The sequence below is a fragment of the Corvus cornix genome, chromosome 6 (genome assembly GCF_000738735.6).
Source record: "Corvus cornix cornix isolate S_Up_H32 chromosome 6, ASM73873v5, whole genome shotgun sequence".
Classification (NCBI taxonomy): domain Eukaryota; kingdom Metazoa; phylum Chordata; class Aves; order Passeriformes; family Corvidae; genus Corvus; species Corvus cornix.
Window position 1 is genome coordinate 33410375 of NC_046336.1, and position 144179 is coordinate 33554553.

Here is a 144179-nt window from a genome sequence, read left to right on the forward strand (position 1 = left end):
TTCACCAACCCTTTTATCTCCAGCTGTACAAAGAACTTCTCCTTTGCTTTGTGGGTAATTATTTCAACCCCCATGTACTTAGGTTCCTTGTCTTGGCCAGTCGATTGCTGGTCCTTATTATAGTGAACAGTAATCTTGGCTTGTTGCAAGAAAGTTTAGGCACAGGACAACCCAGAGTTTTAAAATGAACCTGTAAGATTTCTGCAGCTGGTTGATAAGAAGCTTGACAGGGAACCTTTCTGAGGTTCATAAAAATGAAACACTGGAGAATGACAAACTCTTCAGTCTACCAATACACAACTTCATCTGTGAGCGAAGGCAGCACTGTACTTGGAAGATTAAAAAAAGCTGTAGGCACCACTTATATCCCAAGAAGAAGTTTGCTGCTGACCAACTATAAGATTTTTTAATCACTTTGTTTACACTGAGTATCTGTGGCCATGGTTGCATATTTTATATACAAACAATAATCCATTCTTCAGCTCTCCTGGTGGATCATCAAGTCACTGCTGAGTGTTCAAGAGTGGAGGTGTGGGACTTGCAAAATCACTGATGTGTGACAATTTTATAGAAGCAGCCCATTACTTTGAGCAAATGACCACTTTTGATCTGTCTGGTGATTGAGCTGGTGCTTTTTCAGGACAGGAATGTCTCTCTTTTTCAAGTGCAGCATGTTTTTCATGTATAATAACAGCATTTCTCTAGCCTTTAAAAGTTTTGGTTTCAGAAAGGCCTTTTTTTTGCTTTTCTGGTCATAGAACTCAGATGGTTAAACAACTTTGTGCTACATAGGAGCTGGGATTTTATTCCAGCATGAAGAACTAATTTAATAGAGTAGTTCTGAGTCACTTGCTCCCAGCACTGTTTTACTGAAAATAACAGGTTTTACAGAAACCTAAGGAAGCCTGGGATCCCAGAGACACTCAAGGAGTCACAGTTATTCAGAAGATGTTTTTTCTTTTGTCAACTGGACACATATAAAAAAGAATTGTATGATTTATCAGCTCTCAATTGCTGTTTTTTCATCTGTGGTAGAATAGCCAGCAGAAGGGACTGTTTATGGCCTGATCAGTACAATCTCAAGAGAAATTAAAGAATTTTTTTTGTCAGGAGTGTCAGAGTAGATGATTACTGTTGCAATGTCTGTCTCATTGCATGATAAACTGAAGCTCCTATTACAGTAGACTACATCTGCTTAATTGTCTATTGATAATGAAGGATGCAGCCATGCATACTTATCAAATACTATGAGAAAACAGAATACCAGCTGAAACTTTGACTAAGCGTGTCTCCAAGGGCTCTTGGCCCTGAACTGTTTCAGTGTTCTGGGAGGCAGTAGATGATGTTTGTCAGAGTGCCTGTCCCACCTCTCCTGGGACTGAAGGGAGGCATTAGTGACAGCTTTCTCAACTGTTCTCTCTGTGCCAGCTAGCTGGGCAAGTCACAGCAGAATGAGCAGTCTGGGCAGCAGTGGGATGTTTCATGCCACAATTCTTTCAGAAACACAACCTCATCATTAGTTAGTTTTTCTTCCCTACTTAAATTATAGAAAAAGCAGCAGCACTGGTTTGATAAAATTTCCTTCCTTCTTCTTCCACTATCCCCTTTTGTCAAATGATGCCTCTATATGAATAAAACTTTACTAGTGTAATGAATTTTTAACAAGGATTAATGATATATGTACATTATTAACCTGTTGCATTGAGCATTTGCTTGGTAACATGGAGCATTTATCCTGTGCACCATGACCAAGGAGTTCCCAACCACTGCTGTAAATTACCGTGGCCTGTAGGAGTGTGGACATCTCCTACAGGCATCCTGCTTGTGCCTTACAAGGGCATTCCAACAGTATTAGTTGGGAGTCACAAACTGTGACAGAGCAGATTCTGCACACAGTTTTTCGCTGAGATTTGTACTGTTGTGACTCAAGCCATCTGTCTGGTGAACAGCAGCAATTTCAGCAGTTTTATATAAATAACACCTGAGTCAGTTTTGCAAGCGTGTGGTAGTTGAGTGCATCCTAGGGATTAGCAGCTTGATCATCAAAGTGATAAATTTACGAGTTTTTTCTAAAACATACTTATTGATATAAAATAGTCCAGTTGTTTTGAGTAATTAAATAAATTTGGTTTTATGTCCCTAATGCACACAGAAAAATAAAACATAAAATTTATGTTTTGCTGTGAGCATATCTGAGTCAGTCTTTTTAGATATTTCATGATATAAAAGAGAAGTCAGACTTCATTAATTGGATTCCATCTGTAGCTTTTTAGTAGTGAATATTTTTACCTTTGTGGCTTACTGGAACAAAAGATGTTCTCTTGCTCTGGTATCCTTGCCCAAGTGATATGGTGTCCCAGTCTGTAGGGAATAATGCAGATGGAGGAAGGAAGCATGAGACTGTTCAAAGTCACAACAACTTGAACCACCACTTGCACATTACAAATTACTTCTCTGTTAATGTGAACTCAATCTGAACTCCTCCTTCTCCCTGAAGTGTTTTCAGTCTCTATTTCTGGAATGTGTTAGATTAGTGAAGGCCTTGTTATGAAAATTGTTGGTTATTGCGGGCGTTCCACCTACTGAGTTGGCACATCCCAGAGGTCTTCCCCAGCTGTTGCTGGACACCAAAAGACACCATCTCCTCTGAGGCCTACTGTCTCTGTGCCTGGGAAATGGCCTGATCCATAGTGCTGGGACCATGTGCCTCACATTTGCCATTCCCAATGCTTTGGCAAACATCAGGGATCTGAAAAACCACCTGTATTCAAACCCAGTTATGGTAAAAAGAAGTAAAGTTGATATACAAAATGCAGAACATACACATGTTTATGAAGACAAAGATAAGAGTGTGAAAGGAAAAATAGATATAAATAGCTAGAGATCTGCTGAGATGAACCACGCTTCTCATAGAGATGTGATGGAACTCCATTTATTCTATTGTCAGACCCATAGTTACACTCTAATTCCTCAAGCACGCATAGGCAAGCTCCATACTGTTGGATTACAGCTACTGTTCACGCAGCCTTTAATAGCAAGCAATTGGTTACAGATTAATATGCACGTGCCTAACTAACATAAGTCTTTCTCTTTCTATGGTCAGCATCCCCCTCCGCAACATCCTGTTGGCTTGCCACATCAGCATTGCTCCTCTCTTTTTTCCCTAGTCAAGGACAGTTCACTAATATAGCTTGTATTGCGCACGTATACATGTCCCTGTTCACTCACCCATTTCTCTACAGATATGCAAAATGAGTTACATTGGAAAAGACAGAAATGTCCAGCTAATTGCTTGCTAGATTCTTAGCTAATGCTTTTGCACCCGGCCTTTGTTCCCTGTGCAGGACAGGTGTATTCAGGACACTTCCCAGGAAGGGCTCTCCTCAGTTTCAGTGTGTTGTTCCCCTTCAGGTTCATATCTTCGTGCTCCTCAATCTCGACAGCACTGGCCCTTGGTGTGTTCAGGTGGTAATTTTGATGTTTGCTCCAGCACTGCTCTCATGTATCTAGTAATGCCCATATTTAAAGGCAGAGCAGGTGCCAGTCTCCTGTGCTCAGTTGGGGTTATGCATATTTAACTTTTTCTTTCAGCAGCCAGTGCTGTTTTATAGGACTATGAGAATGAAAAGAAGCATTGGATTTCTCAAATCCAATGTAAGCTGAGGTAACTTTTCCTAGGCATCCCTGTCATGGTTTCATTGGCATTACGCCTGTCTGTCATTCCAATTTACATCTGCCTCTGAGAGGCCCTGTGTCTTCCTGGATAAACTACACATCTACCTGATCACAACTGTTCATGTATGTAGTGGTGATACATTGTTTTGCTATTTCCTACAGGAAAGTATAGGAAATTAATTTCAAATGTCAAGTTTCTGTAGAGTAAGCAAGGATTTGGTTATGGGACTGCCCATATGGATGCTGTGGTGATTCATAGAGGGAAACATGGAATCACAGACACTGCTCCTTTGGGCATTGGTGAACAGAGGTTATGGTTTACATGCGTGGAGTTTTATTGGGTTTTGTGTTTACTCAGGAGAAAGCTGACAATGAAGTTTGGTGTTGGTACTTTGGTGAGTCAAACTTTTCTGATGATGCTGTTGAAGGGAAAGGAAGTAGAATGTAAAATTCCCTTTCAGGCCTTTTTGATCTCCCTTCTGCTTTAAACTCAGGTTGTGTAAAGGAAGAGAACAAACTGTCCAAAATGATTTCCACATGATAGGTGGTAGGATCCCAGCAATACTCCCAATGATGTCATCCCAAAGAATTCTCAGTGGAAGCTGGACAAAGACTTGAGCAAATTCAGTGCAGTTCTTTAGCCTAAGGGAGTGACAGGTATTTCTCTGGATGTTCATTTTTCTGTATAATAGAAAACTGATTTTTCCTTCTGACATTGCTGGAATGCTGAGTGTGTTAGACTGAGCACAGACAGCATCAATGAGATGTGGTGGGCTTGGGTCTGCAACCTCTCAGGTCTGGGGCATGAACAGCAGTTGCTCATAATTGTATGCAGAAGTGTGTTGGCTTTTATACCCTGTGTGTATGGATTTCTGGCTGGCTGTGGCTTGCCTCGTCAGCTGCGCGGGGTCACCACTGCCCTCCTCAGCTGGCTGTGCTCTAAAGGTGATAATCCTGTTGCATAGGTGTTAGTCCTCTAAACAAGGAGGAGAAAGGCTTGCTGGGGTGCAGCCTGGGAGGCTGGAAAAGAAGGGTTTCCTGTTGCTGGAGAAGGGTTGGTTTAAACTCTTTAGCTTGTGTTGACATCAGCAGTGATGCTCAGAATAAGAGCATATAAATGGAATTTATCTATTTCTGATATAGGTGATACCACCTTTCTATAGTTTTTGCTTCATAACTGTAAGCAAATTTTGTTGCTTCTGCAGAGGATGAAGTTGTGTTCTTGGTTTTATTTCATTCTTCAGTGTAAAGAAGTTTAAAATAGATACTGGTTCTTGGAATCATTTTACTTACTTATTTTGAAACAGAGGCTGGAGTCATCATTTGTGAATCATCATTCTTGTCAGTGAAGTTTTGCCAGCATTTGAAGAGAAAGATCAGTGGATCACAAGTTATTATGAACTCTTTTCTTAAATTTATTAGTCGTCACTCTTGCAAATGGTCCTGCTAAAATAATTTTCAGTATTGATGGGAACAGCTCCATGTCAGGTAGTTTGAAATATGACTTTGAAAGAGCTCCATGGTTTTGGTGAGTGGATCATATCCACAACATAGCTGAGGAACGTACAAACTGTTGTTTTATCAGATGAGAGAATACAGACATATTAGAAGTCACTAGAGATTAGCCCTTTTTTTTTTGTCTAAGATTTTATTTTTTATGAGAGAGCTGAGTTTAGTTAAGCAAGGACTTAGGAGTAGGTTGTAATTCAAGGCACCTTACTTAGTTCAGTTTCTTTCATAAAAGGCATAAAACTCAATTAAAGTTGATGATTGAGGAAGGAAATTAGGTGAACTGGGAGCTCTAAACAGATCTACAAAAGCACTTGGAAAATTAAGCACAGATTATTCTGTTCATGTACAAAGTAATTTAGATGGTGAATGGAAACCATATACTGTGAAAACCAGCAAATATTCCATGTTCGTAAATAATTGAAACTCCTCAGGGTAAAATGTTCAGTTACAGTAGACATCTAATAAAACCAGCAGAAATAAAAAGGACATAAGTCCACTGAAGAATATCCAATACATGATAAAGGACTCCATTGCACCTGCATCAAATGCCCCAGGTTAACAAATGGTGTCAAAGTGAAACTGATGATCAGACAAAGAGAAGTAATAGAGCAGGCTGATTATCTACTGATAGTATCTAGTAGAAGAGCCTTTTGCCAACCAATGTGCATATCCATAAAGAACAGCAGGTTTAAAACTTAGTTCGGGCTTAAACACCAAGAATTAGGGACATGGCAGTTGGGGTTAAAATATTTTTTCTGGAGACTGATGTTTTAAAAAGTATCTTTTAAGTATATTAAAATATATGAAGAAGAAAAAATTACCCAGAAATATTTTGCTACTGTTCTGTGACATGTCTATCTATAAAGTGACTATTTGTAATTCCAAAGCTGCTTGTAATTATTACCAGTGCTTGTTCAAATAGTGAGACAAAGCCTACTATCTGAGGAGGATGCAAACACAGGAAAAAATCCCTTTAATCTGTTATCAAAAACTACATACACCAACATTGGAGGCATAGGCTTTTTAAAAGAGGTCTGACCTCAGATATGTTGCTGCTGGTGTTGTTAGAAAATGGTTAATAATGGGACTTTAATTTTTTCCATTGCAGATTCCTGGATTATTGCCACTATAAAACACAGCAGTGACTGTGCCATCCCCTCAGGCAGAGGGGACAAACAGACTGAGGGACAAGAGCAGGGATAGAGCTGCAGAAACCAGCCCCAGAGGCTCCTGCAGTCGCCCAGCCAGAGCACACAGGCTGCTGACAATGGGAGTGACTGAACTCAGATCTGTGCTTTGCGTCTTTACTAAATATTGGTATTTGCACAAAGGGGTGAAAATAACTGTAATGAAGGTAAAGATTAAACTGATGCAATGAAGATATCTTGGTGCTGTCCTTTGTGTAGCTCTAAGCAATGACTTGCAGTCCCACTGAACTGGCTTTAACTGTGTTATTGCCTAGGTTACCAGATTTCTGTTCTTTCCTTAAACAACCTTACCCAAACAAATACCACCTAAGCTTGAAAGCTTTTCTTTTACAAAAGAACTTTAAAGCTCTCTTAGGTAGTTTCGTGGCACGTTTCTTCACAAAATGTGGTGCTTCATAATCACACAAAACCATTTGATACGAACTCACAACCAAACTATATCAGACATTGTTCATATGCTTTGACTTCTTTTGCTTTTTTTGATCCTGTGTCTTAGCTGCTGAATTGTTTTATGGTTTTCAGCTTTTCTGAGTATTTCAGAACTGCAGCAAAGTTTTGCAAAAGCCAACTGTAGTACCATTAAGTTTATTTCATAAAAAGTTTTTTGTTGCTTTGTACTCATATTCATCGAACTGGCCTCTAAACCAGTCTGAGATCTTTATGAGCTTTAAAGGTCTGGTATGACTCACAGAGCCTGGTCTGACGGTCTGATATTCCAGTCTTTATGCAGCTTCTAAAAATACAGAGGCCAGAGCCACAGTAAGTCCCGTGTCATCAGCAGCTGCATGAGATTATCCTGCTGTGGATCAGGCAGCAGTGCAGGACATGCATCCCTACTCCTCAGCAGTTTCCACTCAGACAAGGCACAAACATGATTCCACGGAGAGCTAAGCAGCACTGCAGCTGAGATCCCAGGAGAAGGGATTGCAGCCTCACTAGAACAGGGGACAAAACCAGCTGTGTTGCATGAGGACAGTGTGTGAAATGCTGTGTCAAAGCCCTGGCAAGGGGAAGGAGAGCTGAAGTTGGAAGCTCACTGCAGCAACACTGAACACACAGCAATGCTGGGCTGAGGAGGGGAGAAGAAAAGGCAGCCGTGCTGGGATGGCTGAGGAGAGGGCTGGGGTTTGTTCACTGCAGCTGGAAGTGTCTGGGCCTGATCCCAGCACCTCTTACAGTTCTCACTTTCAGGACTGTTGTAGGCAAAAGTGGCAGCAGTAATGGGAATGTCTTGCTATTTCAAGAAGACTCTCCACCCAGGCAAGTACTTCACTTGTCTTGAGCCAGACTTGCCTTCGCTTCCACCATGGTAGAAAGAGAACTGAGAGAAATGATATCTTCCAGAAAATTGCAAGGAGGAGTTACAGCCCATTTTTGTTTGCTGCAGCAATAAGCATATCTCCTTTATTTGCCCTGAACGCAACACAAGCCAGGGTTCTTTTCCCCCACTATTCTTCTTGTGTTTAGTATCACCTGTCTGCAAACAGGAGAGAATATGGACAGTTTGAATTGTCCCTCGCCTATATTGTTCTGGGTTTTGTGTCCTATTGTGCAAAAAGTCTGGTCTCAGTTAATCCATATTCTGGGAGACTACATATGGCTGGGACAGTCTGACTTTCTGTCCTGGGCATCCTCTTGTGGTCAGCATCAGAGCAGGGTGCTGAGGCAGGCGAGCTTTTGCTTTGCCTCACTGATTTCGGATTTCCAGTTGAAGACAGTGATTCTGAGTGTCGCTCCTTTATGGCTTGAGCATATTGTAACTGCAAATGAGAGGGGATGGAGATTCATGCTCAATAATTGTCTTCATCTGAGGAGTAGAAAGCCTGAAGCATACTATTATTTGGAAGTCTTAGTTAAGACTTGATTAGAAATAAGCTAAATATGTGCAAAACTGCATCTTGCAAACTAGACTGCAGTTTTTTACATGTTTAATAGTCTCTTGGGAAAGATTTTACACACACTTTTTATCATACAGTGCTGATGTTTGTTTGCTCTGGAGGCAGATTTCTTATGTTGCATCTCTCTGGTGAATCTTTACTCTTGTGTCAATCAATTGTTCACTACTTATTTATTGACATAATTCTTTCCCTTGCTAGTTTTCCCTTACCCAGTTTTTCTTGCTGCTTTCTTTCATAACGCAGTTCCTCAGCTCCCAAGTGAAAGTACATGTTTTCTAGTTCAAGGGGATTTTTTGGGTTTGATGTTTGTTTTCCTTTTTCCCCTCTCCTACATCTGCTTATCATTTTTTCTTAATTAGAAAATGAATGTGATCAAGAGGTCCTTACTTTGCCGGCTCTGACAGTCTGAAATGCAAACTACAGCTGCAGTTAAGTGTTGATAGCTCCCAGGAGAATTCAGATTACCATGGTGATGTTTGATAACTGTGAGGAAACAATGACCAAAAGCTTCTGAAAACATTACTCTTTTAAAAATAATTATTTTGTTATTACACCAGTGTGTTACTATAGACATATTGGTTAGGTGGTTTTGTGGGGAAAGAAAGGCACGTACACAAATATAACTGTATTTTTATTTTGGTATTTTTTTGCAAACTAGGTGATATGGAATTGTGTCTCTGCAACCTTCTCTGCTCTTTTTTTTTCTGAATTTTACAGGACTTAACCTATTTACAAGATGTCTTTGCAAATGAAGTGTGTGTATGACTCCAAAATCAAAATGCAGTCTGCAGAGCATTGAAAGCCAGTCTAGTCTTTTTCTTGAGGCCACACATTTAATGACACCGGACCTGAGTTTCTGTTTGTGGTGCTGCCTCCTTATTTCTGCTTCTGTTCCACCTTCTTTGCAGCTGCATCACACAATCCTTTTCTATTTTGACAATTAATAAAGTGTGGGTGAGAATTACTGTTCTATAAATGAAATGACGATGCTGCTGCTGGGACAAATGGCAATTATATTGCTGTTTAGGGGGGAAGATTGGTGAGGATTGTGAAATATGTGGAGGTCATGGGTTAGCAAGCATAGTCTCGGAAGTGATGTTCTTGCAAAGGGGTGCTTACAGCTTCCTCTGTGACCTAACAGAACCTATCAGCTGGCCAGTTTAATATGAACAATTCTTTAAGCCACTTAAAGTTGTGACCACTTCTGTGATCCACACTTAAGAATAGAAAACCACGAGACAGAGTCTCTCTCTTGTTTCTGGTGCTGGGACAGGTGGGTGCGGGCCCCCTGTGGGGGCCAGCGGGCCTGGCCCAGGCCCTGCTCAGACCAGGCCGGGCCAGGCCACAGCCATCCTGGAGCAGATGGACCCTGTTCCACCCACAGAAACCCCCCCACAGCCCTGCTGTGGGCAGCCAGAGCGGCCCGGCTCCCCCTCTCCAGTGCGGCCAAGATTCAGCTGAAGCTGCCCCACTGTCCAGCAAAGATCATGTGACCAACGGCGGTAAGTGACATTCCAGCTGCAAGGCCTAGGTGAGATTAACCCTTTTATTGCTGTGAAGAGCTGGAAACCTGAGGGAAGAGAAAGAGGAGATGCTTAGAGCTGAAATTCTGTTGTAAAGCTATGATGCATCAGAAAACCCGTTGTAATTTCATGAAGGCATGGGGGGTGGAGTGTTCAACTTGTACTTGTGAGCAAAAGCACCTGCGCTGAGATAGGCAGATGCTGAAGCAGCTGTAATTTAATGAGAAATTTGAGCAGGGAGAGATGGAAGCGATGAGGACTTTTGCTCCAAATGGAAAAGGAGAAGACCTCAGTTCCTAGAGATGCTCCCAGAGATGGTCCTAGAGATGAAGATGAGGAGGACCCTTTGCTCCCAGGGAAGGAAAAGGGCCTCTGTTCTTAGAGACAAAATGCTCCCAGAGATGGGTGAAGAGAACTTTTGTTTCTGAACAGCTCAACCTTAAATTTATACCCCAGTAATTCAAGAGTGGACCCTTGAAAGCAGTTGTGGGAAAAGCTGCAAGTCATGGGAAGAGACTCACATGAGAGCAGAGAACCAATCCGGGCGGCTGTCTCGTTGTGATAATGTTTTCATAGCATGGGCAAGAGAGACTCCTCTTCCTAAATGGACTGAACAAGGTTGTTATGGAAGTGGTAAACAGACTGAACATCTCAAGGGTTGTCTTTTTACATTGTCAATGGGAGAAGGGAGGAAGGTGGGGGGAGGAGAAGTGTTCTGAAGGTGTGGTATGATTTTTTTTTTCTTCTTTTAGGTCTGTTAATAAACTTCTTTATAGTCTTTCAAGTTTGGTGCCTGTTTTGCATTTCTCCTAATTCTTATCTCACAGAAGGTAAACAGTAATGAGTATTTTAGACCAAACCACTACAATTCCCTGCACTGTGCTCTGTTCAGAAGTGCATTCTGTTCAAGGATATATGAGCTACCTACAAAATCTTGTGAGAGCATCAGCTCATTGGGGGTGGGATGGCTTCAGGATGGTGGCAGTGTCCTCACTGATGGTACTTAAAAAGTCGTCAGAAAATAAGGACTTGTTTGTTAACAAAAAGAAATGTTAATGAGAAAATTCCCACTGCTAGGCACACATTAGTCTTGGCAATTAATTTTTTGGGTTTTCTTCTGTGAAGCAGAGGTGCTGTAATGTGAAAATGAGAAATCATTCAGAGCATTGAGGGAGCTGTGGTGGGGTAACCCTGGCTGAATGCCAGGTGCCCACCAAAGCCACTCTCAGCTGCTCTTCTCAGCTGGGCAGGGGAGAGAAAATACAGCAAAAAGTTTGTGGGTTGGAATAAAGCAGGGAGAGGTCCCTCACCAGTTACTGTCAGGACAAAATGAGCTTCATTTGGGGAAATCAGTTTATTACCAATCAAATCAGAGTAGGATAATGAGAAGTAAAAACTTAAATCCTAAGACACCTTTCCTCCTACTCCCCCCTCTTCCCAGGCTCAACATCACTCCTGATTTCTCTTCCTTCTCACCTCAGTGGTGCAGGGGGACAGGGAATGGGGGCTGAGGTCAGTCCATCATGTGTTGTCTCTGCCACCTCTTCTTCCTTGGTCGCAGAACTCCTCCCATTCTGCCCCTGCTCCAGCATAGGGTCCCTCCCACGGGAGCCAGTTCTCCATGAATTTCTCCAACATGAGTCCTTCCCATGGGCTGCGGTGAACTGCTTCAGTGTAGATCACTCCCTTGGGATGTAGTCCTTCAGGAAAAGGCTTCCCACGTGGTCACAGCCCCCTTTGAGCATCCCCCTGCTCCAGTGTAGTCTCCTCCATGGGCTGCAGGGTCACAGCTGCCTAACCATGTGCTACATCCCAGGCTGCAGGGGAACCTCCACTCTGGTGCCTGGAGCATCTCCTGCCTCTCCTTTGCCCAGCCTGGGGTGTCTGTGGAGCTGTTCTCTCACATATCCTCACTCGTCTCTTCACTGACTGCTATTGCTCCTGTACAGTAACTTTTCCCTTCTTAATTCTGTTATCCCAGAGGTGGCACTGCCATCTCTGCTGGGCTCAGCCTTGGCCAGCGGCAGATCCATCCTGGAGCCAGCTGGTGTTGGCTTCATCAGGCACTGGTGTGGCTTCTGCAGCTTCTCACAGAAGCTGCCCCTGTAGCCCCAAAATCTGGCCATGCAATCCCAATACAGAGGTCCGCAGCAACATTTTGTTCCTGATCTCTTTATTTGTTTTCTTCTTACTCCGTTGCTGTGTTACTCAGCAGCTGAGAAATGATGCAGCATGTTAAAGTACCATTCTCATTGCTTCAGCTGAACTCACCATCGAGCAGAGCTGTGCTGTAGATTTTGAGATATGCTTTCTTTGGGATTTGGTACTTTTTTTCCACTTTGTGATTTTCTTGTTGCTTTGTTTGTGTTTAACATTGCTGCAGATGGGAACATAGACCTGCAGGGAGAGCAAGTATCCTTTCAGACAGAATTCTTGGCTGGCAGACCCCTGTGACTACTGGCTGCATCATTTCTCTCCAGGTATTGGATACCTCTCCAGTCATCAGGACTGGGATGTTTCCCACCTTCTCCCCTCTGCTAGGGCAAGGGTGTTCATCAAGACAGCCTGGAAAAAAGGAAAATACCCCTAACTGTATGCCTAGGAATGCAGCTTACCTCTGGACATAGGCACTCACAAAAATTGTATATGGCAACTAGCAGGAGCACAGTTGCAGGAAGGCTGTGGTGAACTGTGGGTTGCTGGTGCTGACAGGCTGATGAAAACAAGGGAACTGTAATTCAGCTGATCCATGCAGTAAGCCATGGACATTTTGTTTCTTTTGTCCCTTGTAAACTGGAACAACTCTAATCATTGTATTGAGCCTAACAGAGGAAAAAATCTGTTTTAGAGTGGAGTTATGGTTTGTGGCCATTATAGCATGAGTTCTGCAGAGTAATTTAGGAGTAGGTAATGAGGTAGAATTTTGGATCCTTGCAGTTACAGGGGTAGACATCACTCTTGGGGGATTTTTGTGCAGCAGTGTTAACACTGTCCCTGGCTCGTTTCCATGAGCTCTGAAATGTCCTCAGTCAGAGGAGATGCAGCATTATTTCTGTGACGTCTTTCTGGACCAGCTTAGCAGAAAAGTGCTGGCTGGGTGCGCATGCTGGTTCCTCCAAGGAGGAGGCACTTCCAGGGACCTGATGGTCTGGGCTTGCATTACTCCGGAGGCAAAAGAAAAGAGAGGGGCTTCTGGTCTGGCTGCCAACAGGTTTATTGCCAGAAGTTTAGCAACCAGAACATGGCAATAATCATAATGGCGCCGGGAGGCTTTTGCCCTCAGTTTTATAGAGAGTTTGAAAACCGCAGGGAAAGGGGAAAACAACCAAAGAGTTACGAGCCAGGGGGAGGATACAATTCAACAAGAACCAATGGAGGAAAACTGGCAGGCGGGAGATGCAACAAAGAACCCATGAACAACCGAGTAAGAGAGAATTTTCCTGAACAGGGGGAGGCTAATTGGACCCAGGCGCAACTCAGGGGGATGTGGCTTAGGTCTCTGTGCCGCCCATCGACCCTCCCTCATTGTCACTGTCCTGGGTGGGGAATTCTACCCACGGGAGAGGCCTGAATTGACTGACATTCCCCTGCCCCAGCCCAGCAGTGGGCTGGGTCACCCCAACACAGTGTGTCATACACAGAGCTGTAGTATTTGGCTGCTTGATGTTTTCCTTGTAAAATGTAAATTTTTATCTAAGTTTTGGAGAGGCTTCCCAGCTGAAGAGAAGAGCAGAAACTGGGTAAGTCCTCTATGCTCAGAGAAGGTTCTGCCTCTTTTGAGCTGGTGTTGCCCCCTGGTGAAATCCTGGAAGGTAGCTGGACTCAGAAGGATGTAGAAGTAATTTGATTTTTTGACAGACATCCTGTATAGAGCTCTACATGAAGTCCAAAATAGGCTTTACCTTTGGCATTGTACAATAAGAACTGCAAAACCTCTGACTGGACAAGAGTTTGTTGCATAAAGTGAATGTATAGTTGTCATAAATTGACTGTCCTCCATAAGAACAGGCTTAACTCTGAACCTGTAGTACAATATGCAAATTCTGTACCACTTAGCAAAACAAGATATCAAGATACTGAATGATTCACTGCTACCCAAATCCATCCTGTTTTCTGTCTTGCCTGTCCTACACAATACACCTTGGTGGAGGAGGGGACTGAGTCCATGTGCTGTGCATGGGCATTGCTGGATAGAAACACAATGCGAGCATCCCCTGCCCTCTGCTGCTCTCTCAGCACACATAGGTTTGGCTCCTGTTGCTCACTCCCAGGGGTGTATTTGATCCCTTGGTCAAACTGAGAAATTCCCTTGGCAGTTCCCTCTGCTTCCTTGTTCTGTGCCATCAAGTCCTTCCTTTGCAGGAGTCTGAAGGGAGACATGCAGGCTGGTTCGGTTCAGTGCTCCTGCTTAGCTCTGCAGTCCCTCTTAGGTGAAGTCATTTTGTTGCCATCCAACTTCACAACATATGCAGGGGCTGTTGGGCACAGACTGGGTATGCCATTAGGGCAGTGCCCAGGATTCTTCCCAAGAACAGCACTTCACCCTCTGCCCATCAGGTATCTGCATTTTAGTGACCAAAATGTGGGTTTGGTGGGCCTCTGCTGATCTGCATTGATTACCTCATCTCAGGACCATTTTTTGGCTTGATGGTTTGCAGGGGAAAAGAGGAAGGAAATTCATATAACCAGCTCAGATTTTGGCCTCCATGTCATCTGCAGATAGTCTGGATGGGTAGCAGAGGTAGTATTACTGTTATTTTCTTTGGTGCATGAATTTCTGTGATTCAAGGTCTCTTGTTTGGTATTAAAGAAACTCTGGGAACTTTAGTCCTACTGTTGTGCCAGAATGATTTTATAAAAGTTTTACAAAGGTAAATAATGCCAGTGTGATAATTATTTTATGATGATGAGTGAGAAAATTTAGCTTTTTATCTTTTAAAATTCAATCTAAAAGCTGTATTTAATTCTGTTTTTATCCAGTAAAATAACTGAAAATGGTTTTTGTTGGAACACAGATAAGGAAACACTAGTGATTAAAGATAATATTGTGGAATGTCTTGCAGGGTTCAGCGCATCAATAACCCTGACACGTAATTAAAGTAATTGAAAATGCCCTGTGTGTGTTCTCTGATAGAAGGCAATAAAAAGAACACTGAGGTACAAAAGCTCTTGCACAATACCAGATATATTTTAAAATCAATCTCTTTTATTTTTAATCTTTTATCTGAGTCCTTTAAATATCCACAAAGCCAAAACCTGAGCCTGCATCAGTGCCGTTAGCTTTCCTGTTGAGAGAAAGCGGCTCATATTTCATTTGGCTCATTGCTCAGGTCAGCAGAAAGGACTGGATTTCAGCTGAGAAAGAGGGCCAAGGGGCTCCTCAAGGATGCTGACACCTGACAGAGCTGGGCTGAGTCTCTCTCCTTTTCCCTAACAGTTCTCTTCTTCACAGTCCAGTCTTGAACCCCCATCTCCCTTCGTTCTTTCCTTTTCTTTTTTTAACTACATATGCTTCTACTTTTCTTTCCTTTCTGTACTCATGCCACAGCTGTCTGAAATTACCCTAGGATAATAGGAAAACTTGTTATTTAGATATTTTGTAGAAGGAGGACATCATCCTGATGTAGGCTACTTATTTCCAGATGTGTCCTGGACTTCATTAACCCAGAACTCTACATTGGTAAGAATTGGGAATCTTTTGGGACCACTCTAATTTTAACAGAAGGGCCAAAACTGTATGAGACTCTGTAAATGACTTCAGGGAATACACAAGGAAAGTATTTTCCATGAAAAAGCAGCTACAAATCTGGGTTTGTTTTGCCCCAAGTTCAGACTCAGCTGAGGGTTAAAGTTCTTTCTGGATTTTCTTAATCAGAAAGTGGTGAGGGCATCTGGCCTTTAAAGAAGCTTGAAATAAAATGTCACCTTTCCAGGTGAAATGTTGTCTGAAGTTCCTCACTGTGGTTTGAGTGCCAGAGCTAGAACAAGAATAGAACAGGCTGTGGCAGTTGGAAGGGGCCCACAGTGAGCCTCTAGTGCAACTGCGTGGGAGAAGGCAAGAAATCAGAGGTTTCCTTCTTCTGTCCCTCCAAACTTCACAAGGCTTTTCCTCTAATACTTGACGGAATCCCAGTTTTTCTGCTAAGGACACGTTGGAATTATAGGCTTTGGAATCAGGAGTTCAAAGTAATTATACATATGTCCATACTGAACCATGATTTTATGCATGTAGTAAGCTCCAAATTTTTTTCAAATTGGAAATGCAACTTTGACAATGAGATGCTGAGATAAAAATGCAGGTAGCCAGGCTGATTTATCTCCCTGTGTCCCAGATGGACAGTGCTGCATAATCAAAATATTCTGACTGTGGTTTTCTTTCATGGTAAAATGAATGCTCTTGTAAAAATAACTTCTCAAAATTAAGAAATGTATAATGAAAGGCGTATGTTGCTGTCATGTTTTTCTGAAGGAAGATGGATGTTGCTAATAGCTTTTGTTGTATTTTATTAAAAAGTCCTTACATCGTAAGTGCTAAATTGTTCTTAGTTCTTGCACTAACAAACGATGTCCTGATGGTGACATGCTCCATCTGTACAAGTCCTTGCAAGTCAGAGAGCCTTTGGAGCAGTCCTGGGGCTCTAGAAATGCTGGGTGCGAGTGCTCGGCACATGGGGCCGTTTGGAACTGGCTCTTGGGAGAAGTTCTTGCTGGCAGCATCACTAAGTCCTGGCTCATAGGGCACAGATTTGGGATGTTCCAGTACCCATCATACTTTCATGTAACTGAGCAAGAGCAATCAGTGTTTTATTCTTGTCTCAGGAGGAAGTAATTGAGATTAGCATGACTGGCAGTTAAATGTAGGGATGAGGAAAGTGTGCTCTAGACATAGAATCCAGTGTGTTTTCCCTTAATCACTGATGAAGGCAAGCACAGGGAATAATCCATGTTTCAGTTAGTTTGGAATTGCATTTGTGAAAGTCACTTGAGTTAATTTAACACACAGTCAGCGCTGAAATACATTACTGCAACCCTTGTGGTCTGAGGGTGATTGTATTCCAAGGTGCTACCCTGGAATGATCACCAGAAGATACTAGTCCTGAGCTTCATTAAATCCTCACTGCAGAGGTCAGGGAAACATAAGTCAATGGAATTAAAGCATAAAATAGGCTTAAATAGAGATACTTGGGTAGGATTAAAATTTAACATGTAGGATAAAATTTCAAAAAGGTATTTAAGCTTCAAAGATTCAGAGAAGGATGGGATTTGGATATGTAGTCTGCTCTGTAGCTAGTGGACAACAACAGTTGTTTGCATTTGTAAACATGTAGATACCTCAGGAAAGTATCTAGTGCTTTCAGTAGGGAGCTTGTGAGCAACCTGCTTTTCTGGCCATCTTGTTTTATCTTTACAGTGAGCCTGCTATGAACTCCTCTGCTCACAAGTGAACAGTAAGCACCGAACAAAGCAGAGCCTTGTCTGAGTAAAGTGTACCAGGGGGCAGAATACCAACTGTCAAGCAGACTGAGGGATGAGATAATGAAAAGAGTGAGTTAGACAATACAATTGTGTTTGTATCTGGATTTTTCTTTTATTGGAAGTTTCATTTTTCAGTTACCAACATTAACTCCCTACACAGCTTAACCAGAAGGCAAAGATAACACAGCTGATAACGTGCTCCCAGAGGAGGCATAGAGGAACTGTACTCATGCATGCAATACCAAGCTGTTATTTCCAGCCAAATTTCAGTACGGAAAAATTAAGAGTTACAACATTTCTGAGCATGTTTGCATCAGTACAGTAAACCCCCCATAGTTTTGGTGTCAGATTGCATTGTATGTGCTCTGATGATCTTTTTATTTGCCTCCTCTCATCTGTCTCTCCTTTCATAAGAGAAGTGTGGATACCATAAAATCTGGGCTGGCCAGGCAGACAGGCAGCTTCCCCTACCCACAGCTGGTGCTTCTCTTGGCTGCTCTGTCTCCACTAACTAGTCTTTGCCAGTGTTTCGCTACCCATCTTGTTAGTTTGTTTTATTTTCGTAACACCTGACTAAAATTTCCCTTGTCCCACTTCAAAACTATTCCTTCTTGTCCTACCTACACTAAAGTTTATTCTTTTCTGTTCACCAGCTGCGTGTTCTGTAAGATCTTGCCTCGGTGTTCTTTAGTCTAGGCAACCCTAGTTCCTTCAGCATCTATTTTCAGATCATGATTTTCCAGATCTCAGATTTTGCTGTTCTCAATATCTCTCCTTAATTTAAAAACATGGACATTGTAGCCTGCTTAGAACAACACAAAGCATCTAGAGCCTTAAGAAAAAAGTACGGTTATCAAAATGCCTCTCAGTGGGCACATGACTCACTTCACATGCACAGTATGGATCATAATCCTTGGTAGATACAGGGGCTGCACGGACATCATGTGGATGCCCTGTTGGAGCAGCATTGTGGGATAACTCTTAATGCACAGCTGGAACTAGGGAAGAGATTGCCTTCCTTTGTGTTACTTCTCTGTAGCATGGGAGTGCTACTGGAATTTACACAGTTTATGGCCATTGTAAACCAACACAGAAAAATACACAGTTTGGACCTGGAGAGCCAAAGCTTCTTTGCCAGGAGATAAAGTGATTCAGATGCAAAAAGCTCTTGCTTTTGTTTGTATGTGCTCTGATTGCTAAATGAGTGGGGAAGGGGAGATGCTACACTGCTTAAAGCTTAATTTAAAACCCAATGAAAGAAGCCAACCCCCCTAATTTAATCTCATGTAGGAAAGGATCATTTTCTTTCAGAGAACAAGTCCAGGTGGCAGCTTGGACAGGTCAAGTCCAGGATATCAGCACTAAGCTTTGCAGTGTAGGAGCTCCGCCAGGGACATTCATAACAATGGACAGTGTGTTGGTATATAGATGTATGTCTGAGGGAAATCTTAGGCATTGGCCTGACATTGTCAGACATACTGGAACAGAGTTGGAGCAACAGGAGTTATAGCTTTGCCTGGTTTAAAAAGCCAGGGCATTCTTTCGATGCACCCAGATAATCATCTGGGTCATCAGTGCTGTAATTGCATCTGGAATGTGTCAGAAAACCCAGCTGGAAGGATGAAGCCCTGTCCCTGATGGTGGCTCTATCAGAGTGCTACAAAATCTGCTTCTCACCCTACAGAAAATGTGGATGCAATGAGAATAATAGTAGCAGGCACTGTTTGGTTTTATAGAAGTTCGCTGTTGTCTGATTCCTATGAAATCTTTATTTCACGTTGGAATAGGTTCCAAGGACAGGTTGGCTCTGGCTCAGCACTGCAGAGCTCTGGTGCTGCACTGTGATCAGCAGGTGATGCTGGCTCTGATTGGGGTGCTTTTGCTCATTTTCAGTGTTCAAGATGAAGGTGTTAAGCCATGCTGGCACCGGGAAGGTAGGATCAGCTTGACTTTGAGAACATCTGGCGGCACGTCAGTGGAACACGAAGTTCTCCTACATGAGGTCTCTTTAACAGTTGAGAACAGGACGCTTCTGAGATGCCTGTGGCCTCAAGGGCTGCACATTTCTTTAGTGACGTCCCCCTGCCCAAACAAGCACTTGGGAACCCCATCCATATGTGTGATCTGGTGCAGACCCATAAACATCAGTGGCTCCTGAGCAATTGTTTCCTGGCAGCTCTAGTGAACATCAAAATAAACCTTTGTGGACTGTTACACAGGAAAGGTAATTGGATATTTTGGAAAACTATAAAGACCTCTGAGATAATTGTATGTCATTTGGTTCTGGTGTCAGTCCTTCCCTTGTGAATTTGATTTGAAAACTGTCAGCCTAAGGTGAAATGCTGGTAAATGGGGTTATAAGGGTAGAGAATTTCTCTGATTCCATGAAAGAAAATGGGGGAAAAGATGGAAATTCCTGCATGGTGAAATGTTTGAAAGAATTGCATACCAAGAGGCTAATCAGATATAATTTTTTATCCCCTGAAAGTGTCATGGTGGATGCCAGAGAAAGCTGTAAGAAATCTGTTGTCCAGATGCATTTGTTTCCTATGGCTAAATGTAAAACTACGATTGACAGCCGGTGCCTGCAAATGAGCCTGCAAATGTAGAAACCCATACAATTATCACAGAGACAGAAGTCTCCTACACACACCCTGAGAAGCCTTCTACCCACACGCCCCGGAAGTGTGTGAGACTTCTTCCCAGAGCCTGGATGCAGATTCCACGGTTACTTTCCTGGGAATTGAGGGAAAGGATTTCGATGTGTCCTCCATCAGGAACTGGATGGTAAGAAACATTGGATCCTAAGTTATAGTCTTTCTTAGCTAGCTGTAAAATTAATAGGTACCTTTAACCCTACGTGTATAATACTAGTATTCCCTTTTGTCTTATTCCTGTGTAGCAATAGTCTGTTATAAGTCTTATGTCTGTTAGTTTTGTCTCTATTAAATAAATAATTCATTCTATAATAGACTGAATCAGCCATTATTAAAGAACTTACAAATGAGAGTGGGTCTTGGGGTGCTGGCCACCTCAATAACGTGACTGCCTGCTGCCAGAGACCTGGGCAAAAAGCAGGGGTTTATTTAAACCCACATCATCCATTCATACCACCACAGCTTCCAGACTTGCTGTCACAGCACGGAGCAGTGAGTTCCAATAACATGATTGCTTCCCTGAATTAACAATAAGCACTTGGACAAAGAGCTGGCTTCATTTGGGAAAATCCCTGTTGGCTTCAAAAGCTGGGAGTGTGGCTGAATTAGGAACTGTGGGATTGAGCAAGTTGCTCCGTATGGGTTTGGACTGTGGATTTATAGTTCATCTGCAGAACAGAGACTGAACATTTTTATTGCAGACCAACCTGTCTGTGTCTGTATGTGTGGGTGTGAGAGAAAGAAAAGGCAAGCTTCAAGGAAAGAAAATACCATTTTCTCAACAAGATGTAAAAGGGAATTAGCCACACTCTACCATCTAGCTGCTCCATTATCATGAGTCAGTGATAATAATAAGTTGCACAGGGAAAATTAGACCATGGAGAGACTAATAAGGAATAAAAAAGCATGACTGGAAAATTAGACTGGGACCCCATGATCAGTCCACTGGATAAAATGTCATGTGCCTAAATGAAAGCATGTTTTCTATACTATATTTCTATCTTATGGGGTAGAAATGAAAAATCTCAAAGTTGTGATAAGGCAAGAAAAGGTAAGTATGAATCAGCCAAATCAGGCCAGTGTGCTCTCTCTTGGTATATTGCAAAAATAATGAAAGAAATGCAGAGTATTTGGGACCTTCAAATTTCTATTTTAGAATTTTCGAAACAATGTTGACCTTTCTGGACCACGTTCTTTTCCCTCCTCTTTTTCTATACTTTTTTCCTTCCCCATGTCGTCTTCTCTGCAGTCCTCTCTTTGCTCCTTCAGCAAGCTCTGAAGACTCCTTCAGTCACAGCCCTCAACCAGCTCATGTTGGGCTCCATCCTCTGCAAGGCACGGAAGAGGATTTCTCCTGGGACAAGCAGGCAGCCAGCTCCATGACTGGGTGCTACCTTTTCTCCTTGCCTTCTCCAGACTCAGCTGGCAGAACTATAGACTCCCAGTGCCACAGAGCTGCTTCTGCTTCAGGATCAGCAGGAGGCTGAGGCTGTCACCAGCCCGCCTTGTGTCTATCCTTTTGATTACTCCAGCAGGACACATGCAGCCCTACTTCCAAAAGCTACGCTAATGATCCTTTTGGATCTTGAGAACTGCATTTTGCCCCTTTGATCTTTCATCCCAAACCTCTCAAGTTCTACTGCCTCCTTTGTGCATGCACTGGCAGCGTGGCTGGTAAATGGCTCTGGGATAAGTCCGTCCTGCTGTCCTTGGGATTCCTCTGTGGCAGGAAGGTTTCCTCCAGATGGGTGTTCTCCCAGAACTGATCTCCACTTTTTCAGAGTTATACTTGCTGCTCACTTCCATTCCTCAGTGCCTCAATCTTGCATATATACTAATATCTTCTGTAATTGAAGAATTCATGGCTTTACCTGTGATGTGAGGAAGTCCAGTAGAGCTGCCATCTGTGCCTGCTGTCAGCTGGTTCCGCTGTTTTCTCCCTTCCTTTTCCCATTCTTCATCATATGCCCCCAAGGCAGATTGTTTATAAATCAGATCCTTAAGGCTTGTATTTTGGGAGCTGAAAGAAGGTCCCTGTAACCCCTAAGTACTTTTCCACTTTTTTTTTCCATGCAGCTGACACTACTTACTGCTATTAGCTGATCTTAAACAGACAGTGAGATCCAATTGGTTGCTCCAATAGTTCTGTTTTCTTCAAAGACTTTGTTCTTCTCCAAGACCAGCATTTACAATTCCCATCTATGTAGATCAAGAGATGTGTTTTATCTAGAAGAATGTTCTTCCTAGGCCTCTGGACTCTGAGGGTAGTCTGCACTGAAGGCAGGCAGGAAGATGAGGAAAGAGTAGCAACCATAGCTGGTGTTACATGAATATACCTGCTTTCAGAGTAAACTAGAACTGCAACAACTTAAGGTAAAGGCAGGTCATAGTGATTCCTTGGCAACAAGGCAAAATTCCAAAATACTGCTTCCGAGTGAGATTTTTGTGAAATTAATTTCCAATTTCTGCAGTGATTGGATTTCAGTTCACAGCATTTTTTGATCTGCAGGCTGCTGAGTAACTTTGCATATATCACATTTTACTGTACCTTACAAATGGTACCCTTTGACATAAATTATTTGAATAGTGGTTAATTCCACTTGAAAGCAATGGGGATTTCACTGTTATCTTTCACATGTGGCAATAAGGTTCTGTAAAGCACTTTTTTCACTCAATTACTTGAGCTAAATGTCCAATAAATAATGCAGACTTCCAGGCTAAGCATGAGCTAGAGATGGAGTTTTCAGTTAACAGAACAACTTTCCTGCTTTTCTCAAGAAGAAACAGCAATGGGAAAGTTGTTTGATATATGATGGTGGAAAACACAGAATGCATTGTTATTAATAATACCTCTAGCAACTTTTACCGGATCTGTGGTACTTTTGCTTATAATAAAATAGACCAATCAATACCTTGAAGTTCAGTACTGTGAGAGAACTGATTGAGCTTGATTCATGTGTAATCAACTAAGACAAAATTGATGTACTTGGATCTGTACAAGCTATTTATAACTCAGGGTGAACAAGGAATAGCTTGACCATAGTGCTAGAGTTTGGAACTGTATGCTTTCCCTTCTTCATATGGAGAAAGAGACAGCAAAATTGAGGAAGCCTGTAGAATCTGGTTGTAGGAAACAGGATAGAGGAGATGCCATTGATGGGAAGCCTTGGAAGCACACTAAAGGAGATGGGAAGACTCAGGGACTGTATGTCATGACCAAGGGTTACTTTTGACGTTTTTTAATTGCTGATGTGTAGCCATTGTCTATTGATGTAGCAGTTTATAGGGAAGTGAAGGGTAAAAACAGGGTTGGTCTTCTACCGAGTGAGTGTGTGGAGTCCCTCTGGAAGCATGAGTAGCAGAGCAAACATCAAATTAAGTCTCATGAAGGTTTCCTAAAGGTGCAAAAGTCCTGCCTCTGCAGCCCTGTGTTCGCAAGGCTGCTGTATAATCTCTCTGTGTATGTCTATGATGAGTGTGTGTTTTCCTTATATATATATAAAAGGAGAGAATGTACTCTTTGGGAGTAAAAATGTTTCAGGTGTTGGCATTTCTTTGAAAAGGAAATCAGTAACCTAGTCCTGTATATATTTGATGCAGTGGAATGCTCTCTGAGCAGAACAGCCACAATAATTTAGAAATTGGCTGATTTATTCAGAATTTTCAGCCTCTTTGCACCAACAGTGAGTTTTCTATCTTCCCGTTCTTAGCTTTTACTCTGTATTTTTTAGTGTTTTCTCCATGCTTCTGCTTATTATTATGTATAAGCCCCAGCGAAAGTTCATCAAACAAAATCCAAGGGACTTAACTCTTTTACCCTTATTGCTTGTGCAGTCAGGGAGGTTTTATATTGATCCAGCTGCCTCCACTTTCTCATTCTGCATATACTGAATGGAGAACACCTGTTCCCTTCTTCCCCCCCAACCCTTCCATGAGGAAAAAGGGCAGGAAACAGGGGTTACATGAGAATGGAGAAGCTGCCCAATCTGCTGGGTGAGGCAGGAGAAAAATCTCCACCAAAGACTCTCTGCAGTAGTACTGAGCCTGGGATGAGATGGAAACACGTTAAGTTCTCATTTGCAGCCTGTGGAGGTCTTTTCACCAGTTTGGGGGTTCGAGGGTGCTACTCTGGACCTGCTGCTGCAGAATGGAATTGACTGTGGTTCCTTTCCTGGAATGAATTCCTCAGGCTGTTCAGTTACTCAAGCACAGTGTGGCTGTTTGCCCCGAGGCACCTCACCTGTGTCCTGTTTGCAGCAAGCATTCCTTTCCCCTTCGGAGGATCAGAGATATTTGGCTGCCAGGATCGTCATACAGGGAAGGGTGTTTTCATCCTACAATGTAACTAGTAAACCAAGTTTGAAAAAGCAATAATCTCATTATTAATAAACTAATAGATTTACATCTTGGTGCAAAATGTAGTCTTCATTGTGTAAGGACTAAAAAAATGTTTAAATTTTTCTGGAAGAGAGAAGGTGGGAATGTGGTGGTAAAACAGCTTAGTCAGAAGATGGATGAGGTGACAGTAGCTTGATATTGATCTCTGTCCTTGAATTAGATAGGCACTGGCAGATAAAACATCCCTATTTTTCTAGGTGTCATCACATATTTCCAAAATATTCTACTTACCTGCTGGCTGCTCAGCCTTGGGAGCAAGGCCTGTTCTGCCACTCAATGAGGCCTCTTTATTGGGCAGTAGAATGGAGATGTTAAACGAACAAATGCAGCAGTGTGAGGCTACAGCCAACTAAAAGGCTCTGTTTGACTTATCAAGTATGAGTTTCCATTTCAGGGAAAATGTGCTTTTTCAGATGACACTGTCTCAGCATTAAATACCACAGGTACCAATGATGCAGAAACCACACACATTTGTGGCAATCTGATACATCTATTCTGAGAAAATTTGCACAAAACGTGAATGTAAGTGCAGCTCCTGGGCCAAAAGAGGGAAGGAGGAGGAAGACGCCCAATCTCACTGGCATTTCTCATACAACTCTTTGCCAGAACTTGGCCCCTTGGGTGCCAGCTATGCCTGCCAAAGGTGTCCCTAAGCTCTGGCCTCCCAGCCCTGGAGCAGGGTGAGAGGCTGCAGAGCCTCTGTACCAAATTCAGTACCCCAACTCTCAGGGTGAAGGAAAATTCAAAAAACCCTGTCCAGGAAAAAAATGATGCCTCCATGTAATGTGTTTGAAAGATCTTCAGTGACACTGTTACCTAGGTAGTACAGCAAGTAAATTAGCAACATTGCTGTAAGACAACCTGATAAATGAGACCCTACTTACAATTCTAATGGTTGTAAATATGAATGCAAAGGAAATTAATTCTTTAGGATGTCTCTCTCTATTTCCTAGAAATCAATAATACATGGCCTGTCATGGAAAGCATTTATCTGTGTTTGATCTTGCCTCCCCTCAAAAATGGTTCTGCATCTGCAGACAGGAATTTAAGTGTGAACAAGAGTTTGCACACATGGGTCACTGTTCAGCAGATCCTTTATCTTACTGTTCTATCACTAAAGTAAAGTTGCCTTAATTTACAGATAGCATTTTGAAGTGCTAACTTGTTGGTCACAGCAAGAGAAAGTCTGAATCTTCTGTAATTTCTCATCTTTTTTGCCTTTTAAGAAATGCTGTTTCCGATTAGCATGATTTATGTCAATGAAGTTAGTGATTAGATTAACTTGGGTGGTTGGAAGGCTCTTAAAAGTACAGGACCTTCATGAATTCTAATCATTGTCTACACTCAGAATATCCTTTATATTCAATAGCACACTTGATAGGTAGTTTGTTTTCTGTATCAGCATGGAAAGACTGCATGCCTTCATTCCCTGTGGTATATACAATCTCCCCTTTAATGTACCCTTGTCCACTGGAAACAACAGGGTGCTATTCAGTGCTGGGGCATTGGTTCCTCAGCAATGTCTTGTAAGGAGCTTCAATGGGATCTCAGTGGATGGTACCTCATCACTAGTGACAGAAAATCACTGCCAGAAGGTTGCCAGGTATTTTGCTAAAAAAACCCCCACCTTCCTTTGATTCCTTAATGTGTCTTGATACCAAAAGACCTCATAAAATGACTAAGTTTATATTTAAGTGTTGTTACATTTTTCATTTGTTGGTAGGCACAGAGGGTAAAACGTATCAAATTTGGCAATCTTATTTTAATGTTTTTTCTTCAGTTGTTTTAAATGCTAACTCTTGACTAAGGAAAGAGCAGTTCCTTACAAGTCTAGGCAGAATGGAGGTGTAGCAGTAACTTAGTATTTTCTTTCAATTTTTGTGCAAACCTTTAAATGGGTTTTCACTGCTCCCTGTGTGAATGCTCCCGAAAGTTTATTCCCAGTAGCATTGACACCGTTATTACCTTTCATTATTTATGGGGAGATAGTTATTGCTTTTCCAGTTACGAAATGAAGGTGAGTTCAAAGCACAACAGTTTGGTTTCTTCTGTTTCAAAGACATTCTCAGGTAACTTTTTAAATGCAAATTGCACAGTCTGTGCAGATATAAAACTTGGCAGTGATGTTCTGCAGCAGTAGTGAACAGAAACTTCCTTTCCTTGGAAGCTTGTGATAAAAACTCCCCAGAAAACAGATCGATATCTACATTCCCGGCTTTCTCTTGTATTGCTAGATGTTGTGTTAAGAGTGAAAATTACTTGAGAAACTGAACATTTCAAAATGTGCAACCTAGCATTTTATACCTGGAAATCCATTTTTAGACAATTATATTAATAAATGACCCCTTACTTTTGCCTTTACTGCTCTTTTTTCTAATTATGCTGCACATGGAAGTTTGGTCTTCTTTACTTCTCGGATTGCCACAGGTGACACGTTACAAAGATGAATATTCTCTCCAAGGGAAATCCTTTAGTTTAGTTTCCTCTGCAAACCTATATGTCAACAAACTGTCTGGGAAATCCACTGTGCTTTCCTTTCCAGTTTGCTAATTGTTTGCATGACCAAATTCCTTTTTCTGGGCAAGAACTTTCGCAGTGGGAGTCTACTCTCCTACCTCCTGCCAGGTAGAAGTGATATATTTTTATTCTTCTATAATTATTTACACTAGCACATGCATTGCAGTTTGCTGGAAATCTCTCTGGTAGGGCCATGGCTTTGCCCCACCTCAGAGGCATTCCAGCTGGTGTTCCTTAAATGGCTCTTCTTCAAATTCCAGAGGTTTTTTGTGGTTTTGACATATATTCTTTCTTAATTTTTCTTTGAAAGACCAAGACATTCACTTGCATTGTTTGCAGAATACCACTTACAGTGGACATTGGACTTTTCCTACCACTTGCATCATAATTAAATACTAGGAATTTATGAAGGATGACATTTTTATTCAGTGAAATTATTCGAACTGTTGATGGTGATTATTTATGAAACCACCTGAGAATTAATCTGACTTTATCAGCATCAAAAATTATTTTGGTAATAAAAAATATTAACTCCTGCCCATATAAATTAATAATAATAATAAAAAAATGCACTAATTTGGAAATCTGTGATGTAGGAGAAAATGTTCTTACATGAAACTGATGAGATTGACAGCCGGACTGACAGTCTCACAGAGTCAGACGTGAAACCAGTCAGAATTTACCCGTGAGAATATTACAGTGAAATTCTGCAGCTTCAGTGAAACCCACAGAGAAGGCAAAGAAGATAATCAATGAGGGAAGATGTTCCTGGACACAAGGAGAGGATGTTCTTGTTACTGGACGTTAAGAGTGTACAAGGAAGAACTTGTGGATAATATGTAACAACTATACCTTTGCTTGTATAGCTGATTGTTTTACTGCCTGAATGGTCATTGTTTGTTAGACAGCCTTGTCATTTTTTGCTAAGCAGCCAATCTTAATAGGGCACAGCAATTGTGAAGAGGTATAAGAATAGCAGTAGAGAAAATAAAAAAATCTTTCTACCTCTCTCGACTATGGATTACGACTACTGTGTGCTGTTATGTCTGCCTTGACAACAGCCACATGAAACATTTGCTGATAAGTAGCTGTGTACTGCCTCTGTACTGATAACAGTTGCCCTCAAATGCTGATTCAGGTTTGCAAAGTCTTGATGCAGCACTGCAGGCTATGAAATTACTTTGTCTTACAACAAATTATTCAGAAACTTTGTATTAGATGGAAGACAGCCAAGTCTACTCTGGGCTGCAAATAATCCAGACAGGAACAGTATTCCCGTGAGCCTCTTATATATTAGAGCTGCCAGGAAATAAACCCCTTTCCTTGGCATTAGCTTCTGCCTGCACTGAACTTCCCAGTGTGACACCACGGGTGCTTTTTGGCAGGGGGAATGCACCTATGTGGGACAGGAGAGCATCTTAAGGTGTTGTCTCTTCTCCTCCTCTTCCTCCTCCTGGCCAGGATGCAGGAAGTGGCACAGCACAGGCAACAGTCCCTCATGTCTCCTGTGCTGGACTGCTGCAGTATTCCCATGCTCTAGTTCCTTCAACTAAATCAACCTTTCAAACATATGCTTCTTACAGTGGTAGTAGCTAATCTCTGGACTGCTGCTCCCAGGGCTTCCATTACTGTGGAGAGGACCATGCCCACCAGTGATGTTGTGTTTTCCAGTGATTGATGCCTTTGTGCTGCAGGTTGCTGGAAGGTGTGGTGGAGCCTGTGCAGTCTGTGCAGACAGAGCCTTCTGCACTGGAGATTGCTCTAGTCCGGCCCATGGCACAAGCCAAAGCTGACCTCGCAGATCCCAGCCAGCTCCTCACTGGTTTGGAAACTGCTGGACCAGCCAACTGGCTGGTGTAGTCAAGAATTTTTTGTTAGGTTGCCCTCCACACCTTTTCTATCCTTAGACTGTGAAGCCAAGTACAAAACTACTCAGATTAGTTCATTTGCAGCAGGATCTTGTTCCCTGACTGGGGTTTACTCCTGCAGAAGCTTCCTCAGTTTTGATCCAGTTAGCTAAACTCAAGGCAAGATATTTAGGACATTTCTGAGGGTTTTATGGTGTTTCGTCCTGGATTTATGGAGACTGCACTAATGCATTTAATGGCTTAGGGTAAGAGTGCCACCATCCTGTCCCAGCAGTCGAGTGTGGAAATGAGTCTGGTTCCTGTCTCCCAATCGGCGTGACACTGTTACAGTTACACTGGGATCACAGTGGTCGAGATTTTCTCTGTTTCAGTGTAACTGGTTACCTTATGAATTCAGAGTAAGTCCACTCGGCTCGTGAGCTGAAAGACACCTGGGTACTTCCTCTGCAGAGACCTGTCCCTGTTTCCTTACTGTGACTGCCCCAGGATAGCATCTGCTTCCCTGGCAGCCTCAAATATTTGACACCATCTGCCTTTGATCTAGACGTTGTGATGAGCATCTTTACCTGATCCCCGTTCAGTCTGTTCTTTTCCTTGGGAGGAGAGAGGGGATCAGAAAGTCTTCTGCAACCCTAGAGAGGTAAGCAGGTCTGCCAGTTCAGTGAAGCTCAAATGGGCATGGCCAGGATCCATGCTGTGCAACTGTCACTGTCATTCTGGGTGGCCTCACACTCCATGGCTATGACATTTGGAGCTGGCTCAATGCTGTTTCTAGGCCAGTGTTACACCCCTACTCATCAGATCACCACTCCACACTCCACGCTGTAATCCCTGCAACCTTCTGTCTTCAGCTGGGCACTTATTGCTGAGCAGTGACATCATGAGATTTGTGAACATGTGAGTGACCCTTTTTGGTTTGGGTCTGTCCAGTTCCCTCATCTAGAGACAAGCAAGGCCTGTGACAAAATACGGGAGCAGACCCAGAAAGGTGATTGAGGTCGTTGACAACTGAGACCAACCCACAAGGGGTTTTGCACCAACCCAAAACTTTGTAGAGCACTTAAAGTTTCAGATCCACAGCGAGGCACTAAAATATGTGAACAGATTTTTTTTTTCAAATGGTGACAATATTTCTTAGTCCTTGCATGAGGAACAGCTGCACAACTTCTGAAAACTCAGGTCAGCTCTTTAGGTTTTGGAATACTAATGGGAACAATAACAGAGCTACAGGCTGGGGACAGAGTGGCTGGACAGTGGCCAGGCAGAAAGGGATCTGGGAGTGCTGGTTGACAGCCGACTGAACATGAGCCAGCAGTGTGCCCAGGTGGCCCAGAAGGCCAATGGCACCTGGCCTGTATCAGGAACAGCGTGGCCAGCAGGACCAGGGAAGTCACTCTTCCCCTGTACTCAGCACTGGTGAGGCCACACCTCGAGTGCTGTGTCCATTTCTGGGCCCCTCAGCTCAGGAAGGACGTGGAGACACCTGAATGCGTCCAGAGGAGGGCAAGAGGGCTGGTGAAGGGCCTGGAACACAAGCCCTGTGAGGAACAACTGAGGGAGAAGGGGTTGTTTAGCCTGGAAAAAAGGAGGCTCAGGGGAGACCTTGTCACTCTCTACAACTGCCTGAAAGGAGGTTGTAGCCAGGTGGGGATTGGGCTCTTCTCCCAGGTAACGACTGACAGAATGAGAAGACACAGCCTTAAGCTGTGCCAGGGGAAGTTTAGGTTGGACATCAGGAAAAATTCTTCACTGAAAGAGTGATTGGGCACTGGAATCTGCCCAGGGAGGTGGTGGAGTGTGTTTAAAAAAAGACTGGACATGGCACTCAGTGCCATGGTTTAATTGATGAGGAGGTGTTAGGTCACAGGTTGGACTTGATGATCTCAAAGGTCTTTTCCAGCCGAGTTTATTCTCTGATTCTGTGATTTTGACTTTTAAAATTGTTTTAATCTTCACTTATGTTTTTTAAATTTTATTTTACCATAACTGGTGGGATTTGAATAGCATGTTCTCTAGCCTCCTTGATGTCCTTTAGTATTGCAATTCAGCCAAACAAAGGACTCATTCAAATAGGAGGGAAGTGGGAATGGTTTTACTGTTTCATTAACTGATTGCTGTTACAGGAAACTGGAAAATGAGAATGAGTACCTGCAATGCAGTGAGGAAGTCAAAATACTAACAGAAACAACCAGCTATTATTACATTAAGTAATTGTCATTCAATCCAGCACTTGCACAGTGAATGCAAAGTAAATTAATCTTTGACATCTCATCAATATTGATGCATAGAAAATTTGTCAGATTATTAAAAATACTGCTGCCTGCAAGCTGGCATTGGGGTATCCCCAGAGAGGGTTAATGCTTAATCAAATGGTGTGACATTAGAGAAGGTCTCTATTATTCAGTAATGAAATGGTTTATAAACTTGATTAGTTGTTTTTAACCCAGTAAATTTTTTATTTTATGGCAATATTAGTGTATTCTTACACTGATTTATTGCAGTTCTGCCATGGTGCAGTAAAACTGAACAGGATTAGCAATGCCATGTTGGGGATTAATTAATCCATTATCGTAACTGGTTTCCATTGCTTCAGAAGGCAAGACGTGTCCACATTGCTAGTTCCAATAATTTCTAAAGTAATACAAGGAGTGGAATCCAAAGGAATCTCCCTGTGTAGATGCTTTGAGTTGCATTTCCTATCCCAGAAAGCTCTAAGAATTCACAGATTATGAGACAGTTCCATACAAAACCAACCTCCAACCCTCAAATCCTCCAGTGTTCCTTAACAGCAGACTAGGAAGCCCTTCAATCTTTCATCTCAGTTTAAGGCCAAATGAAAATCTCTCAAAATTTCAAACTTCTTCTGTATCTACCTCCCTGATCTGTGCACACCCAGTTGTTTCTGGAAGACAGCAAGAAAGGAAGGTTTGGCACATTATGGAGAGAGTTGTGCTTTCTGGGTCTGGGACAGGGGTTTGGAGCTTTTCTGCAGACCCATGCTAGCAACTGGTGTGGGAACCCCAAAGAGGGGCCATCTGCTTTGTGCCTGGGAGGTGCTTGTGGTTCACCAGCTCCTCTTGTGATACAAGAATTGAGCATGGTATTTTGTTTGAGACTGGCAAGCACAGCTGGGATTCAGCAATCCTGAAGTATTCTACGAAACAAATACCTTTGTGCACATGGTGGTTGGCTTTGTTCTGCTCTCACAAATGAACCTGAGGGATTTCTGTAATATCAAGAAGTGTAAGTGGAAACAGAATTAAATTATAACTGCATAGATTATGTTCAGGTCCCAGTGGGAATTACACTGAGAGTTGAGCAGAGTTAATGAAGAAAGATGAGCTATTATGGGACCCCTGGGGCAGGAGGGAGCTATAGTCCATCAGAAAGTTGCAGGAACTGGCAGGATGGGAGCTGGAAAAGATAACAACGAAGCAAGGACTGATGGACAGAAAAAGCTAATCTTGAAAGGTTGTTTGGGAAAGCACAAAGCTCTGCAGAATCTGTTGCTGTCTCTCATATTGGGGACATACCAACAGTTGAATGTCTCTGTGGTTTTGTGTTTGCAAACTTGGGTGTTGCAGTTCAGAACTTGCAAAAAATTAAGGCTTCAGTCTCACATGAAAGTGTCGTTATTTCAGGGCTTCATTCTCATAGCCAGGGAACAAACTCCTGATGCATCATTTTGGCTAGATGTCACAATGAAAGGCAAGATCTACACTATGACCTAACGCCGTCCCTGGCGCTCTAGCATGAGCTCTGGCATGCCCTCAGTCAGAGGGGATGCAGCGTTATTTCTGCGATGTCCTTCAGGACCGACTTTGGAAGCAGGAAAGGTGCTGGCTGGGTGCGCGTGCTAGCTCCTTCACAGAGGAGGCACGTCAGGGGCCGATAGTCTGGGCTCATGTTACTCCAGAAGCAAAGGAAAAGAGAGGGGCCTCTGGTCTGGGTTCCAACAGGTTTATTGTCAGAGGTTCCAGCGACCAGAAAAAGGCGCCGAGGGGTTTTTGCTTTCAGTTTTATAGGGGGTTTGAAAATGGCAGGGAAAGGGAAGGCAACCAATGAGATACAAGCCGGGGGAAGGATACAATTCAACAACAACCAATGGGAGAAACTGGGAGGTGGGAGATACAACTGGGAGCTAATGAACAACCGAATAACAGAGAACTCTCTCGAACAGGGGGAGGCGGTTTGAAGCCGGGTGCCACCCAGGGGGATGCGGCTTAGGCTTCTGTGCCGCCCATTGACCCTCCCTCTGAATCACTGTCCTGGGTGGGGAAATCCACCCAAGGGAGAGCCCTGAATTGATTGGCATTCAACTGCCCCAGCCCAGCAGTGGGCTGGGTCACTGCAACACTATGAGAAATCCAAGAAAAGTTAATCTGCAGAATGAAGCGTGTGTTCTCAAAGAGAGATGTGTGTCTAAGCAGGGCTACATGTATATAAAATATCATCTCTGTGTCTGTTCAAATCTGATTTCACCATTTTCTACCAATTTTATCTAAATTGCAATTTGATTTTATTTTGCTTTGCCTTAAAGATCCAAGCTGGTTTTTGTTTGGCCATACAGATCCTTCAGCACGCTGGCTGGCAATACACCCGTGTGCTTCACAGAAATGTCTTTTGCTTCTCTACATGATGCAGATTGTCAAGTTGGTAAAGTTTCTTGGGAATCATTGAGCTTAGTTGTGCCTTGCAACCATCTTTTGACGTTTGGTGTTTCCTGACTACTTCTCTGCAATAAAACACCCTGGTTTGTGCACTTTGCCAGCACATGGCTCCCTTCCCTCTCTTGTCTTTATCAGAGAAAAATACAGTTGGTTTTTTTTTCTGGATATAGGGTGATCCTTGCATCTTCACTGTTTGAGCAGAAATGTGCTTTTCACTAAAATCTAGCTGTTCTTTATAAAAATAAGTGTTCCTTCTTTAGATGCCCAGTGAATAGTAAATCTTTAGTCAGCTACAAACAAAAGTGTTGAGGTGAGCACTGCCTGGGAGTGCATGGGAAGCGTGGCACTGAACATGTGCAGGAGTCCAAGTACGCTCAATTTAAAATTCCTCATTGGTGCTTCTTAGGAAAACTGAAGAAAAGTAGAAAAAAGCTTTCTTGAGATATATTTCCTAGCTAGCTTTATTGCTATTTCTGTACTTCCACAAGTAGTTGGGATTTGGCTCAGCAGTGGGAATAAGTCTGGCATGAGCTCAGTTGGTCAGAGCATGGTGCTGATAACAACAAGGCCATGGGTTTGATCACTGTACAAGCCATTAATTTAAGAGTTGGACTCGATGATCCATGTGGGGCCCTTCCAAGTCAGAAGATCCTGTGACTCTGTGACTGGATACAATAGCTTCCTTTAATGTTCTGCATCTTCTAGGACTGATGGGGAGGTTGCTGCAGTGTATTCTCAATACAGTGCTGGAAAGGGTTTTTAACTATTTCTTTTTTCCTTGCACCTTTTCTGGTGAGATGGCTGCTTAGAAGTGGCAGGATGGAATTTCAGAGGCATTGTGAAAGCATATGTAGGTGGTAGTCCAGGATGCCAAGGGAACTGGAGCTGTGATTGTTGCTGAGTGAAGAGCTCTGACGAGCCAGGATTTTTGGTTCTTGTTTTACAGGTTTCTTTAATACAGAGATGGCCTGCCTTGTTCCAAGGAACATGAGGTGCAGATGTGTATACACTGCTCAGTTTCCTTCCATGACTTACAAAGTCAGCATGTTCTTAGCTGTATGGTGGCACTGGATAATAAGATTCTTCTTTTCTGTGTGACATATTCCAGGACGTGAGCTTTCCCACAACTGTCATAGCATAAAACCACCTGAGTAAAGAAAAGACAATAATTAAAAATAACAGGAGAAGCAAAATCATTACTGCAAATGATCCAGGAAACCCAAGTTGTAAGAAAGTCTAGATTGAACTTCACCATCAGGCTCCTTGGAAAGAGTTATTAGCAGAATCTGTCTGATGCTGAGTGAGCCACATGGAATTTCTTGTAAGACAAAGATTTCAGCACATAATCAGAATTTCAGCATGGACAAAACTTTTATAAGCATGTATTTTTAGCAGATCTGGTCCTTGTGTGAAAGCATGTAGATTAAATGATAGTTTTAATGTAATTTGGAATGAGATTGTTTTGGAGCAAGCAAGCCCTTACAAGGGCTTCCATAAATCTTTCAAAAAAGTAAGAATCCAAAACCAACATAATGCTAGTCTGAGGTTTCTTCATTTTGAGAAATGCCTCTCAGAAGGTTGCCAGACATGTATATTGTTGCCAGGCCACTCAAAGCCCACTTATACTTCAGAAGTCCTGTTCCATGTCTCCTCTACTTCTGTTGGTTTTTCCTGCTGTTGAACAAAGTGATGGCAGACATTCAGAGAGACAAAATTAAGGAAGCACAGACAAAACTCCCATTTGATATGTTGAACGTAGTGTGAAATAAACTCTCCTGTCTTTGCTGGCAACTCAGTGATTCAGAAGAAATGTAGTTTTGGGCTTCAGTGTAGGTAACATACATGTTATGGTTATCAGCCCATGGGGTTGTTGTGTGTTTTGGTAACAACTGCTGTCCAATCAAGTGAACAAATAAACCATTTCCTTTCCTAGTGTTGAAAGTACTGCAATAAGTTTAATAAAGGCTCCAGTACTGTACTGATTGCATTGTATCTGGTTGAGCACTAAACAGGCTCCAAACCTGCCAGAGCTCCAGAAGCATTTGGGCAACAATCTCAGGCACAGGGTGGGATTATTGGGGTGTCTTTGAAGGGCCAGGAGCTGGACGCAAGGATGGGTCCCTTCCAGCTAAGGATATTCTGGTATTCTATGATTCTTTTTCCAGCTTGCACTGTCAAGTAAGTAAAAGAACTTACTGCTCCTGAGTTAAACCAGGAGGTGATTGTGAAATATGGAAATACCTCCAAGACAGCCAGCTCTTTCTCCACATTACAGCCTTTTCTGGATGACTATCCCAAGCTGCTCTTGGGGTGAGTGAAGGGATGTTGTATCTACATCTATGTATGACAGGGATGTCACATCAGTCTTCCCTAGAGGTAACCTAGAGGTGCCAGGGAACACACAGAGGGAGACTAGGAAGAGAATTGCAGGGTCCAGGGGTGGCCGTGTGCTCTACTGTGTGTGAGAGCTGATGTAGCTGTCACTACAGCACCCATCAGCCAGGTGTTACGTCTGGCAGGTCACATTGCAGTGCTTGCCTTGTCAAAGCCAATACTGTTTGGGCAGAAGCATGGGAGCTTCAGCTTCCCTGTGGGAAAAGGTAAAGGGCTGAAGAGTAAGTCTCTGGGCAGCTTCAGTGCCCCAGCACTGCAAAAGCCCAACTCTGAAAGTAGTCACTTTTCAGAATCTTGCTAAACATTTTATAAGATTCAGAACATAGCCAGAACCCTGGATAAGTGTCAGAGGTTTCAGGCTCACTCTCTCCTTTAGTGCTTACTGAAAGGCTCTGTGCCATGGGAGCAGAACTCCAGCTGCTGCTCTTCCCACAGGAGCAGGGGCTGTGATGGCCAGGTGGAATGGGAATGCAAGCTGAGGTGGGCTGGAGCTGGCTCTGGTGCTGCCAGTGTGCTCATGGAATGAAAATAATGAGAAAAACCCACAAAAGAGTGGGGAGCAATGGTAAAGTAAGCAATGGAGCAGCTTCTGTTTCCAGCTGTTCTTGCAGTTATGCTCTCAGAGGGTCAGGCATGGCAGGTGAGCTGCTGGTGACACCTAGTACTGCTGCCAGTATGGAACCTTGGGGCATTGCTTCTGCCCACCTGGCTGGTCACAGCTGTGCTGCAGTCAGACTTGTCCAGCTGGGCCAGGCCCTGGTGCCAGCTGTCCCACTCCCTCCCACAGGAGATGTGTTTGCATGTGGAATGTCAGCACAGCATGGTGCTGGCTTGAAAGGTGGATAGCATGGACTTGGAGGAACCTGAAATGCAAGAAACTGCACCATGAGAAAGGCTGAAACAGGACAAAAAGATTTGGGAATACCATCTCTCTGTGCCAGTTCCCCTCTCTCTGATTTTCTGCTTTACCACTTGGCTCCCAGACTTGCATGTCCACCCCTAAGAGAAGTGTCCTTCTTCCTCGCACTTCATGACTTACATTCCTCATCTCCATCAGGAGACAGGAGAGCAGAGCATGTGCCTGCCCTCCTGCAGGAGGGAAGGTTGGTAGCACTTGTATTCTGATTCTGGTTGCAGACACAAAATTCCCGCCTGAAATGAGTGTACCATAAAAAGACCTATGGGACAATATAATTGACTGTGTTAAAAGTGTCATAACTTTTGGGCTAAGAGTATATCTGCACCCCCAAAATACAAGCCTTTTACCCTCATTCATGCTCGGGAAGGGAAGCTGTGGACTACATCTTGCAAGAGACCCCCTCTTTTTTTTTCCCAGATGGCCTTGCACAGCCTTATCATAGAATCCCAGACTTGTTCAGGTCGGAAGGGATCTTAAAGCCCATCCAGTGCCACCCCCTGCCATGGGCAGGGACACCTCCCACTGTCCCAGGCTGCTCCAAGCCCCAATATCCAGCCTGGCCTTGGACACTGCCAGGGATCCAGGGGCAGCCACAGCTTCTCTGGGCACCCTGTGCCAGGGCCTGCCCACCCTCCCAGGGCACAATTCCTTCCTGATATCCCATCCATCCCTGCCCTCTGGCAGTGGAAAGCCATTCCCTGTGTCCTGTCCTTCCATCCCTTGTCCCCAGTCCCTCTCCAGCTCTCCTGGAGCCTGTTTAGGCCCTGCAAGGTCTCTGAGCTCTCCCTGGAGGCTTCTCTTCTCCAGGTGAACACCCCCAGCTCTCCCAGCCTGGCTCCAGAGCAGAGGGACTCCAGCCCTGGGATCAGCTCCATGGCTTCATCTGGACTCACTCCCACAACTCCATGTCCTTCCACTGCTGAGGACCCTGGACCTGGGTGCTGTATGCGCTCCCAAAATTCATCTCATGTTTTGGTTCAGAAATTCTTTAAAACAAAAGAATGGCTTTAAAACTATTCAAAAGTTGTTCTCATTAATGGAAAGGGGGGACTTGTAGGCAAAACCCCACCAAGAATCCTTTTGTCTGCAATTTTCTTACTTCTTTCTTAATCCAAGTGTGAGTAAGTTATGTTATTGAACAAGAGTGTTACCTTCAATATCATTTTCATAGAAACCCTTAATTGTTCTAGGACGTAAACTGGGCTTCAACATTTTATCAGCATTTAATGAAAAAATAGTTGTAGGTTTTTGTGATGTGAGGAATAAGCTGATCAAAAATGTCCCTTCAGTCCAAAATTGCAATTCATTTGAACTAAAACATTGCACAGAAACACTTCTCACACTGATGTTTTTTGTGGTCTGTTATTAGGGCATTTTCAGATGGAAAGAATTGATTTTGCCTTCTTCTTTAGCTGTGATGATTGTCAAAATACTTACCTACAAATTATTTTACTATTTAATGTAATGAAAATGAGAGTTGTTCTTTTTACCAAGATGTACTAGTTTAAAACAAACTAGTGGGAGACACCAAGTCAGAATAACAATTTAATAGGGAAATAAAGAGGGGGAAAAAAAATAAAGGCAGATAACACTGGGTTAAATTGACAGTCAGGATACAACCTGACACCCTGTTAATCAGGGTGGTGGTATCAGTCCAATAGAATGGTGGCTGCAGTCTTCCTGAAGCGGTGATCCTGTAGAAAGAGGGTCTGCTCTTCCTCAGAAGGTCCAGTGGTGGCTATGTAGCTCCTGTCCTCTGGAAATACTCTCAGGGGTCCCATGTCTCCACAGGACTTGCTTTTACAGGCCTAAGATGGTGTTCCAGGCTGTAGCATGAGGTACAGGGTAGGTCTCCAGCCATCCAGTGGTTGCTTCAACCATGGTCAACACGTAGCGCTTGCCTTGGCGGGTTTGGGAAAGGGTGATGTAGTCAACTTGCCAGGCTTCCCCATACCTGTACTTTGACCATCGTCCACCGTACCACAGAGGCTTCACCCGCTTGGCCTGTTTGATTGCAGCACAGGTCTCACAACTGTGGATGACCTGTGAGGTGCTGTCCATAGTAAGGTCCACCCCTCGGTCACGGGCCCATCAGTATGTTGCATCTCTCCCCTGATGACCAGAGGCATCATGGGCCCAATGAGCTAGGAATAATTCTCCCTTGTGCTGCCAGTCCACATCCACCTGCGATACTTTTACCTTGGCAGCTCGGTCCACCTGCTCGTTGTTGCAATGTTCTTCATTAGCCCGACTCTTGGGTACATGCACATCCATGTGTCGAACCTTCACGGTCAGCGTCTCTACTCGGGCAGCGATGTCCTGCCAAATCTCAGCGGCCCAGATGGGTTTCCCTCTGCACTGCCAGTTGGCTTTTCTCCAGCGATCCAGCCATCCCCACAGAGCATTAGCTACCATCCACGAGTCGGTGTAGAGATAGAGCCTCGGCCACTTCTCTCGTTCAGCAATATCCAAAGCCAGCTGGACAGCTTTAAGCTCTGCAACCTAACTTGATCCACCTTGTCCCTCGGTAGCTTGTGCAACTTGTCGTGTGGGGCTCCATACTGCAGCTTTCCACTTCTGGTTACAGCCTACAATTCAGCAGGAACCATCAGTGAAGAGGGCATAATGTCTTTCAGTCTCCGGTAGCTCATTATATGGTGGGGCTTCCTCGGCACGAGTCACTTGCTCTTCCTCTTCTTCAGAAGATAATCCAAAAGTCTGAGCTTCGGGCCAGTTTGTGTGAATTTCCAGAATCCCAGGGCGATTCGGGTTTCCAATACGGGCATGCTGTGTGATGAGAGCAATCCATTTGCTCCATGTGGTGTCGGTGGCTTGATGTGTGGAAGGAACCTTTCCCTTTAAACATCCACCCCAGCACCAGTAGTCGGGGTGCCAGAAGCAACTGTGCTTCAGTGCCGATTACCTCTGAGGCAGCTTGAGCTCCTTCATAGGCTATTGTGGTGGTCAGCAGCTGACCTGAAGGCCTCACAATAATAATTAATCCCATTTTATAACTCCCTCTTTTATAACTGAAATAATTAAGATATAATTGAAATCACATAAGTACCCTGACCGGTAGGTTATGTAATCCAACCAGTGTGGACTGTTGGAGAGCAGGCCCAGGCCGTTGGGGACGCAAGCAGCTATTGGCTGGTTGGCCGGGTGGCAACTGCTTCAGCCAATAGGGATCGACCACACAGACCTTCAGATATACATAAGGGGAAGAAGACTCAATAAAAGTTGGCTGTTGTGCATGAACTCAGTGAGTCTTGTCACTTGTCTGTCTCCGAAACTGTGACAATTGGTGACCCCGACGTGATACAACAGCTGCTGCAGGTACAGCGGGGAGACAGACGGGGCAGTGGGGAGAGCTGCCCGCAGCCTTCGAGCTGCAAAGAGTGGCGGGATAGCCACGGGGCAGTGGGGAGAGCTGCCCGCAGCCTTCGAGCTGTGAAGAGCGGCGCAATAGCCGTGCTTGGTCCGGACCTTCTATTTTTTTTCCTTTTTCCTTTTTTGTAACTGGGAGACATCGCCAGCATGGGTGCATGGGTTTCAGCACCAGAAGACCCCATACTACAGGAGTGGACTTCTGTTTTAACAAAAAAAGGGATAAAATACGACAAACAGGCTTTAACAGCCTTAATCACATGGTGTAAGAGCCACAGACTAGACATCTCCGAGGGGACTTGGAAAAGTGGAAGCGGGCTGGCAAAACTATAATCGAAGCAGCCTCCATAGGAAATGAGACAGCCATTAATGTGATAAAGCCTTGGAGGCTTATAGTGGACTTGCTAAAACAATTAAAAACTGAGAATAATGCAAGGACGATGCTGGGAACACTGTGGGTGCTGCCCACTGAGGCTGGCAGTGAGGAGAGGGCACCAGGAGAGGCAGTGGGAAGCATGGACGCTGCAGGTGCACAGGAGAGCACCTCGGCCGAGCAGGGCTGCGCCGCTGGCTTGTGCCAGGACGTTGCCTCCGGGGAGCGTTCCGCAACCAAGCAGGGCTGCACCGCCGGCCCGTGCCGGGGCGTCTCCCCCATGCAGCGCCATGCAGCCTCGTGGAGCCACAGCACCTGCCCATGCTGGGATGTACAGTTGACAAAAAGCGCTGTCACCAAACCAAATGGTGGAGGTGCCCTGCGTGGCCGTGCTACGTTAAACAAGTGTCCTCCAGCTCCTCCGTGCCCTGCCTCTAACAGCTGCAGAGCAGCGCTTAACGCTGGCCACTGCAGGACCATGTCCAGCTGCTGCCAAGTCTCTGGCCACTGCCAAGCCGCTACTAGCAGGCATTCTGTGACCATGCCTGGCAGTGCTGGCTGCGAAGTTTCTGTGGAAACCGAGCGTCCTGCAGCTACATTGAACAGGCCTGCACACCCATCACAAAAATGCTTGCCCAAGACAGACATGCTATCAGAAGTGCCCAATCCCTGCTTAAGCATCATGCCTGGAAATAGCAGTGGACCAGGAAGTCCTAATGTTGCTGCTGCCACAGCCGCAGACACCGCTATTACTGGAGCTGGAGCTGTCCCCAGGATGTATACCAACAAAGGACGCGAGAGAGACCAGGAGAGAGACCCATAGTCATCGTCCCCCTTTGGAACACCACAATATCATCACCGTTGCTACACTGCTGATAGCCCTGCCTGGACAGCACCACAACCACACACTCTTACAGGCAAAAGCTTCACACGCCTTCTTCCATCAAGGTGTTCGACCTCTAAGTTTCCCATGGTTCTAAAGTTTCCTGTTCATAGAGTTAAGTTGTTAAGTTGTAACTTCTAAGGTAATAAGCCTGCTGCATGCCACTTTGAGAGTTTGTATCACTGGTAATCCCATTTGACAGCTTTTGCATATGATTGGTACATCACCAACGGTACAACAGGATACATCTCTGGCTGAAAGGGCCTAGGCCTGTTGAGCCGTGTTTGTCACCCTGTCTCCAACAGCCCTGGAGACAGGATGACAGATGCTGCTTTTATATTTAAAAACAAAAAGGGGGAATTATTGTGGTGGTCAGCAGCTGACCTGAAGGCCTCACAATAATAATTAATCCCATTTTATAACTCCCTCTTTTATAACTGAAATAATTAAGATATAACTGAAATTATATAAGTACCCTGACCGGTAGGTTATGCAATCTGACCAGTGTGGACTGTTGGAGAGCAGGCCCAGGCCGTTGGGGACGCAAGCAGCTATTGGCTGGTTGGCCGGGTGGCAACTGCTTCAGCCAATAGGGATCGACCACACAGACCTTCAGATCTATATAAGGGAGGAAGACTCAATAAAAGTTGGCTGTTGTGCATGAACTCAGTGAGTCTTGTCACTTGTCTGTCTCTGAAACTGTGACAATAGGCTGCCAAGATTTCCTTCTCTGTTGGAGTGTAGTTGGCTTCAGACCCTCTGTAGCTTTGGCTCCAGAATCCCAGTGGTCGGCCACGAGTCTCACCAGGCACCTTCTGACAGAGGCTCCAGGACAGACCATTGTTCCCGGCTGCAGAGTAGAGCACGTTCTTCACCGCTGATCCTGTCCTGGGCCAAAGGCTACCGCATGAGCGATTTCCTGCTTGATCTGGGCGAAGGCTTGCTGCTGTTCTGGGCCCCAGTGGAAATTGTTCTTCTTGAGGGTAACCAGGCAGAGAGGGCTCATGATCTGGCTGTACTCGGGAATGTGCATTCTCCAGAAACCTATGGCACCTAGGAAAGCTTGTGTTTCCCTCTTGCTGGTCGGTGGAGATGTCGCAGTGATCTTATTGATGACCTCGGTGGGAATCTAACGTCGTCCATCTTGCCATTTTACTCCCAGGAACTGGATCTCTTGGGCAGGTCCCTTGACTTTGCTCCTTTTGATGGCAAAGCCGGCTTCCAGGAGAATCTGGATGATTTTCTCTCCTTTCTCAAATACTTCCTTTGTTGTGTTTCCCCACACAATGATATCGTCAATGTATTGCAGATGTTCTGGAGCCTCACCCTTTTCCAGTGCAGCCTGGATCAGTCCATGGCAAATGGTGGGACTGTGCTTCCACCCCTGGGGCAGTCGGTTCCAGGTGTACTGCCCACCCTTCCAGGTGAAAGCAAACTGGGGCCTGCATTCTGCTGCCAAAGGAATGGAGAAGAAGGCATTGGCAATGTCAATAGTGGCATACCACTTCGCTGCTTTGGACTCCAGCTCGTACTGAAGTTCCAACATGTCTGGCACAGCAGCGCTCAGTGGTGGTGTGACCTCATTCAGGCCACGGTAATCCACCATCAGCCTCCATTCTCCACTGGACTTACGCACTGGCCATATAGGGCTGTTGAAAGGTGAATGGGCCTTGCTGACCACCCCTTGGCTCTCCAGTTTACGAATCATCTCATGGATGGGAACCACAGAGTCTCTGTCGGTGCGGTATTGCCGACGGTGCACTGCTGCTGTGGCGATTGGCACCTGTTGTTCTGCAACTCTTAGCAGTCCCACAGCAGAGGGGTCATCTAAGAGGCCAGGCAATGTACTCAGTTGTCTGATATCTTCTGTCTCCACAGCAGCTATCCCAAAAGCCCAACAATGTCCTTTTGGGTCCTTGAAATATCCATTTCTGAGATAGTCTATGCCAAGAATGCATGGTGCCTCCGGGCCAGTCCCGATGGGGTGTTTCTGCCACTCGTTCCCAGTTAAACTCACTTCAGCTTCCAGTACAGTCAGCTGCTGGGATCCTCCTGTCACCCCAGAAATAGAAATTGGTTCTGCTCCCACATACCTTGATGGCATCAGAGTACATTGAGCACCAGTGTCAACCAAGCCGTGTATCTTTGTGGGTCAGATGTGCCAGGCCATCAGACCCACACAGTCCAAAAGACCTGATTATCCCTTTCCTCTACCTGGCTAGAGGCAGGGTGGAGATTCCTGGTCATGGTATATGTTGCTTCCCTCCAGTGAATATGTTCCTGAGATCCCTTCAAGAGGATCGGTCATATTATCATTCCTATACCATCTGGAATTCTGTGCGCAAGAGACTGGAGCAGCGTTGACTCTAGATGAGCTTCTTGTGGTAGTTGTCCCTCTTTTTAGTTCACGTACCTGGGCTGCTAAGGAGGAGGTGGGTTTTCCATGCCACTTACTCATGTCTTCTCCATGTACCTGAAGGAAAAACCAGAGATTACCTCGTGGGGTGTATCCTCTCTCCCTGGTTGGGGGTCGCCGGCTCCTAATGGCAGAGACTGTTGTTGGTTCTGGTGAGATCTGGTAAATCTCTTCCTTAAGTTCCTTTTTCAGTTTCTGATGGCCTTCTTCAATCAAGCTCCGGACTTGCTCAGCCAGCCTTGTTTCTACATGGTGCGAAACGGGGCTGTGACGGTGTCCTCGTATATCCTCAGTTTGTTCACCAAGACGCCCACCCTGTCCTCGCCTTCCCTCCATTGCAGCGTTGCCAGGTAACGGGAGTATATCTCTGGTCCAAGGCGTGCAAACCTCAACCACATCTGTGACGTGCACTGGACACCATCTGGGCTCTTAGGAAATCTCTGTCTTCTGAGAAAATGATCTCCAGCACAGCCAATTCCCTCAGGCACCGGATACCTTGTTCCATTGTGCTCCATTTTCCTTGGTGCACCTGGAGGTCTTCTTTACAAAGGTACCTGTCCCTTACACTTGTAAGCAGTCGCCGCCAGAGGCTGAGTTTCTTGGGTTCTCCCGATCCCCTGGTCAATGACCACATCCCGGGACAGAGATCCCAGTTGCCTGGCCTCACTTCCGTCCAGAATGGTGTCATTGGCTGCAGCGTCCCAGATGCGGAGCAGCCAGGTCAGGATAGACTTGTTCGTCTGGCGGGTGAATTCCCTCCGCAGGTCACGCAGCTCACCCAGGGATAGTGACCGAGTGATGATCTCTGGCTCTGCTGGGTGCGAAGGTCCTGCTGCATCCTCGTCAGTCACTATGAGGACTGATTTGCTTTTTGATTTCTTCTTCTGCACGGGGGAAAGTGCAATCAGTTTAGGCTGTTCTGGTTCAGCGACAGTTTGTGTGGAGATGCTGACGGTGCTTTTGGTTTCTTTCTCCTCTGTGTCAGTCTGCGTAGGCATGGACGCTGTTGTCTTGCATCTGGTTTCTTTCTCCTCTGTGTCAGTCTGCGTAGGCATGGACACTGTTGTCTTGCATCTGGTTTCTTTCTCCTCTGTGTCAGTCTGTGTAGACATGGTGCTTGTTGCTCTGCTCTTCTTTTCCCTTTCATCCTGAGGATGCTGTGCCATAGCTCTGATCCTAAGCATGATGTACACAGTGCAGGTCATAGAGAAAAAAGAAAAAAGAACTGACAAGATTATGCCATCCTTAACATCCACAGGGAACTCAATATTTTCAAAAACTGCTGTGCCTGGCCTGAAAGGCTGGAAAAAACCATTCTTTAATCCTCCCCCCATGGGCTGGCTATGATTGTTGAGGCCCCAGATGTAGCAGCCTAGAGTAGGACAAGCAGACAAAGTTGAGTATATATTCCGAATTATGTTCATTGTCTCAGAGGTTATCATGCAGTAGGCATAATAGACTAATAAAGCACATTTTATACCATATCCTGGTCTACACAGGAGCATTACAATTGGCAGATAGTTCCCTATGTGCGGAAAAATATAGAGAGCTAGGTAAAAGACCCATGTAAGCATGTTGAACATTGTAGTGAGTAGGTGGCTTCTACAATACAAAATTGTAACTGTCTTTTCTCGGCAGCCTGCCCCACCTTGGGTGCCAAAATATGTACTAGCTTGAAAACAAACTAGTGGGAGACACCAAGTCAGAATAACAATTTAATAAGGAAATAAAAAGAGGAAAAAAAAAAAGGCAGATAACACTGGGTTAAACTGACAGTCAGGATACAACCTGACATCCTGTTAATCAGGGTGGTGGTAGCAGTCCGATAGAATGGTGGCTACAGTCCTCCTGAAGCAGTGATCCTGTAGAAAGAGGGTCTGCTCTTCCTCAGAAGGTCCAGTGGTGGCTATGTAGCTCCTGTCCTCTGGAAATCCAGTAGAAAGGTTGTCTCTGGTGTCCAGAATCTCAGATTATATCCAGGACGGAATGCTTGGTTCCTCCCTCTGGGTGGAGCATCTCACAATGGGATAATGAGTCATGAGGCCAGGTGTTGATTAGGCTCATTAACAGAAGATAGTCATCTCTGAGTCATGCGGCATGGCATTGATGGGCCATTAACAGAAAGATAGTCTGGGGGGAGGAGGCAAGGAAACACTGCCCCACCTGATTTCAACAGCTCATGAGGATGGTAGTAGAATACACTGCATCCCAGGACACAAGACAAAACAAACTTTCATCATTTAATTTCCTGCAGTACACAATTTTTGTTTTTCTCTGCTCATTAGGCTTTAAATATAAGAACTTTTCAAGTTAGAGAACTTGGTATTTATCCTTCCCAAAGTCTGGATCCAAAGCAAGGTGCCAGCTCCTGATTCATGGTTAGAGACTGACTTTCATGGGAATTTGATTAGTCTGTGTGTGAAACCCACTTTTCCCAGCTGTGAATCTGGTTGAGCTAAAGCAAGTCGTGAGCCACCTGTTGCTGGCTTTGGGGCCTGAGATAATTGTTCTGATATTTCTGAATAAAAGGGCATGAATACATTTCCTTGGCAAACTCCTGAGAGACGGGGACTGTTCCTTTTTATTCTCATAGAGTATGGGAATGTCTCATTTTTGAGTGGGGCTTGTGCCACTATAAGAAACTGTATCAAGATTCGTGGTGGCCAAGGTGGAAATGAACTGAAATTACTATTTAAGAAAGCAAAGCAAAAATCCTACATTTGAAAAGAATTTATAATCCTCCCACAGCTGAATTTTAAGAGAAATGAAATACAGTTTTGTTTGAGCCAGCAAAGCAAAGCAACCTGACAGCACGTTTCAACATCTATTTTCTACATTGATCTAAGTGAAAACTGCTGATTGCCATGTTTGTTCCAAGCAGGGACGTGCCACAGTTGCCTTAAATTTTCTTGCAAACAATGAATCGGCTGGTACTTCTACAGCTATTAGCATATATTTAGACAAGCTCATTATCAGCATTATGGATGTTAACACTCCATAAGAGCTATCAGCCTACCCAGGGAACAAAGGGAAATAGGCAAGCGCACAGAAGTTATTTTTATGGAGAGTAGTTTTAAAAAGCGTTCATGCATATTGCACTGTTTGCATGCAGATCCTGAGCCAGTGGGATGGAGCCACATCTGAAGAGTGTACATGCCTATGTGGAATAATTGCAGATAAGAAAAATTAACCTATGAAAGGAAATGGTTCATTTCAGTGTCTTATCTCTGATCAGTTCTTGCTACTGGATTCTATCCATATTTTCAAATGTCCTTAAGTTCATCACATATGGTACAACTTACGTCTTAAAAAAGTTCTTAGCTGTCACTGAGAAGTGGGTGAGAAGTGAAGGGAAGGTTTTGCTGCTTGGCAGCTGCAGAACTACACCTGCTGTAAGGCTGCCACAGAGCTCATGTGTGTGTAGAACTGCAGATGAAGACCAGATGGGAAAGGCTTGAAGTCAGGGATTTCTACCTTTGTTGGGGAACATCTCTGTGGGCATCAAGATGCAGTCACCCAGCCTGATCTACAAAAATCATGGCTAGTTTTGTGGTCAAACACTCATCCAGGGAATGGGAAGGAGGGATCTATCCCTATGAGAAACTTTGGGTGTTTGGGGATGCATTTACATAAATATGCCCTGGTTTGAACCTCTCTCTCTGTGTGAATGTGCCCCTTTTTCCTTTGGGGCGCACCTGAGCCATTGGGCTGTACATTGGGCATCTCTCTGGGTTCTTCAGCAGTTTTTGAGTTTAGTAAAAGACATTCTTAGGAGACAACCAGCCCCAAATATCTGAAGGTAGGGGACTGATAACATTTTTTTCAGGTACCTGCCTCAGTTTGGAGAGAAAATAAATTTAAATTGATTCCTCCTTCTGCTTTTGTAGCACCTTTCTTGCTCCCTGTCTCCTTTGCTATTACTGCATAAACCAGATATTGTAGCATGAGCAGCCAGCATGGCTGAGGCATTCAGCCTGTGGAGGGGTCTGGCAGCAGGTGGGAATGCCTGTGGGATGGAGTAACTTCCTTGTTCAGCCACTGCCTAGAGCTGAGTATGGAGCCCTCCACATCCCCTGGCCTTTCCCAGGCAGCACTCGTGGGAGCTCCTTGCTCTGAGGGATTATGAGACCATCCTGCCAAGGGCCTGGTGCTGCCTGGCACAAACCCAGCTCTGTCTGTGTCACCTCTGTGCCAGCCCATGTCTTTGTGCTAAAGGGGACTGAGCCAGCTTCCTCTCTGTTTTGGGTAACTTGGCTCCTGTCCCAGCCCTGCCTGGCTGTGGAGTTAATGAGGGGTTGTGGCAGAGGCGCCGGCTCAAACCCCAGCTTGTGGTAAGTACAGCAGAGGTATCGATTACAGCCATGTAGAAAGAGCCCTGCTGCTGGCACCCTGAGCACTGCTGGGGGAGCTGAACTGCCTCTTCAGGGGCCTCCCAATGCTGCACTGGGCTCTTGGCAGTGCTGAGCAACCCAGCCCCTCTGGGTCTCTCTTACACAGCTCACACACATTTGGAAGTGACACAAGGTTGCAAAGAGCCGTAACTCCAGCTTGACACTAAATGGAAAAGCTTAACTTTAAAAGGAGTTTTCCAAACCCTACAGAGACTGTAGAGCTCTTTGTTCACTTGTTCACATCTGCTTTGGCCTCCTTGCTTTATTTAATTTAGGGGTAACTGCAGAATTCAATTAAGCAAGACACCATTATGGGAATTCATTCATCGCTGCCTCTTGATTTTCAGAACTCCCGGTAGGCAAGTGAGGCTTCCAGACTGGTGAAATTTGCAGTGAACATTCTGAAAATATCATATGACAGGGAACAAGTGTGAATTTCAGGAAATAAAATAGTCAGAATAAATATGCAGCTGTATAAATGTTTCTTTGATGGCAATTTCATAGTGCTGTAATTTCAGTTTTGCCTGGAATTTTTCTGGAATGGTTTTCAACATCAAAAGCGTAGGGAAACACATGGTTATCTCTTTCAATGGGAAGCCTCCACCCTTCAAAAGGAGGCTGAGCCTTCAGTGATTTGATTCTAAATAAGCATGTAATTATAGATTTCAATATTAAACTCTTTCATAGAAGCTCTCCTTTCCCTGCGAAGGCTGCAGATCTGGGCCTTTACATCTGTGGCTCAGTGACTGCAGGACAACCAGCATTTTCAATTAACCCAAGAGCTTTCAGCAGAACTGGCTTCTTAAATTATTCCTGTCACAGCTAGGACAAGTTTTTCTGAAAAACTTGAGTGGTATCTCAAGTACTGCAGAAAGGGTTTGCTTGCCTTAATGCAGACCTTTGAAAACAGTAACAAAATCTTCATTGAAGAGATTTGTTTCCTCTCTGAGTCAGAAGCAGGAGCAGGTTCATCTGAGAAATATAAGAGGTACCTGTGTAAAAGGAGGCAGTCAGTGCCATGTCATCAGGCTGCAGCTTTCAGTTATATACCCTACCAGAAATGTGGACAAAATGTTGCCTTTTTTGCCCCTTATCCTCCACCTGATGCCATGACAGTGTCACAGCCATCTTCTGGGGGGGGCCCTCACTGGCAGGGCCCAGGAGGCTCTGCTGAGCAGGGATTTATTGCAGTGTGCTCAAGTTTTAATTGTCCTGTACTGCACCTGGTTTCTGGTTACCTGCATCTCAGGGGTACCCAAAAATAGCAGGCTGTTTGAAAAGCACAAGCTATGCCCCTCAGGATAAATTGCTTTTAAATTTGGGTGTATTCAATTGTATGTCAAGTGTTTCATAACAAAATACTGCATTTTTGCAGCGCAGGAAAAACTCTAGGGAAAATCCTTAAACTTCCTAAGTTGTTACATTTTGATGGAGTCATGCAGAGTTTAGTATCTTGAGCAGATTTGCTTTTTGCTGTATGCTGTATTTCTATTTTAATTATCCTAATGAAAGCTCTGCATACTTTTATTTTGGTTTTAGCCTTTAAAAAGACAGGCTAGATATTCAGCTGGTATAAAGTGGTGCATGGTGCTTTACACCACTGGAACACTTTGCCCATGGTGTTCTGATGTAGGTAGTTACTATTCTGAATTTGAACACTGTTTTTGAAAAAAAGCTTGGTAAAAATGACAAAACAAGGCTGAAAGGAGTTAAGGATCACCAAGACCCAATTAAAGAGAAACTGGAGGGAGAGGCAAGACAACCCCAGAAAGATGACCACTGTGACAAGCTCTCCATCCATCTGTACTGGCTTTTCCTCTGAGCACATCCCAGCAGAAGCTCCCCATAACTTCCTCTTACGCCTGCAGTCCGTGGTGCTGGTCAGGGCTTGAAGCAAGAGCAGGGATTCATTGCTCATTGCTGGGGAGCAGCAGCAGTGTAAGATTTCTTCACGGAGTTGCACTCAGAAGTGTCCCTGGGTTTGACTGCGGGCTCACATTATAGCTCCTGCTCAGTCTGCAGTGGGGGATCCCAGGCAGCAGGGTGGGGAACCTGAAAATTCTGCCAAGGATGTGTGGCAATCTCGGCCAGGCTGCTCCCTGCTCCACTTGTCACGGATCTCACCCCAGTCACTGTGTCTGGCTGCAGCCACCAGGGCTGCTCTGGGCTCCAGGGGGGAATGGGCTCCGGAAGGGAACAGGGATACAGCCTACAGTAGTGTCATGTGGCACTGCCTGGTCTTGGAAGTGGGTTGAAGGGAATAAAATGGTGGAAATTTATCCCAGCATCCTCTGTCCCAAGTAGATTCCTCTGTCCTGAGCTCCTCTGCCACACCTCTGATTTTGTGCTCCTCATTCCAGGGGGTTGCTGTCAGGGTCAGGCACTTGGAAGGATGCTCAGGTTGGCCAAGGTACAGGATAGGTGTGTGAGAGTTGTCATTTCATTTCTCACAAACCCTACAGCTTGCAGAAAACCCACAGGTGTCCTGCAGGGAGGTTTGGGGAGTGCCTGGAATGGAGGCAGGGCCCTCACAACAAGGGGCACTGGGAGGGGCAGTGGGGACTGGCCTTTACACAAGGTGTAAGGTGTTCTCCTGAGAGACACGTCAGAGAGCAATCCTTTTAGCCTCCTGGACCTGACATTTCATTAAACATTCCAGGTACTGCCCATGTCCTCTCTGAGCCAACAATGCCTGTTTGGATAAGATGGAGTTGGGCCAGGCTGTGTTAACTCTTACTGTGCACAGAATGGCTGCTGCATTTGCCTGCCCAGTTTGATGGTGAAGAAAAGGCTTGTCTGTTGACTGTGATTGCCCTGAAAGAAACTACAGAAAATAAATTCCAAATGCATTCTGTTCACAAAAAACCCTAACCAAGCTAGAGGGAAGTAAGTAACCATACATTTGCTTCATAGGCACCAAAACAGCCCCCCTGAAACCTGTTTTTTCCTCCCTCACTCTCACCCTTGCCCAGGAAATCTCTCAATAACATACAACATGGTTTCAGTGTTGTACTGTAAGCAACAGTTTTTCCCCAGAAATTATGGGTGTAAATCAACTAAAGGTAGGATTAAGACCACTTGGCAATTCTGCTAATGTTTATGTATTATCTTGAGTTAGTCTGAACCTTGATTAATTTTACAACACTAATAAAAAAATCTAAGTACAGTAAATTGACTGACTGATTTCATTTGGAGATGTGAAGGGATTGAAAAGAATCAATGGATAGAATATATGCTAAGGTCAAAAAAAGCCATTTTACTCTTATTATGGGCTTTCTCTCAAAGCTTGTGCTGCATCATCTGTGTTTAGATGAGGAGATGATGGTGCTCCTTTCTCCTCTGCTTGGCAGCTGAAATCAGTGTGCCTTTGTGAGCACTGTGGTGGAGGGAGCTGCACGTATTGCAGCCTGGCTCCATATGGACAAAGCATGGGAACAGGTAGTATATTTAATATGTGAAAGACAGACCAGCAATCTAGGACTTGGAGTTGTTGCAGGAGACAGCTGGGGCTTCTTTTCTGTCCCTTCCCTCTATATGTGAAAAAAAAAAAAAATCCAATGTTTTCCTCTTTTGAACATGGAAATTGTCATTGGCTATTGTAGTGGTTTAGTCTAAAATACTCATTACTTACTTACTTATTTACCTTCTGTGAGATAAGAATTAGGAGAAAGCAAAGCAGGCACAAAACTTAAAAGAATATAAAGAAGTTTATTAACAGACCTTAAAGAAAGAAAAAAAAATCAGACCAAACCTTCAGAACACACTGACTGAAAATCTCAAGGGTTGTCTTTTTACATTGTCAGTGGGAGAAGGGAGAAAGGTGGGAGGAGAAGTGTTGTGAAGGTTTGGTCTGATTTTTTTTTCTTTCTTTAAGGTCTGTTAATAAACTTCTTTATATTCTTTTAAGTTTTGTGCCTGCTTTTCTTTCTTCTAATTCTTATCTCACAGAAGGTAAATAAGTAAGTAATGAGTATTTTAGACTAAACCACTACACTCTAATTGGTGTTTCTGCCTGGTTTACGAACTGAACCCGCTACAGCTATATAAATTCAAAGGGAATTACTCTACTGACTGAAGTGTTTACAGCCTAATTGCTGGAAGAATTTGAAGGAACAGCTCAGCTGTGTTTGGGGCAGGGGACTTTGGTGGAAGTGGGATTAAGGTATTTTTACTAGATGGAGCCAGCAGCCCCCAGCAGTTCAGTGAGCAGGGAAGGGCAGTTTCAGCACTGAAGCACACTGAAGGCTGGCTGCTCTGTATAGGTACTGAGAAATTAAGAGTGCAGAAACCAGAGAATTTTCATTGTTTTCATCTTTTGCTTTCACTGAGGGACATTCACAATATTTAATGTCTTTCTAGGAGATCTTCTATTGAAGTTCATGTCTTTACGCTTCTTGTTATTGTTGATAGACCTTGTTGTGTTTTGATGCTGGCTGAGTGCCAGGCACCCACAAAAAAACCATCTACTTGTTTTCCTCTCCTATAGCTGAGCAGAGGAGGGGGAATTGAAAACTTCGTTGAGATAAGGATTACTGAAAAAGAACCAAAAACACTTTAAGGCAAAACAGGTTCAAAACCTAAACAGTATAAAGAAGATTTATTATTAACAGAATCAAAAGTAAAAAGGGTCATGAGAACCGAAGAAAATCTTCAGAACACCTTTCTTTCCCAGTCCCTCCCTCTTTCCACCGACCACGCAGGGAAACAAAACATGGGGTTTTGGTCAGTATTTCACTTCTTAAAAATCTTTCTTCAGTATGCTTAGGGAAAAGAGTTTCTTCTGCTGTGCCATGGGATTCTTCCCACGGGAGATGGCTCTCTGCGAACTCTTCTAGCATGGTTTTAGTTTCCACAAGCAGCAGTCCTGCCCAAACCTGCTGCACCCTGAGTCCCTCCCATGGGCCAAGCAGTCTTCCCACAACTGCCTAGCATGGGTCATTTTAGTTCATGGGGTTTAGTCTTTTAAGGATGAGCTGTTCTAGTTTGGAAGCAAAGGCTCTCTTCCTCTATCTCTAAAAGCAAGGGTCATCTCTCTCTGTTTGAGTTCTTCACTAGATTACAGCTTTTCGGTATCCACGCGCTCCAGCGTGAGTGCTTTTCTTCACGGGCTGCGCATGGATCTCTGCACCCCCCCATGCACTTCATGAATTATAGGGAAACAGTTTGTTGTATTACAGTCCTCACCACGGCTTGCAGGAGAATCTCAGCTCCGGCACTCAGAGCACCTCCTCCCTCTCCTTTTTTTTCACTGACCTCTGTGCCGCCATGTTCTCCTCACGTGTCCTCACTTTTCCTTTTTCTCTGACTTGGAAGAAAGTTGGTGTCTGTAAGCTGCAGTTGAGAGGCTGATCTTGTCTGGGCTCCGCATCAGGGAATTGCTTGCCATGCCTCTCACTGCTGGCCACGTGGTCCCTGCCTGTCGCAGTGACCGCTTTCTTCAGCCCTGCCAGCATCTGCGCTGTGCGGCAGGAGTGGGGAGCAACTGAAGGCTCAAGGCTTTAAAGCTGCTACTCTGGAGTTCAGCTCTGCCCAGGGGAGCTGAAGCCCCAGGTGCTGTGGCTGTCAGCAGCCCTGACGAAGGAGAGGATAAGGAGTAGCGAAGAGGCTTGTCTCAGGATACAATTCCAAGTTTATTGCCCAAAGGGAATCCAGGGAGCACAAGCACAGACCAGATCTGTGCAACAGCTTATAAAGGGAGGTGTTACAATGGGGATGGCCCAACAGGGGACCAATAGGGGTCTTTGGGGAGGGATATGGACAGGGATGGACATTCACAGGGATCAATAGTCTTAAGGGGTGGAGGGACAGGGATCAAATGCCCCAATGGGGTGTTGAGGTTTAGGGGATTTCCAGAGGGGAGGTATCAGAAGGGGTAGGATCTCAGGGGATTGACAAGGACCATATAAGGATAAACAGGGAGGGCTTAGGTGATGGACACCGAACTTTCGGGAATAACAGGAGGAGTCTGGGTGATTGATGGAGAACTGACTGGAACAAGGGGAGGAGAACAACCACATAAGGAGCACTGGGGAAGTGGCTAGAGTTTGGGGTGTACCAGCTGGGAATTGGGGCAAGGGAGTAACCGGGTTAAACCATTAAAACATAAAACCACATTACCACACCTGCCAACACCGCACGGGTGGCTCTGACCTCAGGAGGGCCCCGGCCGCGTGGTCCCGGCCTCAGGAGGGCTCTGGCTGCGCGGTCTTGGCCTCAGGAAGGTCCTGGCTGCACGGCCCCTGGCAGCCCCCACCGGGATGGGCCTCAGCGGCCGCCTCACCACCCCTTGGGAGAAGAAAGAGAGCTTCCCGCGGTTTTTCCTTTCTTAAATATGTCATCACAGACATGTTACCAACTTGTCTAATTGGGCTAGTAACCTGCTCATCGTCAGAGCCTTCAGCGATTGGCTCTGTGCTGGACATAGAAGTTTTGAGCTTTTCTCCCACCCCCAGCAAAAACCAGGCTGTGTTAAACCAACGCAGGCCTCTAAGTGGAGGTTTGATGAAGGCATCTGCAGTGGGATGGAGGTGCTAGCGGGGGAAATGGGTGTAAGGAGAGAAAGGAGAATACACTTGGGGGGTTAGATGGTTTCTTGGAACCAGGAGTAGGCTTTGGAAGCAGGTTTAGCCTCAGGCCACCCAACAAATGGGCTGGTGTCCTAACAGTAAGACACAGGACAACAGAGGGGACTTCAGGAATATAATCACAACATTTTGCTGTGGTAAAGTTGCTTCCTGTGTTTGAACCTTCAGAAGAGGCAAGGATAAGCACACAGGTCAGTGCATCCCAAAAGACGCTGTTCTACAGAGTGGATGCTGGTGCTCAGAATGTCATGTGGTGCAAAACTGGGTACCCTTGCATGAGAGAGAGGGGGAAATAGCAGGAGGGAATGATTGAGACAGTGAGTGATGGAAACACCAGGACGGGATGTTCTCAGTGGCCTTCCAAAATTCATGTTGTCATTGTACTAAATAATGCTGTGTTTTTGTGCAGTGATAAATACTGCTCTTCTGAATGCTGTGCTCGCTTCACTGATTTATTTGTTATGAGTTATATCAATGACCCCTCTTTCATAATTAGGTTGACATGCTCTTCAGTGCCCTTGGCAAGTGTTACTCAAAATAATGCAACCTAAAATCACATATCTCAATCTCCAGGGCTGAAATTTGCCTGCTAATGCTCTCCCAGTGATCTCCTTGAGTGGTGACTGGAGATAAAATGCTGTGGGAAGAAATGGCAGTGTGTTGGTTGGGAATAGCTCTGCATTTCTGTAGTTGGAGTCCCAGGGCATAGCTATAGTTTTGTTTCTTCTCTTTCCAGCCCAAACTTGCAGCAGATTGTTGGAGATAAAATAATGACAAGGTAGTAAAATCCCAGCAAAAGTAATTGGTGAGGAATAGCTTGTCATTAACAAATAATATTGTAGCATATAGCTACAAACCTCCTCATGTTCAGCAGGGAGAAATAAAAACACAAAAAGTAAAAAGGATCATTAATTGAGTGAGGAAAAACAAAATTGTTCACAAACACTGCAGGGGAGGAAAGAATAGAAAGTTAAGGAAAGGAAAATAATTACATGAGAAATCTACAGAAAAAGTTTTGGATTGTATCAGATCAGTCCCATATCCATTCACATTTCCTGAAGAAAGCCCAATCCCATACTGAGAGAAGTATGAACACAGAGTTGTTCACAATAGTCCTCTGAAGAGAAAAGATATGTTTTTCACTAAGCTGCTGCTCTAGTACCCAAAGGAGCTGAACTTGTTTTCTGACCTCTTAAAATTTCCTGGGTCACCTTGAGCCAAGGCTTGAATCTCTCTTGTCTGAGGGTTTAATGACAGATTCCTGTGCAGAAGGAGCTGTGAGCAGATTGATGGTGAGTGCTGGCCAGGAATTTTTTAGGAGCTTGTTTGCATGGCAGGAGCAGGGTCTTGAGCCTTGGCTTCCCCAGTGACAGACTACTGGCCTGGTACAGTCGGGACACTGCTGCTCTTGGCCTTCTTCCCTGCCAGGCCTATTAACTACACAGTAATCAGCCAGGCTACTAATTAGGGGCCGGCTGGTTGGGCAGTTTGGGCTGGTGACAGCAAAGGCAGCAGAGCTCACCTGAAGGCTTGTTCCCAGGGAGAGAGGGGAGTTGTGTCCTGCCCTGTGCCTCCCTCTTCCCCCTGGCTGTTGTCCCCTGTGTTGCACTGGCCTTAGCCATGAGCCAGTTCAATGATATACCAGAAAGTTATTTGCCTTTTTTTTCCCTCTTTTGCCTGGTTGCTGTTTTCCATCATGTTAGTGCGTCCAGGCAGGGCTTTGCTCTGAGCTAGAGCCAGCAGAAGGCAGCAGCAGCAGCAAGCAGGCAGCAGGAGAGACTGGGAAGGAGGGGGCATCCTTTTTGGCAGCAAAGCTGATACCTTCTCATTATGTCCTGTGGAGCCATAATCTGCCAATCATTCAATTAAATGGTTCTACAAGAAAGGATGTGGGTGAAAGGCAAAAGAATAACACTGGGAGCCAGAGCAAAATAAGATGAAATACTGTCCTGGAAGCATTCCAGCTCTGTGCTGTGTAAACTTCATGCTTTGCAACCCTGGCATCACCTTCTTGGTGCATGAATAATGAATTGCTTTCCATTTTGACAGTCTGTCCCAGATTTGGCTCACCTCACAGTAGCTAACTAAAAGTCAAGCCTCTAGTGCCAAGGTTATTCTATTGGCTTCCTTTAGAGATGGAAAAAAGGGTCAGGCACACTCAGGAAGTGATATATGCAGCCTGGCTGGAGATGGAGTTTGTCCCTCTCTGGAGGTGCTGAAGGAGCCAGGCTGTTGCCCTTGCCCAGGGGGAGGCTCCTCTCATTTAATGCATTCTTGTGTCCAACTGGGATCACCATCAGCTGGGCTCTCTCGCTTGGAGAGAACCTGCCAAGCATGATGCTCATCATCTCCAGCCTGTGGTGAAGGCTGCAGTGCCTCCCCTGCTCCCAGAGAGGACCAGGGCTCCTGCCCCAGGCACCAAGTTGTTCAGAAACTTGTTCAGGAACTTGCCATCTCTCCTGGCAGGGGTAAGCAGTCCTCCCACATGGATGAATCACACCTTGAGGTGTGATGGGTAAGGTCTGGTGTTATTCTGGATGCTTCAGGGAGTGTGGGTGTCCTGGGGTGCCTGTGTTACGAATTCCAGCCTTACATGGGTGTCTCAGAAATCCAAAGGGCACAGACCACATGTGTGCCGAGGTTGGGAGGCACCTGTGTCTTTTCTGAGGCAGCTTCAGTCTGATGGAATGAGTCACCTCCCCTCTGTGTGTTTTCAGCATGGGGCAGAGAGGGTGTTCTCCATACTCTGGGGCAGGGCTTTTTCTCGCAGTGTTGGTCTTGTCTGTTCTGGGACACTCCTGCCCCCCTCCTTTCCTGATGTGTCCCCAAAAGGGAGGATGCTGTGGAGCTGGGGATGTCCCACTGGGAAGAGCAGGGAGTGTGTGGGGCTATGGCCTCAGCACAGAACATTGCCCCCCATTAGGAGCTGGTGGTGTCCTTGGAAAGCACAAGTGGTGGAGTTTGGAGCATGGCTGAATGGGTCATATTTGGTCAGCAAAAGATTAAAGTTTGGGTTATAAATTTTATTTCCATGCCACTTAAATTTGCAAAGGTACTTTTCTGTAATGATTATTTTAAAATAGCCCCACTGTTCCAGGGACCTCCTAATTATCGGAGTATATTTTATCCAAATCCATCCCCAGGATGGGTGGTGCAAGGGCTCACAACAGAAAAGGTAATGAGAATGTAAGTGGAGAGGCGAACTATCTACATGAGAAATCCAGATGCAATTGATTTCTCAGCAGTATACAGGTTGTTATTTGGCACATGAGCAATGACCTGATCTGCTAATAGGGTAAAGCCCTAATAATCTGTTACCAGAATGTTCTAAAAGCTTAGTGTTGGTAGCACACAGATAACTTACTATGAGTGGGAGGTATTGCCAAATGGAAAGGGGAAATAAAAATGGGTAGGGGGGGAGGGCAGGAAATATGAATGAAATCAGGAACTTGAAAGCAAAGCAAACCAAACCTTTGGTTACAAGACAGTGCATTTCTGAGATACCCCACAGGGACCAATTCTTTTAGGCCATGATTTGGATGCCAGCCAAGTTAGTTCTAACTTTTATTTTGGCAGTGGACATGATGATAAAATATTTTAGGGCTTGAATTAGATTTAAAATTTAATTGTGTAGAAGATTCAGAACACAACAAATAGTAAATAATTCTAGTTGGTATGGGGCTTCTCATTATCAAGGCTGAAAATTATTTAGAAAACACGTCTTTCCTTCTTGGATTATTTCCCTGAAAACCAAAGAGTGAACCTGGCAAGGCTTGTTATAGGAAAACAGAAAATTACCAGGAGGCATTAGTACAGTTGATGTGAGTAAATAATTCAGTTTGCATTTTGGGGATATAATATTCCTGACTGAACTATCAGAGCTGGAGATAATTGGGCCTTTCATATGTATATTTGCATGTGTCATTCTGTTGTTGCAGATAAACAAGCATGGAGTTCTTTGCATGTACAATAATGTTATTATCAGTTCTGTGATAAGACCAAATGAAAGCACTTTCTTTCTTTCCTCTTCATGCAACTTGGCAGCCAAAACATCCTTGGGTTTAGCAAACCTGAAAATAGTTTCCTGCAATTTTGTGCAAAGGAAAAGGAGAGATGAAGGTTAAAGGATCAAATGAGCTTTCTGGTGTGAGGGGTTAGCAAAACCCCCAGGTCCAGCTGTGGAGGGGAGGAGAAAAGAGGAATTGTTTTATCAAGTGTTGGTAATTGATGCTCAAATTCCAGCAGAAAGAGTAATCTCCATGTGCTTGCCAAGTGCTGTGCTGCTGCAGAGCACTTTAAGGATTCAGCTGAAATTTCCTTGCAGGGCAGTACAGCATTCATGACCTGAAAACGCAGCCAGAGTTTCAAGTGCTCGGTGCTGGATCATTAATAGGTGTGATGGAGATCAGGATCTTTAGGATTCAGGCTGGGTGCAGATACCTCTGACAACACTCTGCCAGCTTATAAAATCAATCTGATAAGGACAGTCTCCACACAAGAAGCCAGGTATTAAGAAGAACATTAACAGATAAAACACCTTTTTTCAGCACCTGTGAGATGCTAGCAAGGATGCCAACATTTTTTCTAATCCTCCTGCCCCTACTTTTGGCTGTACAACTACTTCCTGGGGCCTTACTTTTCCCATGGCTTAGATAAAGATTGAGATTTATGGAAAAAAAATCTTCTTGTCTCCAGTACTCAGTGAAGGAAATAACTTTTTCTTTTTCTTTCTTTTTTTTCTTTTTCTCTTTTGTTTTGTTTTGTTTTGAGCCCATGGTGAAAATTCTGGAACGACAAAGATCAGGTTGGACGATCAAGTTTGAAATCTTAAGCACTGAGATCTTGGAAACAGGGACAAGTAGATGGAGCCGAGGACCAACAACACTTAAATTAAGCAGATATTGATTTTACTGAAATAAACATCAAGTTTTATTGATCTGAGAGATAAATATTGACTGAAGCATCCTCATGTGTTCCCTAACCTGTGCAGTTGTTTTACCCCTGAAACAGGTTTCCTTCTTTTCCCTTGTCCCTTCCCAGAGAATAATATCTTACCTCAGCTTCACTAAACTTGTGCTGTTTTTGCAAAGCCAGCGTTGTTTTCCAACTCGCTGTTGTAAACATCAGAGACAGGAAAAATGGCTGTGACTTAATAAATCAATAAAGCCCTATGCCCAAACAGCTATTAACAAACTAAAAAGGTGTTTGGAAATCCAAACAACCTCTTAAAAAGTAATAACAAAAGGCTCTGCAGCACAGTCACGTTCTTGGCTCCTCTTACAGAGAAAATCTTTTAAAAAAATGGGAAATTGCACTTTGAGAAAGTGATGATTTTTAATTTTTTTTAGGGAAAAAATTATTGCCTCATTCCTAGTGCTGTCTAAAATATTTTATTGAACTAATCCTTTATTACTTTAATGTAAATGCCAGTTTACAAGGGCACAGAAGTTCTGCAAGTAGTGGAGAAATGAGAATTTGTAGGGACGGACCAAAATAGACAACATGGGTGAATAGTAAGACAATTACTTTTGAACTATAAGGGTATGCCTCTGTGTTAAAGGGATTAAAATTCAAACATTTCAAACCTTGAAGAGCAGCTACATGATTGCAGCATGTTCATCTGGGCAAATGCAGGCTCCCGGTGAAGAAAGAGGGCTTTTGCTATGGATCTTACGTGTAATTTAGGTCGAAGTATTTAGAAAAGTACAAAATTCTGATATAGTTTTCAGGATTTTATAATGCTTAAGGTTCTCCATGCTGCATGTGGAAGACTGCCCAGGAAGGCAAATGAATGAGTATCATATGGTAACACAATTGGAAGGAGGAAGAGACAAATGGCTACAAATTCTCTCCAGGCAAGTTCTTGCCTTCTGAAACAATAAATCATTTTGTTTCCCACTGAAAACAACTTCATATTGGATTTAAGCAATCATGAAATGTGGACACAGAGAGCCCCCACTAATTTTCTCTCTGTGGATCAGAGGAAAACCCAAGTGGAATTTAGACGTGCATTATGATAACTTACAGAGATTTCACAGCGACCTAGTTCTGAAATTGCTTATCAGTTTATTTCACCCTGAGGAACTGAAGACAAATGGCCCAGAGGGAAAGGAGTGGTTCACAGCAAGTTCCCATCGGCAGCAGATTACCAATGGAAGAGTGAGTTTGGGTTCATTGACTCTTTCAGCTTGAAAGACAAGTTTTGAGTAGAAAGTCCAGAACAACAGAGCCACTCGAATGTGGGGTAAAAGTGCCTGCCACCAAGAGAAATCAAACAGTGGGTTTGGAAAGAGCTGGAGGTGGAAGGGCCCAGTGGGGTGCCGGAGAAGCTCTGTCCATCAGGAAATAGGGAATAGGTGTGTTTTTAATGGCTAAGCAGCTACCTGTACAGAACTTTTTGATAAGAGCTTTCTGAAAACCTGTGATTGTTTGGGAAGGGAAATTGTGACAGAAATAAACATCCTGCTTTCAAATTTCATGTCAGATTTCCTTCATGGCTTTTGTCATCAGAACTCCACCAATTACCAATTGCTGTCTTTCAGCACTGTAGTCATCCCTGATGTGAAAGCCCCACAACACTTTTAATGTCATTTTGTCAGAAATGGGGGTTTTTTGTGTGTGGGGAAATAAATCTGCTTTGCTGTATTGCTCCAGAGAGCATCCAGTGTGTTCCTGTGTTCACCATGCACACTTTTTCTGGTATAATTATTGTGATGGTGCACAGCTCTGTGTGTTCTTGTGGAAAAGGTTTTATCAGAAAATGCTATTCAAGCAAGGGGAAGGAATCCCATTTAAAACTCACTAACATTTTTCAGGCAGTTTTTCTGTTTGATTGGCATATTTAATGTCCCCAGGTATAGCATTAGCCTTGTAAATGAGAAGCCTGCATTAACAGAAGTGACCTAACAAACAGGGGCTGGGGAAGCATTCAGGCTGGCAGCAAATGTGGAAAAGAGCTACAGTTTTAGAAGAATCACAACATCCTAAGACTATGACATTCCTGAAATAAAGAGACATCCTTGAGCATGGTCACAATATGATGGGCTGGGAATCATTCCCATCACCTTCTCCTTAAAATTCATTTGCCCAAGGTAAGATGGGATGACTTCTGTGTATGTTGCAGAACTGAACCAACATTTTTCTTATCACCAGGTACTTTTACTGTATTTTTCCCTTAGATTTCATAAAAATACCCCCTGAAGGAAAAATTCCTCTCAAAATTATCCAGATTCTTGGAGCTTCTCAAGCATCTAAAAAATCTTGGGGATATTCTCCCCCTCCTCTCAGCATTCATTTAGAATTCCACCTGCTGACAAACATCCCTATTAGTGCACAGGGCAGTGCCAGCAGACAGTGCCAAGCTGCTGCAGCTTCTCTCCAAGGGTATAGGATCAGGCCAGGCCAGGCTGAAAGTCACTGCCAGTGATGAGTGGCAGATTTTTTTCTTTCTGCTCACTGAAAAATGTGTGGTGATTGCTTGAGGCCCTAAGTGCAGGTAGGGTTTCTCTCCTTGACGAAAGCTCTGTGTGTGGGCAACTGCCTTGAGATGGGGTGGTGATGCGATATTTTTATTGTATTTTCATATGTTCTCCGTACCCCAATGGTTCATCCCCACCTTCCCCACCCCTATTCCCAGTTGGTTTGCCCCAGACCCAAGCCGCTCCCCTGGTGTTCCCTATGTGGTTGTTCTCCTCCCCTTGTTCTAGTCGGTTCCCCATCAATCACCCAAACCCCTCCCGTTATTCCCAAAAGTTCTGTGTCTGTCACCAAAGCCCTCCCTAATTACCCTTGGGACCCTATGGTCCCCGTCAATCCCCCGAGATCCTGCCCCCTCAGATACCTCCCCTCTTGGAAATCCCCTAAACCAGGACGCCCCATTGGGGCATGTGACCCCTTTCCCTTCACCCCTCAAGACTGTTGGTTTATGTGAATGTCTATCCCTGTCCATATCCCCCCCCATTGGTCCCCTGTAAAGCCATCCCCGTTGTAACGCCTCCCTTTATAAATTGTTCAAATCTGATCTGGGCTTGTCCTCCGTGGATACCCTCCAATAAACGTGGATTACCTCTCGTGGCAAGCCTCCTCACTACTTTTTATCTTTCCCTTTGTGTAGGGCTGCTGACTGCTACAGTGCCTGGAGCCTTCGCTCCCCTGGGTAGAGCAGAGGCTTCAGAGGAGCAGCCTTAAAGCTCCGTGCCTCCAGGTGCTCCCCACTCCTGCCGCACACCGCTGGAGCTAGCTTGGGCAGTGGACAGCAGCGGTCACTGCGACAAGATGGGGACACTGGAGCACACCTGGCACAGGACCTGTGGTGATGTGGCCTGAGGAGCACACAATCATCACCTTCTTTCCTTCTTCTGACTTTGTCCTTACCAGGTGTTTTTTCTGTTCTCAAGCTTTCCATTTTCTGTGGAGATAAACAGAGGTTTTCACCCAAGGCAGTCTTCCAGTCAACTGGAGAGAAAGACTGCAGGAACAAACTGGAGGCTCAGGTGATCCCAAAAATCACAGGATTAATCTTTATTTGTGATGGCTGCGTACATCAGTGCTCAGAAAATGTAAGGGCTCCCAGCAAATTTATATCACGGTTGCTTATTTTATTGTGCTTGTTCTTCAGCTGTCTAAGGCTGCATTGTTTCAGGCTTTTCCTAGAGCTTCCTGCTTCTTCCTTACAGCACTTGTCTCGATAGGAGAAGGACAAAAGGAAAAGTGTTACAGAGGGACATGAGACACAGCAAATTGACAGCCCAGGGAAACAGCAGTAAAATGGGAGTAGGTGTGGATCTTGAGGAAAAACAGAATATTATGAGTAGATTATTACGGAGATTATGATAAATTTCTCAGTAAGTCAGTAGACATTTGTAAGTTGTTAATTAGTGATTAAATAATTATTTTAAAGCAGATGGTAAGTTGAATTGGTTTCTTTGCAAAGTAGCAAATTTTAGAAGATGAAATACTTTTAAATGAGGCATTAAGCTAAAACACTGATTCTGCCCATCGCCTTGGGATCCTTGGGTATTAGATTCTGCCTTTCTTTCACAAACTGCTCGGTTGTGTCAGATGCAATTTTGGCTCTGTTTTGATGTAGGACACCACAGATGCTTTGAATGCACAGTCATAAGTAGAACATGGAAGTAATGGAAGGATTCATGTAACTTGATATTGCAAGGGAATACCTTGTGATGTACTAACCCTGTTAGTAAGTTAAATGAAATTTGACTCATGAAAATTGATGTGTAAATCCACAGAGAAAATTCAAATCAAACCTGACTTTGAAAGTTTGAAATATCACATTTATTTCTCACTTCCTCCTGTTATTATTCACAATCTCATACCATCCTGAGACCAGAAAAACAAACTCCGAAAGCGAGAAGTTCTTCTCCAGAACAATAGGAATCTTTCAAAGAAATCCTGTTCCTATGAGAATTTGAATACATTTTGCAGCCCTACAAAGGGTGAGATGTTTCGAAAAAGAATTCAGTTAGTACCTGGCCAGCTAGGCAGCCTTCGGCTTGGCAGCTCTCTTGTGACTGGTCTCTGCAAAACTTCAGCAGTACAGATGTAGTAAGACTTACTTCAAGAAATGTATCTGTTTGTATTTATTCTGGCTCTTTAGGAGATCCCAGAAAATGCTACAGGTTAGGATATTATTGGAGGGAAAGGACCTTGTGGCTGCACAGCATGCTGTAAGTTCTAGCATGTTTTACTAACATTTGCATAAACAATACCCACAGCCAAAATCAATGTCCCCATTTGTAAACAGTGATTCACCTGCATCCCAAGTTAATTGTTTTATATGAGTAGGTTCTATAATGATTTTTTTTTTTTTTTTGGTAGTCATTCAAGCCAGTCATGTTTGCAAACTAGTTTTCTATTGGTTTTATTGACTTCTTCCAGAATTTCTCTCTTGGCAAGTTTCTTATTGTTCCTTATGTGCTTATCTATTAAAACTAGTGTGTGAACTTGGAGCATGAGGATATGGCTTTGCTTTATGTTTTCTGGAGGTGACAGCAGCCCGTGCTCTGGGACTGACTGAGCACACGTGTATGGAGTGTCCCTGGGGAGTTCCATCATGATGGCTGTGCATGGGCTGGCTCAGCAGTTTCAGCTTTTCCAGGAGTCCAGAGGCAGAGTTGTATTTTTGTGCTTTATAGCACAACTCCTGCTGTTACAGACAACAAAAAGAGAAAAGGAAATTGTGTTATTTGTCTGGAAAAAGTGGTTGAGCTACATTTTCTCTGTGCCCTTATGCTGACAAAATTTTGTGAGATCTGTCTTGAAATGAGTATGGGTCTGAATACACTGTTGAATTTCAACATATTGTTTGATAGTCTACTATAGAAAAGATACATTGGAGCTACCGAGTCATCTCCATGCAGTTATCTCTTATATTGTAGGAGTTTTCAACTGAAACTCTCAGGAAAAACAAACTGTATTTGAAGCTAATGGCTCCTTTTATCACTATAAGTCACATACAGCTGAACATCAGGTGCTTGGGTAAGACCAAGCTCACAGATCTGCTCTTACAAATGGAAGAACTAAAGAGCAATCTCATATCTCATTCTTTGAACATAAGAAAGATAGCAAATTGAAAATTCTGGTACCATGCTTATTACTTTTTAATCTTTTAAACCAGTATTTCTCTCTTGCCTATGTCTTCTTCCAAAGGAAATGCTCTCTGAGGTGCTGCAGTGCTAATCCTCATCACACAGTCTGTCCAAGGTGATTTCTGGTGCTTAAACACAACCCTGGAAATCCAAGTTAAATTAGTTGGAGTAAATGTGAAGTCACTAAAGAGAAGCACTAAACAGTGCTATCAGATCCTTACTGTGGTGCAAAGCTAAATGTGTACACTGCAGTCTCTGTTGTTTTTGGAATACTGACATCTATGAATGGAATACTGACATGAAACCCTAACAATTGAAAATAGTCATGTGTAAGGTGCAAGGAATTTGTAACACTGATACAGCTTGATAAAAAGAGGTGATGGTCTCTTTGGAACAGTGAAATCTCTGTTTTACCTGAGGATTATAATTGGACCAGGCTTATGTTTCCTTTTAATATCAGTAAAGGACTGTTTAGGCATAGTTCCTTACTCCACTAATGTTTTCACTGTAGGAATATTTGAGATTTCCTCATTGTTGCATATGTGTGAATCTAGTGTCAGTCAAATCTCCACCAATACCAGAGACAAAACATTTCAGATATGCAGACACGAATCATTAACAATGTTTACTCATTTCACAAAGGTCTTTTGAGTATCTTAATCTAGCCTTGTTGATTGCTACTAGCTCCACTTAGTATTTATTTGCATGAAGCTCCTTTTATGAAAAAATTCAAAAAAGAATTTGCAATTTTAGATGTCCTAAAGGTAGGATTTTCTTAATTTGAACTTTCTAAATAGAGGGAATTCAGTTTCTTTCTAAGATGGAATTCCTTGCTGTTGTGATGCCAAAATTGGAGGCACCTGATGACTGTCAGACTGTAGAAGTTCATGAAGAACAGGTTTTGTTATCTGTTGAAAGTAAATAGATCTTAAAAGATTTGTTTATTGCTACTTGAATGGAAACTTTGGAATCAGAATATAAAAGGAATTCAAACAGAAATTACATGACTTCCTGGACCTTGTGAGAACTGGTGTTGAATTAGGCTTGTCCTTTGATTTGTTTTATTCTTGGCTCTGTTAGGAGGAAAAGGACTTTCACTTCTCTTGGTGGGGGTGATGCCCACTGCCTGTTTCCATGCTCTTATTCCTTCCTTGCGGCATGTCTGTGAGTCCACTGGTTCTGTTGTGTGGCTGATGAGGCCAGTGCTCTCAGGAGGCGACACACACAGTGCTCCAGGAGAAGAGAAACACACACACACAGTGCTCCATGAGGGGACACATATGCACACAGAGTACTCCCATGAGGGAACACACACACACACACACACACACACACACACATACACACACACACATACACACGGTGCTCTCAGGAGGAGACACAATGTTCCAGGCTCCTCCTCAGATCTGCCTTTGGAAGGGGAAGCTGGAGGACAGAGGAGCTTAAGGACAGCAGGGTGAAGAGAAGCTGATATTCTGTCGATTGACTTAGTAAAAATGACATTAAATACTACCAGAGGAGAAAGTGAAAAGGGGTCATGTAGGTTTATTCGGAATAAGCATTTACTCTGTGCCATCATAACTTAATGAACAGATCTAGGAGAATGCCCATTTTGTGTGTGGAACTATAGTTCACTTCCAAAGCAAAGTGAAGGAACTGTAGGCTTTGAAGTGTCAAAAGTTTTCAATTAGTGTGCATAGATGGGAAGTGTGTGTTTATTAGTCATAAAATAACATATTAATCGTTCTCTGGTGATAGTGAGTAATCTCTTTGTAGCAGAGAGTATAATATTCCAGTCAGTAATTCTACCTACACAGGGCTCAGAAATAGGTGGCTTTCTGGAGGCTCCTGTCCCTCTCCGTTGACAATTTCGGAAGCCAAAATATGTGACTCAGTCTTACTGGTTCATTTTTGGATGGTGAAACTTAGGGAGTTAAGGGAGGTAAGTCCTGTGTTCTCCATGATGCAGATCCCTAGATACTGTTAAGCTGCAAGGTTTGAAAGTGAAGACTGAGGCCAAACTTCGTGTTAGGGTGTCTTCCATGACAAACCTGGATCTCCTGTTAAGCAGCCTGCTCCCTGCTTGGGTATGGAGTTAAGCAGCCCCACACTTTAGAATCCTTTGAACTTTTCCTGGGCTCAGTCTCAAGCTTTTCTCTTTGCTTTCCTGTTTGCTTTCAACTTCTGTTTCCCTCATTTCTTGATGATGGAGTTGTGCCACATCATTAACTGTAAGATTTATGGCTGCAAATGTTCAAAGAATGATGGATTTTATTACAGTCACCACAGCCATGTTAAGGAGGCCATCTTTAATACATTATTGATGCTCTAAACCATTATTTTTAATAGTGTTGTGCACTGGGAGAATGCTGCCAGTGGAATGGAAGCACAGATGAAGAAGAGTTCTGGAGCAATAATCCAGTAGGAAGTCACTCTCTCTGAAGCATCTCTAGCTGAATATGTGCACTCTTACTTTGAGCCATTAACTGTGGAGGAAGGATTTACTGCTGGAAGTGCAGGATAATTTGACAACTTGTAATTAATTTTTATATTGGTAAAAATCACATGAATAGAGCTTGACATGGTAAATGTTTGCTCTTTGTCAAGCTTACCTAAATGAATTCCCTGTGGCAGTCTAGCATCAGACATTGTAGGCACATGGCTTTGTTTGAAGTAGTTCATGCATTATTTCCTCCTTTGCCTGCATTTTTGGTTTGGATTTTGGTTTTTCTTTTTCTTCACCCATAAGGCTGAAGAGTTAGTGTCTTTTCTAACTTACAGTTTCTGTAGGCAATTCCAAATCTAGAGTTACATTATGCTACCAAATAACTAATCTTTATCTCCTAGGAATGAAGAATTTTATTTCCAATTTTCAGTTCTTGAAAGCATAAATTTCCAAACATCTTCCTTGACAGCATGAAGGTTGGAGTGGGTCTCTGCCCCAGGGGGGCACACATGATGTGCTACTTCCACAATGACATCTCAAAACCTGCCAGAGGCCCCAAGGGGAGGCAGATAACCCCCTGAGATGGTGAAAATATTGTAAATGAGATGTGCTGAAATTTGCATTTTAGTGCCCAAATTAAGGCTTCTGTGGTCTTATTTAGCTCACCTCTTGAAAAGTGAAAGCAGCGTTGAACATGGTTATTTACATTCATGTGTTGTAAATACAGTCAAAGAAACTCTGCAGCCTGACATTACCCAGAGGAAATGAATCTGTTTCTCTCTTGTTTTGTGTTTTTAAGGAGAAATTCAGTGCTCCGCCTTGAGCTTTTCCCATCAGAGGAGATCTCTCCCAAAGGGCCCCAGCTGTCTGAGGCTCTGTGTCTGCACATAAAGGGCAAAGGGAATGGGTTATGACAGACTCCAATGCTTGAGCTAAAAAACCTAAAACCTAGGAAATTCCAGCAGTAAGAAGGGGTGCAGGATGACAATTTTAGGCCAGGCTGGAGAATTTTGCGCATCATGGACTCTGATAACTCCTACAAACAGAGCAAGAGTGAATTCCTGAAAGGACATGATAAAATAAGCAGGTGAATGTCAATGTTGATGTTGCTTTTCTGTCAAATTAGCGAGGCAGAAGGCAGGTGCTAGCACAGGGGTGGGTGATTCAGCGCAGGTTCAGGATGTGTTTTCTTCAGGCTCTATGCCTTTGTTTCTTGGGCTGCCTTGTGATTACACCCGACTCTTTCCAAAGCCTCAGTATAAACCCATGCTCTCCCTCAGAGCTCCCTTCTGTGCCAGCTCCTCCTTCAGCCAGGGAGGGGCCAGCTCTGCCCCCTGGTTCCAGCCCACCTTTCTCCACATTGAATTAATGGCTTGGTCAAAGCTGAGGATTTTTCATCCTGTGGGACAGATCAAGGACTTAGTGCAGAACTCACTCAATTTCCAAAATAAAAAGATAAGTATTTTTTCTGCTGGTCACTGCAGGTGAAGGGCTAATTTTACCTCTTTAAGTCTTACCATTCACCTGTAAATCTGCTGTGATACCCTGGGCTCTGTTCAGTTGTTAATAGTATTTATATTATACTATCTATTTAAAAAATTCCTTTTTTTTCCTTGTCCTGCAGGAAGGAAAAAACAGCAAGAAAATATTTTATAGGTATTTTATATATAAAATATAGAATTCTAAATCATGCTGCTACTCTTTATCCTTTTTCCTATGCTTGTTAATAAGCACGATTATTTGTTACTTCTGTTATTTCCCATCCTGCAACTCAGTCCCAGCAGCTTTGTTGTAGATGAGAACTAGTGAAATTAGAGCAAAGTTCTTGGTGGCTCAAAAGGAACAGAAAATCCTGTAAATAATAGCTCCTCATTGGTTGAAGTCAAGAGGCAATTTCAAGAAGTCTCTGATGTTCCTAATTAGTTCCTAATTTCCTAAATTTCCTAAGTTCCTAAAGGTGTCCTTTACAAACCCTCCCCAGGAAGCTGAAGGCAAACCATGTAAAAGGAAAACAGCTAAAAATCCTTGTGAGCCTCTGGTCCTCAAAAAGAAAGTAGCTTTCACTCCCTCAACACTGCACTGACCCACTGCTCTAATTTTCTTTGGGCTTCTATATAAAAATACGAAGTGTTAATTACAACTCTTATCCATTGAGAGAGTGACTTGTTCCCAGAGTAATGAAGGAAAGCATCCTTAAGGAAAAAACAAAGCATTTCTTGCTGATTGCTCTACTGGTTTAAACTTAGTGCTCTGTAAGAGTATATTCCAGGGTATGCCAAAGCAAATCTGGAAATGGCAGGTTTTTTCATAGAATGGACATTCTCTCCTGTGACAGTCTCTGGTCCTGAGAAACAGAATCCTTACAGGGAAAATAAATGAGAAGGAAAAAAAAAAGCATGGGAAGAAAAGCATGGATTATATGGCATTTATTGCAGCTCTCAGGGTTTTTCCTAATGTACTGAATTATAGGGAAATTAACTTTTGGATTGCATTGCTTTCTCATATGTTATATGTATTCCTTGCATGAAAGATGCTATGCTAATATATCATTAACTTTGGCCTTTACTCTTGCTGAAAAGTAAAATAATCTTTAATTGTATTTGCTTGTCAGCATCGTATTGGGAGCAGTTCTCAAACTGCAGCATATGACTGGTTGTAGGAGATTCTTCATGGAAAACTAATCCAAAATTAGCCAAATACTTGTGGGTGCCACTTCTCCTTCCGTTGCCCATGGAGTCCTTAGCACACAGGAGGCTGATCCAGCTCCACAGCACATCAGCAGTCCCTGCCCACAGAGCTGACCCAGCTGAAATGATCCCCTTTAATGAGGGTGCCAGAGGTGAAACTTGAGGAATTATCTAGCAGAAGGTTAAAAAATTTCAGAGAGAGAAATGGAATCTTCCCAAACGAACTGCTCCCCGTTGCGGCACTGCTGATTTCCTGCATTTGTATGGCCCATTGATCTTCCAGGGAATAACATTGTAATTGCTGTGTATTAGTTTTCTTTTCCTGTCACCCCTCCAAAGGAAGCTGCTGCTGCCCTGCCTAAGGAATTTCAGTCTTTGTCAGCAGAAGCACTTGGTTTTGTTGTCAGAGCTCCTTACCTGCCTGGTCTCCGGTGCCCTTTCTCTGTGCTGGTGGGAGGTGTCTCTGGTGAGTGTCAGTGGTTCAGGGGCTGCCTGTGCTCAACTGAATCAGCTCCGAGGGAGCTTGGCTGAGCTGCAGGAAACCAGCTCAAGCATTTGCATCTATGCCATGCTTAATCTGTAAATATTAATTTGGATAAGAAGGGAAATGTTTGCATGGAGAATGCATCAGCTGCCACATGTGAAGTGACATTGGTGAAATGTCAGGGAAAGGGCATTATTTTTGATTTCTTTGAAGTGATCCAAATCTTTAAGTGAGAGTCTTCCTTCCAGTTCTTCCTTCTTTTCTGTTACCCTTGAGAAAGACAACAGAATTTCTGATAGATGAACCAGAAAGTCACAGCAAAAATCATGTTGGATTTTTTTTTTTGTTAGTATGATGACTTTCACTGAAAGTATCAGCCAAGTTTTAGGGGTTTGAGTGGGTGACATCAGTTATAAAACTTCTTTTTTACATGTTTTTAATTCTGAAATATTTTTTTTTCTACAGTTACTCTCTTTGTGTTTTTTTCCCCCCATTATTTTCTTTTTTTATCCATGGCATGAAGTGTAACTGGTTACCTTTTCACTTGTAAGCTCTGCTAGTACAGAACTACACATTGAAATTGGTACTGTAGCTGCAAGACTGTGGTGGATTTATATCTGTCCTCTTGCCTGAGCTACCTAGGTCAGTAAGAAACAGCTTGAGACATGTAGCTAAAGTTTACTTTTCCTTTCTTTCAGAGCAGTGTCATTCCAGGGACTTCTCTGGACCTTGCTGACAGAAGGTTTGTCTGAGAGGTGGTGTGGTCTTGAAACACGGTCCTTGATTCATACTTGGAGCTAGCAATACACAAAATCTGAATATAATATTTAAATTATTTTTCTTCCTTTAAAAAGGACATTTATTTTGGAATAGTATTGTCAGCAGTTGGGCAAAACTGCTTCTCCTTCCACTAGTCCTTTGACATGTGTAAGACAACAAATGGACAGAATAAAGCCTAGGAAGAAGCTGCTCCTGTCACTCATTGTTTATCACAGCTTTTGCCTTTTTTCCCTGTATTTTTTTTTCGTCATTTCCTATGAAAGATGGCTTAGTGTAGCCTATATAGCCCTTCCTCAGATTCATAACACTTAAGCATTATGTGAAAGTATACTGAATATCAAACTTCTGTTTGAATGCATTAAAGAGCTGCTTTAAAGCCAATAGTCTTTGGATAGTAAGACAGCAAAGTAAAGCATGTCTTTTTTGGGAAAAACACTGTATTTATGTAGCTGTCATTAATCATGCAGGAAATAATGGGCTGTGAGGAACTAATGAAAAGTGTTTTGGAGAATGCTTTGTGTACAAATGAGAAGGTTTGCATGATAATACAAAGATAAAGCTAATTTCATAAAGCATCTCACAGTCTGAATAGATAGTTGTAAATCAGCTGCAGTCCTGAGCAAAGGCGGTAACTACACTAACCTTTCTCATCACATACTGATTTCTTCTTTTGACTTTTAGAATCTTAACATCTGTAATAAATTTGTGGACTCATAGAAAAATATGTATGGAAAGGAATACCAGGTGTCTAGTCAATGAACTTGGGGCTTGTGGCCAAATAATTAAATGTTGTTTTAAAAAGTAGTAACAAAACTAAACCTAAGGAGAACCGGCAAAAAGTTGGGACACAGTGTCTGAGGTGACCTTTCAAATCAAGAGAGGAGGAAAAGCCACCATCAAGCAAAGCACAAACAACCTGCACAATGCAGTGGTCAAAAAAGAGGACATAAAAATCAGTGATCAAAACAGTTATTCCTTCCCACCCACTGCCTTTGGGCAATGGGAATTCTTTTGCTGTTCTTAATGTAAGAAAGTTTATAGCTGTTTTATTTCTTTTGCCTTGCATCTATCTTCATGGTTTTGCAGCTGTACCTGTGGCCCTTCCCTGATCGTGTCCCATCCATCCTGGGCACGGAGAGCTGCTCATTCCCGCAGCCTGTCACCTGACAGAGCTGCTGTGGTGTCCTCTCCTTCTGCTGCTCCTCACGCTAAGCAGGCTCAATGCTGCCATCTCTCTGACCTTCCCACCCCTCTGTGCACGTACTGCACAGGGACACTTCCTTCCCACCCATCAGGAGAAATCCTGGAGCTGTGTGTGTACGGCATATGTATGGGCTATAGAGTTATATCCAATGTCTTTTATAGCAAGCAATGGTACAGATTCATGCCTTCAGCATTTGTTTTTGACACAGATCTGAGGGACAAGTTGCCATTGCAATGTTTCCCCAAACACAAACATAGCCTTCTCCTTCCAGCCCATGCACACAGCCCTGTGCATGCTGCTGAAGGTACGTGCTGCAGGAAAAGCCATTCCTTGCCAGTGGAGTCAGGACAGTGTCCCTGCAGTGCTGGCACAGCATTCCAGAAGCTCCATTTGACATCACCTTTGTGATATGCAGGACCATGACTCTGAAATATGATGATGCTTTACTATAAAGTCACCTTGCCTCCTGGTCACTGAAGTTCTTCCATGGAAAGCAGTGTCTGAAGGAAAAAGGGATTTTTCAGAAGTAGGTGTACGTGTCGTTGTTTCACTTGAGCAATGCAGTGGTACCTTTACAATTTTAATTTCTGTTCTGAGGATGTTAACTGCACCTGGAGCTGCGTCCAACACTGACTTGTTCCGTGCTCATAAATATTCTGGAACTGCCAATGTTGCTGAGATGTTGCTGGAACCTTCTCAAGAATATCCATCTAATAGTTTCCTTGGATGGAAGTACTTTCAGAAGCCTGCCAGGGTCTGTTTAATGGGAAAGATTTAATAACATGGAGCAATTGGTGAGGCAGACAAATTAACAATATGCGTGAATTTGTACTTGCATGTGAAGTATGTGCCAACATTAAAATCCCTTAACAATAAGGTTGTTTTTCCACCTCCATAAAGCCAATTATTACCCACATTATGTTGCACTGAACTCTCAGTTCCCAGACAACCTTACACTTGCTGAATGCTTCTGTTATTTAAAGATCTGAAAATTTCTGATAATTTTGTGCCAGGAAAAAAAATGGGAAATATCTGATCATATACAAAACTTTTGAGCTTATGGTTTAGTATCATTGTGTAATACATGAAAATAATTGTCTGATAAGTCCAAACAGGGACAGTGTCTTTGTGATCTTAACCAGGAGTAAAATTTTATCTCTTCTGGTCCTTTCACAGCAACAAATTTTCCTAAAAAAAGTGGAGCAAGTTCATCATTGTAGATTCAATTGTTTAAACTTGTTTGGCTGCTAAAATTTTGGAATTAGGAATGAAGGGAGAACAAGTAGAGGATTAGGAAAGTAAACTCCTTTGAGCTGTTTGCCATGAGATTAGAAGAGAGGTCAAGGAACAGGGGGAGGTAAGCATACAGAGTAGTTCTGTGCTCCCTTGTAAAACTGGTGTTTTCACAGCCTGGTAAATCCAGCAGTTGTTTCCATCTACATGTGTATGATATTTTACTTTAGACAACAAATTTGCTTGTAGCTTCTAAGGGTCCTTTACAGGAATTTTACATCACTAAGAATCCTCTTGATTTTAAGGGTTTTCTTCCCACTGAGCTATGTGTTGTTTCCACAAGAGTAAATTATTTAGCAGCTTATCTTCAGGGTAGGTAAAAGGGCAGAGAGGTAAGTTCATCCATCGAGCACAGTGATGCTTTGCAGATGTATGTAAACAACCTTTGTGTAACTTCCATGGCTCAGAGTTTCCTGACTCAGCTGTACTGTAGCAGGAGTGTTGTTCTTGCTGGCCAGGAGCAACGTGGGGCATTGACACACCTCTCATTCCCAAGCACCACTGAAGCTTTCCTGGGGGCCCTGGTGCAGAGCACTCCCTGTAGTGTCAGACTTTAGAGAAGTCTTTACCTGTCTTTTGCCAGGGCTGCCCTTGACAGAGCACCTCAAAGCCCCTCTCTGTCTCCCCTTTCTGCCTTGTGCTTGGGGCTGCGGCTGCTGAGGGGCTTTCCTGCCATGAACAGGCAGAGTTCAGACACATCCCTGGAGGGCTGACTCGGCCCCTCTCATGATGTACTAAGAATAAAGTCCTGCTTCTTGCTTTTGAATATCGTATGAAATGCTGGGCCTTGTGTTGTCCAGGGCACATCAACCTCCTTCCTTTTGTGCCAGGGCTGCTCTGGGTGTCAGAGTGTCATGGCTAACTCTGCCTGTGGGCAGTGGGGCCTGACTGGCCCCTGAGCAAGCCTCAGGGCAGGGCTCATGCTTCACCTCCTCAGGTGTCCCCCTTGGCTTGGCAGAGAGCCTGTGTTTGTCTGCTGAGCACAGCCAAGCAGTGGTGGGGCATCCTCAGGCAGGATGGTGAAATCAGCCCCTGCTGCCTGACCTGGGGCTTTTGTTTAAATGTTTGGCTCCAGACACTCCAGCAGCTGATAGAATTTCAAACTAAAACTGGCAACTGGCATCCAGCTCCTCAGCTGTGTCATGTTGGGACACCCCACCGATGTGCACGAAGCAGTGAGACTAAGACTTTTTACTCCTTGACATCAGACTCTCCTAATTTCTGTCATTTTCAGGAACTCTCTGCCTGTTTCAGCTACAAGTTCTGGTATTGTATTTACCTGCTCCTCCCTTAAATGCTTCTAGGAGGAAGCAGTCCCTGAAGCCCACTTTCCCTCTCTATATTATAACTGGATTAAAAACTTAGGCAAAGCATCCTCCCTCAGCCTTTTTTCCCCAATGGAAGCAAAGCTCAAACCCTAGTGCATCCTTGCTGATGGTTTTACAGCTTAGAGCAATGTTTTTTCATATTTCTCTACAGTTTTCTCTAGAATACTAACTTAATTTTTTGCCTTCTGCAGGCACTTCTGGTTATGCATTTGAACTCCACAAGTCTTGTAACGTTCACCCTATGGAAGTATGTTCAGCCCTACTCTTAAGAATGATTTCTGCTTGAAATTTTGTTCCTCACAAGGTTTTTTCCGTTTTTTGGACACTCTGTTTCTTATTTCGGAGGTGTCAGTGATATATCTCCTGTTTTCTCCTTTGCAGGAAAAAGAAAAAAATACATCCTTAAAAAAAGATTTGCAGGGATATTTTTTGGAAGAAGTTTGTGTGTGTTCAGCCATCTTATTCAATGCATTTTATCAACTGAGATGAGGAGTTTTGTGCAGTGGTAAATCCATACTGGATGGGAACTTTCATGTTCAGAACCAGCATGTTCATGTTCAGTGATAAATAACTGTAGGAAATTCTAAAGGATGTTGTGGATTTTGTGGTACTGAATGTGTAGCCAGAATCTAATCTGGTCTTCTAAAGGTGTGAATCATCAGTAGATAAGGGCAAAGTGGAAAAATACTAAGTTGATGAATCATACTTGAAACTGAAATAAAGCTGAAACAGCAGTTCCTTTGTACACACCCCCCCACCTTCACACATACAAAAAGGCTTTAAGTCAGAAGAACATCCAGGTCTTTGCTCCTATTGCCAGAGAAAAGTAGTTTGGGAATGATCTGTGTCCTGGTAAAGCCCCTGAGCCAAAGACCGTCCTTGAAATCTTTCACACTTGAGCATCTCTATTGCTCCTATAATTCTCAATATACATTTCTTCCTTTATCTTTCCACAACACTAATAATGATATTGTATCTCCTATTACACCCTAAGAACAAAAATTATCCTTATCTGGCTGATTTGGGAAGCTGATTTTCTCTTCAAAGGTTCTTGAAACGTAAAGCCAGAGAGGTTTGCTCTCCAGCAGTTTTAATGAGGGATCATGGAGTGCAACACATTGTCATGTTTTGCAGCCACATTTAGTCCTTACTTTACCCCTCTCACTAAGTTTTAGACACGTTGGAAAGATATCTCTACCATTTATTTGGATAAATGGGCAGATGTTCAGCTGCAGTAAATCGGCACAGTTTTATTTCAATGGGCGCGTTTACCCTGTGTGAATGTTGAGCTCCAATAATTAGCTTAAACTGTGTTTAACTGTTAAGGTAACCTTGGATTTGTTTTCCTTGTGGAAAATTGAATTTCTGTTAGGTGAAATGTTAGTGGCAAAAGTGCTCCAAAGAGTATGAATATGAATTTGAGTCTGCTTATATAGACCTTACATAAATTCCTCATGTAAATTACATCTATGTGCTAAGGGAGTAGATAAAATGCTGTGTGACCCTGAAGACAATGCAGATGGCAAGTTACAGACAGCAACTATTTGAAATACCAGTTCTGGTCAAAAAAATTGCAGGTAGAACATATGCTGAGCTGTGTTCCAGTAAAATTCTGGGTAACAAGCCTAGTGAGAAAGTTTGCAAGTAGCCAGGAGGCATAGCATTTCTCCAGGATGGTGAGATCTTTCATTCATCCAAACTGGGGATATGCCTGGAGAACGTTTCTTCAGGGGGATTGCACAAGCAAAGGTTCTGCCTGTGAATGATGCTTCACATCCTGTCAACACTGGAACAAACCAGGGGAAGGAAGGAGCAGTCTCTGGGCCCTGGGATCAGTGTGCTGGACTGGGACACGCTGTTGGAAATATATCCCCTGGACACAGGAATACATGTAGCTTAGCAGACTGGATATAGTACCCTCTTTATTGTCTGAAGAATTAATAGTCTACAGCACGTCACAGCATTTCCTCAGTTTGGGAAAGTCTGCCTGGAGACATTTGCTGATGTTCTCTCATCCCCTTACAGCAGCAAGATGAAAATCAAACCATTTGCTCAAACTGCAGCCCTTAAAAATTACAATCCAAAGTGATACAGGTTAATGGGCAATAGAAAGACATTGAGAATACCAAAAATTTCAAAACCAGCTTATACAAAACACAAGAAAATGTAGCACTGGTCCAGGATAGGGAAGGATAAATGGATAAGCTTGCAGCCCACAAAGACAACTGCATCCTGGACTGATCGCACATTGTGGGCAGCAGATTGAGAGAGGCCACTCTCCTCCACTCAGGTGAGATCTCACCTGCAGAGCTGCATCCAGCTCTGGGGTCCCAGCACAGGAGGACCTGGAGCTGTGGGAGTGAATCCAGAGGAGGTCATGGAGATGCTCCAGGGCTGGAGCCCCTCTGCTCTGGAGCCAGGCTGGGAGAGCTGGGGGTGTTCACCTGGAGAAGAGAAGGCTCCAGGGACACCTTAGAACCCCTTCCAGTGCTTAAAGGGGCTCCAGGAGAGCTGGAGAGGGCCTGGGGACAAGGGCTTGAAGTGCCAGGACAAGGGGGAATGGCTTCCCAGTGCCAGAGGGCAGGAATTGTTCCCTGGGAGGGTGGGGAGGCCCTGGCACAGGGTGCCCAGAAAAGCTGGGGCTGCCCCTGGATCCCTGGAAGTGTCCAAGGCCAGGTTGGATGGGGCTTGGAGCAGCCTGGGATAGTGGAAGGTGTCCCTCTCCCTGTGGAATGGGAGGAGTTTAAGATCCCTTCTAACCTAAACCATTCCACGATTCTGGTAATTAGAGTAAAGGGAATAAAGAGCTTTGTTTTCCTACCCAAATCCTGGCCCAGACTTTGGCAAACTCAAACCAGAATGTGGCAGAACTGAACATAAACAGGAGAGGCTACAAAATACTTTTCTGACCTGCTCTGTGTTCCAGCACTGCCATTACTGGCATACAAGAGAGAGAGATTTGATTGTGTCCAAGGCCAGGTTGGGTGGGGCTTGGAGCAACCTGGGATAGTGGAAGGTGTCCCTGCCCACGGCAGAGGGGGGAACTGGATGGGCTTTAAGGTCCCTTCCAACCTGAACTGTCTACAATTCTGTGAAATTGTCCACCTGATTTGGATTTGCCCGGCCCCCCAGAGGAAAACTGTCAGAACTAGGCGCCTGTCTAAGGGGAGTTACTAACAGGGTGCACTTTGGGCACTTTTACCACAGACAACGTTTGGGAATGTAGCCCAGGCTTCAGGAGCCTGGAGTCAAAAAGGAACAGCTGGGTGGCAAATCCATACATGTACATTTGTGCATGTCTGCCTGGCTGCAGAGCTGAGGTTTGTGTGCTACTGCTGCCCTGCCACCAGGTAGCCTAAAGGTGGGTCCTCTCTATAATGATTTTAAGTAGGTCAGGTATTTTCATGCAGCTACTGCCAAAGTAAATACATGACTTCTGCATTAAAACTTTCTCATAATATAGACATTGAATCCTGTTTTGAATCCTCTAAAAACCAAAGAATCAAACCACTTACATAAGGTGGTTTTTCTAGTGTTTACTTTTAATCCTCATTAAGAAGAAGTATGTCCTGATTGCAGGTAGTTTCAGCCTCCAGCAGTTTCAACTTTTCCTGCTATTTTTGATTGGAAAGCTACCTAATCTGAAGTTATTTTCCCATGGAATCTGTCATAATGTGTTTTAAGCTGTTGTAAACCATGATCAAGTCATCTCTGTGACTGTTCTTGAATAAACCAAACAGCTTGAGCTTCCCAGAAGTTTCAGTGTGATGATTTCCAAAGTTTTCCATGTTTCACACACACATCTTTTTTTAATTACTATTATTTTTTTCTAAAGCACACACAAAAGGGGCACAGGACTTCATTAATGTATTTTGCAGAAGTAATACACTTCTTTTACCACTCTGATGTTGCTCTGGTTATATTTTAAATAAAATCAGTTTGAGTGTTATTCTGCAAGGTAATTACTGATTCACTGCTGGCAAGGCTCCTAAGGACTCCTTGGGGTATGGATTCTGTTTTATGGCGTGCAGGATCTTTCTTTTATTAGCACTCAGTGCAGGTAATCACTTCCTAATATTCATTTAAGTGTTGACATTTGTCCTCTCACTTTTCCTCATGATTGATTTCTGCTTTGTAAAACTTTCTTTTTAGAGGGTTATGGATCAGATGAATGACAACACCAAAATTAGGAAGGTGAGATCTTTGGGGCTCTAGGTTTTAGTGTGCAGGAGACCAATAGGACATACTGTTGCTGGGTGAGAAGGAGCTGGGGTATCTAATTCAGCACAATTGGGAAATACAGGCAAGAAGGGAGCATGGACAGAATAAGTACCTGTCTTGGGGTGACTTTATGATGTTGTATCCCATATCGCTGTTCTATGCCCTGAAATTAATTTTTTGCCTTTTCTGTGCCTTTAAACTGAGCCTGAGAGAGGAGAGAGGAAAAAAACCCAGAGAACTTTCAAAGCAGTGTTTCAAGGACACACAGATATACACACAGACTCCTCTTGCTTCTAGCAGCAGCGGCGGGAGGAAGCACCCGGCTTGTTTTTTTTCAGCCAGCTTTCGGCCAGTTTTTTGGCTCCTTTTCCTCCGGAGAGTTGAACTTGTTTTCCTGGGACTCCGATTTTTCCCTTCTTCTCTGCTGGACGGTTTCAACATCAGAATACATTGGGAAGACTTTCCACTGAGGCCTTGGCCCTGGAGGTGGGCCCACCCCCCTGTCCCAGCTCCGAGGAGGAGGGGAGAGGCTACCTACGGAAGGAGTCTGAAATTTTCCCAGGTTTTTCTCTCCACAGCGAGAGGTTTTATTATTTAGCATTATTATCCTTTTTCTGTGTGTTTGTTAATTAAATAGTTTTTATCTCTTTCACTTTCCTTTGAGGAATATTTATTTTTTCCCGAACCTGGTAGGGGAGGGCTGGTTGTAACCTGCCTTCTCTCAGAGGACATATTCCCAAATTTGCCCAAACTGACACAGTACCAAAAAAGAAAGAACAGAAGAACAGCTGCCTCAACAGTCCTTTCTAGAGAGGACACTGATGGTATTTCTGCAAAAGGAAATGCAGGAGATTGATTACAAAAAGTGTGAGATGGGCAGGAGGAAGAGGCTTAGGTAGCAAAAGAAGGCAACTGCTTGGGTTTTGGGGAGTTCTTTTTGCTGTAGGCCAGGGAGCTGAGTACCACAGGGTTTCTGACAGGCAGGGAAAGGATGCTGCGGGCTGCTCATCAACAATCAAGGCTGGAGAAAATGAACAAGATTATGGCAGCAAAGGTTATTCTCAAATTGTTTGGATAATTTCATGCTTGCACTGGAGAAATTTATATGCAAGTCTTTGCTAGGAGAAAGGGACCCATTTACCCATAGGTTACAGACAGACACAGACACAAATATGTATATTTTTTTGTTAGAAGATTAAAAATGTTTTGTAAATCATAAGAGTTTTATTTTTTTTAGTGAGGGCATTTAGTATTTGGAGGAAATTAGTATTTGAAAGTAAAGGTGAGTTAAGAAATTTCAGCTCAAAATTATTTTTGACATATTTTCTTGGAATACTAAATAATTCTTTCATGCCATCATTGGCTTCTCAGAACAAAGATTAAGTAATATAAAAGGCTGGTAGAAGCATAACTTTTTCTTTCCTTTTTGGGGGCAGATTGTTTGCTAGCAAGAGTCCCTGGAATCATCAGTTTCTCTGCCCTGAGGTAAATTCTTACACAAAGAACTCAGCAGGATTGGGTAGACTCAGTAGTCCAGAAAAGCTATTAGCCGGAGAAGATAGCTTGATTATATTTTTCGGCTTCAGTACACTTCTGAAAAATGTTGGAAATGAAAGAAAATGGGATGTTTATATTCTTTGCATACAAGGATGCCAGTAGCTGTTGCTGGGTGTTATCCACAGAGACAGTTGGAATAGAATGTCTGAAAAAAGGAACCCTCGAGGCTTCCTGGAGCAGTGCTTGCCAACTACAAAGTGTGGCCATGTTGGGTGTCCAATGTGAAATGACTATCCAGAGGGTATTAATTGGAAAGCGTGTTAGCAATCACAGGCAGAGCAAGCTGGGAGTGTCCCAGTGCCCCAGGCCAAGACATGGAGAGCTCAGCCTTCAAACAGAAAATAGGAGCCACCTTCCCTGTGTGCTGGCACCTGCATATTCCAGTGGAATCTGTGATAGTAACACAGAGTGTCCAGGTGTTGTGGCTGTCATTTAATCACAGAGTGAGGGTTTCTGTGTCCATAAACAGGAAAAGCAGGAAAGCAGTAGGCTGGGGGAGAGGGTTGGGAGAAGTGACCTTGTGTATCAGTCTCCAAAGCAGAGCCCCAGCAGCCTGTGCCTGTGCAGGTCACCTCAGCCCGGGAAAGGCAGCTGGCTCCTTGGCTCCTACCCAGAGCTCAGGTAACTTTGTGCTGCCTCGAACTGCCTGCACAGTCCTTGAGCAAGTCCTCATCATTTCCCCTAAACCCAGTTTTGCTTCTTTGAACTCCTTCAGCTCTCAGCACCTGGCCGTTGGTGTGCAGTTCCCCTGGGTCTCCTGTATTATCCTGTGTTCCACTTCTAAGGCCACATTTATCATCTTGTTCATTTATGTCTACTCTGCATCCTTGCCCCGGTTTTCCTGGTCTCAGCACTGTTCCATGGTCCTGTTTTTCCGTGCCACATCGTTAGGCTGGCACTGTTCATGGTCCTCCTGCACAGGATAACTGCTTGCTATCACTGCCCATATCAAAGTTATGGTTGCACCACATGATTTTATAATGCAAGCAAAGCATAAAAAGCCATTTAGTCATTACAAAATTGCTGTTACAGCTAAAGAAACTGAAATAATGCTCCAGGCAGGCCTGGGAAAACTTGGAGAAAGTAAGTTTCTGTCGTCAGGCTTTGCAGTGACCCTGTGGCTGGGGACTGCTGGTGGCAATACTGTATGGATGGGATAAGAGGCTCCCTTGCCTCTGGGCATCTCCATCAGGAACCATTCCCATGGCTGTTGGTGTTTAAAAAAGAGAAGCTCTTTCCCTTTTGGTAAGTCCCTTCCCTCTGAGTGCTGGGGAATCTTGTATCTCTCAAGGTTTGCAACAAGAGACCTTCCCAGTTTTTGTACATCATATAAAACAGGGACTCTTTTAGTGGTTTTGGTAAAAAAAGGGCCACCTTTTGCCACTGATCTTTTTTATGTTCAAAATGGGGAGCATCACTCCATTAAACCTTACAACACAGGAGAAGCTCTTACAAGGTGCCTGCTATGTACTCAGTGAATTGGACAACAAAATGTTTCATCCTTCAGCTCTTTCATCCTATTTTCCCATGTCCATCACTGATACCCTTTCCCCTGGTCCTGGGACCACGATGGACACTTCTCTGGTTGCACAAATGTTTTCCAGATCCTAGGGCAGTGCAGAGGTTTGTTGTAGCATTACCTATGTGTGCTTACAGTGCACATCCACTAAAGCAATAATTTGCCGTCACTGTTTCTTTTAGAGGGAAGTGCTTGTAAATCCCACAGGCCTGTGAGGTCACCTTGGACAGAGGTGTCCACAGCCCCCAGAGCAAGTGGGAAGTTTCCTTGTGGGGAAGTTCAGTGTCCTGCACAGGGTAAGAAGTTTTGGGTTCCAAACTTGGCCAGTCTTCCATCAGCTCCTGCCCCTAGGGCAGAACAATCTAGATAATCCTGCTAGCCTGAATGAGATCAGAAATGAGCTCAACAAGATGCACAGCTACAGAAACCCACAACCACCTGTTAACATTTTGTCAGTCCAGAATGAGTCAAAATTTACTTGCAAATTCTTTGTTTTGTGAAATGCATTTGTTTTACCTCAGCAGAAAAGAATGTCTTAAATCAGTGTGATGCTTTGATTCTACTGTGAGTCTAACTGGAGATTCGATTTCAAGATCTCTCTTAATATATAAGTTAGTTGGAGACAGCTTTAATTATCAATAGCTAGCAGGTAGGAAATTACTAACTTGGATGCCAGTATAATGATGTAGACAAAAATCAGGTTATTTTTTTCAGAATTAAAGACAATGTTATGGCATCAGCTGGCTCTTTTTACCTAACATGGACAGAAAAAATTAAGACCTTTGTCTTTTTATGAGCAATAAAGCTACTGAAAGACAAACGTTGGAAGAAGGGAGTCTTACTGCTTGGGGTTTTTTCCCAGTTTTGTGGTTTTTAATGTTCTGCTATGGTTGAACTTAAACTGGCTTTTATTGCTTATGGGATTGCCCTCAAAACATCAATTTCATCCAGCACTGATTTTACATATGTCCAACTGCATGATTTCTTTAAGCCATGAGCCAAATTGAGGCCAACACGTGTATCATAAACAGCAATGCTTTTAATTCTGGTCTTCATCTCCCTTCAGTTTCATGTGCTCCTAGCCCTCTACAAGCACTCTGCTATCTATATATTTCAGAGAAAATGTTATAAATCTGTGATGGATGATTGTAGAAAACAAATCTTTGTAAAGTAATAGCTCGACAGAAGATACATCTCAAAGAGGCAACACTGCAGCCGCAGTTAATGGCTAGAGCCTGGGAACAGCCAGGAGGAATATTGCTCCATTTCAACAATGGATGAGAGGATCATCAAGTAAATCAGATCTCAATAAACAAGAAGCTGGTTAAAAGCTTCATAAACAATACATGAATGAGAAAAAGATTGCTGTGGAGCAAACAATTAACCAGAGAGAGAGCTGAAAAGTAGTTAATGACACGAGCATAATAATTACGACGTCTAATGACAACAAAATCAGGAAGACAATACTGTCTTCCCATGAAGTAAGGCATTCTGGCATGGAAAAGTTTAGAATTCATACTGTATTATTTTAATAAAGAATTTTTTGAATAGAGTCTAGTTGTGCAGGGATCTTTCCTGCTGTTATGATAGCAAAAAAAAAAAATTCAAATTTCAAAAGCCGCAAAACCCCCCCATTCATTTACCAGAACTGTGGAAAGGTAAATCCCCAGTGAGTGCCTTTCTCCTGACCTCTTTTCCACCCAATATATTGGGTTTCTTACACGTCCCCTTAGTAACATTTTATAAAATTAAAAATAAATGAAAATATATGTGCTTATTTGAAACCTAGCTAAGAAGGGTTTCATGAGACAGGATAAATAACAGCTTTCAATGCTGATGGCCTGGAATGCTGTATGGAAATTCATGCATATCCTTCAAAGGAAATGGTAAGTGAACCAACAATAACAACAATAATAACAATAGTAACTACAATAAAACTAGTAATAATATAACTGTTGTTGTTGTTGTTATTATTTCATATATGTTGTTCTGGGAGGGAGAAACAGCTTTTCTGGCTCCTAGAGGTATGCTCCTGGTGCAGGTGTGTACAGTGATTTGACCCAAAAAGGATGTGCTAAAAGCACAATTGGCTTTTAAAAAATAGATTAAAGAGATATTGGAAATACAGGTAGACTCCCTTAGAGAGGAAACTGGGATTTTAAAATCTCAATTGGCTTGATTTTCTCGAAGTAGAAAAATATGAAAAATGTCTGCAATAAAATTAGATCTTTTTATAAGTCAGTCATCCTCTCTGGGAACAGCCAGTCAAATTCACAAATCAACCCATTATGAGGATTCTGAGACTTGGGATAAGGATGTCTGGGATTATAGTGGTGAGAATTTTAGTGCCACCTCTGACTCTTTCCCTTTTTGGCCATTAAGACTGAAGTTACTAATGAGGGTGAGTATGGCAGTGCTTACAACTCCTTGGTGTCCTGCAAAATTGGCTGAATTGCAGGAGTATTCCAAGCATTTGGAAGAATCCAAGATGGAATATGTGTGACAGAATACAATTGGCAAGTCTGTCTGACTGGGGAAGACTGATTTTTATGGAGTGAGGAAGAAAAGGAAGTGTATTGGGGTCCTGGTGTGTTTTTAACCAGAGATCGTGATTATTCTTTAACTGCATGGGTGGTATATTGGGCAGGAGGGACAGATAAGCAGGATAGGGGAGATCCACTGGTTTTTAAAACTACTGGACTCTCTGATCTCTAGCTTCTGTGCAGGATGAAATACGGGAGGTTCGTGTTCAAAACACCACAGCTCCTGAACATTCCACAGCAAATATTCCTATCTGGCTTTTTGGGGAAAAAGAGTTAACTAAGGTTGAAGTGCTTGCGGGGGCCACCCAAACACAACTTTAAGGATTTGATTTATTTTGTGGGTGCACCTGGAAAGTCCTGTGTGAAAATTTATGGAGTTTCACAGTGAGACGTACTGGTTTGCTGAGGTTAAAAATAGAATCCAAATGAATGTGAGACAATTCAGGCTCTGAAAAGTTTATCAGTCTATTGAGATACCAGTACCCCTGCCTTCTTCTAAAATATCTAATGTAAAACAATACCCCCTGCCAGCAGCAGCGCTTAGAGGGACTGATGGAGGGATTGGCAGATTCCTTAAAAAGAGGCATCATTAAAAGGATTCATCTGCCTCTTAATTCACTCGTGTGTCCAGTAAAGAAGCCTGCTTGTTTTATAGTTGTTTGCTGGTGTTTGGATGGCAACGCAGACCCATTAACAGCTGCAGCACCTAATGTTGCAAATTTAACAGCCATGGATAGCAGTACGAGATCCAAAAGATATGTTCTTTATGGTTCCCTTACAAGAGGAGGACAAAGAGGAATTTGCTTTTCCCAGGAAGGTGTATAGTATCCCTTTAACAGGCTCCCTCAGGGGTATAAACCTTCACCCACTGCTGCTCATGCTGCACTTGCTGAGTTGTTACCATCTCACTCCTCCTGGCTGTGAAACTGTACCAACATATGGATGACGTCTAATTGGAGGAGATTCCTGTGAAGAGGTGGGGGAAGGAGCACCAGCTGTATGGGGAGCATTGTATGAAGCAGAAATTGAAATTCCACCCAAAAAAATGCCAAGGATCAAGTAAAGAAATAACATTTGGGTACTTGGATAGCAGGCAGTGCAGTTGTTCCTCCAGACACTTTAAAGGCAATAGAACAAATACAGATGCTCCAATCTAAGAAAGAATTACAGTTAATGGGAACTTTAGGGTACTGGAGAAAACAAGTATTTGGTGCTTCTATCATTCCTCTTTACTCTGAGCAGTGCAACAGGCTGAGAAGATACATCAGGAACAAACTGTACCGCCTGTACAAACCAGAGAACCATTTAATTTGCTGGAGTCTATTTTACAGAGGTCTGCTCTCCCAGAAGGAGTTGCACAAAAATCCGCAGTCAGGAAATGGAATGCGTCCCTAATGGCAACTGCAGGAGGAATAGATTAACAGAAGGACCAACTGAAGTTTCTAGATTACAAATTACTATCAATGCAGATCCATTAGCATTGCAACAACCTTTCAAACCCTCGCCAATTTTAGATGCACCTCCCCTTACTGAGGTGATGCCAACAGAAGATAGTTGGTTCACTGATGTCTCAACAAAGAGGGTAAGTGGTAAATGGCAATATAAGGCAGTTGCATTAAACATCAACACAAACAAACAAGTAATAGAAGAGGGTGAAGGTAGTGCACAAGTAGGAGAGTTAAGAGCAGCTGTTTGAGCAGCATCAGAATGGAGCAAAAATAATCTATGTGAACTCCTGTGCTGTTGGGCTGGTGCCACCCAGTGGGTCTGCCAATGGGAATTACTAAATTGGGACGTAAATAAATCTTCCATCTGGAGATCTCAAGACTGGCAATTATTAAATATAGCTAGAAAAATGCCATTCAGAATAGGACGGCTCAAAGCCCATGCCAAGGATAACAAACCAGCCACAAACCGGAATTGAAAGGTGGATGAATTAACTAAAAGCAGGGAAGTAGAGGTAAGAGATTCCTCAAATCAGGCATGGTACTGATTGGGAGAATGGTACCATCAGAAATTAGGACACACTGGTAAGGAAGCACTTTGCTTTGCTGCACAGAGCAAAGGTTGGCCCCTAAACAGGAAAACCTGTGCAACCATTCTTACAGAATGTCGTCAGTATAGACTGAAATTACAGTTAGAACACCCTGCTAAAGCACCACCCCTACATATCAGTAAAGGCAAAGCTCTACGGTCCACATGGCAAATTGATTCCATGGGGCCACTCAGACCCATGGAATCTGCAGGACATGATCCATCCTCACAGGTGTAGGAGGAGTCTTGGGCTGTGCATGGCAGCCAAATGCCAAAGAGCTGATGGGCAGAGCACAGTAAGAGGACTCTCATTGTGGTTCTCAAACCTGCCTACTCCTGATACCAACCAAAGTGATAATGGCTCACGTGTCTCCTGTAAGGAGGTACAAGAACAGGCCAAATAGGAAGGAATTCAATGGGTATTCCACACCCCATGCTACCCCCAGTCCAATGGAATCAGAAAGACCTAACGGCTTATTGAAAAAGAGCCTTAAACCACACACCTGGCCAGGATTCTCAACTCCCCAAAATACTTCAGCATCTAAATAACTGGTATGGACCTACCAGGAGCTCTGTGAGCTGAGGATTCCTTGCAAAACCTGAATCAGGTGCTCCACCTTCCATCAAAGGGGAACATCTGACAGGACTACATCCAGGACAGCCTGTCATGGTAAAATTACCCCAAACTGGAACTTTGCCTGTGACTCTGACTAAACCTCATGGCCCACCTGCTTGGGAAGCTACTGAAAACAGTGCTACAAAACATGGAGTTAGTGCACGGTGCATTTTTCCTTCTTTGTAATGGGGTAACCTGTCTGAGCAAACCCTGTTGAGACTTGTTTTGTCTTACTTTTTCAAAAAATGATCTTGGGAATGATGCCAGCACATCTCCACTGAAGATCAAGTTATTCTTCTCCCAGAAGGAATCAGTGCCAGAATGAGCCAGGCTGGGCACACACATCACCAAGCCCAACCCACAGGAGGGAGACCCTCACTTTTCCTATCTGTAAATGGTCACTACGGCAACAGTTGTACCCACGCTTGAGCCTGAATGCATTTCAGTGACAATTCCTGATAAAACAAGTTATAATTGGTTAAATCTTGAATTTGGCAGAGGGAAATTTCACTATAATATGTGAAATACAACCTCCAACTACTGAAGAGGAAATTTGTTTACTCAGTTTCCAATACATGCCCTTCAAAAAGCAGAGCAGATATTACAAGACCAGTAGCTGCTCAGAGCGTTACATGGAAAAAATATATGGAAAAGGAGGTGGTAACATGTGGTGGTGTAATGTATCCACAACCGTAACTGGACTACTGTATTTTGGCACAACAAAACATAACCCTCCCAATGTATTCCACCACTTCCCAGGCTCTTGATAAGACCGGTGAAACCTTATCTCCACAAGTTTCTAAAACTGGACCCTATACCAGGTCAGCTACCAGCGCTATTTAATTCTTCCCAGTCCCTCAAATGAGTGGGATGCTCAATGCAGATCAATATCTCTGCAGGCAAAGCCCTGCTCGCCATTCCTGGCTCCATCCTTGCAGGGCGGTGGGCATGGTTGCATGGGTGGACCCTCACCTCTCCAACATGATCAGGGAGAGATGTGACAGGTGTCCTGGGGACAGGATTAGGAGTGTTAAATAGCATGGATGCTGGAGTCCTAACAAACAAAGTAAGCTCAGTAACAAGTGATTTATACCAGCTGAAACACCCATTGCAATCTTCCCTAGCAGCATTAGGAACTAATCAACGGCTCTTTTCAGATATGTTACCTCACTGGGAAAGCATTGATGACAAGGATCACCAGCTAATAGGGAGCACCCTCAAACCAACACCTTTCATGCTCTCAGCTGCATCCAATTGCATCATTTGCATCATGCATCAATTGTGGATACAATTTACTTTATCAGCAGTTATAAGAGAGAGGCCATGCAGGTCCATAGCCCAATGAAACTTGAAAGGTAATGTGGGATAATGCAAATTTAAACGGGGATTTCAATCTTGGTGGCATCTACTTAACTTCATCTATGACCCTACAGCAGCAAACCCACAGCTTTTGTTTTAAGACTACGCAGTGCTTTGGTAAAGCCCATCCACACAGGCATTGCCCTGGGTTAAATCCCTGCAGAACTGTACGGTATCCCATACAACAGGGTATGGGCCCAACAAATGGGAACAAAATGGGAGCTGTTGATGCTGTGAGGCTGATCCAGGGCAGGGAGCTGCATCCTCGGTGGTTTATTTGGAATGGGCTTTATGCTCTGTTTCCAATGAAAGAGTATCTGGAAACCCAGGAGAATATGGGTGAGTCTTAGGCTTTATCTGTGGATCAAGAGTACAGTTTTCTTATTTTCAGCTCTGGAATCGTGAGCAGCAAACGGAGTAAAACCAATTTCCAGGGCTTTTCCAGCTCTCTGGTTATTGGCATTTTCTACTGATGTTATCAAGCAACCTGCTTGAAAACCTGACAGGTTTCTCCTAGGAATTTAGAAGTCCGGATTCATCCTTGCTACTGCATTTTGGGAACAGGGGGATAAATAAATTCAGCAAAGCCAGTAAGTTTCCACAAAATGTTTTTGCTTCAGGTAAGTATTCCTTCTGACAAAACTGAGTTTGTTGGAGGATGCTTTCCCCTGCTCTGCCTTTGGGGTGACCAGAATTCCTCTCTTTTAGAAAATGAGATCACTGGTTACTAGTAACTGCTAATACATACCAGCTGAAGAAGGGGGATTTTTACCAATTCAAATTTGTCTCGGTCTTGCTCTTGAAATGATGAACTAGTAATAAAATTAATTAAGATGAAGATTAAAAAATAAGATTTAAGTTAAAATTTTGAGATGAAATCATAAGACTTACTAAAGCCAGAGCCCAGAGGTGTTCAGGCCCTAGGGACAGACTTTTTGGCAGGTAAAGGAAAGTGTTCTACAACACCCCTCACTTGAAGTTTGACATATTGCAGAGGGTGAAGTAAATATATCACTCCAGTAATATACTGGACTCTTGTGTCAAACCCGGAATGATGATGAACACCATCAAGGCCTAGATGCAGCATCATTTAATGTGTTTTTGTGAGCTGAGAGCCAGAACAGAGCTGCTTATTGTGTGGATTGGGATGGGGCTCAGAAAGAGCTCTTGTGCTGCAATTTGCTAGTTTGAAGTGAGGCTCCTATTAGAGTCAGTGTGGCAACATCAGGAAATGAGTGAGAGATGGTTCATTTGCTCACCGTTACATGACTGTCTTGGTTTTTGAGACAAAACTTCAGGAGGAAACACTCCAGAATAAGTGTTCCTCCCCTTTTCCTCTGTCAATGAGACAAATGGGTCACAAGGAGTGAAAGTAGGAAAAAGAAACCAAACTGTTTATTAACACACAAACAAAATAGGGTAGAACAGGATAAAAAGCCCCCCTCAAAATACAACAAATTCCCGGAGAGGGAACAGACACACGGGCTCGGACCAGCTGGGGCCACCCCGCGGGCCCGCGGGGGCCGCCCCCGCAGGCTCCCGGGACCGGCAAGGAGGGAAGGGAGGCAGTGAGGCAAGGGGAAGGAAAGGGAAAAAAGAACAAGAAAAATAAACCAACAGAACCTTTTCCCAGCTAGCTGGAACACAAAAGAAACGCAAAAAGCAGCACAGCGCTCCCGGCGCACTCCCTCCCCAGCCCTGCTGAGCTCCTGGAGCCGTTGGGCTGAACCGTTCAACCGCCCCCTCGGGTCCGTGGCTCCAGCCCCGCCCCCTGCGTCCATCTTAAAGGCACAGCGTCCTTGGGCATTGAGTGGATGGTTAAGGAATAAAGCAGCTTCATAACGTCACCCCAGGACACATGACCTTTCCTCTTGATGTAAAGCTTCATTTCTCAACCTTGTTTTCACTAAAATGCAGGTCAAGTTGTAAAAATGTTGGAAGTTTAAATACATAGAGAATATATATTTTAAAAATGATATCTCAAAATACATCAGCAAAGTGCTTACCACTGGCTGGTGCTGAGAGCTGAAACCTGAGAGGAATGGATGGCTGTTAAGAGGTTGACCTGCTTGCTCTCAGTAGGTTTATGTGTCCCTTGCCACTTACAGAGGTCCCAGAATTTAATTAAATTAATTTTTTTCTAACTGTTAACTAATGGGACCTGGGTAGTCCCCAACAAGCAATCCTGCTGAACTTCCTACAAAATTCTGGCCTGAGTGCAGTCCGTCTGCTTTCTCTCGTTGCAGGAATTGTGTTCTTTGTTTCAGTTTGTAATTGTAATTTTTCACTGAAATCTCCCACATTTGTGCTTGATCTGGGGGAGAAGTAAAGGGCGGAAAGTTATTTATTTATTTATTTAACTGCACTGTTTGGATATAACAGTGAATATATGGAAGGAACTGCTCAAATGATGGCACTGAGACCACTTTCATGTAGCTTCACCTCAGAGAATATTGTTGCAAAATCTGGTAAATAATAGCCTGAATAAAATAGAACGCAATATTCATTTTAGGCCATTTCCAGAGCTTGCTGCTTTCAGGAACCTTTGAATATTTCAGGTAGAGTAAATCTTTTTGCTCTTCATTGTACCATCCTCCCGGTCTCTTACCATTTAGGAGAGAAATCTGTGCCTCTGAGTGGATGAGGATCCTGGGATACTGTGGAACTCACCATGTTGGTCAGTGCTCTTCCCTTCAAGGGTGTATGTTTGCTTTTTTCAGCAGTGGTTTCTACAACTACAGAATGTCAATGGTTTATATTTCCAGAGCCACCCTCTGAAAGGCGAAAACAAGAGTTTCTTACAAGTTCTGTTTAGAGCAATAAAAAGCAGTAGTGTTAGATCTCCTAATGAGAAAGGCTTGCCTGTTTAAACTAATTCTGAGGCTTTTCAAATTTAAGTTTCTCTGAAAACCATTTTTGGTGCCTGCCTATCTATTATTGAAAAGTCCTCATTATAATTCATGGCTTAAATTCTCATTATTTTTAAAGTGATCTGGCTCGCTCCTTGTCTCTTCCCATCAAAGTCGATGCTGTTCAATTTTTCCTAGTTAAGGATTTTCCAGGTATGTTGAACTCAAGAAACTGGCTGTATCCTGTATTTCCCTGTTGATTGCTGGGATGGCACAGCACGTCCTGCTCACAGGAGGTGGCAATGCCATGCAATGCCACACGCATGAGGCTTTTCACCTCTTCTCCTGAGGCCTTTCCCCATGGCTTCCAGGAGACTGGGTTTTGCATTTTGTATCCCAGTGGAGGTTTTGTTCTCTGTTAATCAAATGTAAGATGTTCAAACACTTGTCCATTTTAAAAATTTACATTGGAAGGATGGATACATGGAAGGATGACTAAAAGTCACTGAATTTATACTAAGTTTCTGTGACACCAGCAAACTAATCTATTTTATAAAAAAAGGAACAACAAAGAAACCAACCTCCACCCCTGTTATTTCAGCTTCACATGGAAGGGTTGCTAAGTTCCTTCTTCAGCAGTTCCTGACAAACTAGAGAGTTGCACCAATGCAGTGCTGTGTGCAGACAGAGGAGAGGGATTGAGTCTAGAAGGAACAGAGAGCAGGCTCATTGGACATGAATTTGTCAGAATTCATTCTTGATTGAATCTGTCTTTTGATTTTGAATACTATGTGGATTGGTTCTGTTTGTTGCTAGGGGTCTTTTTTAGGGTTTTTTGTTTGTTCACTTGGGGTTTTGGGGGACTTTTTTGTGGAGTTTTTTGTTTGTTTTGTGGTTTGTGGTTTTTTGTGTCCCCCCCCACCCCCCTCCTTTTTGTCTGGAAGGAGAAAAGCTGCAAGGCACTCAACTCACACTAGGGGAAGAGTTCATCAAGTCAAATACCATCAGGACCATCTCAGCCATCAGGACTGTCATTTCCTATTTTGATTCACAGTGGTTTTTGCTGTAGACGTGTGAGCAGAGGAGTGTTTAAACACTGATCATTTCACTGCGTATCTGAGTATTTCTTGTTTCTGTGACTTGATCACCTGCCCTGTGGTCACTGCAAACTCTAAGACAGTTAATCCTTAGCTCAGGCATCTTTAGATAGATAAATCATATTTCCCAGAGTTTTAACTCAGTTACTTAAGGGGTCTTGGTAAAACCAGCTATTTTCAAATTGAGATGGCCAGGTTGGTTGGGGCTTGAAGCAGCCTGGTCTAGTGGAAGGTGTCCCTGCCCATGGCAGGGGGTTGGAACAAGATGACCTTTAAGGTCCCTTCCAACACAAACTATTCCGTGAATTGTTGATTACTGAAACTCAGAAACATATGGGGGAAAAAATAGTATTAATTAAAAATAAAGTATAATTCATGTGTTTAAAGTAGTTGTAACAGAGAAAAGATTGAAAATGTCTATGTGCCACAGCAGTGGCTGCTGTGCTGTGGGGCTGGGAGAGGTCTGGGCTGAATACAAGTGTTTTCAACTCTTTTGTAAACTGATGTACAAAGGAGAAAACTATCCTCTGGCCTTGAGGTCATGGGGAACAGCATCATTGAGCAACACCACTAATGTGCTCTGTTTCACAGCTGCCAGGTCGCTGTGCAGGAGGATGCAGGTTAAAGGATCAAACCTCTCCCAAGAGAGAGTTCCGGTTTAAACAAATATAGAGTTTCTGTGAATTCTTCATGAATGTCAGTAAATGCTGGAATAGGGGAATGCCACAGAGGTACTCTTTCAGTTCTGTTAAGGGTTTTTCCTGTATTTTGATTCATGCAGAAGTAGAAATGCTAAAGAAGCCACTTCCTTGTTATGCTCGGTGGAGAACAACATGTCAGTGAGCATGTCTGGTACCTGAGATATGGGGGAGCGGCAGTGGAAGGTGCCCTGGCACATCCTGGGATAACTTTCAGCTCAGCAATTCTAGTATTTGGCAGGTCAGTTTGAAGGGTCCTGTTCCCCTTATTTTCAGCTGCCTGCCCAATTTTGGGTATTGTTAGCAGTAATAGAAATCTTTATCTGTGATATATTCTGTAATAGCTCTACAGAAGAGCTGTTCTGGCTGGTCCTGACAATAACAACTTGTTTTCTGGAAGGGAAATCTTGTGTTGAAGTTAATCTACTCCCTCTGAAGTCCTGTCTGGTTTGCACACAGCTCTGGCCCTCTCCTGGCCAGGGAATCTCCAGCTGCCAGCTGCTGCTTTAGTCTTCCCTGCCCAATGCCTGGGATGTGGCACATTCTAAAAGGTACAGACCCCTTCACTCTACCATATGCTGCAATGGCCAATTGCAAAAGATAAGAATCATTCCAGCTGCCTCAACATCAATTCTGATTGAACCCTTTTAATTCCGAAGTGGATTGTTTTAGCTAATTACTCCTTTTTTTTCTCCCATAAATGTTTCTAGTAGCTGTTCAATCCTTTTGAAGTCTTGTATTTTTAATTCAGTCCTTCTGAAGTTGGTTACAAGCATCTAGCAATCCTGGCCAAGCCTTTTAAATAAATGAGTTAGAAAAGCATTTACTGTGCTCCCGAGATGTTGAATTACTGTTTATATAGAGCAAATTAGATACAAGACTTAATCTCTCATCAATATCCTCCCACGTGACGGTGTCAACTCAGGATTGCTTTAGTCATTGCAATTTCAATAACAACCGTATTTGGCAAGAAGGGCTCCATTTCTTTGACAGGAGAGTTCAGAGTCTTGGGTTCCCTTTATCAGTTGGTCCATTTGCATATTAACGCGGTGCTCTTGGTAATTCTAAGCCCCAAGGAAACGTGTTTTGGCTGCAAGATCAGCTCTCCTGATAGATGAGATAGTTTGCTGTCACAACAAAATAAATGAGCCTTTAAAGAGAAATGTGTTGAGTTTTACTTACCTAAAGAATTAGGTGGCAGAAAATAAATTGAGGATCATTCAGAAAGGATTTTCCATTGAGCACATCTCAGATTTCTCCCAAACTTTAAGTAGCCACTCTCCTGCTCACTATAGTCACTGGCTATATTTCTGAAATAGAAGACAGACAGGAGTGTTGTGCCTTTGGTTAAATATGGCATTGTGGCTTTGCTGAACAGAAGGGGGCCAAGAAAGCAGGCAGGTTGTATGCTCATCCTGAGTTTTTTTTAGAAATGTTCCCACCCATATTCTTAGAAGTGTTGCAGCTCAGGGAAGGTCTGGAAGACAGAGGCCAAAAGCTATCAGATAATTCACCCTGATGCATCCTTTGCTTTGAGTGTTACCAGATCTCTTCTGACATTTTGTGGGGAATTTCAGGCAATGGCCAGAAATAAACTGAGTGTTCATGTATGGGAGCAGAAATTTCTGTAAATCAAGGCGATGAGAAATCTTTAGACAGATCTAATGACAGCTCCTTAGGTCCTTTCTTCCATCATTTAATGACCAGCAACCATGTAGGAGAAAAGGAAGTTCAGCAGGATGGACAGAAGCTTCATCTTGAACACCTTCTGTTGCAAAACACCCCTCAAAGTCCTGCATAACATCTGTGGCGAAAGAGCAAAAAGCCCATTTGGATGTTTGTGCCCTGCATGGGAAACAGAAGAGGTGAAGGATGTTACCAATGTCATGGGCAGCTGCACAGCAGGGAATGTGTGAGGCAAGATTCCTGCTTGATTCCCAGTGGCCCATGCAATGGAGGGAAATAAAATCTGTTCAGCATTTCTGACAGTTCTTAATTCCACACCCCAGACAACAAATCTGTTCTTGGGAACATGGGCGGGATAACCTACCCAAACACCTGATGATGTGCCTACAGGGTGGGGACTCAGCCAGTCTCCTGGAAAGGAAAAGCCAAACAGCCCAAACCAGCCATGGCAATCAAATTACACAGCAGAGGGGATGGCAGGAAGCAGGGGGAAGAGGTGGAAAGGAAATAAATGGAATGTCTCCAGCCTTTATTTGGCTAAGGACCTTTCTCCTGCTGATAGGGAAATGTATTGGAGTTGGATCAGAAGGGTTTCCTGCTGTTTCTGCCCCTCTTCTACTCCGCTTCTTGAGCACGTTTGTGCCAGTTTTGCATCACATTTTTACGATGCCCTGGCCTTTGCTGGCTGTGATGTCAAAAATCTGCTTCTGAATAGATGCACTTTCTGAAAGGAGCAAAACCCCACAGGAAGTGGATTTGCTTGGACCAAGTAAGCTGTCACTGAAAAACTGAGCAGAAGCAAGAACTGGCAGGACAGGAAAATGTCTCTCAAGCAGCAGCAAGAGGGAGTGTTTGTTTCTTTCTTTCCTGAGTTGTGTGTCCAGGTTTCCTGTTTCTTCTGCTTTATGCTCCCCTTTAGGCCTTTCTGTCTGCAGTCCCTGGTGCCCAGCATGGCACATCCCTGGCTCTGAGAAGAGAGCACAGGACCTGCTGCTGGAGTTTGTTGCCCATCACTCTCTTGTGCTTTTCCTTCTCTAAAACAGAGACATGCTCTCTGAGTAGCCAAGCAGAGCAGTCTGATCCTCTGGCTACTCTATCAGACTATAAACCGGGCCTTTTTAAGCATTCTCTGTCAAGTTGTTTGTTTTTGTTTTCTCCTTTCAGTGGAAACAAACGCGTGGATCTCCACAAGCAATCCAGTGGCACAGCAGAGACATGTTCTGATAGCAGCATCTGCCACAGCTTGCTGGGATCTTGCCAGATGGATTTTCGAAGTACTAAATAAAGTTGTGCCTTTTGGTTGTCCCACACAGGTTGAATCAGTCATTTCACTCAGAGAGAAATATTTCACTTCAGTTTCTAACCCATATAAATCGAATTTATGTAATGGAAACCAGGTGTTTGCAAAATATGTGTGTTGGACTCAAGCTGAAGATAAAGAGAATTTAAAGTATTCTAGGACTGGAGAACTTCACAGTCACTAACAAACAATTTGTTCCCAAAAAACCCTTTCTCAAGGCAGAATTCACTTACTAATTATTCACAGGGCTCTAGTATAATTATGCCTCTGTGGGAACAGTGTGGTAATGAATTGATCATGTGAGGCTTTTTTGCCTTGATATATCATCTAATGGGTTTGCCCTGCAAGTTGTTGCTCTCAAGGACTGATGAAAAGCAGTAATGTTGGGCACTGAAATTTATAATCAATTTACACTGTGGAAGGAATAACAGATTTTCATTGAGTTAATGGTTAATTATCTGAGATCTCTTGTTCATTATTTCCTGTAACTGAATTGGTTTGTCACTTCTGTTAATTAATTAGACAAAAGAAAAAATATCATCAAGAGCCCTATTGCTCAAATTAGTGTCAGCTGTGGGATTAGTGCATGGTTTATTGCCCCATGAACACATGCAAGGCCAGCGTGGGCTCAGAAGCTGAGCCACGGCCAGCTCTGAGGAGAGAGGAAATGAGCCTTTTTAGGCTTGGGCAGCTCAGGAATCCCTGACTGTCTCCAGCTGCAGAGAAGTCCTGTTCCTTTAGCACTGTGACCTTAAATATGTCAACATTGCGAAATGCTTGGCAGTGGCTACACTTGACTTTAAAGAGACTTATTCTGGGCTTGGGTGCCAGTGGTGATGTGAGGGTTGCCAAGGTTACCAGGAGCCCTGAGTGATGTGCACTGACATTCACATAGGAGGAAGCAACAAACTGAGTTAAGAAAACAATTTTGGAAAATGGACTTTCAAATATATTTGGATGATGATTTTCTTACCTTTCTTCCCTGACACCTGAGAGCTCCATAACAGCAATTTAGGAAATTATTTCCCCTGAACACAGTAGGCTGGGTACACATCTTTCTCTCTCCCCCCCCATCTTATCATTAGGAGCGATGCTTTATTGTGAAAAAACATGGTGGAGTGCAGATGAGACATTGTTCTATTTTAATCTAGTCTGAAGGAAACATCTTCTTTTAACCCTATTTGCCTTGAGTGATAAGGATGCAGAGCATGAGATGGAGATGTGAGAACCGGTCTCCACCTCCTCTCTTCACCCAGCCTCAGATTGTTCCTCCTTTGCCTACAAAATCCTGCTGGAAGGAGCCCCAAGGTGCAGTGGGGAAAGATGGGCTTGTCTGGGCTCCACTCCATTCTCATTTGGGCTATAAAACTGTCTGGTAGAGTTAAGTGAAGTCACTGTTTTCCTTTTGAAAAGGAGGGGGAGCTGAGCTGGCTTGGTGAGTGTCTGTTTTGTACAGCTGTGATGGAAAGGCTCTAGAGGGATGGCAGCACTCCTGTGCATCAAAGGAAATAGCAATGCTGCTACTCCAGATCCCTACAGACTACCTAATTCCTGCCAATTTTATAGGACATAATGCCAAAAAAGGAGGCAGACACTTGCAGTCTCTTTTTTTCGTAGCCTTCACAGTGTGTCTAACCCTGCTCCCGAATGCTAATGGTAAGATCTCTTTAATGTAGGGAAATAGCAGTGACAAGTCAGTGCAAGGCAGCATGGAGAGTCTGCTGGCGAGGCTTGTGTATAAACAGTATCCTGGGGTTTTGGGGAACTTCAATAGCCCCCAATTTTCAGCTTCATTTCCCTGCCTGTCAGTTTTTGTAATGCTTACGGTAAATGACAGAGGATTTACTTCTTTTTTTCTTCTTTTCTTTGAAAATAGGAGTGTCAAGAAAAATAATAGGGTGCATCCCATTTTCTTAAGTGTTTTTTAATGAATGGGAGCATAAAATAGAAGCCCAGACACGATTCTCAGTAAATAAGTACCACTGTGGTGTGAATAGTATGGCTGTAGTCAGGCTCTGTACCCACCATTTACAGATATGATGGGAAACAGGAAAGTCTGAAATTTTAACTAAAACATGGGAATACATAGCAGTGTTTAGGAAAGAAGATGGTAAAGCATGAAAGGAGAATCCCGCTGAATCAAATAGCTTTTCTCTATGAGTATTCTGAAAAGAATACATGGCTGCTGTATTCAGAAATTTTCTTAACATTGTCTTTAGAAGCCTTGTTCAACTTAAAACTGGGTGCATTTTAGGTCTTTGAATAAACCTCACTGCTAGGGCACTGGATTATTCTCCTGGATACATAATATATTAGGATATTTCACATTTGAAAAGAAACTCAGACTAAGCCTTTTATTGCTACTGCTACTCATTGAGAAACCACGGTGTTAAAATCATGCCCGTGAAGTAATATCCTTCTCTCTTTTCATTTTTTATTCTTTGACTCTGTTCTATTTTTTTCCTTCATATTTACTTTTCTCCCTCCTGGTCTTGGTTCCACAGCTGTTTCAGGAGGGTTTGTAGTGATTTCAGGTGCACACATGGTACGGAAAGCACCAGCCTTGATCCTTAGTGAAGCATGTCAGACTCGTGTGAGCCTGGCAGTCAAAAATGCTCTTTTTTTCCCCAGCAACTGGTGTCTCTTGGACTTGCTGAGACTGAGATATCCAGTTTAATATCACTAGCTGGATTTTTTTGTTATGAACTTATCCAGCTGTGCTTTTCAGCAGTTTTAGCTGTCCTGGAATCAAAGCTCCTTGTTTGCTTCATTCCCAGTGACAGATGAGAGAAAGGGAAATGTCAATAGTGTGGTGCTGCCAATTGGTTGTCTAACAGGAGCTGAAAACTGAATGGGAATGGGTGACCAGGCCTTTAAATGAAGGCAGGGAGAGACACACATGAATTGGGAGTTAGGGACTGTCAATCTCTTTTCTAAACCAGGCATGGGAATGGGGAGGGATCCACAGTGAGCAGGTAGCAAAGGTACTACAGGTACTAAACTGAGGGAGACAGTTTGTTTTTTCTTGCCAGTGCAGGTTGATGAGGTGCTCTCATGTCTGGTACAACATTGTTTGCAGGCTCAGGGAGAAGGTGGTCCAGGAGGCTCTGCTTCCTCAGACAGACAGGCAGACAGACTCCCTTGGTAAAGGGTTTTCACCTGTACTGCTCAGGTGCTACCTGGTTTCTAATGCCTGCTCTTCTTGCTGCAGCAGGAGACTGTGTCATGATCTGCTAATACAAGCGAGGGTCGTGATGGTTCGTTTATAGATGTCAGAGTGCAAAAGGACACAAGAGATTTCAGTTTTAATTAGAGGTCTCATAGGAGGGCAGCAGTTTTCCCCACAATTTTTCACTAGCACTAGTTCTTCCTGGGGGTATATTTGGTTAATGTGAGGAGTTTTCTTTTCCTCTTTCTCTTTTGGTGAGTCAGCATTCTTTGAATTCTTAAAATATTCCTCCCTCAAAGCAGCCCGCAGCAAATGATTTTCATTCCTTTCTTCATCTGATTGTTCCTGTAAAATTTCCACTAGGTTTTGAAGGGAATCTGTGATTGCTTTCTCTTCACTACATCGCTTAAAGCAGTGATCTATAGCTGCTGTAAGGCATGCTCCTAAAACGGAGCAGATTATGGTTTTATTTCGGCCAAATTTAAACTTTGTCTCATGTTGTAAAGAACATACTCTATCAGTCACATTCTCCAAATTAAACCAGTTATTTTGAGCCCATTCTTCCCCTCCCGGAGAGGGCCGGGCATTATGTTTTGCTAGCAGAGCATAAAATGCAGCTTTATCTTTTGCACTAGGGTTTTCAGTCATTTTATGAAGGGATCAAAACCACCCAGGGAGGTAAAAGTTAATTACACACTGCGACACAAACAGCTTCGCTGTGTCTCCCTTCGCTTCCCTGGGTGGGTGAAGAGACCAAAATCTGCCTGGGAGGTACTCCTTAAGTTACTTATGGTTGTCTCTTGACTACACCAAGCAGTCCAAATTCACACAGCCACCAAAACAGTTCCCCTTTTACACTAAGAGATCTTTTTGCGAAAATCTGAAGACAGAGCCTTCAACTGAGGATGGGGTGCTTTTCACCCAGGCATGTGCAGTTTGCGGGAAATTCGAGTCACCCCCCTTGCTTTCTAGACACCGCTCACCCTTTTCGGGGTGTCGGGCTAGGTGCGGCTGGGGCAAAACGTCCTTCCCCTATTACAGACTACACACAACCTTGCAACCCCTTGTGTCTGTCAAATCCTGTCCGTGATGCCAGTTTAATGTCACAATCCGCTAATATAAGCGGGGGTCGTGATGGTTCGTTTTACAGATCTCAGAGTGTAAAAGGACACAAGGGATTTCAGTTTTAATCAAAACAGTGCACCTTTATTAAGTGCCCACAACACAGTAATGCATAGAAGAGAGTAAGAGAGAGAGAGAGAGAGAAAGAGAAACAAAGTAGAGAGGGGGAAAAGAGGGGCAAATAGCTACCACGGATGAGACGAAGTCCTCGTGGTCTTCTGCCAATAGATTTCGTCTTCTTTCCATGGGGAGATCTCGACTGGTTATTTCAGAAGGTCCCTTTATAGTCTTTTTCAGAAGCGAGGGGCAACTGGCCAAGAGGTTGGGAAATCTACAGCCATTGTTATGGGTCCGTTGCTTTGGGAAACAGGTACAAGACAGGTGTACAGGAGAGGTACAGGACATTCCTTTCCGCTTCAGCGCAGTCCTTCCCGCCTGGGCAGCAAGAACGCGCAGTCCATTGTGACCTGCACTAATTTTCCTCAGGAATGCGTACCAGTTCCCAGTGGGCACACCCGTAGGCCACACTTGGCAGACATCCCACCTCAGCCAGGCCAGGACTCCTGTGTTCAGTCTCTGTCCTTGGCGATGATCGTGAGGCAGATGAGGGATCTTCGGACCATCTCTTACAGGCTGCCAGAAGGAATGGGCTTGGGACTGGGAAGAAAGGTGTTGGGGGCTGTACTGGGTTTGCATGGCCTGGTTTTGGTAGCAGGAGGGGGACTACAGGGGTGGCTTCTGTGAGAAGCTGCCAGAAGCTTTTTCTATGTCCAGCAGAGCCAGTCCCTGGAGCTCCAAAGGTGGATGTGCCTCTGGCCAAGGCTGGGCCAGTTAGGAATGGTGGTACTGCCTCAGGATAACAGATAGAAAAAAAGGAAAAACAAGTCATTGCACAGATGTGATTGCAGCCAGAGAAGAGCAGGGTGAGAACATTGAGAGGAGAGCTCTGCAGACACCCAGGGCACTGCAGGAGGAGGAGCAGGAGCTGCTCCAGGTGCCAGCATTCCTCTGCAGCCTGTGTGAGGACCATGGTGAGGCAGCTGTGCCCCTGCAGCCCCTGGAGACCTATGAGGATGCAGAGATCCACCTGCAGCCCGTGGGGATCCCCGGGGGATGCAGAGATCCACCTGCAGCCTGTGGAGACCCACAGGGATGCAGAGATCCCCCTGCAGCCCCTGGAGGAGCCCACGCTGGAGCAGGGGATGTCTGAGGGGAGGCTGTGACCCCGTGGGAGACCCGTGGACAGAGGGCCCCTGCTGGAGCAGCCTGTCCTTGCAGGACTGACCCGTGCAGAGTGACCCCGGGGCTGCAGCAGTGTGAGGGGGCTGCTGCCCGTGGGAGGGACTCAGGTTGGAGAAGTTCCTGGAGAACTCTCCCGTGGGAGAGACCCCAGGATGCAGCAGGGGAACAGTTCCTGTCCCTGAGCAGCAGGAGAAGCCACGGGGGATGAACTGACCAGAATCCCCATTCCCATCTCCCTGCACACTGTTGGGAGGAGGTAGAGCTGGGAAGGAGATAGGGGTGGGGGGGACGGTGTTTTAAAGGGTTTATTTTACTTCTCATTATTCTGCTCTGATTTTGTTAGTAATAAACTCACTTCCTTTCTCTAGAACCTGTTTTGCCCAGAATGGTATTTGCTGAGTGATCTCTCCTGGTCCTTATCTCAACTCATGAACTCTTCATTAAATTTTCTCTTCTCTGTCGAGCTGTGGAGGGGAGTGAGAGAGAGGCTTTGGTGGGTGCCTGGTATCCAGCCAGGGTCAACCCACAACAGGAGCTAGCAGCAGTTCATTCCTCCATTAAGTGTTCTGAAATTTTGTGTTTGCCATCGAAAGATCTGTACTAGAAGGGACGCTGGCTACCTACCAGGTGTGTGTGTGATACCTGTGTTGTGCTGAGATGCCATGGAAAGATTTGTGCATACTGCAGGTAAGCAAGCTGTGAGCTGGGTCTTCCCTTCAAGCCCTCCATGCTCAGGGGGAAGCTTTTCCTCTCAGTTAATGTACCAGTTTCACACAATTGTACTTTCTCTATAAATTCAGTGGGTTTTCTTGTGACATACTAGTGTCAAGTCAGATTCAGGACTCATTGGTTTTGCAAAACCAAGCTGAAATAAAGTAAGAAAAAGTTTTCTAACAACATTTATAGTTTCTCATTTGCAGCTTGGGACTTAATGCACCATGAAACCTTTTATCTTGTAGTTTTCTTAGTAGTACTCTGATGCTTCTGCAGAGGAAAACAAGGTGAAGAATTACACAGGAATGAAAACTGAGAAGCAGAATATTCATGCTCCTTTTGGGAGCTTTAGAGAGATGTCACTTTTTCAGTGGTTTGTGATGTGTGACTGTGTCCATGTCCCCATCTCAGCTGTGGTACTGCAGTCGGCTTCAAAACCTGAAGGGATTTGGGGCCCTTAATAGGTTATAGAAATGTAAACCAGTATTATTAAGTTGGTGACAAGTTGCATTCAAAATATCTTGCATGTAGTTTTTGAGATGAAAGACTTGACAACAGCAGTGACTGGTAAAATGAATCCAGAGTTCACATATGCTGAGAGTATCAGATTTTCATTTTATGAATAATTCTCACAACAAAAGTAACATTTTGAATTGTAACTGAAATATGCATGTATTTCTAGGCACACATTAGCTGTCTATAAAATGTTTTTTCTCTCTTCCCCTAGTAAGATAATGAATGCCTTAGGGCATTTTACATTCTGCTGGAAGCCAGGTTGGCATGGCAGTGGTTCAGGGACTTGCTGTGTGTTTTGCTCAGGGATATGCATAGCAGCTTTGTTCAGATTACAAGTAAAAAGATATTTTTCAGGTTATTATTGCAGCACACGACTTGTTAGCTGAGAACTGAGCTGTGATGTCTCTGCTCCCCCTGCTATCGGCACCGGGCTGTCCTGGGCTGCCAGCACTGACTGTGGGAACAGTTCAGCCCAGCTGCAGTGGTTTGGTGCCTGACTCAGCTGTTGATGGCACAGCACCTCTTCAGCTGGGGCAGCAGGGGCTGTCCTGGGGACACCCATGCCTGGGGGTATTCCTACAGTTTTCCCCTTCCTACCAGGGCATGTAAGCAGTGCCTTTGCTCTGCAGAGTCAGCCCTGGGACTGCCTGTTTTATTCCCTCTGGGATGTGAGGAGAGGCAGCGCTGTCAGGGTGACAGATCTCCCTTTTGGGGCTCTGTGCTAGAGGAACAGTTTGAGAATGAGAATACCTCCCGTGGCTCCAAGATGTGCCTCTCTCCACTCACACGTACTCATCTCATCTTCCCAAGTTCCTGCTGGGAAGGAGTGCTCTCCTTTGAGAGAATTTTTCCTTTTAACAGGTATCACACTATTATCTGTGATCTTTGTTACAGTATTTGTCAGGAGCAAAATCAATGCCCTGCCTGCCTGCCATTGTCAGAAGTTTAGTTGTTTGTCTCTCCAGCTCTCAGCTTGAGCTGTCAGCCCTGGCAGTCACAAAGTCAGCCTCTTCTGGGTGATTAGAGGAGCTGCTACGATATTAGAGCATCAGCAAACAGGACACTCTGATGCCATGTTAGAGGCAGGTACTGGCAACAGAAATGCAGAAATCCTGCCCTCCAGGGAGATGGGAATCCCAATGAAACAGAAATTCCAGAAATTCAAGATTGCCTTTTTTTTTTTTTTTTAATTGCCTCTAATGTGTTGGACCTTTCAGCAGCAGCCATGTAAGTTGCTATTTCCTGATACGCTTTTGCCTCTGACAGATAATATGTTAGTTTGAGGCTGCAGTAATGCAATGTAGTTTCTGGTTGCATTAAAATATGGACATAGGAGAACAGGTGTGCCTGCTAAAGATGATGTTGGTATGCCATAGAGTTTCTGCCAGGGAGAGATTTCACTTCTGTTCAGATGCCTGCATGTGGCAATGGGTAATATCAAGAATTATTATTATTACTGTATGGTTAACACAGTAAGAATAATAGTAGTTAAATTGTTAATATCACAGGGTTAATATATTAAGTTAGTAATATATTAAGTAGCTGTTGTTGTTTTTAGGCATGAGACTCTCACAAGAATCTATTTAAGTGTGCCAGGACTGTCACTGCCTACAAAGGTTTCCAGTCTAAGGGAGCAAGATACAGCAGCCAAGACAAGGAGCTGAGCCAGCAGGTAAATGGATGCACCTGGCCAAGCCCTCAGCTGCGGGAGTAAGGAAGGAGAGAGCTCTGAAGGGTCTGTGAGGTCATGAAAAGAGGTGGAGATTAAGTCAGAGTAGCAGAAAGTGGAGTGCTGCAGGCTTGGCTGTATTAGGGGTTCTGGTGTGATGGAAATAGAAGGTTCATAGAGGTATTGGCCATTTTGCTGCCCACAGCTCTGAGTCATGGGACATGTCTCAAAGGGACAGTTCCATGTTTGCTAGGATCTGCTACTCGGTCGATCAGTTGAGTTGTAATCCAAGCTGCCAAAACCTGTTTGGCCAAAGATCCTGGAGAATCCCAGTCTGCCGGAGAGGCCAAAACACCATCTGCAGACAGGCAGATCTTTGAGAGCTAATGCTGTAATGCTCAGTTTGATGAGCAGAATCAAAGATAGACTTCTGGGGTTAATATTGAAGAAAGACATTCTGTTTTGTATCAACAGAAATATTTTACACAATGCAAACTCTTCTCCGGGGAAGTGTCTTCAGTGATGATCTAAAGTGTGCACTGGAGGATGATTGTCTTGCACCACACATAGAGATAACTCAACCATGAGATTGCAATCATGTTTCTAATAATTAAAAGTATGTACCTGCTTTTGTGCTTGGATATCCTGCTCTGGCCTGTGATTAAACTGTATTAGGACATGAATTTTGACTCATAGCAGCAATCATTTGTGTAAAATCTTGCCTCTGGAAGATGTACATCCCATTCTTCATTACCTTGTGTAATGAGGCAGGCCCATAACTTTCTGGGTGGTGTATGAAAATAACAGTGGGATTGGAGTGGGTTATTTGTACTATTGCTCATTTTCTGTGACTGGGTGACATTTGCAGAAGTGTTGAGATTTGAGACAATCATCTCAGAAATTTCAAGAATGACAATTTTCTGCCTATTGTGAGATATTTACTGGTGGGAATGACTTGTGTCAAATCACTGTTACAATGAGAGTGGTCAAGCTCTGGTCTAAACTTCTGGATGTCCCTTCCAACCCAAGTTTTCTTGTGATTTTTAAAATTTTTTTTTTATTCTGACTTCAAAAATCCTCACCCGCATGGAAATCAGAAATCTGTCAGATCAAAGTGACGACAGCAAAACAAATTGGGCCACTCAATACTCTGCAGCATTCCTAAATTTTACAGGACATGCAAAAATCTACTGAATAAGAAATTGTGTAGTAAAGTGTACAAATTCTGCAGAGGGCCCTGGCAAAGCCCAGAAGGCTTAGGCTGGGCAACTCACTGACTGTCATGTCCAGCCATGGTGTTCTGATGGTCTTTAGGTGATTGAAAATGTATAATACTGCAGTGCTTAAAATAAATGAAAAATGACCTAAGAAATCATTTCACAGGGAATCTTAGAATGGGTTACAGAAGGTGGAATATGGCCCAGTGAAGTGGGATTTGCTGCCTGTCACAAGCTCTAGCTGACTCCACCAATGCAGTCTGTGACCTTAAAAGAGTTATTACATCGTTCAGTACCAGAATATGCAGAAATGGGCTTTCGCCCTCTTTTGCCTCCTTGTTTTTGATTTTTGTTGGCAGGGAGAGCACTGGATGGGCAGCCTCTGCTGAAGTGCTCAGCATGTGCAGCAGCACTGAGCAAGGCTGAGCTGTAGGGCAGAGTAATTGCGCTGCAGAGAGCTCTAAGTGAAAAGTTACATTTCAGGACATGCACCCTGCATTATTTACATCCATCTCTCCAAGCCTGATACAGAGCGTGGCACATCTCAGAGTCCTGCTGAACATTAGAATGTAATTGCCAACTTAAATTGGTATTTGCTGGTATTATCAAGGAGACAGTGACATACACATATATCAGATGTATCTCACTGCCTTGCAAACATACATAACCTCCCACTTTTTTTCTCAGCTGTTCTCAGGAAAATACAGCTCTGAGCAGGGGTTTGGTTTATGATAATTTCTTTTGAGTCCCTGCTGTTTGTGAATTTTGCTTCTCTTGGAGAGTACCAAACAGAGGTTTGTTTATATTAAATTCAGGGAGGAGTCCTGGGGCTGTGCAGTGTCTCCCATGGATGGTCCTGGATGGACACAGCACCTTCACACCACCCCAGGAGAGGGCCAGGAGGGCTGCTCCCTGGGTTTTGTCACACTGCTCTGCCATGGATCCCACCTCCCTTTTTTGACTGAGGATCATCCCTTTTTCTTTGAAACCTGGCAGTGAGCTTGATAACTGCCTGCCTGAGCTGAAGCTGTACCTCCTACAAAACACAGAGCTGCCACGTGCAGGTTGTCCTCTGTACCTTGCCTAATCCTGTCCAGATTATTAAAAACTTCTGTGACTGCTGTAATCCACTCATTTCCCTGGCCTCTTCCATCTGCTCCCGAGCCCCCGATTCCCTCCTGCACTGACTTGGTGTGTGTGGAGCCCCACCAGTTCACTGGCTGTTGTATTTTAGGCTAGTTTCTTGGTGTAGGGTCTGCTGCCTCTGTGCATGCCAATAAATCCCATTTATTAGACCTTTTTACTTTCAATTTGGTGTATTTTTGTGCAGTGCAGACTGCATTATTCTGGGGGGTGCTCTGGCACTTCTCTAGCCCTGTTTCAAGGCTGGTTTATTGCTGTGCTGTGCAGTTTATTGCTGTCCCCCAAGTAGGGAATCTGTCCCTGCAGCATCCTCTTACTGGGATGATAACTTTGATAGCAATTGATAAAGTTACAGGTGGGCAATAGTGCAAGAGCCTTCAAGAATTATCTTTTTAAAGAAGCCATAATTAACTTTGCTGATGAAACTCATCTTTCCACTGGCAGCTTAAATACCAGCTTCATGGCAAAGTCCCATCTCTTAAATCTAAGCAATGCCTGTAATGAATACCTGTAAATTTACAGGGATTTAGCCTTAATGTTTCAGCTGCAGAATTTTTTGATTTGTTGGGGTTTTTTTCAATTAATTTTTAATACCTACATTTCTCTATGGATAAAAAACCAGCAAGAATTATTTTAGGATTCACCCCAGTTACTTTTTAGACTTGCTTTATTATGCTATTGCTTTTTTTACTTTTTTAAATTAAAAAACTCCAGAATCTTGACTGATTATGTTCCCTTTGAAAGCCAATGATACAGTAGCACCTGGAATTCCTAAATCTCCATCTGGAATTCCTAAATCCTCAGAGGTGTCACATTTGATTGTTCAAATATGCTGTTGTTGATCTTGTGCAAGAGTAGGTTCCCATACGGTTTTAAAGAATATCAGATAATCCACAAGTGGGGGACGTATTATCAGGGGTGAAAACTCACAGTTTTCTATTTATAAATAGTTATTAATTCTGTTATTTTTAAGCAATGACAGTAGCTGCCATCCTCCATGGCGTTATGTTCACTTACTAGTGAAACCAGGAATATTCAGGAAAGCACACAAGTAATGATGGGGCTAAAAAATCCAAATACGTGTTCAGCTGTTGTTTGCTTCAGTTTTGCGGCATGTTCTGGGTTGTTGATAGGAGCAAGATCTCTGATGTCACTGGGGTCACACTCCTTGGTGACCCAGGCATGGGCTCCTCCAGGCTTTACTCTCTGTTCCTGTATTTTGGGTGCAGAGCTCCCAGCTTCTTATATCCCCCTCTTCAAGCAGGGGGTTGGGGTGTGTTTTGGGTGTCTTTTATAGTGGAATGCACTCAAATGTAGTCAACTATCAACCTCACATGGCATCATAAATCCCACCTTAGGTTTCGACACAATTAATTCTTTGGATTTACTGATGCCTGCACTCAATGAGGTGGTAAAACAGAATGAATGTGTCATTCCAGTAGAGCAGCCTGGTCAGAATTGCCTCTTTTACAGGGAAATCCAAGATAACTATCTCTGTAATTAAATGTGCTCCTGCTTTCTTAAAAGCTGTAAACCAGACACTTTGCTGGTGTAATTGCTGAGCAGCATTTAAGAATGCTCTGTGTTATCACCTGATGTGCATCTTCAGGAGAATTATATTAGGAAGGAAAACAAGTTACTGTTTAACCATGATAAATACAAGTATTAAGTATGTGGTTGTCTTTCTTAAAATTGTTTCCTAGAAAATTAAAGCAAAACTCCAGAAATATTAATGCCAAATACACACAGCTCCAAAGAAGATCCAGCAGTAAGAAGAATTATTTTAATAGACTTACTTTTCTTCTCATTTTTCTCCTTTCTGTGGGCACTTGCTGGTATCAAAACAGGTCACTTCTATCCATAAATAGAGAGTTCCATTTTTCTGAGAGGTAGACAACTGCATTTCTTTCCAAGATAACCACGATAGTTTGCCAGTATGACCTTTTTTTTTCCCCTTCAGTTTTCAAGTACAGACTTTATTGCATTGGCTGCTCTTGATTCCCAAGTGAACGCAAAGATGCTGCTGCTTATTGACCGTGGGTTGTCATATTGAAGGTTGCTGTAATTGTGTAGTACAGCAAAGTGTTTATCTGTTCTTACATAGTCATTTTAGGCAGTAAATACTCCTTCTGGCCTGATAAATACTACTTCTTCTGCATGATTTGTGTATCCTCTCAAGATCCTGTCTCTGCTTTCAAGTGACTGAATAGCAAAGCTTTGTTGATAATTTCTTTTGTCATTTTTGCCCTGATTCTTTCAATTTTGAGTCACAATAGTCTCTGCTAATATACATGTAGATAATTTTCTCAACAGGCTGATTCCTTTTTGTTCATTCTCTGATACAAAATATTATGTTTTCCCATAAATAAGTCTCTTATCCCTTGATATTTTGTTAACCACTTTGAGGTAACCTCTCTGTTGTTTTTGTTGTTTTTTTGTTTGTTTGTTTTGGGTTTGTTTTTAAAATCTTCATATATTAAAGGTCTAATTCTGCTCCCGGTGATGCTTTCGCATATTTTTCCTTTGGCTGTAATGGTGGTGTAAACCCTGAGCCTTCAGCATTTGTACTGCTAAAATGTGTGGATTTTTCATATGAACCTAAATATAGGTTGTGCTTAAGAGTACACTATAGATATAGAAGGCATAAAGGCATAAAAACAAGGCATACAGGGAAAAACCTGTGAGGGAGCATAAACAAACACCTCACTTTTCTGAAATACAAGGGAAGAGGAAATCTGCCATGATGCCTTTTCCTGGTCTTAAAATCAAGAGTCATACACGGTTAGAAGGGGAAAAGGGATTTTACCTTGGTATTTATTTTAAGGATCCTTAGGTGCACATATCCAGGTCATATGCATTGAATACACCCCGCAAAAAATGCCCCCCCCCCAAAAAAGATCTTGTATAACATTATAGGTCTTAATAATTAGCATATCTATCAAAGATTCCCCAATGAGAGGCTCAAGTGAGACCCCCTCCCCAAGCAGCCTTCCCCTGGATGGTTCTATCTTAGTTTACAGAATGTGTTCTGGAGAGGACCTTGGGGTCTGGGGCACACTCTCCTCTACTTACGAAGATTCTAAAATGTTTAGTCTCTCAGCTTGACAAAGAAGTCCAAGAATGTAGGCAAAAAGCACTAAGAATACAGAAGTTGTAAAAAAGGTATAACAGGGGTATAAAAGAAAAGGCGAAAAATCATGGCATCAGCCAGGGAAACCAGAGACTAAGTAGATGATTGTGGTGCAAAACCAAACCAAGCTAATAAAAGGCCAGACCACCCTGCCAATGATTTCTGCTCTTTCATTCACTGTGGAAGAGTTTGAGGACAGTTTCTGTTCCAGAACCTTTCTTTAGGATGAGGACTCCTTATGGAAATGAGTGTAGAAATAAGTGGTAGTTCTTCCCATAGACAGGCCATCAGTAGCAAGAGTAATCCAGTGGCCTGTGGTGGGATGTGTGTTGTTCAGTGTGCCCCAGGTGACTCAAAAGGAGCAGGGAGGTGGCCCATTTCACTGGAGATACTGCATTTTTCAGCACAGATAAAGTGAGGGCTGACTGAAGGGCTACCTAAAAAAATCCAGTGCTGATCACCTGAGTGATAAAGGTGATAGGTGAAATGCAGAAAAATGCAATGTGAGGTACATGGGGGTGGTGGGAGAAGGAGCAATCCTGAGCTCCTCTTTGAGCTGAGCATTACAACTCAGGAGCAAGATTTGGGGTAAGAAAGATTAGCTGAATTCTCCATAGGCTTCAAGAAAAAAACTGGGTCTGCTTGGGTTTAGAAAGAGGAATGAAAATAAACCAGAAAACATCATTATGACACTGCATGATGGTGCTTCTGCATCTTGAATATTGCATGTAGCTCTGGCCCCATCTTCATAAAGTTACAACAGAATTGGAAAAGGCTCATAAAAGTGCAGCCTGAATGATCAAATGTACTGAACAGGCTCCATAAAAGAAACAAATGGGACTCTCTCTCCTGAACAAATGGCCGAAGAGGTCTAGGAAACTGGGAGTTGAATATATCTGCCTGGTCAGCATCCAGCAGGAACCAAATGAAACTCAAGGGCTCTGGGTCAAAACAGAAAGGTTGTTCTTCACTAAGTTTGTGGTAAAACTCTGGAATAGCACAAGATGTAGATGCCAGAAGTTTCTGATTGTTAAAACCCCCAGCACACTAGCTGGTTATAGTTATGGAAAAAACGCTTTCACGTATTAAATAGAAATAGACTGTGTGTGGTTCAGGATGTCCCTACCAACCCCTCTAGTCCTGCTGGAGGCTGGAAAAGTACTTCAGGGAAGGGCTATTTTTCATAAAAAGACCCTGTTTTCCCATGCTTCCCTAGGCAGCTGCAGTGACAGGCTGTTGGGCTGGACAGACCTTGTTTTTCCTCATGCTATTTTGTGCCAGGGACAACTTTTTGCCCACCTGTATTTAGTGATGTGTGCTTTGGGGGGTGTGTTTATTAAGCAGTGTTTTGCTGCATTATGGAAGTGCATGTGACCATATGCATATTAATATATATATGGCTTGAAATACATTAATGGGTTGAAATCCATGTGTCTCAAAAGACAGGAGGAGATGCCCTGGAGTCAAACAGCTAAGCCACCTCCCACATGTGCTGTGGCTGCTGGAACTGGCCAAGTACTGAGTAAACTCTCCTGAAGGCAAGAATGATTAGTAAGATTGCCTCACAGGAAAATTTCTATTCCTGATTTCCATGAGTGTGCAGAAAAAAATGGAGATGGCTGTAGATACAAGAATGCTGCTAGCAAGGATTTTCTTGCTATTTTCTAAGTCCATGAGAGACTTTTCTCTCTCACAGAAGAGGTAGCAGAGTTATGTAAACAACCAAGCCACCTGCAACCTTGAAAAGTCTTGTTTATGGTATAGTAGAAAAATATTTTGACAATGGATGTTTTAGGATTTTAGCCAATCACCCCAAGGGGTGACTGATCCTTTGTCCAGTTAGACTATGAAGAAAAAAAGTCTATGAAAGAGTTTGTAAAATAATTAAATCAATCAATCTTGCTGCACAATTCCTGCCTGCTGGATCTTCTCTCCTCCTCCTCCCTATGGCTGCAGGACACAGTGATATACCCTAGGGCCCAGGCCTGCGGTAATAGATGGCAAAACTGTTTTTCCAAGAAGAACACGTAGTAAAGGCAAAAGCCAGTAAAACCCTCGGCCTGAAGGGTGTGTTTGTGTGTGGTGGCTGTATGTGGCAGAGAAGCAAGCACTGGGGGCGTGGCATTGCTCTTACACCTGAACTCTTATGTACCTTGGCAGGTTCCAAACTGTGTTTCACCTTTCTGATTGCACTCATCTCTTCTTGGCCCCTTCAGAGAGAATGCTGCAGTACAGATGGGCAGTAGATTTTGTCCTTGGAGAGGAATGCACTGGAAATGCAGCTTTGAAACACCAGAGGAGATTGTGGCTTACACCTTGGTAATCAGTGGAATACCTGCCACTGAATGGGAGCAGTAACTGCTCTGCTGTAATTAGGGTGGTGCTGAGCTCAAGGCTTTGGCCCAGTCCCACTGGCATAAGTGAAACCTGGTGGGATGAGTCCTGTGACTGGAGTGCCCTGTTGGATGGTTACAGGCTCTTCAGGAAGGAGAGGCAGGGCAAGAGAGGTGGAGGGGTGACACTATGGAAAAGAAGGGTTGGAATGTCTGGAGTTCACAGTTGAGAGCCTCTGATTAAGAATCAAGGGACAAATAAATAATGTGGATATAGGATAACCTCATTTTTGTACAATGTTTTTTTCTTTGGACACACTGGTAGTTTATGATCTGTAGATAAAGATTATGTCCAGACTACAGCTGCTGCTGACTGCAGCACAATTCTTTCTCAGGTGATTCAGTTTGCTGAAGTTGAAACAGTATTACACAGTTCATGCTTAATTGAATGGCATTGAGAAAAGTTCTTGCTTTCTCTGGAGTATGTTGTGTAGCTAACATTTAGAGACCCTGATAGTCTTGATTTCATTCCTTTTGCTGGAAGACTTTGGGAAGCTCTTCATCAGTTGACCTTTTAGGAGGCCTAAGCTTGGCTGAACAAACATGATAGCCTCAACCACCTTCTGGTGCAAATAACAGTCCCTGGAGCTGCATAGATGTATAACAGCAGATGATCTGTTTACAGCCTGGCTGTTCGTGAAGTTCACTGACACTGCAGCTGAGCTCAAATGTGAGGAAAAGCCCAGAGAGTATGTAAGTTGTAACCCTCAGTAATTTTGTTTTCACCTCTTCTGTGGCTTCTTTTCATCAGCTCACTTAAAGGTTAAAAGAAAAGTTAATTAGATAGCAACATCTCCCTTCATAAGAGAATCTGAGGTCAGGACAGCTGCTCCTATCAGCTCCGAGGCTTTTCCTATTGGCAGCAGACCGTGGCCACTGGGAGGTGGGTTGTCTTCTTGGACAGAAATGAAGATGCCATAACCTACCCATTAGATGATGTTTGAAAATTCCTGGAAAGATCGGTTTGGATGCAGAGATTATTACATTGCAAATTTGAGAATGAGACTGCAAGCAGAACCGGTGTTTAATCTCTAATTCCAGAAGATAATTTGATTTTATTCTTGAAGTGTTTTGTGCTGTTACCAAAGGCTGGAAATATTTAGAGTTATAGAATGGTTTGGGTTGTGAGGGACCTTTAAAGGTCAGCTAGTCCATCCCCATCCTGCAATGAGCAGGGGCATTTTCAATTTACCTATACCCAGCTTCCTCTGGTGGCCCTGACAGTCAGTTTTCAGGTGAAAACTCTTGTGATGGGAAACCAGATTTTGTGCCTCTCCTTGACTCAGTGGCCCCATCACAGACACCAGATCAATTCTAAAAGGAGGAGCTAACCCCTTAAAGAAAAAGTCAGTCAATCACCAGGGAATAACAGCTTGAAAGATATTGTCTGTAAAACAATTTGGCATTTATAAATCATCTGGATTGCAGAAGGTAGATTACTTCAGCCAGGATATGATTTCAGCAAAGTCTTTCTCAATCAGAGAGCTTACCCATTTGTCTTGGTTTGAAAGACAGGTGTCTGCCAAGGAAGGCAGGAGTCTCCCTTGAAATGAAAAAAAAATGCAACCCCCTTCCCTCCAAATTATTATAATTTTGAAATTAAGGGGCTTTCAAGCAAAGGTATGAGGAATAGGAATACCAGTTCTTTACTATTTTATATATATATATATATATATATATATATATATATGTATAACAAGGCAAACAAACAACAATAACTGTGGCAGTAACAGCAAACAATCACAAACCCAGTCCCAGCCTTCTCAGCTGTCCGGCCCTTTCCCCTCGGGTGCAGTTCCGCTCGCAGCCAGCAGGGGCGCTGGAGGCTCCCGGTGAGCAGGGCAGGTGCAATGGTTCCCCCGCGGCTGCAGGGGGCGCGCCGGAGCGATCTCAGGGAGCACGTGGCACTGGTGGCCTGGGATCCTGGGAAGGGATGGGACAAAGGCTTCACAAGCCCCTGGGCAGCCAATCCCGGTGTCCGGCTGGACCCTCAGGAACAGCAGGCTAGAACAGCAGGGACGAGCACAAATCCTGGGTGGCAGAGGAGATGTATCAAACTCCAGAGCTGCAGAGGGAACCCCGGGAAGTCTCAGTGGGAAGGATGTGCAGGGCCACAGAGTAGCGAAGGCTCGAAGCAACGGCAGGGGCAGGGAGGCTGAAGCCCAGCTCCCAGCGGGGCAGGGAAAGGTGGGCTTGGGAATCCCAGGGTTTCTCTGGTAGAAGGAAGGCAGTGGAAAAAGCAGAAGCCTGCAGTGCTGACAAATTCCTTCCAGCCTCTCTCTCCGTCCAAACGCCAGGAACTAACAGCCCACAAGCCCAGGTGAAAGACAGCATCCAGTAATTTGTCCCCCTGGCAACACGTATGTGGAAAATTCTTTAAGAGAAAAAGAAAACAGAAGGAGAACTCCTAAACCCCAACACCACTAAACACATTTTGGTTTTATATACAGGGCCTCTGTTAGGCTCTGCCTTTCCCAGACAGTCATTGGAGTATCTGTCTAATTTCTACTGTGTTCTTCAGAAAATGAGCCTGTACAGCTTGGTCTGCAGGGTCTCCTTGGGAACAGCAATGTCTGGCAGAAGATGTTTGTTCTGCTTGGTGCTCTGTTGTCTTTCTCGAATGCAGAGAGAACCTTCAGCACCTGGTGGCCATTGATGTACTGTCCAAAGAGAGATGCAAATAAACATAAAGGTTAACCCTTTCTTTCTTCTTAGTGGCTAGGAAGGAAGAAAAACTGAGTCACATGTGTGATATCAAAGTTTTCCAGGACATTACAAACATCCCAGTGTCTCAACTATGACAGTTCCAGCTGTCTTTCCTTGGGTTTTGTGCATTGAAAACCAGGAATGCAATCCTGTATTAAACCAGCTTGCATTAGTTAGCTTTCTGAGTGTTTACTTATTTTATATCAAGGACAAAGATGTAGATTTTTATTCTCCATGTGGTAAGCAATTACATTTCAGAATTTCTCCAGGCAGTAGTTCACTTAAAGAAAAACCTAGACATCTATAGATACAGATATCACCCCCTCTCTCCTCAACATGTCCTGTGTCTTCCAGAGATTTAGATTCATGGCTATATTTCACCAGTGCTCTATTGTGTTATGCTTGTCAAAGCCATGATTTTGGATAAAAATAGATTAGAAGCACGCCTGTGCAAGCCCTTGTCTCTTACAACACTGGGAGAAGAGTTGACTGGAGTCATGACAGTTATCACTGGCATCACAAGACAGCAGCTATCACAGCACTGGAAACATCAGGCTTGCTATGAAGTTAACCTTTGGTGGCAGTCTTTTTCAGGTTTTTTATAGCTGGTGTATGAGAAAAGCTGGAGTATCCCCAGAGAGAATAATAGACTGTAGGGAGAGAGCTGATTATTAATTCCATTAAATGTGGTCTAGCTTTGGTTTTTCTTTTAGATTTTCAGAAAAAAATCCCAAAGCTCTTGTATGGGGTATTTTTTCATTGCAGTGATTTATAATGATTTGGAGAAAGGATCAAAGTATTGAAATCTCATGCTATGAAAAAGATTTTTCAAGGATCTGTTACGATCCAGTTATAAAAATTTTTAGAGATGACTCTGCCCAAATTAAGGTGCAAATGAGACCATATGCCAAAGTCAATAGTATGGATTTTATTTAACAGTAAATGAGAGAGAGAGACAGAAGTAAGAAAAGAACTGGGGGGAGAGAAAAATAAATGACAGAGACAGATTAAGTAGAAAGTATCCCTGCTCTGTGGATCCCAATGGTGTCCTGTTGCTCCTCTTCATAGGTCTTCTTGGTGGTGAGGGTCCCCCCAAAACACAGACTTCAATGGATTCATACATGTTTGGGCCAGGCGGGAATGCCCAGGGGCCTCCCCTGGCAGGGGGAAGTTTGACACTCTCTTGCACCAGACTCTGGATATGTTGCATCATTGTGCATCATGCACAGTGCTCTGCTGCAAGGCCTCAGCAATGAGTCTTGGGGGTGTCTGATGGATTCTGACACCCCCTCACCTGCCCATCATGTGAATGTCCTTTGTGTGTGGCCTTCCTGGGGTTGGGGGGTTTTACACTCAGCCAGTTTGTGTGAGGGAGGATGAATTTCCAGTGCCTCTGACCAGAGGTTGTGCCACAGCCCCAAAACTCTCCTCCTCCTCGCACCTTAGCTGGGGGGGAGTCTGTGCAAACCTGGCCTCAGCAGATGAGCCTGTGGGCTATGGCCTTCCCCCACCCCACGGAACCAGCCAGAGCTGGTTTTCAGGACAGCTGCTGGGTTTGGCTTTCTTGTGGATACATTCTTCTCCCTCAGCCTTGTTTACTTCTCCCTAGACCTAACTGACCAACAGTGTCACCTTTATCTTCTCTCAAGTTCCCTTAGGTGGCGTAACTCACAGTCCAAAGTTCCAGTCAGGCATATTCAGGGAGAGGGGGGCTCCAGTGGTCACAGCTTCTTTATACAGTTTTGCCATAATGGACAAAAAGTCCTTCATAACAGTGTTCAAGCCAGTAACCAGAACATTTCAGTCTCTCACAGTAAGTCAAAAGCATTTTTTTAAGGATGTCTATTTCCGAGTGTTACCTGTCCTCGCAGTTGGCTCCTCAGTACAGCACTGTGAGAGGCAGAGCTACGCAGGCTGTCAACAGCCTTTCAGTGTGTTAGCAGGGACTCTATTGCTCATCCTTATCCACACAGACCCAACACACCTGCACTGCTCTCTGTGGGGTTTGGTTCTGTGCTCCGGTTTGGCCAAATTTAGAAATATATCCTCTGAGGGAAGGTACAACCACCCCTCCCCCACCAGGTTCGGGAAAAATAAATTTTCCTCGAAGGAAAGTGAAGGAGATAAAACTATTTATTTAACAAACACACAGGAAAGGAAAATAATGCTAAATAATAAAATCTCTCGCTGTGGAGAAAAAAACCTGGGAAAGTGTTAGAGTCCTCCCTTTGGTCTCTTCGGAGCTGGGGCTTGGCCCAGGGCCAGGCCGGCTGTGCCCAGTGGAAAGTCCTCCTGATGTGTTCTAATATTGAAGCAGTCCAGCAGAAAAGGGAGAAAATCTGAAATTCCAGGGAAGAAAAAAAAATTCAACTCTCAGTCTCTCTCCGGAGAAAAAGAAGCTGAACCCAGGGACCCCTGGCCAAAAGCTGACTGGAAAGCAGCAAGCCGGGTGCCTCCTCCCTCCCCTGCCGCAGCTGGAAAAAAAACTATCTCTGTGTGACCTTGAACAAGCTGCAAACTGCTTTGAAAAAGTTTGGTCAGTTTTTTCCTTCCCCCTCTCAGGCTCAGTTTAGAGGCATAGAAAGGGACAAAGTTAATTTCTGGGCATAGGGCAGTGACATGGGATACACATCATAAGGTCACCCCAAGACATTCTGATGTGTGCAGAAAGCAGGTTTTGTTTCTGCAGACTCCTACACAGAAGATGTGGTAATGTGTGTTCTTTTTTTTGCTCGTCTATCTTTTCTTTCCTGAAGATTTTTGTTGTTTCAAGGCTTACAAAACCCAGACAAAACAACAAAACACCTTACCTGGAGCCCCAGGATTCTTCTGTAGAAAGCCCAAAGCACAGCTTTTAAGTAGTGGTTGAGCCCCTGCCTAAGTGCAGGAGGGCACCTGCAGTTACATCTGTTCACCCTCTTGGTTTGAGCAGAGCTCTCACACCTTTATTGCATGTTCAAGTACACACAAAATCAGCCTCCTCTGGCCTTCTCCTGGGGGGTCCCCTGGTTGTTGCAGTGTTTGTTTAACGTGCTAAGGGTAAAGGAGGCACTTCAGCACTGCGCAGGAATGTCCACAGGCACTGTAGTTCTGTCACAAACTGTGGAGAGTTCTGTGATCCCACTCCCACCTGAGGATCCCTACTGCTAATACCACACCAGTGCCATAGTTTCTATTCCATCTATGCAGAATTGCTTCTGATTTAAAACATTTATCCTGCTTACAAGAATTTAGTTATTGGTTGCTGTCACCATAGGCATAAAGAATCTCCAGATGCCAGGAAGGTGTTTTATCTCTGTGCAGGTATTGGGGTATCCCATAAACCTGACACATACAGCTTGATACACAACTTGCATGTCATCGAATTCCACCTAAAACCTGTTGAGAAAGAATAACCTTCTTATTCAAAGAGAAGGGCTGATGACAAACTGCACGTTCTGTAGACTTTGGGCAGTGCTTTCCCTCCAGAGTCATCTCCTCCTGAGCAGGATGCAGCACCTCCAGTGGAGGGGTTGGTCTGGGCACTCACATCTGCACTGCCATGCTCATTCTTTAATTTATTCACATTATTTCTCTCCAGCCTGCCCCCTTCTTGGCTGAGCTAGCACACTGAATGACCAAGAGACTCTTTTCCTTTAATGAAGACTTCGAGTTAAAAAGGAGGTTATTCAAATTCATTCTTTTGTGAGAAAAATAGAGATACTGCAGTCTGAGCATGGGAAAGCTTGAGTTCTACCCCCAGACCTCACACTGCCTGGGAGATATCTTAATTCTCTTCCTGCTTTCTCCACATTTAATGGCTTCAAAAGTTGGGCTCCTTGGGAGAAATTATCCTGATCTTTCTTTTCTCATCTTACGATGCAAAAGTGAGGTGGCACCCTGGTCTCGCATCACCAGGGTGGTGAGTGTATGTTTCAATAAGGTTTCACCACTAAAAAGATAAAAAAATTAAACAGATTTATTGCACCATGTTTTGTAGTAAGAAACAGAGCTGTTAAGCAGATTAAGAGGAAATTTTATCACCCAAAGGAATTTCATTTTCAGTGCAACTTCTCCCCTTCCTTCCTGTGTTAAACCAGCTCTTTAATTACTTGTAAACCTACAGCATCAAGCATCAAGTGAAGGACGTGAAGCCCTCTCAGGGTGTAGCTATGTCTGCAGATGTCACGTTCTCATCTCTGCTTCAGTTATTCAACATTTCAGCATGTTCCTACTTCAAAGTGAGGTATTTGTATGTGCAAGGTACCCCCAGGAGTGCTGGTGCTCAGGAGTGTAGAGGCCTATAAATTCTTTCTCCTTCTATTTATTGTGTGGAAGGTCACTGCTGCTGCCGCTGAAAGGCACAACATTTGTGTCTCACACTCTGAAGCTGCAGTGCAAGCCCACACAAATTACTGGGGGAAAGCAAAACAGTGGAGGGAGAGTGCTGTGCCCTGACATCCAGGTGCTGTGTGATACACTGGATGGCTGTGAGCAGATGCTGTCATCTTACCTGGCAATGCAGCAACAGTTTGGAGTCCTTTGGAGCCTTTCACAAAAAGATAAAATTTATCTGACACTTGGAAGGGAAGGGGATTGTCTGACTTACGGACTGGAGTTCTCCCTTTCCTTTCAAGTCATCTCTTACCTGCAATATAGACACCTCTTTTAAAAGGTGGAAAAAGAGATGGAGACAAAGGGAAAACAAAGTTAAAAAGAATCCAAATTATCACATAGGTTCTGAACTGCAATGACTCCCCTGATGAGAAAGATGACCCACAACATTATTTGATTCTTCCATGTGCTGCCAGGGACCAGGCCCCGAGGTCAGAAGCAGAGGGCTTTGGTCTACACACATAGAGTAAGAAAATACTGATGTAGAAAGCCAAACCCACTAGACCTGCATGGGTTTTTACTGGCTTTTGAAAGATGTTTAAATCATTACTAGAATGTTCACACCTCTCTGCTGGCTTAAGCGAAAGGTCCGTAGCCTGTTACGCTCTTTTCAACACAAGCAAAGCAGAGTGGAAGAATAGGGAAGCCGGGTAGTGATGATTCCTTAAGATCCCGGATTATCTCCTGAAAATGTGTGCTTCAGGCACTTCTGAACCAAATACTGTGTCTCTTTACTCAATAGACCTCAAGGGGTTTTCTTTCCTTTAATTTACAGGATATATTTTGAAGCCCTGTCAGTTTTTGACAGCCACAGCATCCTGTGGTAAGGAGCTTTGCAGCTTCACTGTGCACAGTATAGAGAAATTTTCCTTGTGTTTTAATCCTGTGATTTAAAAATGTATTTCTATTGTATAATGTCTCACTGTTTAAAAAGAGAGTGAACACTTACGTTGGTTGTATTTAAATTGTTATCATATATCCTGTTGGTCAGCTGTTTCCCCAGATGGAAAAGTTTGTCTGTTCAGTTATCCTTCTCACAAAATCCATTCCATGCCTTTGATCAGACTTGTTGTTTTCCCCTTGCTCTTTCCAAATCCATGATATGTTGCAGATAGGTGCTTTGGAATTGCAAACAGCACTCATGGTGCAGGTGCACTGCATACTGATGTGAGGAATTGGGATGTCTTCCCTGTTCTGTTCTTCCCCTTTCCTAAGAACTTGGAGCATTCAATTCCATTTTCTGACCTTTACAGAGCACCATGCTCAAGTTCTCATGGAGCAGCCTATATGGCATATTCTAATCCCAGTGTCTCAGCTGGCTCAGAACCTGCCACTGCGTACACAGATTTAGGATTGCATTTATGCATGATATAACATTTCTCTGTGATGAATTTCTTCTACTCCTTCCTCCCACACTCACTCATTGTTGCAGAATTGTGGTGCTGGTGTCCCCAGCCCAATCCCATTGCTGACATTCTGGTGTTCTCAGCTGGCTGTGTCACTCCCTGCGCTACTCACCCACCCGGTGTGGCACAGCATTTGGTGACCTCCCAGCCTGTACTTCGCAGTGCTCACCTTCCTGACAGCTCCTTAGCTAGGGGAAGCCCTTCAGTCCCATGCAACGCTTACTCTGTGAGCTTTGGGATTGTTGTGGTTTGACACCGGTCCAACACCAGGCACCCACAAATGCTGCTTGCTCACTCTCCCCTGCCACAGCTGAGCAGAGGAGAGAAAACTTAACAAAGAGTTCATGAGTTGAGATAAGGACCAGAAGAAAACACTCCAAGGGCAAAACAGGCTCAGCCTAGAGGTACAAAGTTAATTTATTGCTAACAATCAGAGGAGGATAATGAGAAGTAAAAGAAACCCTTCAAACACCTTTTTCCCTCCAGCCCCTCACTCCTTCCCACCAACAGCGTAGGGAGACAGGGCAGGGGGGTTTGGTCAGTCCATCACCTGAGGTTTTCTTGCGCTGCTCAGGGAGAGGAGTCCTTCCCCTGCTGCACTGTGGGGTCCCTCCCATGGGAGACAGTTCTCCACAAACTTCTCCAGCGTGGGTCCACTCTCACAAGCAGCAGTCCTCCCAAAACCGCTGCAGCGTGGGTAACTCTTCCACGGGGTGCAGTCCTCCAAGGACAGGCTGCTCCAGCCTGGAAGCAGGGGCCTTCTCTCTCCCCTGGGTCTCCCACTGGATCACAGCCTCCTCCAGGCATCGACCCCCTCCGGCATGGGCACCTCCCCCACGGGCTGCGGGTGGATCTCTGCATCCCCCGGGGATCCCCACGGGCTGCGGGTGGATCTCTGCATCCCCCAGGGATCCCCACGGGCTGCGGGTAGATCTCTGCATCCCCGGGGATCCCCAGGGGCTGCGGGTGGATCTCTGCATCCCCCGGGGATCCCCACAGGCTGCAGGGGCACGGCTGCTTCACCATGGTCACCACCACGGCCTGCAGAGGAATCTCGGCTCTGGCTCCTGGAGCACCTCCTCCCCCGCCTTCTTCACTGACCTTGGTGTCTCCACGTTGTTTCCCTCACATGTTCTCACCTCCTCCTCTTCTCTGGCTAGAAAAAAAACTGTGGCCCCACTTTGTTTTGATTTTCTTCTTAAATATGTTTTCACAGGGGTATTATCAACCTCTCTAATTGGCCCAGCTTTGGCCAGCAGCGTGTCCATCTTCAGAGCCATCAGGGATTGGCTCTGCCAGACAGGGTGGAAGCTTCCACCAGCTTCTCACAGAAGCCACCTCTGTGGCCACCCCACTACCAAAAACCAGGCTGTGCAAAACCAACACAGGGGTAAAACATGGGAGTTGTGATTATTTTTTATTAAGGGAAAGTCTTTTAGTTTCATTGCTTGCCACAGTACCATTTAGTTCACCTTTAAGTGTTGCATTAAAGACACCTTAGTCATTCCCTTTCCTTTTCCTGATCTGCTTCCAGGCAGTGCTTTTGCCTTCTAGGAAGAAGTCAGCACCCTGTAACTTATTGCCACTTGTAGTCTGTGGACAAACCAGGAGCGTGCAGGCACTATGTGGGGCCTGGCAGCATAGGAGGGGCCTGCCTTGCACAGGCATTTTGCAATAGTTGCTCATAGCCCTGGTCTGCTTTCCCAGTGTCTGTCTTGTCATTACAGTCAGAAAGTACTTGTCCTCTTAATAGCAGTCACTAGATTGCAAAATTAGAAAATTAAGATAAACAGGACACCAGCTGTCAAACCAGTGGCAGGTTCCCAAAGTGGACTGCATACTGAAAACTGGGCAGCAGTGAACATGTTGTGATAACAGTTCTGTTGTTGTCCCTGTGTTTGTATTTAGTACGCAGCAAAGGTCAGTTCCGCTCTGGGAATTATATTGAAATGTTCATCACTGGAATGGTGCCTGCAGATCACTGAGTGAGGACTGCATACAAAGCTTCAACCCATGCAATAAATAATACCTTCTCCCATCTCCAGTGGCAAGTGTGAGCTGAGCTGGAATTCATGCTCTGGGTGCCCTGGAAGGACTCTGTATTTCAGAAGGAGATGGAGAAGGGGACCTGTGACCAGGGCTCTCTTTGCAGCAGGTGTTCTGAAGGATGATCCCATATTCTCCTGATCTGTGGTGGACGACTTAGCAGGTGTTTTTGAACTACAGAGTTTACAGCTCACTGGCACGTGGGAGTTGTTACTGTTCATCGCTCTCCATTGTAGATGAAATGAAGGCACTGATAGAAAAGTCACACTGCAGTTTATCACAGGAACTGTGAGGCTGCCCTGGAACAAATGGGCGTTTCCAACAGCCCTCCCTGGAGCAGAGTGTGGGGATGTAGTAGGGACAGAGCTGCGACATGGAAACACTTCCAGAAATCGCATCAATTGAACATAGGAGCTTTCACAGCAAATCCTAGAGCCGGGGAGTGGGAACAGGCCTTCTGCAAAGACGGGTTTGTCTGAGCAGGGAGCTGACACTGGAAGTTTATTTTCAGGTAAACATCAGGTGATATGGAATGGCTAGAAAGGTGTCTTGTAGAGGTTAGTTTTTAGCAAAGACTTCTTTTCCTGTGCCATGTTCGAGGGAGAAAGGAAATTGTCAGAGAAAACTTATCCCTGTACAATGAATATTTAGTACAAGAAGGCATCTGCCATGCTAAGAATTTGCCAGAAAGAATTTCCACACTACCTGTATAAAACAGTTTTGTAACAGTTTTTATGGTCTTTGACAGCTGGAACTCTGTAAGTTTTCTTGTCTAATCATGACGTTTACTAAATACTAAGTAGCTGTCCTGTACTATGATTTCTTTGCTCTGAATCACTCTCACAGTAAATATTTTTGTAAGCAAGAACCCTGCCCTGTGCTTAACTTTTAATTTTATTATTTAAAGATGTCATTAATTCTAATTAGAAGTTACGTTGAAATTCTGGATGCTTGCTGGCAGGAGTTGTTTATTTGAATAGTTGTACCAATAACATTCATTGAAAATATAAGAGATCAAAGTTTCAAAAAGATTCTAATAAAACCAGAATTGAAAACTTGGAAAAATCAGTGCTGGGGAAGTGAGGAATATAGAAGACAGCCAAATAAACTGGAAGTTTCATTGTTGTCCACTTTTATTATTTTAGTACAGGTCTTAGACTATTTGAGCTTTCTCTTAATGTTCCACTTCCTGGAATCCTGTGACTAGCAGAAAAGTAGATCTTAATTAAAAGTACTTCAGGACATCATTGATTGAAAAAAATGAAATCGCAGGAAAAGATGTTTCAATAGCATGCATGTAAAGATGGAGGTGCTAGAAGGCAAATAATGTTTTGCTTTTCAAAATGTGATTTGAAAGGTGTCAATGCTTAATTTTAAATACATTTCAGACTTGTTTTGACTGACAGTTTTTGCGTAAACTTACAGTTTTCTTGGAGAAACTCTTAATGTTTTCTTTAATGTTTTAACTTTCTTGAAGTTTTACATTAACAGCACTATAAATACCTGAATTCTCAAGTGTTTAGATTCTTTCATTGAGTTAGAGAAATTTCTGCCAGTAAAATGAATACAAGAACATTCAGGCAATACTCTATGAATGTCTGCAGGTGAAAGCATAAGCAAGTAAGAAGGACTCCCAAGATCACTGAACAAGTCCAAAGCCCAGTGACAGGAAATGAGGAGCATGCTTACCAGCACTGGTGTTGGCTTTTCACAGGAAGGATATTGATGCTCTGTCTTGGAAGTTCTCCTTCATGCTTTTCTGTGCTTGGAAGCCATGCCTGCTTCTAACCTAGGAAAACAGCTCTTCATAAACTCCTTCTTTTTCCTATGAAGAGAGGGCTGTTTAAAGAAGGAGCAAAATTAATTGTTCCCTGGGGAGAGCAAAGCTCCCTCTCTCATGTCAAGAGGGACAGTAGCTTCCCCTTGTACAAAGCACACAGATATGATTATCTGAGGGTTGAAGAGGTTCATGAGGATAAAGGTGCTTATCTACAGTGATATCACCTGGTTACCTGGGCTGGGTTTCTGCCTTTGGCACTCTGAGAATGGTGCAAGACTAAGAGCTCGTCTTTCTTTCCTGATTATCTTCTGTTGTCCTTTTGATGGCTCCTCAGGGGGGATGGTGAGGCCCTGGCACAGGTTGCTCAGAGAAGCTGTGGCTGCCCCATCCCAGGAAGTGTCCAAGGCCAGGTTGGATGGGGCTTGGAGCAACCCGGTCTAGAGGAAGGTGTTTGTGCTCATGGCAGGGGGTGGGACTGGATGGGCTTTCAGGTCTTTTCCAACCAAAACCATTCTGGGATTCTGCAATCATTCTTTCTGTTTATCTAAAGATTTTTCTGAAGCTGAAGGGAAGGTACTTGCGTAGGTTGGCAGAAAGTATTTTGTTGTAAATCATCCTGTGTCAGCCTACATTAGCCAACTGTGTCTGCATCAAAGGAGCCTTAAGCCCTGCTAGCTCCAAACCCAAACAGCAGAAAGGAGCAGTGACCTCAAAGCTGTCACAGCCTGAAGGAGCTGGCCTTTGCCTCAGAGGAATGAGCTCCATTATTTTCTGCAGCAGGTGTTTTCAAATGCCAGGTCCCTTACAATTTCCATTTGACTTATTTCCTCTTGATTTGATCAAATGCAAACTCCAGTATTACTGTTAATTCATTAATTGGCTGTGGCTTTAGTTCAAATCTTAATTTGGTTAGCAGGATTCAATTTTAGCCAGTCTTGTGCTTTCTTTTTATGCACCTACCTACTAATTTTCAGTGGAATTCACAAGGAGATGCAAACCTTATTTTCTCTCAGTCACAAGAACTGGCTATGCTGAGAAGGTCGGGGGTAGTCCAAGGGAGGCATCTGAGAGCTTCTGGCTCCCCAGTTCTGTCATTTGGCACAGTTAATCTGTGACTCAAAAATTCAGCATGTCATGTGGATGACACATGTGGAGGTGGAATATTTGACTCCCAGCTTGAAATACAAACACATCACAGCAGGTTCTGTACATACAGATAGATCCTGTGTGAGAATAAGTGACCATAATCCAAGTACTAGGGAGGAAAGAAAGGCCACCTTAGGCAAATCTATTCCTTCATTCAGCAGTTTCCTCATACTTCTGAGGAGCTGGAATGAGTGACTTTAATTTCCTGTGAGCCCTTCTCCCCGTGCTGTTGCTTCCCAATGTGCCAACTGCATCAGTTCTCACTGCAGCACAGGCAAAATAACAGAGTAGTAAATAGAAAGATATGCTGCAGACAGAAGGATCCAAAGTCACAGATCCTATGCATGAAGCAGTTTCTCATTTTAAGCAGTGGGAAATTTTCATTGACATGAATGGGGTCACAACTCTACAAGTCTATACCTGCCTCACCTCCCAGATTTCCATCTGCTCAGAATGCTCCTATATAATTTTTTTAGGAATTAATGACTGATCCGTAGTATTCTAAGGTCTCCTTGGGTGGAATACAGGCCTGTGTAGGCCATAGCAGTGGAAAAATGGGTGGGGAAAGTTGTCCTTCAGCCATGCTATTTCCCACTTGAATCAATGAATTTTTACAGTGAACTTGACAAAAAGCATCTTATTTCTTTAGAGCTTTTATATGCACAGAGCTAAAGGGAACCTCATCCAGGTTGCTTCAGTCTGTCCAGGGAATATGTGTTGATCTTGGTGGTTTTAATTAAAGCAGAGGCGTTTTTTTATTTAACGATTCAAGTGCCTGCCTGTTTCTTCCTGGGTTTCTGTAAAGCTTGCAGTGGTGCCCTGGGTCACAGGTGGGAAAAAGGACAAAAGTGTTCGCAGAATAAGCCTCTCTGTTATTTACTTACCTTGTTGGGGTCACTCTAGAGGCTACAACAAGCTGACATGGGAGTCAGTGCCTGTGGAAGTGAGGGATTATGCAGGATGGGAAGGATCAGGCTGAAATTCAGAAGGGAAGGCTCTGGGGAAGAGTCGAGGTATTTTCAAGCAAAAGGTCTGCTTGATTGCACCTCTGAGGAGAGACTGAATAAAAAGGAGCAGCAGGAAGAACACAGATGTGTTCTCCATATATGCCTTTGAGGGGCCCACAGGGGCTGGGAACGCATCAGGCTGCTGTAAGTGGAGGTGGGGGTGGAGACAGCTTGGTGAGAGTGAGAAGGGGCTGAGGGGAGAATCGTGTTATCGTTTAGTTTCTCACTTGTTACAATGGAAAAGGCTGTCTTGTCCTCAGAGCACAGCCACTGCCTCGTGCAGGTTGGCCTGATGGATGGTGGCAAACACAGCTCTGAATAGACAGTGACCAGTGCCTTTGCTTCCAGTCAGGGCTCCCGGGAGGCAGCAGCCAGGAGCAACTGGGAGGCGAGCTTGCACTCAGCTATTAATCTGGAAAAAGCAGGTGATTCTGAGCTGGTGTGTGCTGCTCGGGCAGCAGATGTGCAAAGGCTACTGCAGAACAAGGACAGATGAAGGCTGCCTGCAGCAGGAGGGGCTGTGTTCACACAGTGCCACAAATGTGGAAGGAACTAAAGGCATTCCATGGAAACTCATCACCTACTGAGCAAACAGCATCCTTGAAGCAAAGACACAGAGGATTTTGTAGCCAATGTAGTGCCTAAACTTTAATGGCAGAATGATATTTCAGTGTTAAATATGACTTTGTCTTTGCTGGCACAGTGTCTCATCAATGAGAAAATGAAAGGCAGCAGAAAAGAGAAATGAATACATTTGCTACCAACTGCAAACATTTTTCCTGCTTTTTAATAGCAGTATCTCTCTACAACAAACTATGAACTTTTTTATATTTCATGGGGTTTTTTTAGGATTGACGCTATATATTTTACATCCCACATCAACTTTTCTGTGGTTAATTCTAGTCAGAAACTTTACAGAGGATAAGGTCTTTATCCTGACATTTTATACTGTCACACTGCTCAAGGAAACAGGATGTTAATGTAAGAGCTTAGGAGAGACATAATTAATATTCTTTCAGAATATTTGAGATACTATGTAATAATTTGAGATATAGATCTTTTATGCATCTGTTTACTGGCAAGACAAAGGGGTCTTTAAAGTACTGGGGAAAATAAAATGTGTAAATACTTGAAGACTTGCAAAACATGGATTTATTGACGAGACTACAAACATGAATCTATGAACACTAATAAAGGAAATAGTTTAGCTTTTGTACTGTTGAAAAAAATCCATAAAACTCAAAGACCTGACAGACTGGTGGAAAGCAGGTACTATGTTAATTTTCGACAACAATTAAAAAACCAAAATCAAGACAAAAAAAATTAACTCCAAAGCAAAACAAACAACAAGCACAGGAAAAAAATGAGGCTTGATAGTTGCTCTCTTTACTAGTTTAAAAAGGTACAAGAAAGTTGTCATGAATATTTCAAAGGCAAACCCAGCATAAATTAGAGCATGATTTTAAAAGAATAAGTACTGGAATTAACATACATGTTCTTACTAACAGAGTTGCCAAAATGCTTTCAAAGAATGACCGTATGAACTTGTTTTGTGCTGAATCAAAACTGATTTATTAGCTTTAAAGAAATCCTACTTTTCAAAATTTAAACAACCATAAACCTCTAGTAACAAAGCTTGCTACAACGACATGAGCTTGCTGACTTTTTAAAAATCTTTGAAATACTATGCCTAGATGACACCTAGATGAAATTAAATGCAATGACTGGTGTGGAGCTGTTGTTCATCCATTTGATTTTTCTGTATTTTGGATAAAGGAGGAAAGGCATTAAAAAAAGGCCCAGGTATGTCTGGTCACTTGTTGACTAACATAGAATCATGCAAGTCCCCTTGTGATTAGGCTAACCTGTTTCTTGTGCTATAGAGAAATTATTCTGATTTCATAATGTGGGAGAATTAATTTAAAGAAAAAAAACCCAACTATTTTTTTTTTTTAAGCCCTAAGTATCACAAAAAGAACTTCTTGAAGTCGCTGTTTTTGCTCTTGGCTGGCATTATTTTCCTGTGAAAAGTAATCATGACTTAATTTGTAGGGTTTAATGCAAAATGCAGTTAATTGCCATGGAGCTGAAGGTTTTCCTCATGTATCCCTTTAATATTTCAGCCTCAGAATTATCAGCCATGCTGTAACTGGCCTTAGAAAAGTACTTTGGTCTGCTGTCAAAATACTGAAATGCAGAATATTCAGTATGGCCTTATGCAGTGGGCTCTGTGATAAGACACTGGAGTGTTATCTGAGTTTCATCAGAACTTGAGAGAAATACTTCTAGGTATGGCAGAAAATTATGGAAACCAAAAAGGATTAAAGTGGCACTGTAGAGAAAAGACTTTTACTTGAATTCAGAAATAATGCACTTATATATAACAAACACTCACTTTTAAATTCACTGCTGTGAGACCAAATTACACTGCAAAGCATTTCTAAGAGGGTTTTTGTTGGGGTTTTAGGAGTTCTTCTGCTTTGTTTTTTTTTCTGTTAAAGGAATTTTCCCCATACATGTTGCTAGGGGGACAAATTTCTGGGTACGTAGGAAAAACAAAAGACCGACCCACTGAGCATGGGGTGCATCTGGCTACTCTTTTGTTTCACCTGGGTGTGCGGACAGTCGGTCCCTGGCATTTGGACGGAGAGGGAGGCTGCTTTCTTCGGTTGCTTTTCCTTCTACCAGAGAAACCCCGGGATCCCAAGCCTGCCTTCCCTGCCCCGCTGGGAGCTGGGCTGTGGCCGCCCTGCCCCCGCCGTTGCTTCAAGTCTTCGCTATGTTGTAGCCGTGCTCACTCTGCCTGCCAAGACCTCTGGGGGGTTCCCCGTTTGGATACATCTCATCTACCACCCAGGATTTGGGCTCGTCCCTGCCATTCCAGCCTGCTGTTCCTGAGGGTCCGGCCGGACACCGGGTTTGGCTGCCCAGGGGTTTGTGAAGCCTTTGTCCCATCCCTTCCCGGGATCCCAGGGCACCGGTGCCGCGGGTTTCCCGAGCTCGCTCCGGAGCGCCCCCTGCAGCCGCGGGGGAACCATCGCACCTGCCCTGCTCACCGGGAGCCGCCAGCGCCCCTGCCGGCTGCGAGTGGAACTGCACCCGAGGGGAAAGGGCCCGACAGCCGAGAAGGCTGGGACTGGGTTTGTGATTGTTTGCTGTTACTGCCATAGTTATTGTTGATTGTTTGACTGGTTATACACATATAGATAAAGAATAGTAAAGAACTGTTATTCCTATTTCCCATATCTTTGCCTGAAAGCCCATTGATTTCAAAATTATAATAATTTGGAGGGAAGGGGGGTTGCATCTGCCATTCCAAGGGAGGCTCCTGCCTTCCTTAGCAGACACCTGTCTTTCAAACCAAGACAGTTTTTTTTCCACGTATTTTTTTTCTGACTACTTATATTTGAATAGTATGCCAATCTTTCCTTGTTCTGGTATGACAAACACTCCTGGTGAGCTATTAAGGATCTTATTTCTCTTTCTTCTTTTTTCCTACTCACTTCCTGCTCCAGCCTGAACTCAGTCATTAACTGAGGGTCAGTTTTCTTCACTGGTGGTCAGTAATTTTTCTTGGTATCCCTTGCCCTTCATCAGTTGGGAGTTGTGTCATCTATGCCCTCTCATAAAGAAATCTGGTGTGCTGTTTCAGCACCAACAAACAGAAACCCTCAAGCCATGGCTGACGGACAGACTCCCTCGTTTATCCTGATGAGCAGAGTTATTTCTCCAGATAGGTGTGGCCAGTGGAATAACACTGGTGTTCCCCACAGAGAAAGTCTTCCTTCAGGGCTGGGGCAGGTGAAATACCCTCTAGAGAGCCTTGAGAGAGAGGCAGCAGAGGAAAGGAAATCCTGCACCTGACTAAAGCCTTCCCTTGCCAGGCAGTTTTGGGTTTGCACTGACCCCACGTTGTGTCCTGTGTCACTGCAGCCATTTGGTTCAGGAAGCACTTTCCTTCCAAGAATCTTCCATATTTGGGTGTTTTGTGGTACTTGTTAAACTGTAGGATAAGCAAAGAGCACCTTTTTCCTGCAAGTTAGTGCAATGAGCTAATTTTGATGTTAATTTGGAGATGTTTGTAAAAGGCAGCTAATCGATATGGTTTGTACTGAGTAACAGAGCTGACAGTGACAACCGGTGCTGTATGGAATACTTGATTTTCTTGTAATTACGTATTTATTTCCTGTGTTCCATAAAACAGACTTTACAGGCTTGCTTTCTTGGCTTAATTCCCTGTGAATGAAGAAAAATCAATACAAATGAAGGCCCAGTTTTGCAAATATCTGTATTTGGGATCCGTGTAGTTACTCAAATTCCTAATAATTTGGAAGAGCAGATCTTCATGTAGAAAGAGAGAATAGATAATTTAATTTATCTCAGCAAAAGCACACTAGGCATCATTGCCTATGAATACCACAGCCATGATTAAGTATTAATTATAGTGCTGGAGGTAACTGCAGGGGGTAAGAGGCTTGAAGTATTGGCTCTTCAGCAAGAGCGATGTTTTCCATATAACATATTTATTATGAAAAGGATTCTTCTAGAACAATTAATCCATGTGCTACCTCCACGGACCATAGAAGCTTCTGTGAGTATTATTAATTTAACTTTGAGGAACTTTCACTTGGATTAACAGCCTTTTGCAAGGTAAAAGAAGTCACTTTTTTCCTGAAAGTACCAAACAGTATGTTTCCTGTTCGCATTTGTGAGGATTTTAATGAGCTCAAACCGTGCAGTGTTCTTCAATTAACTTTGATTATACTTCTGTATAATTTATTTTGAACAATAACTGGAAAATTAGTTTTCATTCAGGAAACAATTGGAGCTCACTGTGTCTTGACCTCCTATACAGTTACGTAGTTTTAATGAAGACAGGATTGAATTTTATTAGGGATGAGATGAATGCACTTGGGAACAGAATCTGTCTTTCCTACCCATAGATGGCAGTAAGAATTGATGCCATGATGATTTTTTGCCTTTTCTTTTATACCCCTTTTATACCTTTTTACAACTTCTGTATTCTTACATTTTTTAGCCTACATTCTTGGACTTGTTTGTTCAGCTAGGAGACTCAACATCTTAGAAGCCTCGTAGTTAGGGATCAGTGTGCCCCAGACCCCACGGTCCTCTCCAGAACACATTCTGTAAACTAAGATAGAACCATCCAGGGGAAAGTTCTTTGGGGAGGGGGGCTCATTTGAGCCTCTCATTGGGGAATCTTTGATAGATATGCTAATTAGTAAAATCTATAATGTTATACCCGATCTTTTGGGGGGGTGCATTGTGGTGTGCATTAAGGTGCATTCGACCTGGACGTAGTGCACCTGAGGATCCTTAAAATAAATACCAAGGTAAAATCCCTTTTTCCCTTCTAACCATGTTTGACTCTTGATTTTAAGACCAGGAAAAGGCATCAGAATGATGGTGATGGAACTAGACAATAACAATGGAAAATGAATATTTTCATTATGATAGGATTTTACCTAAGAGTGAGCATGCAGATGTTAATAGAAATGGAAACCTTTGGAGGCATCTGTGCTATGTGATAATATTTTATCACATATCACATTTTCTTTTATGCCTGATAGACAGCGTTAGTTTCTGTGCTGCTGGGGAAGAGGAAGGACGGCTATAATGGCAAATACTGTAAGAAGGGATGGTGCTTTCTCAGGGTCCTGATGTTCTCTGCAGCAAATCTGGTCCACTGAGGTCATTCAGAGATATTTGTAATAAAAGTCTATAGAATGTACACAGCTTTCAGCAGGTGTTTGCATTCACCGTTTTATTGCAGTTACTGTTACTCCTGTTCTGTTCTTTAGGGAAACTTTCGATTCTTTGAGTTCCACTTGAGCTTCTCTGATCTTGTTAGCACTGTAGAAGCTGATGTCCATCACAGTTAGTTGGCATTTGCACACCCAAAACTTCTCTAAAGTACACTCTTTTTTTTCCTCTCATTAAGAAAGACTCTAAGACATAAGACTTCTCATCAGAGGCAGTATAAACCTCTAAAAATATCTGAATGCTTTCTACGTGGAAGGCAAGAGAGTTGTGAAATAGATGTCATAGTGTGTTTGGTACATGCACTTTGGGGAAAAAGCTGTGTTTTGATAAGTGATTTGTGGTTTTGGGAGAAGGGAAGAGACAAGGCAGGTTGAAAAAGATGCCATGTGTGTCACTCCTGAGAGGGATAGTGTTCCTACAGTGTGTAAATTTGCTCTAGATTTTTTAGTGCTATTATAATGGGAAAAATGTGTTTTTATGCAGAGGTTTAAAAAGTTTTAAAAACTTTTTACAATGTCTCAGTTCTGAAGGACTGTTAGATTTGGGACTGTTCTTTTTAAAGTATTTTCTTGGTTTGAAAAACAGGTGTCTGCTAAGGAAGGCAGGGGCCTCCCTTGGAATGGCAGATGCGACCCCCTTCCCTCTGAGTTATTATAATTTTGAAATCGAGGGGCTTTTAGGCAAAGATGTGGAAAATAGGAATAACAGTTCTTTACTATTTTATATATATGTGTGTAGAACAAGTCAAACAAACAACAATAACTCTGGCAGTAACAGCAAACAATCACAAACCCAGTCCCAGCCTTCTCGGCTGTCGGGCCCTTTCCCCTCGGGTGCAGTTCCACTCGCAGCCGGCAGGGGTGCTGGAGGCTCCCGGTGAGCAGGGCAGGTGCGATGGTTCCCCGCGGCTGCAGGGGGCGCTCCGGAGCGAGCTCAGGGAGCACGCGGCACTGGTGGCCTGGGATCCCGGGAAGGGATGGGACAAAGGCTTCACAAACCCCTGGGCAGCCAAACCCGGTGTCCGGCCGGACCCTCAGGAACAGCAGGCTGGGATAGCAGGCTGGGATGGCAGGCTGGGATGGCAGGCTGGAATGGCAGGGACGAGCCCAAATCCTGGGTGGCAGACGAGATGTATCCAAATGGGGAACCCCCCAGAGGTCTTGGCAGGCAGGGTGAGCAGGGCTACAACATAGCGAAGACTTGAAGCAACGGCGGGGGCAGGGCGGCCACAGCCCAGCTCCCAGCGGGGCAGGGAAGGCAGGCTTGGGATCCCGGGGTTTCTCTGGTAGAAGGAAAAGCAACCGAAGAAAGCAGCCTCCCTCTCCGTCCAAATGCCAGGGACCGACTGTCCGCACACCCAGGTGAAACAAAAGAGTAGCCAGATGCACCCCATGCTCAGTGGGTCGGTCTTTTGTTTTTCCTACGTACCCAGAAATTTGTCCCCCTAGCAACATGTATGGGGAAATTTCCTTTAACAGAAAAAAAACAAACCAGGAGAGCTCCTAAAACCCCAACAAGTATGTAAAATTTGGTGCTGATATTCTTTCCGAGGAAATATGGGTGCTTTTTCAGCATATGCTATCCAATCACAAATGCACATTTGCAGGAGAATCTTTCTCACTACTGCATTGCGAGACAAATTTCCAGCAATTCCTTTGAAAACCATGCATCAGAACTAGTTTGCTGTGGATGTTGGACTGCTGTTCTTTAACAGCAGTCTGTAAATCCAGCGGCCTCTAAGCCTCTTGGAATGTAGGCTTTCTGGGTGAGAGATCATCTGGGTGTTTTGCAGCAGTGACTGTGGTTGCCTCAGGAACTTGCCTGCAGTGGATCAGGTAAGTTAGAAGAAAGCAGAATGTCCAGTTGGAGAGCAGAGGTGATATCTGAGGCTCATAGCCTTTTTCAACAGCATGCTGCTGTTTAAAGACTGTGTGGTCTTTGTGGACAGTTGGTTTCTGTTTTAAATGTGATGACTTTAAAAGATAATTAGTTGTCTGGTATGAGCTTGGAATTGTCCCCAACTCTGGGGAGAAGAGTGATTATTATAGCATTTAGTTTAGCAGCTTCCTACCTTATTTTCCCTTACTGTAACATGTGCTCCCTCCCAATCCCTGCAAGCACAAATGTCATCTTTGGGAGAGGGACTCGGAATCCTTCTTCTTGGGTTTCAGAATGTCTCAATAGAAGGAACTGAGGAAGAGGGCAATGGTCAATGCAAGAAGAGCATTTTTCCCTGCTTGAAAAAAACCCCTATTTTCCAGCATGCATGGGCATTTGGATGATGCCTTAGGAACATACTTTAACTTGAAGTGGCCAGAGCAGCTCAAGTTGGACTAAATAATCACTTGCAGGTCCCTTCCAACTAAACTAGCAGTAGTTTTTCTTTCTTCTCAGTAGCAATATGATTATTTTGCATTCCTGTTGCAAGAAATGTTGTTTATTTACTTAAACTTAATGAATGAACATACACCTCAGTAACAACTCTAAACAAAATCTGGATTTAGTGGTAGGAATATGGTTTACTCTTGTCTATACGTCTTCTACCTGCCTCTAAGGTATGGCAGATAGTCAACTTCTTGAAACGGTTCTTTTAAGCCAGATGGATTGATAGATTCAACTTCCTTTGGCTACAGCAAATGATTCTTGTCTGCTTGGTATTTCCCTTTAATTTAGATTTCTTGTTTTTTGCAAAACAGGTGACAGAATACAGGCCAATAGAAGATACAGTTTCTGAAGCTGTCTCAAACTGTTTCCTCTCTCACCCTGCATACCCAGAATGGTTTGGGATGGAAGGAACCTTAAAGATCATCTCATTCCAACCCCTCTGCCACAGCAGGGACACCTTCAACCAGACTAGGCTGCTCCAAGCCCCATTCAACCTGGCCTTGAATACCCCTCACAGAGACCCTGTCAAAGGGATATATGTCCTAAAGAAGCTGGGAGAGGGAGCGTGGCTGGGACAGCTGACCTGAACGGGGTGGAGGGATATTCTGTACCGCAGAACATCCTTCCCAATATAGAAACTGTGGGGAGCAGGCCAGGGGGGCAGTGACAGGGTGACAGAGCCAGCCAAGATGCCCTGCAGAGAGGGCTGGTTCCTTTAGAGATGAGAAATTGCCCTGTGGCAAATGAGAAATCCCTATGGCAGCACTCAGGGCATTCCAATATCCCCAGGAGAGCCATCCCGCAGTGTTTTATCTCATCCACTCCCTGCCAGGGAGAGGTTTCCCTGCTTGGGGTAGGTCCCCCTTTCCTGCCCTCTGGCAGCCAGACCAAGTGGGAAGCTCAGCACGTGCCCAGCACTGCACTCCCTGCTCCTGGTGACTCTGTGGTGCCTGTCCTGCTGCTTGGTGCTCTGAGGACTCTGACCAACATGGTTTCCCTCACAGGTGCCCAGTGCCCGGAGCGATGTCCCCATAGCCATCCTCTTGGTCACCATCCCCAGCCCAGCCTAGCCCCACATGGGGTGGGCAGAGGCTGCCCTTAGGCATCAACCCCCTCCCACTGTGAATATGACCCCAGGCAGAGAGAGGAGCTGCAAAACAAGTCTTTAATGACTGAATGGGAATGAGGAGTGTAGGAGAGGGCAAGGGCTGGGGTCTGGATGTAGGTCACTGGCTCCGGGTGTCTTCTGGCCTGGGTGCTGCATCACCGCCGTCGTCTTTTTCTTGCTGGCTGGGCCATGGTCCTGCAGGAAGGTCTCTTGGCTCGTCGGGGTGCTGGCTGGTGCAGAGCTCTTGGCCTGGCTGCTGCCAGCTCTCCCATTTTGGGGCACACCCGGATAGTGAGGATGCCTGGTGGCTGCCTCTGCAGTGCCTTCTCCATCTGGCCCATGTGGGGTGAGCGAGGCTGGGGGGCAGTGGGTGGGCTGGCAGAGGGGGCCAGGTTGGGGATGGCAGGGATGGCATCCTGGCTGTTCCTCTGCTGTGCCTCCACCACCGGCTTCTTGGGATGGTCGTCTTCCAGCAGGCATTCACAGAATTCAAGGAACTCATCGAGGTCCTCGGCAGTCAAGCTGGGGACATTGGCAGCCAAGATGGTGTCCTCATTGTCCTCTTGCTGTGCCAACTCTGTTTGCTTGTCAAAGCAGCCATTGTCCTCCAGGTACGCAGAGAGTTCTTCCAGGAGAGCATCCAAGGTGGAGCTGTTGGGGCTGTCGAGGGTAGTGTCCTCGCTCACCATGGTGTCAGGCCAGGCAAACAGATGGCTGTTGGTGCTGTCCCCTGCCTGCTCAGGAGTGGCCTCTGGGGTGGCAGCTGATCCCTCCCCAGGCAGATCCGTGGTCACCACTTCTGAAAATGAAACCCCAAGGGATTGAAGCTTTCCTCAGCTTGTCTGCCTGTGAGTGGGCTTTGCCACCCCCCAAAACTCACCTTTGGGCTCCATTGTAGTTGTGCCAGCTGGTAGAGCCAGGGCAGGTTGCTGGTGGATGTGGAACACACTAGAGCCTATGGGGTAAAGGGGCTCTTCCTGGACCACAACTCTTGGCTGGTGGGGCAGCAGTGTCCCCATCACCACCTGCTGTACCCAGCCATAGGCAGGGGGACAGAGACCAGCCCCAAGGGGCAGCTGCACTAGCTGGGGAAGATGCACCACAGGGGGAAGTGGCACCACCTGCCCCAGGGTCCCTGGGACCCCCTGCCTGGTGGTGACTGGGACCAGCTGGTGGGGGCCAGTGTGGAGCTGGACAGGCTCAGAGGACAGTGGCAGCCTGGGGACAGAGGGCAGCTCCCAGGCAGCTCCCAGGGCAGGGAAGCTCACGCCGGGCACCTTCACCACTGTCACATGGAGAGGGAACCTCTCTGTTGGGGGAAGCAGAGAGGGGGGATGGGGTGAGATACTGGCAGGCAGAGCTGGTTGGGGGTACCTGGAGGGCAGGAGCCCCAGGAGGAGCAGAAGCCTGCTGCTGTACCTGCCATGGTGCTTGGGCAGCCTGGGGGTTGCTTGGGACAAACACCACTTGGGGGCTCTGTCGCCAAGGCGACTGTTGGGGCAAACAGTGTTCGGTGGGTTCCATTGCCCAGCAATACCCACTCCAGCCAGCATGGGGATGGAATGAGAGCTGCTCCCTCATTAGTGCCCAGAGCCTCCAGCGTGACTGTGACAGGAGGAGATGTGGGTGTGCCCTGGGATGGCGAGGAGCCCCCTGTTCCCTGCCAGGCCTGTCCCCACAGCCAGCACCAAAGCTGCCGCCAGCTCTGCAACAGCCCCCCAGGAATGCCCTGTTGTTCCCAAAGGGAGCCGCTCCCCGCAGGACAGCCCAGGCCCACCCCGGCCCCCTCTGGGCCTGGCACAGGGAGAGCTGCCCCTTCCCCACTCACCTGCTGGGGCTCCTTGGGCTGTTCTGGCAGTTGCTGGGTTCCAGTTCCACATCCAGGGTGGTTGGAGAGCCCCTGCCCTGGCCCAGCCGGGGCCCCATGGCCTGGCCACCCCACACACCAATGGGGCACGTTTGGCACCGTCTGCTCCACAGCTGCTCCTCGGGAATGTGGGAACTGCTCCAGGCCCTGGTCCACTGAGGGCAGTCAGGAGCTTCCTAATCAATCCCTCCTTCCCCTCCTGGGGTTCACGTGGGGTCAGGGGCTGACACAGGGCTGGGTTTGTTCTTAAAATGATCCCAAAGAGGATTTTCCGGTGGGAAGAATTATTGGTATGGAATTGGTGGAGGGTACTGAGAGGAATGTGATCCAGGTCCAAACGCATCTCTACCCAGTTTTCAGAGCTGCTTAACAGAATTCTGCCCAAAGTTAAACACAGGCTTTGGAAGACAACCACAGAACTGGTAACAGCTCTCATTATGTCCTAGGCTTCTGCTCTCTGAAATTAGGTTTAAAGTAGAGTGGAAGGGCATTTCAACATCTTCTTTCTGCAAACATTTGATCAAAATGCAGTGGTATATTATGATAAAGTAAGTTCTGTTTTATTTATGTCTTAACTTCATACCTTTAATGGAATTAATTTTTAAATGGATCTCAAGGTTTAAATCACTCAAAGCCAGATTCTTCACAGCCAGAATATAGTAGGTTTTTGGTCTCGTCTGCCATTTAAAAAAAAATGGAGGATGAGCCATAAAATACCTTGGGAAGTGTAGGTAATTTTGTTTTTTGCTATTCTAGATGGTGAATTGGATAAATCCTGCAGTGGTTTGGTGCAGAAACCCAAGCTCAGATTTCTGCTGTACCTCTGAACTCGCAGGATGGTTTGATGTTTTATTTCATGACAGTAAAGGATTTTTGTCTATTTGGTGGGGTGTGTTCTAGTGGGCTTTTAAAATTTATTTTTATTTTAATTCTTTATTACTCTTAAACCTTGCACCTTTTTCAAGTGGCTACAGTAGATTAGTCTAGTCTGCACATGCCAGCTGGCAGGGCAGGGCCCCTGCAGTGCCTGCAGCACTTGGTGTGAGGATTACTGACCTCACATGAGCACTGGGATTTGTGTGACGGGGGTGGGCCATGGTGGGGAACTGCTTTCAAGTCCTCCCTTGGGGTTCTGTGATGGCTGCTGAGTGTTTCCGAAGCCTGAGGGCTCCCAGCATCTGGAGATTTTCAGTGTGCACGGCAGGGCGAGGGCTGCAGCTGCTGCAGCCCAGCAGCATCCGAGAGCAGCAGATCTCACCCCTGGCCGCTGTAGGCTCTGGACAGCACCAGAGCTGAATTCTTTGAAAATTGTGGTGTCCACATTTTCCTAATAACTAATAGCTGTCTGTGCTTAATGGCTAATAAGTGTCAAAACTTAGCTACCAAACACTTGCCAATTTTACAGAAAAATGCAGAGAACATTTTGGAGTAGCTTTTGTGCAGCTGTGGGTCAGTGGGTTTCTTAAATTTTATTTTCTTGGATTTTGATTTTTATTTTGTTGCTTTTTTCTTACAGCCAAAGCTCTGTATAAAGGGTCTGGAGCACAAATCTTACCAGGAATGGCTGAGGGAGCTGGGAAAGGGGCTGAGCCTGGAGCAAAGGAGGCTCAGGGGGGACCTTGTGGCTCTGCACAAGTCCCTGACAGGAGGGGGCAGCCGGGGGGGGTCGGGCTCTGCTCCCGGGGAACAGGGACAGGACAAGGGGAAACGGCCTCAGGCTGGGCCAGGGGAGGCTCGGGTTGGATATTAAGGAAATTTTTTTCTTGTGACGAGGGTTGTAAAGCATTTGCATGGGCTGCCCAGGGCAGTGGTGCAGTCCCCATGCCTGGAAGTGTGCCAAAAAACGTGGCACCTGGGGACATGGTTTGGTGGTGAACATGGTGGTGCTCACTGATGGTTGGACTCGATGACCTGAAAGGTCTTTTCCAACCTTAAGGATTCTGTGATGATTCTAAAAAGATATTCAGTGTTACCACAGTACCAAAGCAATGTTTGGATGGTTTAGTTATTCTTAGAGACACTTCCTTCGATTTGCAGAGGTGAGGAGTGGCAAGTGCTCAAACATCTCTGAAATCCAAATCTGGCAGTTTGAATATCATCAGAAGTTACTCTGATTTTCCAATATCTCATAATAAATTCACTGGATTTCATAACTGAAAATACTGTAAAAGTCCATCATGAAGACACAACCTTGTAGGAATCCTCATCTATTGTTCCACTGAGTCGCACATCAAAATTCATAACTGTCAAAAACATAACTGTGAACCACAGAACTTACTCTGACATCAGGTAGTGAGCCAAAATACATCCAAATGCCATATACTTTTTCTGGGAATGAAAAAAAAGGCTGCCTGCTGCATTTTGCAAAGATCATCTTTGATGATAATGAACTCACAGTGAGATTGTGTATGTGTATGAAATACTGGACTTTAGGATGTCTTTTCCTAGTGGTGAAGAAAACAACGACATGAAAACCGTATTTGAAGAGCTGCAAGTATTGGAGGAGTGATGTTAAATTGTAAAGCAAGTTGATAAGGAAATTATGAACATTTTGAACATCAGACCCTACAACACTATATTTAGATTGAGTTTATAACTTAGGATTTAGGAATGTGACTATAGTAAAATTTTTCTTTCCTACGTAGATTTCTGCCTTCTCTTTCAATTCCAATTCTGGAATTGGTTAGAAGCCTCTAAAGATTGCACAGCATCCTGTTTAAAAAGCTGGCCTTCTGGGCCAACTCCAGGAGAAGACTTGGCCATGAGGCTGCAAAATGGATTGAATAAACGGAAGTCTCTCCGAAAGAACAAAATGAATATTCACTCAAACAGACATGCAGCAGGAAGTGGTGTTTAACAGCATGTCATCAAGTTTAGAAAATTAAATATTTTATTCTTTTTTCTTCTCACCTCTAAGGAGGCTTTATTCTTCCCCTTTGCTTCCCTTCTCTGATCCTTCTAGTCCTAAAGCTTAATTCTTCATGTCAGTGTTAAAGGCTCTATGTAACAGCTCTGATTCCATGTTGTGTGCCAGATCATCTCTGTAGCATTAAGGCAAACAATTCTAAATAGTGTAAAACCTTAGTGTGTAACACCTTGTCTTACATGAGTGGCCATCACTGTGTTGTGGGGATTTAAAGTTTTGTGGACCTGTAACAGTCAGCAGAGCAAGGCCCTAAGTAAATACACTCACAAATAGAAAAGGGATAAAGGAAGTAAGTTATTTGGCAGAGATAATATTGCGCATTGTGTGCAGATGGCTTCTTACAAAGAAAAAATTAGTAACTTAAACTTACAACCTCCAGGCTTGCCTGCTTCTTCTGAAAAGACAAATACCGCTGTGGTTCGCTCAGCTGAAGATAGTTTTTTATTTGGTTAATAAACTGAAGTGTATCCAAAACTCTGGTTCAAAGAGCAAGCAAGCCAAAAAAAAACCCCAAACCCCAAACCCAAACAAACTAAGAGATTCATGAACAGTTGCCAGGAAACCATTTATAATATTTTTTTTTTTTTCTGTCGGGATTTCTGCAAATATTTTGATTATTGTGGTGCCTGGATACTAGTTTTCTAAATGTAAATTTTATGCATTAATTAGGCACCATTAAGCATTTCTCCCCAAACAGACAGATTAAGAATTTCAATGTGCTTTTCTAATTGCATTAAAAAGAAAAAAATCAAGCTGTAAAATTGCCTGGAGTCAGTTCTGTGGGTACCCACACATGTAGCTCTCATTAATGTCAGTGAGAGTTAAATGTAGAGGAAAAGGGAATTAGACCTGGGATACACCTTATTAAAATGTGTGTAGGTGTTTAAACTTAAATCTGTACTGGTTAGTGGAGAAATGCCTGAAGAATAGGGTCTGGTGTAGATCCAAGGCACGATAATAATTTCCCAAACTCGCCATGTATGGGATCCATCCTACTTCCCTTCAGCCACGTTCACGGGAAGCTGAACAAGTGGCTTTCATTCTCCAGTTTCCCTTGGGGATGGGCCTGCCCAGGAACAGGAGCAGCAGGGCACTGGCACAGGTGGTTCCACCTTGGCAGCTTTGGGCAGGTGAACTCACTTCCCAGCCAGGGGCATCACTCCTTGCCCAGACTGTGACCAGGTTTGCCTGAGTATTGTTCAATGTCTCCCTGTTAATTTGTGCTCAGGTGAAGTGCTGACTGTGCGTTGCAGGCCCTCAGAGACAAAGGGGTGCTTTATCTCCCACTTCAGTGAGATTTGAGAACCCAAAACTGTTTGCTGGGCCTGTGCTGGTGCTGTAATCTTGTGAATGCAGTTGGCCACAGATCGTGTGTCTTCTGTAACATCTCTTCCAGTGGGGCTTTTGAGTTCTCACTAGATTCTTTAAAAACAAGTAATAAAGCTTTTTAGACAAGATTGGGTTTGCAAATTCAAAATCAGGGGTTCTGTCTGTCAGAGTAAGGCTTGCTGCAGATACTAAGCTGAGTGAGCCAACTAAATACTGGGAAGGAGCCATAACAGGATTGAAATCTGTGCCAAGAATTTTGGGTTTGGAAAAAAATAATTACACCTTACCAAAGTAGTTAGAATTTGTCACGCAAGAAAATAACCAGTTCAGAAAGAAGCTAAAGAAAGGTAGATTTTTACAAGGAATCCAGATTTTCTCCTTTTCACAAGGAGTCCAGAATGCTGTCTGTCTTCCTTAGGCTTTTTGGTGTAAGTGAAGTAGGAGTTCACAGATGACAACCAAAGCTCTTCAGCAAACATGGAATATATATCTCAGCATCTTGACAAAGCTGTGCAGAGTGCAAAGGGTGAGTGAAATGCCTGCTCGATACTAGAACTTGCAAAACGTACAGGCAAAGAGAGTTATGCTGGCATCAGGAACAGGCTGGAAGGAACAGGCCATCGGCTGGATGTTTTGGGGTATTATTTTGCTATTTATTATTTATGTTGGCCACTGCTGCATTTACAGTAGTTCTGCAGCACTGGTAGTATCTGCACAGGAGGAGAAGAGCGTGGTTAGAAGAGAAATACATGGAGCCTGCAGCTGGTGAGCACAGCTTTGGGTCAGGAAGGGACCTTTCAGCAGAACAGAAGGCAATGGCTGAAAATCTGAGTTCCTTAAGAGAGGCTTCTTAATTGAAGACTAAGACATTAAGACTAGCAGTTGGATCTGTTAAGTTTGACTGTTTCATGAACTAAATAAGAGAACCAGCCAAATGGATTTA

At 44.0% G+C, this 144179-nt stretch overlaps 1 protein-coding gene across 1 annotated transcript; it reads right to left on the reverse strand.

The window, feature by feature from the left end:
- Positions 1-137210: 137210 nt before the first annotated feature.
- LOC109145875 lies at positions 137211-138539 on the reverse strand. Its single transcript, XM_019291364.2, has 2 exons — positions 137995-138539; positions 137211-137913 (listed from the first exon to the last, which is right to left on the reverse strand). Exons 1-2 carry the CDS (start codon positions 138131-138133, stop codon positions 137270-137272), a joined length of 783 nt encoding a protein of 260 aa, XP_019146909.1. The 5' UTR covers positions 138134-138539; the 3' UTR covers positions 137211-137269.
- Positions 138540-144179: the final 5640 nt, after the last annotated feature.

What these genes read in the sequence shown, in the direction of transcription:
- LOC109145875 (XM_019291364.2), bottom strand. Translation starts at nt 138,133, where the DNA reads ATGGGGACACTGCTGCCCCACCAGCCAAGAGTTGTGGTCCAGGAAGAG. An exon ending in AACTACAATGGAGCCCAAAG is followed by an intron (nt 137,914 to 137,994) that starts GTGAGTTTTGGG and finishes TTTCATTTTCAG; the next exon opens with AAGTGGTGACCACGGATCTG.